The sequence below is a fragment of the Ascaphus truei genome, chromosome 4, assembly GCF_040206685.1.
Source record: "Ascaphus truei isolate aAscTru1 chromosome 4, aAscTru1.hap1, whole genome shotgun sequence".
NCBI lineage: Eukaryota > Metazoa > Chordata > Amphibia > Anura > Ascaphidae > Ascaphus > Ascaphus truei.
The window spans coordinates 44,621,388-44,755,225 of NC_134486.1; the positions used below are offsets into that span (position 1 = coordinate 44,621,388).

A 133,838-nucleotide genomic window follows, 5' to 3' on the forward strand; every position below is an offset into this window, starting at 1 on the left:
TGTCCCGCAAGGCTCTGTTCTGGGGCCCTTACTCTTTTCAGTCTTCAGCAATGATCTACCTACAGCTTGCAAGGGAGCTTCAATGCACATGTATGCAGATGACACAATCTTATATGGGTCTCTGATCTTGGACACAATCTCATTTTTTGAAAACAAACGTTTGGGTTGCACATTGATACCCTGTCATCCAAAACCTATGCCAAACTAGGTGTACTTTATAGCAACAAATCCTCCCTAAGCCTGCTGGTCAGAAATCACATCGCACAGCAGATGCTAATGCCAATTATAGACTATGGTGAAATATATGGTACAGCACCCCAAACTCACCTTAGTAAACTGGAAACCCTCTATAACTCAATATGCCACTTTGTCCTCCAATATAACTACAACACACATCACTGTGAAATTCTCAAAGAACTAGACTGGCCACACTTGAATTTAGGCGCAAAGTTCATTTTTTCTGTCTTGCCTTTAAATACTTTCTGGGCAAGCTACCCACCTATCTGAACAAGCTCCTCACCCAGTGGCAGATCTTCCATTAGGCCTGGGCCTGGAAAATTTGGGGGCAGCATACATCGGGGCTTGCGCGATCGGCATGTGCTGATTGAGTCTTGTTGCCATTGAAACAGGACGGCGTCAAATGCCGCTCGGAGGGCGGCACCAGGTAAGTGCCTATGGATATTTTTAATTTCGCCACTGTCCTCACCCTTACCACATGCAGCCCGCATCACCTGAGATCTGACACCAAAAGACTGTTCACTGTCCCAAAGTTCAACAAAGAATCCGGCCGTTCCTCCTAGTAACGTGTACCTCACCCTCCCCCTGCTCCCCCCTCCCTGTTGTAAAATTACAATGTTGAATTTGGGCAGGACTGTTGCTTTAAGATTTTAGGAAACTTATTTCCATCAATAATACCTCAAAACAGAACATGACGATATGAGACCGATAAATGTTCAAAGAAAATACATTTGAACATCCATGGTGTAAGTGGAATTGCATTCTTAAAGATGCATTACGATCCCTCCAAGATAACCATGCAATGAAATAAAAATGCACCGGCCCAACCAGCTAATATTTCTGGAACATGAAAAAAAAAAAAGGACACAAAAATAATGACTGCGGCCCTTCTCCACCGGTTTCCAATTTCCCACCCTGAAGATCGTGTACAGTCCAGTTGAAGGTCTTCTTTGCTCTGACTCATTTATTTACTAATGTGGAACTCACCATTATTCAATTCATGGCCTCCTCTAGTATGGAATGGATCTTTATTTCCATCCCTTTTTATATACTGTATTTTTTGGCTTGATCCCCGCTCTATTATTTTATTTTTTAACACACACGTGTTAACCATCAGCCTGTCCCTCTGTTTCTTGACCACGATCTCAAACTCACGCGCTTTTAATAATTCCACACATTAATTTTTTTTTAAAAAACGTTCTTTATTTGTGAGGAACTTGAAGTAACCTGGGAAACAGTGTAAAGGCGTTCTTTGTTGTGACCTCAATAACCTCGCCCAGTGAGATCGCTTTCAACGTGGCTATATATTCAGCAGAAACCAGAATGTTTTTTGGTTCATTTCTGACCTAGAAAAGACATTGAGAAGAGAGGGTTTCAATAACATGTCTAACATAAATCATTATTATGGTAAAAATACTTAATAGATTTCATTAACAAAAACCTCATCAGTCTGCCATTTGATGAGTTAAGTGACCTATGCTTGCTGTTGTAGAATGGGACATTATCTTGATGAAAGCTTTAGCTGGATTTGACACTGCATTCACCCGGTTGATTTAAACCCTTGAGAATAAGCCTCCATATATATTCCAAGTCCACAAACTAATATTTTTAAAACCCCACTGCAGGTTCCCGGGAACAGATGATATGTTAAATCGGCTGCCACATTATTGATTTTACACTATATTTATCTTTCGATCACGTTTGGCCATAAAACACTGGAAAGGTGGGCAATTCTTCCATAAATATAGTGACATTCATTCCCTCTAGACTGTAAGCTCTCACGAGCAGGGCCCTCATCGCCTCTCTGTATCTGTTTGTGCATGTTTGCCCTCACTTGTATGTAACTGTTTTTTGTAATATACATCAGGGGTGCGCAAACATTTGGAGCTGTGCCCCCCCCCCCCCTTGCCTGCTTCCCCCAGTGCTCGAAACCCCCCTTAACTTTTTTGCCGGCGTCAAATGCCGCTGCGGGGTCATGCCACGTGACCCCTCGCGTTGCCATGGTGACGGCCGTGAAATGACGCAGCGGCGCCACACCAAGCCTCTGAATCACGGTAAAGGACGTTGCAGAGGCCTCACGCGATCCCCCGGCATTTTATTTAAATGTCTTGAGGAAGAGTGTGGGGCCTCTGCAACCGCCTCCCCCCCCCTCCCCCCGAAAAATCTCCCCCCAGTTTGCGCACCTCTGATATACATTACTCTGTAACCCCATTGTACCGCGCAGTGGAATATGTTGGTGCTTTACAAGGAAATGATAACAATAACATATGAAAACAAGATGAGAACAGAGCGTCCTGTAAGTGTACCTGCTTTACCGGTCCTAGTGCAGGAGAGTCCGTTTCCAAACACAGGTTTTCCAGGGGCAGCTTTTTCACAAGGTTCTGCATCTTAAAGGAAACAAGAAATCATTCAAGGACGATAAATTATAAAAAATACAATACATGTTACTCTCTGCAATCCAGTTTATTTCAGTCCACAAAGGATGTTTTCGTCGTTTTCTGAAGCATGTAATATTATTTTACACCTATGTCAGCGGCTCACGTATGACTCATGGTTTGTGGACATAACCGGAAGGTCCTTCTCACGCGAGTATCCATTAGGTTTAGTATTTGTTTAGAAGTGCGGTCCAGGAGTATACATTTTTGTATATGTTATACCGGACATGTCTAAATGATTATTAGACAACATACTATTTCTCAAATTCACAAAATGTCTCACATTTATAAAATGTATCAAATAACATTTTAAAATTGCTAGAGGCTTAAAATAAAGGCATTCAGCCCAGATTTGCTAAACAGTGTTAAACTATAGAGCTGGAGTGATGTGACACGATGGCGTCATTTGGCGCCGGGTTACCATGGCGATGCGTCACCGAAGACAAGGTAGTAGAAGTTAGAGGACACTCACGGTCCCCCGGCATTTAATGTAAATGTCTTGGGGAAGGGAAAGCGCGGGACCTCTGTAACCGCCGCGCCCCCCCCCTCCCTGGAAAATCTAGTGCCCCCTAGTTTGCGCACCCCTGCCAAGTTATTCAAATGAATTGACTATGTGCCTTGAATGTTAACACTGCTTAGTATGTAACTCTGTTCCCAGGACATACTTGAAAACTAGAGGTAACTCAATGTATTACTGCCTGGTAAAACATTTTAGAAATAAATAAAATGTATGTGGCCCATAGTACACAAGTTTCCTTTATTAAAATATATGACAAAAAAAAAACCCCAATCCAGACTGGTGGAGTTGCAGTCCCCTGTGTAACATTTAAGAAGCATCTTGCTAACCCATTTTACCTGTTCACTTCGGATGATAGAGGGTGGGATGGAGAAGTAGTAACCAGCCTTAACGCCTTCCATCGCAACCGAAGGCCTGCCATCAAATGCATGAAGCAAGACCTTCTCCGCGCCTGCAATACCAACCAAATCAGTCTACTCGTACTATTCTGACACTGCACGTAATGTTCTGCACAGATCAACTGAAACACTATGGGGGTTATTCATTCAACTGCAATACTACAATTGTGCCGATCGGGGCACCATTGCATGGAACATCCCATTGTAGTCAAACGCGAGTTTGTGTGGTAGAAGTTGATCGGCACTATCGTAGTTTAATGAATAACTCCCCATCAGTCCATTCCCAGAAGATGCGTTCACCGTGAGAAGATCCCTTTATCTCCCTGTAACTCGGGTACAAACAATGATACTATAGTAGGGTTGCAAGATTTATGTTTTTCTAACACGGAAAGCCGAAATCCAGTATGACAGTGTGACGTCTTCATGAGTTAATGACAGACCGTCAAAGTTGCTATGCAAAATATTATAAAATCTACCGTAATGGCCCGAACATAGTGCTGTGGTTTTTCCTAAAAATGTCCTTCAGAAAACTGTACTGGTATTACATGCGCAGCCTAACACCTTTCATTTTTCGTGTAGAACACCTTCAAAACTGTAGGGTCGTATTATGTGTCAGGCCGCACTATATTCGGGCCAATATGGTATTTAGTTATTCACATTCAAACACAAATACGTTGCATGTAACAATATGAAAAAAAACTCTTTAGTTATATTTCTTTGCATCTCTCTGCCACTCTTTGCTGTGCAGCACACAGTGATACAACTCGTTGCACGATAGGATTATAGACACTAAACACTGCAGAATGGATTCCACTGCAGATACGTCCAGTCGATCTTTCTTTACTCCATTGGACACTCATTAAGGAAGCAATGCGCTTGACATGAGCCGTGTGTGCAGGTATACTGAATATACATTGGCAGATGAGTAGCAAGTCAGAGAATTGTTCCTTGGATTCAGTTGGCATAAGAATACTTGCCCACTTCTCCTGGCGCAGCTTCTTTCTCCGATTTCCGGCATTACTCTTCTTTTGTGATGTGATTCAGAATGTCCAATTAACCGAACAAGTCATTGTCATTCACTTTCAGACCTCAGGTGGATGCAGGTTGCCCCAAGTGGTAAGAAAAATGAGTGTTCACGTCATCAGCAACACATTTTTAAAAATCAATATCTACATTTTGCAGAGTGCATTTGCTAAACTTCGCAGCAGTTTGTTGCCTGATGTTTCATTAGGCAACGAACATACACAGCAATTTGACTCCTTCTCAGGGGCAAAATAGAGCCAATAATTGGTGGGGGAAAAAAATCAGCGTTATAGTTATCTGAGTCAATAGATATTCCACAGTTTTGTGAGTCCATCACGTCTTTGACACAATGCTTAACATTGTGTGGGGGCTAATACATTTTTTATAGTGTCTGTTGACTTGGTCTAGTACAAGAAAACTTGCTAGCGACCGTAGAATCAGAAAAAACAGCGGCACACAGTTTACGGACGCAATCGGTAGAGCTGAAGGAGTGATGATGTTTCATAGCTTGAAAAGCCACGGTCACTTCAGCTTTAATAACTTTAGTTTTTCTTATGAGTCCTTTCTTACAAAATAACTGTCAACAGATTTTTAACATCCTGCCACAGAGGATGATACACTTAATGTATGCTCGCGTGTAGCGGTGTGTAGTAAAAATGTCTGACTTACCGCCGTGCGTGATGCTAAAAATGCATCTGCATAGCTTGCATTCAGCTTCCCTTTCTTAATAAAATCCCACCGTTTAGAATAATCGTCGACCAGCGTACACCAGCGTTTTGGCATAATTATTCGTTTAATTAAATTCGCTATACTCTTTGGTTTTTATCATCGCTGCGCTTGGCAGGACGGGCATAGACGCTCTGAACTACCAGGCAGCGGTGGGAGAAAAACTATTACACTCAAAATCTATTATGTTTTTAAGGCAAATTTAATTACAGTCATTTTAAGTTCAGGTATTTCGCGGCAAAGCACTAAAATACGGGACAGTTATGCATCCCAACAGACCTTACCGGGACAAGTCAATTAAATAAGGCACAATCCTGTATACATGCGGGATGTCTGGCAACCCTATACTATAGGCTCTTTGGGACAATGGACTTGTGTAGGTACGTTTTATTTGACAGTACTGCATACACTACAATGCACTCTAAATTCTACCAAACATTGTCATTTTGTACCAAAAGATGCACGAGGAAAAGAAAACGATTACGTAAAGTGACTCGTGCTTTTCCTGACTTCATACAACATGTATAATTATTGTATTTAACCAGTAAACAATATAACAGAGTCAAAGGAGGGCAGACGAGATGAAGTTCAAGCAACAAAATCACGAGTCAACTCACAAACTATCGAGACAAATACAAATCCATACCTTGCTCTTTTAAAAGTTGAATAGTTGGCCTCCCAGCTGAGCGAGAATGGACATTCCTGGGGAAGAAAAGAGCAAACTGGAACACTAGGGTAAGTCTGTGCTCAATGCTGTAAGTGTTGTCTCACTTGCAGGCAGTCACCCAATATAATACAATTAGTTGTGTCATAAAAAGAAGTTTAACAAGTGTACGGCAATTCAGTGTTGCAGGGGTTAAAAGCATGGCCCGGTGTTGAGGGACATGCAGACCTAACCTCCCACCTCTTTACAGCGTCTTACTCAACGTGGCAAAACATTCACAACGGAAAAGCTGGACCATATTACATTATTGTGCCTTTATTAGACTACTCGTAGGTTCACTAATGCAGATGATATCCTCACGGGATACCCTATTAACGAAGTATAATAATCATGATTTGTATACATGCAGTGAATATCAACTCTAACGTGCTGTACAAGTATACTTCAATCAACAACGCAACTACTCTTGGGGTGAAATCCTGCCAAAAACATTTTAGGATGTGGGTCAAGTAACAGAACAAGAAGTGCACTGTGCACCCTCAATTTCTGTGTGTAGGAATAATTAATTCTACACCAAACACTGCATATTTTTGTCCGTTAATCCAGCCAGTCTCAGAGGTGCTTGCAACCTATAGCAGAACCATTTGCTGCAGGCCTCTCCAGCACACAAAGGGTTAAACGAGACAGGCATGCAATGTGTGTGACTTAAATAAACAAACGTGGTGCTCATTCCTTTCACAGGACCACAGTGTCGGTTCCATATACTGATTACCCAAAGGTAATGTGGCTGAGAAGATAATAAGTGTTATTCAAAAGGCCTTACAGTGGCAGATCGAGGCATTTGGCCAGCTCGATCTGTCTGATGAACACCTGCCTCTGGTCTTCTTTCTGATCATCTGTGCTCGCGATTCGTGGGCTGAAGTCCAGCCCGACCTGCAGGGAACGATTAGGAATAGATGCGCTGGTATTATTACTTGGTATTCATGAGAATACCTCCTATTGCCTAAGGAGTTTACCTTCACATGACGTAGTTTACTGTATTTTTTATGTCAATGAAGCATGGCTGGATTTTCAGTTGCTCTGAATAAAGACAACAATTTTGAGCATAAACCTCACTTTGGCCCCTACACTTAATATGCTGAGATCTCACCTTTATCCTCAAATGAATGGTGCTGAAGTGTTCCAGAGCGAGGGACAGACACCTTCACAGCATATTGGATAGGGGTCTAAGGTGTTCTACTTCCGTGCCAGTCCTGTCCTTGGGTGATGTTTATCAGACTAATCTAATATGGCTGTGTATTACCACGATTGCCATGAGAAATACAGATTATGTGCCGCGGTAGTTAGGCTGTGTCATCACGTTCCCAGTCACTTCTGTTCTATGGTCTGTTTATTATCATGGTTTCTAGTCAGTCATCTCTGTGTAACATGTGGTGTATTATCAGGTTCTAAGTCAGTCTGCCCTGTCCTATGTCACTTCTGTCTAATGTGCGGTCCACTCTTGTCACTCAGATGGTTATTTCTACCCTATTTGCTTCTGCATGATGCGTCATATTTACTAAGCTGCCTTCTGCTGTGCGGCACTTCCCAGGCTCGCATGTGCCTTACTTCCCATTGATTTGAATGGGCTGTAAGCTGATTTCCAGACTGCTTAGTAAATACGGCTATATATTTTTTCCTCGGCCATTCATTTCCCTTTAGTTTGCATTATCACTGTTCCCAGCAAGTAGGATATCATTTAGGGGTGGGCAACTCCAGTCTTCAAGGGCCCCCAAAAAGGTCAGGTTTTCAGGATATCCCTGCTTCAGCACACGTGGCTCAATCAGTGGCTCAGTGGTAGACTGCACCACCTGTGCTGAAGCAGAGATATCCTGAAAACCTGACCTGTTGGGGGCCCTTGCGGACTGGAGTTGCCCACCCCTGAACAAGTTAATGTGCAGTGTATTACTGCATTATGCTTCTCATCCAGTACGACCTGTGCTAATCGGAAATTGTTGGAAGTAGAGGATTACTCAGTGACCAGCACCAACTATACACGTTGTCCATAAGATCCAAGAAAGTATTGAGTGACTGATTCATACCTCACCAATGGCCACCAACTCATCTTTATACAACTCTATCAGAGGCAGAGCATCTTCTAAATCCTGTTTACAAAAAGAATTTCATCTTAAAAACGGAATTTCACTAGAACCGAGTGGGCGAGTGCATTTGTCGAGCCCTGTGTGTATATATCATCATCTTCAGCCCTTGTCGATCCACTGCTGGATGAAGGCCTCCCCAATGGTCTTCCACATACTGCGGTTGCAAGCTTCTCTTCTCCCCAACACATTTTCTGATATCCTCCCATCTTACTTTGTGTCCCCACAGCTCCGCCGGTGGGAGGATAGAGGTGGGGCTACTCCGGGGCCGGGGGACTCGGAAAGCTTATGTCCGATAACGAGGAGGGGTGGGGGGAGTATTGCGAGCGCACCGTTTGGTTGCCAATGTCAGATCATTTGCTTCCCTCTCAAAATTAGAAGTAGCGCTCAAAACAGACGTCTATGTGTGCGTTAAAATTATCCGAATGCAATGATGTGAGAAGCATTAATCTACTGGTTACAGGGAGAGTTAGAAGGTATTATATTAACATCATTCTCTCTCTCCCGGTAACATCAGCCATAAATGTCACGAAAGATTGATCAGTGAGAGATGAGCCCCAGTCACAAAAAGGCAAAGTTTGATGTTTAAAAGAATGATTTTGAGAACCAAATCAGAATTCTCATATTTCCAACTCCACGACCTCTTGGAGGGACCAAAATCATTCATCAGTAATGTATTGGTCTTCTGCTTCTATCCCCGTTTACTTTGGGAAACGGTCTCCATTTAGATTTTGCATGTCTTTGTAACAAGCACAGTACACTTTTTATGTTATGTTAAATCTAACATTTAATAAGTACTTGTCTTTGGACTCTAATAGAACCCAGTACCTTTTTAAAGAGATTAACTGCAATTTCAGACACATTTTACTACATTCGATTTTTGTGTTAATTCCATATTTTTCCAGTAAAGAGGGGACCTGGGACTCCTGAGGTTAAGGCCGGAAATTATTCTTGGTGGTGGCAGCGTAATTGAGGTGCACTGTGACAGTTTTTGGGGAGTTATTGCTCATTTTTAGTGTCTTGTGGGGCGGTAAGTCAGCTGGATGGCTGCATTGTATTAAACCCTTTCACATACACAAGTCAAATTCAATAATGTAGAAGTGGATTACAGAAGATTTTGCAGCATTATTATAGATAACTCACGTTACAGAATAACAATATGGAGTAATCCTAACATCTACGCAGGGGAGGCCAACCCCAGTCCTCAAGGGCCGCCAACAGGTCAGGTTTTCAGGATATCCCCGCTTCAGCACAGGTGGCTCATTCATCATGACTTAAACCAGGGGTGCGACAACTGGGAGGGGGAGGAGGGGGGGGAGAGAGACACGGCAGTTACAGAGGTCCTGCGCTCTTCCCCAAAGATTTTAAATGCCGGGGAGTGCGTCAGGCCTCTGTAACTCACCTTCTCTCCGACAGCTTCGAGCGACGTGTCGCCATGGCAACACAACATCAAATGTCACCACGGCTTCATGTGACATGACGCCGGATAGCAGGTAGGGGGGGGGGGGATGGGGCACGAGCACTGGGGCTGAGCAGGCAGGGGGTGGGGGCGCAGGGCCAAAAGTTTGCGCACCCCTGACTTAAAACACCTGTGCTGAAGCATGGATATTCTGAAAAACTGTTGGTGGCCCTTGAAGACTGGAGTTGGCCACCCCTGCTCTACAGCTTCGTCTACTAAACCGAACACGCGTGGGAATCTATTTCCCGCTATGAAACCAGCTTTGAGTAAAGATGTGCAGAACTGATAGGAGCACATATATAGCATTATGGTCACTCTTACTTTATCATAATAGCAACTCTTGTTACCTTTACGGTGGCACTGCGCTGCTGTTCTGGTGCAATCCCTTGTACTGGATGAACTCCTAGGCATGGGAAGACAAACCCCTCGTGCCTACAAATAGTAATGTTTCACTGGGTCAGCAACTGAGAAAACTGAAGTCAAAAGTCAAGGTGAAATAAACAGTGATTTTTCTAAAGCTTTTTTTCCTGGCTTGGAAAGCAGCGGTTTTTTTTTCTTTCTTCTTCACTTAAAGCAGCAAAGAGTTTAACTCATAGAAATGTTAGTATCTTGTCCCCCCGGAGCATGTCTTGGTCTTTTTAAATATATATATTTTTAATCTCTGACTTTTGAGGTTACCATGGTAACACGGTCAGACTGGGCTCTGGGGAGAGCTTCATTTTAACCTACCGGACACAATATTTCAAACGCTTATATCTCCTGTACGGAGCTTCAGATTTAAAAAATAAAAACAGCATTGGAAAGGGCGAGAAGAAGTCTCTAACAGCAAGGAAACATAAAAGTAAAGAAAAAGGTGATGCGTGCGGACTGATGTTTCATGCATTTCAACAACAAAATGCCAGAGTCGCTGTCAGCTGAGCGCAGATCGCCATTAACAGCTTCTGCAACATCCCCACTTTCACTTGGGGTCAAGATACACTAATCTAGATCGCTAGCCTCCCTTGGTCAGACACTTCCTGCATGTGTGTTACTGTTAGCAAGGGAAAGCGGATCTCTGATAAATATCACGGTTTGGATGTCGCTCACTTCAATTGTGCTGCCTATTAGGAGACCCATTAGCCCCTGTTGCCTAGAGGGGACCAGGAGCACATTTCTTAGGCCAAGTCCATAGTGCAGGCGCACACGTGACAGAGCGCATGGTGTGGATTTCAGATCGCTCGCGACAGAGGGCATGGCGTGGCAGTGACGAGACTGGTTCGCCCTCATTGGCTAAACCGCCCACGTGACGCGGCCGTTGCGCCAAAACACAAAAACCTTGTCTTCCCGGAAATGCTGCTGCGATTCATCGCGCTATTGACGGCCTCATAGAGGAGCCGCCTCTTGTTCGTGCGCGCGGTCGCTATGGACGAGGCCTTCGGAGTAGGCTGTAGCCTCAGGAACCCAACATTTATTGGACTAGAAAGTACATGAGAATTTAGGCAACCTATTGCCTATTTAATATATTTATATAATAATATTGATTTTCTTAAGGTCACGCAGCACTGTACAATCTAATTTTGATGGGAGATGAATTGGTTTGTCCAAGATCACATGGGGATTTGAACCTGCTTCCAAGTCAGTGCCATGGTTACCAGAGCCACTATAAGGCCCCGCTCACTGTGCGTGCGCACGTTCGGCACTCTTTAATGCTATTGCATCAGAGTTTTCAGACTATAAACGACTCCTGGTGGCGAAGTTCAGCGTTGACGCTGCTGCACTTGAGGGAGACAACTCAAGTTGTAATTTTGTGCGGCAGCCGCGTCACGTGTATTTCGCCAGCCAATGAGTGAAATGTAAGCACAAGGAACACCCTACCCATGTCTGGGACCCGCCTACAAGTCACGTCATTCAGTCTGCTGGGGATGAGCAACATCGCTGCGTCGTGACGTAGGCACAGTGAGCTCGGCCTAAGGCCTTGTCTATGGTGATCGCGACTGCACGCGCATCGCGAACAAGAGAAGGCTTCTCTATTTCATCCAATTTTGTTTTTGTCGCGTGGCAGCGGGGTCACATGCGCGGTTCAGCCAATAAGGGCGAACCGCTCGCGTGATGTCACGGCCACGCCTCCACATCGCTATGGATCACAGGCAACAGATCGCTTGTCCGACAGACGCCATGAGTTCCTCCACTATAGACTTACCCTAAACAGCGTGCATCACAGGGCAGGAAACGTCAGACAAGTGATATGTATATGGTATGCGTGCTTCCGGTCACATGGCAATTCAAATAAGAATGATGACTACATTTCAACATACCCTTTACAAAATTGTATTATTTTTTCAAATTCTCCTGAATATTCGGCAACTGCAACAAGAGCCAGAAGACCCACCTGAAACCAGTAACATAAAAAGCATAGGATAACAATTATTCACATGCATGCGTTACATACTGTATGTAAAAGTGAATATTCTGATCACATTAATCTATGCAGCACAACTCGTCCATTTTCATGGGCAGAATGTAATTGTATTGTATGACTTTATATAGCGTCATTAATGTACATAGCGCTTCACAGTAGTAATACACGTGGTAATTAAATAAATAACAGATAATATAAATAACAGATCATGGGAATAAGTGCTTCAGACATAAAAGTAACATTAAGGAAGAGGAGTCCCTGCTCCGAGGAGCTTACAGTCTAATTAATTTACACTTTAATCTAATACATTTATACAATTTATGTTCTTTAAGACAAAGATAGCTTGTAATAATTTGTATTTATTTTGGGTGTGAAGAACAGTGGTTCTCAAATGTATCTTTACTCACATATATCCCTGACAATTGACAGGGAGAGCCTTCATTCTACACACACACATACAAGAGAAACATTTCTTATTTGGAGCCAAAGATGCAAGTATTACATACCCCAAAGCAGGGCCATTTAAAATGTGTCAAACAGCAACTAATAACTACATACCTTCTTTGCTTCTGCCAAAACGCTGTCAATATCCTATACAAAAACAAAAAAAATCCAAAACTCAATTCAAACACATTAACAAACTATATTGGAAGTGTTCTATAACTAAGCATACATTGTTACTGTTAAAGTCTAACAGAATTAAATCTTAAATACAAAACGTTGTCTGTATGCAAAATAATTTTTCTTTATTAGGTTGTCCTATTTAATCAATTACACGGCACATTGCAATTCTTTTAACTATATTCCATAAACCATCTAAGATTTCTTAGCACCTGAAAATCAATTAAACCATCCATGGAAAACACTAGATAATGTGTGTGTATATAACAGCTCACAAAGACAGACACCAACAAATTACAAACATGTTCACATATGTTCTTTTAAACCCATAGTTCTGTGATATCGTATGTAGACATAGATTGATGAGCCTCACACACATTGCCTGACAAATCCATCATCCCCAGTCCAACTCAATAGGAGATTAACCCTTTGGGGTTAAGTCAGAAATCTCACTAATGTCCCTCACATACCACATTGATCAGTGTGGCCAGGATGTGCAGACCAAGACACCAAAATGTACCTTGAAATACATTAGTAATAAAACAAAATCTCTATCGCTTCCAAAAGGTAGATTAACTTGTTATTCAAGTTTCTTACATGGGTTAAGATCTGTTAGCCAGAGAGGTTTATGCCAATTCAGACAGGGCACATTTTAATGGCGCACGTGTTGCAAGATGATCACGCAGCAGGTGTGGTATATAATAGGATGTATCAACTGCTGCCTCTGGGGCCAATAATATCTTCCTATTATCAGCGATAGCAATACAGGTAGTCCTCGTTATCCAACGTTTCACTTTACAACAAATGGCATATCCCAGTGGAGCGCAAACTTTTTGTGCTGCGCCCCCGTCACTCTGCCCCCGGCTCTCGCGCCCCCCTGCCTACCTTCTTTCGCCCACTGCGTGGGCGTGTGACGTCAAGTCACATGGTGCAACACAGACGGCTGAATCCCGGTAAGTAAACAGTTGCAGGGGCCTCACGCGATCCCCCGGCATTTAATTTAAATGCCATGGGGAAGAGCGCGGGGCCTCTGCAATTGCCCGCGCCCACCCCCAGCACAATCTCCCGGCCCCCCCAGTTTGCGCACCGCTGGCATATCCAACGCTTTACAATGCAACCCTATGGGCCGTTTTTCAACGCCGGAATGCGTTATCCAACGCTCACTGCCACTGATTAACATGGGACTCACTTTACAACGGTTTCACTATACAACGCTACTTCCAGAACGGATTCCGTTGGATAACCGAGGACTGCCTGTATTGCTTCATGTAATACTCCATATACAAAAGGTATCACACCTCCTACTCCTCCTCTCTCCATATACTGCCTGCACACCCCCCATATATCAGAGCTGTGCCTGCACACACCCCCATATGTCAGAGCTGTGCCTGCTCTTACATCATTAAACTCTGGGGCAGAGAGGTGGCAGTGACAGTCCACCAGGCTCCTGAGCTCGTACATACAGGCGGCTGCTTGCTGTCTCAGGTGCAGATGTCTGTGCACAGAGTCGGCTCTCTGTCCTCAGACAGATACACGTCATAATGAGGCTGCGGAATGCGCAGAGGGGCCGCATCGTCATGCACTGGCCGCCATCTTGCTACACTTTAACAGAGCTTAATACCGCCTCATTTCAGGAGACCCAGATATGTGTAGCAGTGACAAATAACAACAAAATAATGTCCAGTGTGTTTTACTTGGGTGAGTTTTAGGTGTGGGGAGTATGTTATGGATTTATGGCTGTACAGTAACTGTTCCTGGAGTAGCAAGATGGCGACTCCCGGTATCTAGTGTGGCGACAGAACTGAGCTGAATTAAACTCTTGCTATGACCGTGTTATTTCTTATTATATGTGGTCACTGGCGCAGCATTGGCACTCTTGCAAGACGTGTATTCTCTAGGGCAGAGGCAAGCGGAGCCGGGAATCGCAGTGCGCCGCAGCGGAACCAATGTGCGGCTGCAGGAGTTCCCCTTCGGTGGGGGTTGGAAAGAACACTTCCGGGGGGGTATTTGGAATCTGGAAAATGGCGGCAAGTCCGGGATGCGGCCGGCCGCCGATGAGCGCCCGGGAGGAGCCGGCCGCCGGTGGCGGCTCTACGCAGCAAAGTGCGGGGAGCCCAGGGACCGCAATACAAGAGGCCGCCGGCAGCCCAGGGACCGCGAAGGGCTGCGAGGAGGAGTCCGCGATACAAGAGGCCGCCGGCAGCCCAGGGACCGCGAAGGGCTGCGAGGAGGAGTCCGCGATACAAGAGGCCGCCGGCAGCCCAGGGACCGCGAAGGGCTGCGAAGAGGAGTCCGCGGGGAGCTCGGGGCGATCATACCCGGAGACGATACAGAGCTGCCGGCCTCCTCATGCGGGAGAGGCCGGGGCGTCCAGTGAGAGCGGTCCCGGGTGCTCGGGGCCGGCAGACCGGGACTGCAGGGTGCGCTGCTTCTCCAAGCGGCTGGTGCAGGAGGTGATGGGGATGTGCGCGGAATTCAACACAATGCTGCTGGAAACCCAGCAGCAGCTGAGCCAGGACAGGAGGGAGCAGGAGCTGAGGAACAGCGTGTGGGTGAGAGAGAGGCGAGGGGGGGCAGCCAGGCTCACCGCCGGGAATATGCTGCTGCATTGTTTTATTTATATGTGTCAGCCATGGTAACTTCGACCGTGCGGAGGCTGGTCAGTGAGCGGGTGCTTACCTGGCCATGGGGGTTTGCCGAGGGGCGTCACGGAGCTGGTTCGCCCTCACTGGTCGCCGCATCTTCTCCCCCCCGCGGGTGACTTCACAGCCTCCGCGCGAGCGAAGGCACAATGGTCCGGGCCTTAGATTGTAAGCTCTATGGGTCAGGGATTTTCTTTCCTAGTGTCTGATTTTGTTACACTTATTCCCTGTACAGTATTGTCTTGTAAAAGTGCTGATGGGCACTATATGAATAAAGATGTACATACGATTCCCTTCATCTTCCCTAAGTGGTACACATCAGTTATGGCGAGTAAAAGTGACAGATCTCCCACCTAATGATAAAAACATTCATGTCTCAGGTCCCCAAACCTGCCTTACCCCATAATCACACAGCGTACGGGGCTTTCACTGCAGCCAGGGATTCTGGGTAATAAGCACTGTCACTTGCTTGTCATCCACATTAATATGGATTCCTTTCAGTATGTCTGCTTTTTTACACAGCTTTTAAGGGCTCAAAGTTAAAGGAGAGACGCAAAAAGTGAGGCACTGTGACTGCCCATTACCCAGAATCCCTGGCTTCAGTGGAAGTGCTGTATGCTGTTTGATATTGGGGAGGACCCTAGGCGTGAATGTGATCAGAAGTGTTCTTTATCAGTATGATACAACACATGAAACAAAACATGGAGCGGTGAAAGGTGCAACTGCCCCAAATATCTTACAATCTAATGCTACCAGTGTGTGCTGTGTTTGTGTTTGGATTTAATAGCTTCTCCTGTGTCCTCAGGAGGGGGATTGAGGAAGAACGTCATTTTAAGCTATTCCATAAAACACCTTCCATGCTAACCTCCCAATGTAAGTGAATGGGCTATAATTACAACACAGTGTTACTCCTGTGCTGGAAAGACGCCTTATAGCCCATTCAAGGGAATGAAGGGCTATTGACAACCTGTTCTGTTAAGTCTTATTGCGTAACACTATAAATAATATTATTAAAGCACCAACATATTCAGTGGTGCAGTGCATAACCAGAACGACATACAAAATAAGAACAAATGAACACAGACTGCGCGCCATGCTCGTGAGAGCTTACAATCTAGAAGGACCAGGGCACATTTGAAACAAAAGGTATAATTGGCTGCTGATCGTTGGTGTTTCTGGGAATGGGGTTTGGTCCAGCTGCACGGCTGCTCCTGTTTAGATTTCGGATGTGGATATCACGGACCAATGTTTCGGTCTTATGAGACCGTTCTCGGTTAAAGTTGAAAACATTGGCCCATTTTTTTCATGCAACATATAGTTGACTATTTCTGTGCCTATTTCCTTTCATTTTGATACCAACATTTTGGCCCCAAACCAGGACTGGAAGTGGTGTGTGGTTTTACTGCGTGCCCTGTAGCAGAGACGTAATTACGTTTTCCTATATTCATCAGGTGTTGCCCATGGGGTTTTGCACTTAAACAAGATGTGAGCAATATGTATTAATGTGCAAAGCTGCTAAGACCTTGGGCTTGTGGGGGAAATGAGTGGCCAAGTTACTGACGGGCATTAATCATCGGCCACCAAGCACCTGGTACTTTTGTGCCCCGTGAAGTACACTGTTGTTGGTTATTACGTTGTTGATGTTCTGCACATTACTTTAAAGGGGCATTCGCTTTCTATGACCAAAGGGAAATAATGGTGGGGGGCATGTTTGATAGGTGGATTATATGAATTAAAAAAAGACAAGTATCCATAGTCGCCAAGATGCTTTGTAGGGTATTAACAATCATTACCTAATCTATCTTGTAGAGCTGTTTGTAAACATCGTCCACACTAGGGGCGGCCAACTCCAGTCCTCAACGGCTACCAACAGGTCAGGTTTTCAGGATATCCCTGCTTCAGCATAGTTGGTGCAGTCTTTGACTGAGCCACCTGTGCTGAAGCAGGAATATCCTGAAAACCTGACCTGTTGGTATCCCCTAAAAACTGGAATTGGCCACTCCTGATCCAGACTCTCCCTTTTTGATTCGGATGGCTACATCATTAATTTAATGCGTCAGTTCAACGTATCGGGTCAAAGAAGGTAAACTATCCATTTTTACCGAAGATTTCACAAAATGTCTCAATCTTTGGTAAAGAAGGCATTTTCACAATGTTTGTGCACAAAATCGATTTCCCTGATTTCATCACATTTTGCACATGCCTCACAGAAACTCATAGCGCCCTATGTACAGGATCATATTGGAATAATTTTTGCGCGTCAAACTTTTAGGGCTAAAAAGTAGTAGAAACCTTCATAAAAATGTGCGTCGTACGTATGACGCTTCCTACATGCAACGCATAGTTCGTTGTTTGAAATGAAGTTTGACGCACATTGTCGTGTTCGATACCGGATTAATATAAATTATAATAAAAACAGAATGATGTCTTTTTTTTCATTTATAACTTGTACAGTATTTGTAAATAAAAATGATTAGTGTAGTATTATTTATAGTAGCCATACTGTTTTTAATAACAAAACATCCGTCCGACTTCAAATACATTTTTGGTTGATAACTTAATTCTGCGCTAACAAACAGACTTTTTAGGATTTACGCCAGGTTCATCTTCGCTAATTTTTACGCACTCTACTTTTTTGAGGCGCACAGATACAATTTTTCTACAGCACACCAATTACATCTGTACACCTCGCACGGTCATTTCTGTGTGAACAATAATTGTTGCGCTTGCAGATTGAGAAATGTCAGGTTAGTACACAGGCAATGTTGTTTATCAATGCGTGCGAAGTTTGCAGTGTTAGTTTCTTAACTCCCAGAAGGACTTTCAAATCATTGCCTATGTAACACACACACACACACACACACACACACACACACACACACAAATCAACCCATAACTATGTGTAACAGGGTATGTCTTTTCTGCCTATCTTTCCCCACCCTGTTATGCAAATCCTGCTAGCTGCAGGCTGTAAGGGGTTAATCTGTGGGCTTGTGACCCCTACCCATGCTCCTCTATGATGGACAGGAGTAAGGTGGTGACTGATGGCCTGTATAAGCCTATCAGGGATAGGTATAGACCATGAGCCCGCCCCTTCTGCCCTAACTAGGGGAATGCCATATTTAGTATCAGTCCTGTTCCTGCTCTGGAGGAGAGAGGAAGCAGAGAGCTATGAGTCTCTCCAATGGCGGGATGAGCGTGCTCACCCTCAGTCTTTGGACTGAGGGAACATCAGATTCAGCCACAGAGGTCCTGTAAGACCAGGGGCCATCACCATCCAGAGGTCAGGGACCTCTGAGACTCTGCAACGAGATCTGCAGTGGATGCCTGCCATACAATAAAGACCCTTGTTATCACTCCTGTCTAAGTATCAGTCCTTGGACAGGAGTGAGAAGTATGCAATAGTGGGGCTGACTTCTGGACAACCTGGAGCCAACTACGGCTGGAGGCGCTAACACCAATGAGAAGAACTACAGAAAGAACCTAAGCCTGTCCTGATCTCCATACCACCGCAGATCCAACTCATCTCTCCTGGTCCTAACAGGTATCCGCACCACACACAGGAAGCAGAGGCTGTGTATCTCCCTCTGGGGGGCAGGAAACAGTGCTACATATTTATATTACATAAAATTGTCCCTTTAAACCAGGGCTGGCCAACTTCTGTTCTCAAGGGCCACCAACAGGTAAGGTTTTCAGGATATCCCTGATTCAGCAAAGGTGGCTCAATTAGTGGCTCAGTCGGAATGACCCAACCACTGATTGAGCCAACTGTGATGAAGCAGAGAGATCCTGGAAACCTGACTTGTTGGTGGTCCTTGGGGACTGGAGTTGGCAAGCCCTGGTTTAAAGGGACAATTGTTTTAAACCCAGTCACTGACACAGAGGTAAACACCTAAAGGGGTCAAATTTGCAACTTGTCTGTGTTCTTCACTATCTTACTTGATAATTTCTGGTGACCGCAGGGGGAAAGGAGAAGTAGTATCCGGCTTGTACTCCTTCCAGGGCAGCCGAGGGCCTGCCCGCAAAGTTATGCAGTAACACCTTCTGGGCACCTGAAACACACATAGTATCAGGAGCTATTCACGGAGCAAGATTGCACCACGTTTGCCTCGATACATTAATATAACCCCTGTTATACTGTGAGACTCTACATATTAACTGATTAAATAGTTCCCAGAGAGCACCCCACCAGTACGTACATTTATACTAAGCTGGGCAGGGAAACCTCTATCAGTGCCCTTCATGGCATCCTTCATGTTCAAAATATATTCCATTTTTTTTAATTTCCGGGGAGGTTTCATAGGATAATACAGGAGAAGAACAACACACAGGATTATTATCCTTTAATTAACTCTGGTCAGTTATTTTTTTGCACTGGTAAAGCACCAGTTTTCCAACTGTGAGACTTTAATAAACATACTTCCTCCACCCGTAAGAATTTATATTGCCCTGCAAAGTTTAAGCTTAATTAACCTTGTGAAGATCTTACCTTGTTCCTTAAGAAAAGAGATCGTCTGCCTCCCAGCTGAACGGGAATGAACATTTCTATGGACCCAAAAACACACACGTTTGTAACGTATAAAGGGACAGTTCTCCTGCATGTTTTTATTTTGAATGATTTCTTGCTGTACAGACTGTCTATACCTCTCTGGTTTATTTCAATGGTCGCTGATTTTTTAAACTGTTTTTGTATTCCTAAAAAATAAACATAAAACCTAAATGAGTGTAACCCCCCTCCTAAAGGGTTACTAACATGGCTGTTGTATGCTGGGCCCCACCCTGAGTTGCTATGGGGATCTTGGCGTCACGGAAGGGTATTTAAGGAGGGACTATTCTAGAAGGTTAGGTTCCAGGAGGACAAGAGGAGAAGAGCCTCGGAGAGAGTAGATAAGTAATGTTTATAAAGCAATAGTACAGACCATGCCCTTGTATTTATTATGTTGTAGATGGGGATAGTTAACTTAGGATCCCTGAAAGAAGGAATGGAGTCCTGAATAAGAAATGAAAATGAAAATGGCACACCATAGAGGGCCTCAGGAAAGAGGACTCCCGGGGGCCTGCGGATCAGCACTAATATTCCTAAGCAGTCTATATGGAAGTGGCAGTTCCAAAACAGGCGAAAGATATTGGGTCAAGTAAGATAACACCTTCCAGGATTCCTGTAGTGGCCCAGAGTAGCCAGATTAATACAAATGATGGTTCCGAAGCAACAAGGGAGCCGGTTCCCACACTTACTCAGAGCAACTAAGTCAAAGTACCTTCATTTGAGAGTTAAGAGTGGGCACTGATGGAACAACTGTATTCATGTATGTCTATTATAAAATCCAGTACAACGTTGTTAACATGTGTATGATCTGTCCCTGACCATGGGGGCACGAGTAAATGACTGTGACACTACAAAAGTTCCTGGCACCCATTATTCTACAACCTTCCTACCTCATCGCCCAGCAGCCTGGATCCAGCCCGACTGAAGGTAACCCATGCGGGGTAGCCATATATAACACACACAAATGTAATCTCCCTAGGAGCCGGGCAGGGAGGGGTTACATGGCTGCTCAACGCCTCTCAATAGTGACATTAGTAAACCTGAAAGAACCTTATCTGAGAAGATTAAAATGAAGATAAGACATTATTTCTGATAGGAGACGCCGTCGTTGGCATGGATTGGAGAAAGTGTGGACCGGAGTTGCCGGGTGAGCACTCTGCTGCAGGCGTTGGCTCTTTTTAAGATAACAATTCCAGCTTCACATTGAAAAAGTTATGATGGGTAAAAAAAAAAAATAAGTGACAGAAACCCTCCACCATACAGTGTAGAGTGCAGCCTTTCCTCATTATCGCGTAAGAAACGGCGCTTCCACTGCAGCCAGGCATTGTGGGTAGGGTGACCAGACTTCCAAAAGTAAAAACCAAGACACAATAAAAAATTATTACTAAAACAAATTACATTACTTCAAAATAAATATTATAATAGTATTTGTCTAATTGCATCCCCACACACATACACACACACACACACTTACCCACACACACTTACTTACCCACACACACACTTACCCAGTGTAAAATGTAAAATGTCTTTGTATTTTCAACAGTGGCATAGAACAAACTTCTGCATTCCAGCTTTTAGCAGACAAAAGAAACGTTTATTATCCAAAGATATTGATATGATACTAATTACATTCAGAAATGGCAGATAAATGGCAGTTACATCAATTAAGTGATATTCTTTTCAAAGAGATTGCACGTTATTCATTTATCTTGGTGAAATCCGTTCTGTCTGACATTGCTGGTATAACTTTCTTCTCCCGATGTTAACCTGGCTTCTGGTGGTATTCTGGCCTCTTTTTCCTAGCTAAACCTGCCAGTATTATCCAGAAAATATTCCCCTAGTCAGCCATCCTTACTCATAGCATTATGACTGAATAAGGTATTACCATGTGTACTTATGGCTAACACGACATCATACCTCTTTAAGTACATACAAAGGAACTCGTGTTTATTATTGGATCAGCTTCCCAATATTTGTTGGTAACAACTAAATGTCACTCGCTGGCAGGGATGCCACCTTCTACTGAAGGATAACACAGAGATAAATGTAACATTTTTTTATCTCTTACCGGCGGCGTCTCCCGGCATCTCCCCCTACAACTCCCGTAACATGGCTGCCATGACAAGGGGACGCTACGACGTTATGCGGCGTGAAGTTGCCATGACAATGGGACACCTTATGGCGCCGAGGCATCACACGATGCCGCGTTGTCATGGCGACGTGACGCCGAGAGGTCTTGTAGCATCCGTTGTCATGGCAAAGGGAGTCACGCAACGCCACGTAGCGTCCCGTTGTCATGGCAACGCGGCGCCATTTGACTCGGCCCAGCTATGTTGACGGGAGTTGCAGGAGGATGCCGGGAGCCGCCGCTACCCGGAGATTAACAAGATAAACCCGTAGCCAGGAGATACGTGGTGAAAACCCGTAGTCTGTGGGTTAAACCCGGAGCGGTGGCAACCCTGCTCGCTGGCCCTTACTCAAACACCCAACACAGCTGTAATCCGACTACAACGCTAACCTTATCTCGTGACTTGAAAATACCTCCTATATAACACAATTACACACCTTATTTCCAGCACACTGCAGCCAGGGAGAGGACAAGCTTTGTGAGCAGTGCAGCACCACCTAATGGCCGGAGGAGACATCGCGCTGCATCTACTCCTCTTCTCCCAGCAAAAAAAAAAAAAAAACTTTAAAAACTTGACTGTCCCGGCTAAACTGGGACATCTAGACACCCTAATTCTGGTTACTGACATGCAAATGAGCACAGGTCAAACAGCTGTGTCAATAGGTTTACTGGCTATGCACTTTTTTAACCCAGGCTGTGCTGAAAAGCTGTGTAGTACGACAGGTATACGTTTATAGGGCTTATATTAAAATGGACATGAAGCAAAAGGTGACACTGTGTGCTCATCTGCATGTCAGTACCCAGAATCCCTAGTTGCAGTTGGAGCACTGTATGCCAAGTGATAATGAAGAAAAGCTGGGTTACAGTCCTGTCTGAGACATGTGAGTGTGCTCACAACTTATATTTATATTATTAGATAAAAATAATAAGAAGAAGTATTTAAATTTTAAGTTGGAAAAATAATAAGGATGGAGACACTGCACCTAACAAAAAAAAAATGATATTTCAAGCAGCTGCATCGTTTGCCGTTTCAAATGTTGCCCAATAATGTAAGTGACGAGCAGGGAGAGCCAACAGAGGGACAAAGTGTCTGTTTGTGTACGATCTATGAAGGATCATTATATTTACAGCCTGCAATGAACGCCTTCTCTCTGACTGAGCTGGAAGTGAAAGGTAATTACTAGTACAAATCAAGTAGTAATCAGTGATTCCACTATACAAATCCTTGGTAAGTTCTAGAACATATTGCGTTCAGTTACAAATCATGTAGCACCTTGTTATTAAATTCGCTCGCTGCAAACGTTCCTGAAATCCCATGATTTTATTCTAAACTTGCTCAATGTTGTTACCGCGGCTCCATTTGTTTGAATGAAGATGCAAGAAATCTTCAGCTACATCCGTAGTTCACCATAACCACAGAGGGTGGTAAAAGAAATAGGTCGTTCAAAGAACTAGGGGCTTATTCAATAAACACGATTGACCAGACATGATTGAATATGTCCCTGAAATGGTTCACCGGAGAATTTTGGATAGAAAGGGAATTTACCAACTGAAATGTAAGGCTAGTAAAATCAGAAATACTTATTCACTGAAAGGCAAAGTGGATGCATGGATACATCAGTCGCCCAGTAGAGGTAGTTGAGGTTCATACAGTGAAGCAATTCAAACAGGATACCCTAATATTGGGAAGAGACAGGCATCAAATAGGGGCCTAAAGCTTTACAGCATGTAAGAAATATGGGCAGACCAGACAGGCAAATTGTGCAAGTAAAAATGTCCATATTATTTTAAATAAAAATACTTCTCAATTATATAGTCTGCAAACATACACAAAACATTATGCTCCTCACAGAGCAGCTGTCTGCTTTCCTTTTTGCAGCCTCGGGAAGTTTAGTTCAGCACACGTTGTGCAAGTTTGGCTGTTTTTTTTAATGAGACTTCCGCTTTGTGCTGTAACCTTATAGTGCCGAGAAAAAGCTTGTGAATCCCAATGATAATGACAGAAATTCCATTGTTCTTTCCACGATAACCTTCTTGAATCAAAACCAGTCTTTTCTTAAAATATCCAATATATTAACCAATTCCATGTCTTTTGAAATAAAGTGATGTATGAATAAGACAAACAATGAGTAATTAAGAGTCAGTGTATTTGCAAAAGTAAGTGAAACCCTGGTTTGATCAGCGAAATTAAAGGGGATAATTTGAATCAGATATTTAAATAATTAGGTAGATCTTCAGGTGTGAGTTTGGGAGGCCCCATCCTATATAAATATCAGGAAACTTTGTGAGTTTGGTCTTTATCATACAGGTGTGTGGAAACAAGTCATGCAACGATCAAAAGATATCTCTGAGGACCTCAGAAAAGCAGTTATTGATGCTCATCAGTCTAGAAAGGGTTACAAAACAATTTCTAATGATTTGGGGCTCCACCAATCCACTGTCAGACAGTCTACAAATGGATAATGTTCAAGACCACAGTCACTCTACCTAGGCGCGGTCATCCTACAAAAATCTCTCCAAGAACTGGCAAGTCATCCAGGAAGTCACAACCAGAGTAATATCCAAGGATCTGCAGGCCACTCTCGCCTTGGCTAATGTGAGTGTTCATGACTCAACTATCAGAAAAATACTGAACAAGAATGATGATCATGGAAGGATAGCCAGGAGAAAACTACTGCTCTCTAAAAAGAACATTAATACCTGTCTGAAGTTCGCCAAAGAGCACATAGATGATCGACAAGACTTCTGGAACAATGTTCTATGGACAGACAAGTCAAAGGTAGAACTTTTTGACCTCCATGAGAAACGTTATGTTTGGCGAAAACCAAACACTGCATTCAAAAAGAAGGACCCAATCCCAACCGTCAAGCACGGTGGTGGGAGTGTGATGGTTTGGGGCTGCTTTGCTGCCTCAGGACCTGGACGGCTTACCATCATTGACACAACCATGAATTCTGCATTGTGTCAGACAATTCTAGAGGAGAATGTCAGGTCATCCGTCCATGAGCCGAAGCAAAAGTGTGTCATACAGCAAGAGAATGATCCTAAACATACAAGCAGATATACAAAAGAATGGCTGCAGAAGAAGAAATTCCCCTTTTTAGAATGGCCTAGTTAAAGTCCAGACCTAAACCCCATCGAAATGTTGTGGCAGGACCCGAAGCGAGCTGTCCATGCAAGGAAGCCCTCACATGTCACTGAGTAGAAGCAGTTCTGTAAGGAGGAACGGGGCAAAATTTCTCAAAACCGATGTGACAAACTGACCAGCAGTTACAGGAAACGCTTAGATTAAGTTATTGCTGCTGAAAGGGGCGCCACCAGGTACTGAACCTAAAGGTTCACATACTTTTTCACACATGGATATTGAATGTGGAATCATTTGTGGATAAATGTTGAAAAGGTATCATGTTTTTGTATCATTTGTTTGATCAGGTTATCTTTATCTATTATTAAGACGGAGATTAAGATCTAATAACATTTTATGTTTGAAATATGTGAAAATCCTAAGGTGTTCGCAAACGGGGTTCGCAAACTTTTTCTAGCCACTGCATGTCCACCCTTAGAGATGAGCTGCTTGCTCTCCACATTTACACTGACACAGGCAAGTCCAATCTTTTTGCAATATCCAGCTGCAGCTGAAAAACCTTTCGCTGCTCGTCACGTTGTTCGGAAGTGGGGGCGAGCCAGGGAGTGAAGTCTAAACCAATCTGCACACAAATACACAAAAGGATTGTTTAAAACAGAACAAGGAGGTGCAAAGGCACTCAGTAATTATATATACATACACACATACACTACATACAGTATTCTTTACCTCTCCTATAGCAACCAGCTCATCTTTGTACTTGTCAAACAGTGAGACAGCAGGTTCCAAGTCCTATATAAAAAAAAAAAAGTGTGTGTAAGAACAGGACTCATTTATTTATCTATACAATATTGCCCAGGCGCTGATAGTCCAGGATAAATCAGATATACAAGAAAAAGATAAGGCCATTCAATGAAAGTACTGAAATCATAAGTTCTATGCTGTTAACAGGCATCAGATTTTGTATCTTGGCCATTCAGGGAAATTAACGTTCTGGTCTTTGCGCAAGAAATTTACTAAAACTATTTTTGCCGTTATGCATTTTAAATTGTGCACCCTATGAGCATCCAAATTGCTATATTAAAGGGGCAGTTTAACCTACCATACTCTATTATGTTATATGATATAAACGCAAAAGTAAAAATAAAAAAAACCTACCTAGACCATGAATACCTAATGGAAACAAAATTATTAGTAATAGTCAGCATGGATTTATGATGGATAGATCATGCTAAACTAACCTTATTACAGTATATGAGAGAGAGAGACCATATATATATTACAGGAAAAATACATTCCTCCCTGACTCCAAGAATTGGCAATCAGATTATCTGCCATTACCATCTCCATGGGTAACGAATTCCACATTTTAACTGCCCTTACTGTAAAGAAACCTTTCGTTTTGTTGCTGGTGAAATCTCCTTTCCTCCAACCTTAAGTGATGACCCCGTGTCCTTTGTACTGCTCTTGGGATGAATAATTATTGTGAAAGCTCCTTATACTGTCCACGAATATATTTGTATATAGTTATCATATCCCATCTTAGACGCCTCTTTTCTAGTGTAAATAAATCTAATTTAGCTAGCCTCTCCTCATAAGTTAGATCGTCCATCCCCTTTATTAATTTGGTGGCTCTTCTCTGCACTCTCTCTAGTTCCATAATGTCTTTTCTAAGGAGTGGAGCCCAAAATTGTACTCCATATTCAAGATGTGTTCTTACTAATGCTTTATAAACGGGCATAATTATGTTAACTTCTCTTCCATCCACTGCCCTTTTAATGCAAGATAAGATCTTGTTTGCCTTTGCAGCTTTTGCATGACACTATTGCTAAGCCTGCTGGGAGAAGGAGTGGCTCAGTGAGTAAAGACACTGACTGGCTCTGAGTTAAGCAGGGACCTGGTTCAATTCCCGGTGTCAGCTCCTTGTGACCTTGGGCAAGTCACTTTATCTCCCTGTGCCTCAGGCACCAAAAACATAGATTGTAAACTCCACGGGGGGGACCTGTGCCAGCAAAATGTCTCTTTAAAGCGCTACACAACATGTTGTTGTTGCTGTTATAATTAGCACTCCTAAATCCTTCTCCATCAATGATTCCCCTAATTTATCCCCATTTAATTTGTAAGTCACCTTTTTATTCTTGCATCCCAAATGAATAACCTTACATTTATCTGTATTAAACATCACCTGCCATTTGCCTGCCCACGTTTCCAGTCTCTCCAAGTCCTTCTGGCGAGAAATTACATGCTGCTCTGATTCTACTACCTTACACAATTTAGTGTCATCAACAAAGATGGAGACTTTGCTCTCGATCCCAACCTCAAGGTCATTAATAAACAAGTTAAAAAGCAGGGATCCGAGTACTAATCCCTGAGGTACTCCACTCACGACTTTAGCCCAACCTGAAAAAGTTCCATTTATGTCTGTCCTTTAACCAGTTTTCAAATGAGGTGCATATATTTTTACTGAGTCCAATTTGCTTTATTTTGTACAATAACCTCGTGTGGAACAGTATCAAAAGCCTTTGCAAAATCTAAGTAGACCACATCAACTGCATTTTCCTGGTCTAAATTCCTACTTACCCCCTCAAATAAACTATGTATATACTGTACTATTTGTGTGTTGCTCACACTTAAAAGCTGCAGTTCAGTCTTTTTTTTTTTTTTTTTTTAATTTATTTTTTTACTTCAATAGTTTCATGTGGGCAATCTCTAATTACCTAAAGAACTGCATAGCTGCCGGTCAATTCGTTCTCCGTCTATTGATCGGCAAAGTTTGGCGACATCTTTAAATATGGGGAATGTAAATCGTTGCTATAGGAACAAGCATGCTTGTTAAAATAGAATACAAGAAAATTGGTCTTTCAAAGTTGTTTTTTTTAAAACAGAAAATGCTAAAAGTATTTTTTCTTAAAAAAAAACAACTTTGAAAGACCAATTTTCTTGTATTCTATTTTAACAAGCATGCTCGTTCCTATAGCAACGATTTACATTCCCCATATTTAAAGATGTCGCCAAACTTTGCCGATCAATAGACGGAGAACGAATTGACCGGCAGCTATGCAGTTTTTTAGGTAAGTAGAGATTGCCCACATCAAACTATTGAAGTTAAAAAATAAATTTAAAAAAAACGGGAGCCTGAACTGCAGCTTTAAAGGGGCAAATCTACAGGGGAACAATTCTGTGAGTGAACAGGGGCAGAGGATTCATCAGTATTAAAGTGCAAGAAGAGAGGGTGTCACAAGCCTGAGGGACTAGAATGACTGGCGTACAATTGTGATAAGTTGGCTGCTCCAGGTGTAGATGCAGCCAAGTGTGAGTGGGAGATTTGGGGGGATTTCCACCGCTCTGCAAATGGAGAAGTAGGAGTCTAGGATCAGAAGGTGCATGTATAGTTTGGTGGGTTTGTCAGCTCTAGCTTCATGCGGAGTAGGAGTTTGCATACTGAGCAGTACTTCCTCCCCACTTGAGAGTTTAAGAGAGTGTTCAGGAAGGTAAACATGCAAGCAGAGCGAAGGTATGTTATAGCTGCTGTATCAAAGCACAACAGCCTGTCAGGTTTGGCCAACACCAGTCTTAAAGGGCAACAAACAGGTCAGGAGTTCTGGATATCTCTGCTTCAGCACAGGTGGCTGCCATTCTGAGTGAGCCCCATGCTGAAGCAGGGATATCCTGAAAATTTGGCCTGATGGTGGCCCTTGAGGACTGGAGTTGGCCACTCCCCTGCCTATGGGCAGTCACATTGTATATTGAGGTGGTGGATGAGCCCAATTGAAGATATTCAATGGGGTCCCTGGTTGCGGAAAGATCATGTCAGAGGAAAGCACTGAAGATTGATTTGACTGTGGGAGAAAAGAGGCTCCCCCCCATTTCCACTTGTAGGATTGGGAGAGTTTGGTCCTATTACCGATACTGTGTCGTACGGTGTGGAGGTGTCCACTCATGCCAAAACTCGACAATGAGCAGCAGGGCATGGTATGTATCTCTTTATTTAAATAGCGCCATTAGCATTAATGGACATAGCGCATCACAGCAGTAATACATGTGACAAACATGTACATAACAAATAATACAAATAACAGATCATGGGAATAAGTGCTTCAGACTTAAAAATTAACATTTAGGAAGAGGAGTCCCTGCTCCGAAGAGCTTACAATCTAATTGGTAGGTAGGAAGAACGTACAGAGACAGTAGGAGGGCGTTCTGGTAAGTGCGTCTGCAGGGGGCCACAATTTATGTATCAGGTGTATAGTATTAGCCGCGGAGCTACTCATATGCTTCGTTAAGCAGGTGCGTTTTAAGGTGGGTCTTAAAGGTGGATAGAGAGGGTGCTAGTCGGGTGTTGAGGGGAAGGGAATTCCAGAGGTGTGGGGCAGTTAGTGAGAAAGGTTTAAGGCGGGAGAGGGCTTTAGATACAAAGGGGGTGGAGAGAAGACATCCGTAAGCGGAACGCAACAGTCTGGATGGTGCATAGCGAGAAATTAGGACTGAGATGTAAGGAGGGGCAGAAGAGTGTAAAGCTTTAAAAGTGAAGAGGAGAAATGAGTGTGAGATGCGGGAATTGATAGGAAGCCAGGAGAGGGATTTCAGCAGGGGAGATGCTGAGACAAATTTAGGAAAGAGTAGTGATTCTGGCAGCAGCGTTTAGGATAGATTGCAGGGGGAACAGGTGAGAGGCAGGAAGGCCGGACAGCAGGAGGTTACAGTAATCGAGACGGGAGAGAATTGGGGCCTGTCAGAGTTTTAGCAGTCGAGCAACAGAGGAAAGGGTGTATCTTTGTAATATTGCACGAAGGTGCATGCATGGTGGCGCCCTCTCATGGTGGGAGAGGTGGTGAAACAGCCCATGCTTGGTGGCAGAGTTCAATGCTGTCTTCTCGTGGAGATTGAAGCAGGATTAATATTCAGTGGTGCAGCAGGGTGTGGCGGAGTCCTCATTTGTGTACTGCTCACTTTTTGTTCTGGAGAGAGCTGTCCCTTTAATTAGTACCTGGCTACCTGTAACAGGGACTTATCCCTGTTGAGGAAACTGCCTCTAAAGCCAGCAGGGAGCTGGTTAAGTGCAGCCAGGCAATTGACCAGACTCCACCTGCCTAATGAGAGCTCTGTGAAAGAGTGTCATGTGATACACAGGAGAATGATTCCTTAGCTCACATTTGGGGTGACAAAGGAAAGCAGAGGAGCCTGCACACAGACTTGCTTGAGCACAAAGGTGTGCTGAGATCAAGACACCCAGACACCCTCAAGCAGACACCTACTTGGACACCACTGACCTGAAGGGCCATTTGCGTTAAGATACCACTGAGACTTTGGGGTGATAAGTGGGTAAGGGGCTTTCTCTCCCCCTCCCCAGCCTTGCAGAGAGGGACTGGGGAGTGAGTTAGCCCTTACACAGGGATAGATGTTTATTGTTTTATGTATATTTTTGATTGCTGTATTGTCTAAAGGAACAGGTAATAAAGCCTTACTTTAATTTCACCTTAAAAATGGTCCCCATTGCATACCTCTGCACACATCTCTTACACTACCACTTTTCAGTTCTCTTACCTTCACTGTCACACTGTACTGCCCGTCTGCATTGCTCTGAATCGGATGTACCCCAAAACACGGCATAATAAAGTCTGGGTACCTTTAAAAAAAAAAAAAAAAAAAGATCATATATATATATATGTATATCAGATTTCAGTCTACCATTACATTACCATGATTGGCATGTTTAATGCTGAATTGTGTAAAGTATCTAAAGATATAGCAGACCTCTCTGAAAGATGAATAAGACTTTCAAATTCTCTCTCATGTTCGGTAACAGAAATGAGAGCTCGGATTCCTTCCTGCGGAACGAGCACAAGAAATTATTTTCGTAAGTATTTGCAATGAAAAAAAAAAAAAAAAAAACTTAACATTTCAAATGTTTTTTTCTAGAAAATGAAAGTTACCTACTTGTCTTGATTTTTCAATAATGTCCTCTGTGTCCTGAAAATAAAAGTATTTGAACATGTATTATTCTAAGAAATAAGATGTAACATCACATAGTTCCCTACAAGTAATGTAGAGGAACAAATCTAAAAAGAAAATTAAATATAAGAAAAATTAACTATTGCTCAAGGTGGTATCTCTAATTCCCACCAAAGATCCTAGAAATCAGGAAGAGCAAAAAACAGTCCAAAAAATACCCAGTAAAAAAAAAAAGTATATTATATCCAATACAGCATTGCAGTAAGATTTGGGTGACCACACGTCCTGTTTTTTTTTTTCATTTGCCCCGGTTCCCAACTTACTTTCAAAAAAATGTCCCGATTTTTTTTCGACACTCGTGCACATGCGCAGCTGGCAAATGCCGATCAAGTATGCGCACAAACGTCTGGCAAGTGCTGATCACGCATGGCAATGATTGTCTGGCAAGTGCTGATCACGCATGTGCACGAGCATCTAGCAAGAGCTGATCACGCACGCGCAGTGTGACAGTGAAGGTAAGCGAACTGAAAAGTGGTAGTGACAGTGTAAGAGATGTGTGCAGAGGTATGCAATGGAGACCGTTTTTAAGGCAAGTGCCGATCACGCATGCGCACGAGCATTTGAAAAGCGCTCGATCACGCATGCGCACGAGCGTCTGGCAAGTGCCGATCACGCATGCGCACGAGCATTTGAAAAGCGCTCGATCACGCATGCGCACGAGCGTCTGGCAAGCGCCAATCACGCATGCGCACGAACTTCTGGCAAGCGCCAACTGCGCATGCACAGCCTACAAGCGCCCATTGCCAATGCATGACAGGCAAGTTGCCAGCCACTCGTGCATGCGTGAAATTTGGCCCGGGGAAAATAGGGTCACCCGAACGAAGTAAGTTCATAGTACAAGACTCAAATGATCAGAATAGTATACACACAACGTGTATATAGAAAAATCGAATACCAATTTACCCAGGCATTTAATTAAGGAATCACAACCTGTCCGGCATTAAATAGCCACAGTCCCATTCCATCTTTCCTTGTGTCTGGTCTTGTTTATAACCTTGAATCTTTTCTTCTTTTTCCTTTTGTGTAACGGTGAAGTGCTTTGCGTCCCATTGGGAGAAATGTTATAAAATTATTATATAATATAAAAGGTAAAAAAACAACAAAAAAACCTTACCACAAATAAAAGAATAACACGCAGTCACCCTGGTGAATGAGACTCGACACTTCGGGCCAAAAACAGAACTTTATCAAGCCTTGATATTTCTATATGCACGTTGTATACTATTGTGATCATTTGCGTCTCGCACAACGTCTCACCGCAATGCTGTATTGGATTTAATATACCTTTGAACATTTATTTAGTGTCTTGATATTTTTTGGACTGTTTATTGATCATTCTTCCCAATTTATAACATGTATTATTCTGGCATAATTAAAAAAAAAACCAACGACTACAACTGGAAACCCAGCCTTTGCTTTCAAACAAACAAACAAAATCTCCAGATCCCATATGAGAGAAAATTCAAATAGAATGTTTATGATAACTAACATTAGAACAAAAAACTGTATATACTGTACATTGCAGCCCCACATTATCTGTAGAAATGAAACATTCCAAGAAATATAAACAGTAGCAAAGGTCATTGTGCATTAGCCGTAAAAAAAAAAAAGTTGCGTCTTTGTATTTATTCCTGCTCCTTATTTCTACTGAGTGGAAGTGCAATGTTTTGAGTCATACTCAACCCTTCCTCAGGAAGGAAAGGAACTTGAATGATCAGTATTTAAGCAGGTCAAATGCATGGGGATTCATACAAACCAGGCCATTTCCTGCTAATGCTGGAGCCAGCACATGATCCAACAATTCTGGCCTTGTACACAATGGAATAAATACATCACAAACCCAGTGTGCATGCAAATTCCCCAATCCAGCATGGAAATGCTGCTTAGGGGTCTATGTACAATATCAACGCAGAGAAAAGTGTGTATAGACGCACTGTTCCGCTTAAAGGAGCAGAGCTGAGGCATATGGAAGAACAGTTTCTTACATCTGATGCACAATGATAGATTTACGCCACTTCTGATCTGCTTAATGTTTTGCGCAATTTAAAAGGTGAAAAGTGACGCAGAATGTGATACATCTCATTATAATCTGTGCCCCGTATAGCCCCTCCTACTGACACTCCACAAGTTCTGGTAGACGGGGCAAAATTGGAGCAAAATAATTTGATCCATAGGTGCAGGATGAAAATGCACTAACATTGCTTTGATACCCAGGCCCCTAGTGTCCTACACTTTTGAATAACTCGCTTTCCGTCACTCCCACTGATCCACATTAGTGCAGCCAGTTCCTGTTACACCACTTTTGGGAAGATTGAAAAATGTCTCTCACTACTTATTACAACTACAAGCCCTTCTTCCTCTGTAGCAAAACCTGGGTATTCAAGCACTGAAAACGTCCATGGGCCCCTAATAGTGGGTTGTGTTTTTCACCTTTTTCTTTTCCCGTTATTCTGAAGCTTAAACACTGCCTAAGGCTGGGGCCATGGTACAGCAGACCCTGCGGACGTGCTGAGCGAACAGACTGCCTTAAGGCAGTGTTCACGTCCATGCGGAGTGCGGGCGAGCGTGCGGAAGCGGAGGGGGCGCGCGTTTGCGCAAGAAATCAGCTCAAACCGATTTCTTCGCGCGACAGGCCAGTCACGTGAGCGGTTTGCCCAATGAGGGCGAACCAGCTCCATGACGTCACTGGCACGGCCATAGACACGCCCCCCGACGGCGCACGTACCATGGCCGAGAAACGCACCCGCTTCATCGCCGCGCAAGCCTCCGCACGGGTGAGGGCGCCATGGCCCCAGCCTAATGCACAATGTGCTTTCTCCCGGCCTGCAAAGGCTCGGGACCTGGTGGCCTCGCAGTTCCTCTCGCTACACTGGATTTGTATCTTATTTAAAGCATCTCCCCCTTTCTGTTCTACCAAAATAAATAGTGTTTCGGTATTTCTAAAACACACTCCAATGAGCTCTCGCCCCAATAACAGTGGATCGTTTTTAATTTCTAGATCTGGCAGGGTACAACTACATTTTGTAATCCACTTCAACCACTGAGTTCAAGTTATTCAGCGGGGTAGAAGCACCATTTATTATCACACAATATTACTAAGCAGTTGAATAGGTTTTTAATGAAATAGGAATCGTTTAAAATAAATCTTAATTCTTACAACAAAAGCTTGTGCGAGGCTCACAATGTTTATTATCATTATTATTTTTTTCCACTCCTGAATCCAGGGGTCCCCTGAAGCTGATCCATAGACCCCCCCAGTGCTGTCAATGTTAAAACCGGGGCTCCCTCCCCCCCATGATTTTTCTTGTTAGCACAGAATCTGTACTTTTGTTTCATCAATGCAGAAATAATATCAATTTCAGTTATCTAAGGCCGGGGGTTCTTAACTTCAGTCCTCAAGCCCTCCCAACGGGTCAGGTTTTCAAGATATCCCTGCTTCAGCACAGGTGACTGTCTTGCTGAAGCTGGGGTAGCCTGAAAACCTGTCCTGTTGGCGGGGGGGAAGGGAGTGGAGGCTTGAGGACTGGAGTTGAGCACCCCATGTCTAATGGCAGGTGCTGTTTCAGTTTATTTTAAACAACTGGTCAATGTAATTGTGAGAGCCAAAGGTTTAATCACACCAAATATTTGTTTTCTTATTTGTTTCCTGTCAAAATGGATCAAGTTCTGTTTTTTTTTATATCCAGATCTCTCTCATTGCAAACTTTTGCTGGAACTTACTACTCTTCCCCTTAATCTCCTTGGGCATCGATAGAAGTGTAATTAGTTTACACCAAACAATTAAAGAAAGAAAAAAGAAAAAAAAGGAGTGTATGTATTAACAATTTGGCAGTATATACAAGAGTTTACAAACAGGTTTTTCATAAAAGAGATTAGGTAAAGATCACAAAAACACAACAAAGCATTTGGTTATTACAAAAATATCAACATTTAACATACTTAATTGACCAAAAAACAAAACAATAAAAATGATTAAGTAGTAATCCCCTCAAGACAGGGCATTACCTTACCATTAATTCCCAGGGGGCTTTATACCTACCCGGGCATTCATGGCCAGGTAATGCCCAGTCTGAAATAGATTATTTCTATTGTAAGCTACATTTTTATATTTTTCATGATTAAAATAAGTCTACGAATTACCAAAAGGCCCCCCCCCCCCTTCCAGATCTCCCCTCCCACCCGGTACCCCCGGATCATATAATTTCCCTCCCACCGCTTCTCATGACCGCTTACAGATCTCCCGCCCGCACCAGCAAGTAATTCCTGCTCTCTGATTTAACCAGACAACAGGGATTTCAATACTGCCTGGAATTGACATGCATTTAGCCGACAAGGCCGCGATTATAGTGGACGCGCCGCCAAAACAAATACCTGAATTCCGTGAAGGGGAACATGGTGCGCGCGACCGGCAGAATCCTGGAGACACACATGCATTTGTCTCTCCATGCAAAGGCCGCGTGACGTCAGCGTCACGGGAAAAGGTTCAACCAATAATGACGAACCGCTCGTGTGACGACACGCGCCACGCCTCCCTGTCGCCTCCTGCATACAGTGCAGGTTTCCCGCGTGAGTGACATCACGTGCGCCCTGCAGCACCCATTATAATCGTGGCCTAACATTGGTAGGCAACGAGTCAATATATATATACACATACATACATACAGTTCACCTCTTATAATACGGGAACTCTGATACTAGCACTTTTAATTGCACTAAATCACAAAAGCATATGCTTCATTTATTTAACCCCTTCAGGTCACTTGCACATATTTCACAAGGTTTATAGGTAATAATAAGACATTGCATATATTTAGTGTAGGGAGCTGCTACATAGGGCCTCATGCAGAGAGCAGTGCTATTAACAATCTCGCCATTTTCTGGCGAAAATCGCGCTAAAAACAGCGAGGTAGGAAAAAAGCGGCATTTTTTTTTTCTATTTGAAAATCTCGCCGCGCGGCTGGCGAGAAACTACATCTCGCCAGTCTGAAAAATATCCAAATTCAGAAAGGCGCGCACGCCATCTAGCGGCTGTTTTTGGCGCGATTTTCTTCAATTTTCTCCGCCAACTAAAGTTGGCAAGAAGCAGGAGCTCGCCGGCTATAGGGAGAAAAAAAAATGCGCGTTTTTTTTTTTTCCCCTTTCAGCTGCGCGCATCTCCTCATTTACAATTCTCCACATGCAGTAATGCTAAAAATAGCGGATTTCGCCCATTTCTGCATATGGAGAATAAAACTCTCCATTAAAGCTACTTTTTCTTAAACTCTCCAATTTATTCTAGCGCTGCTCTCTGCATAGGCCCCATAGAGTCTACCTTGATGAGGTTGGCGGGCTTAAATCCTGTTTTGATCAAAACATGCAACCAAATGACTCCTTTGTCACACACTTAGGTTCTAAATGTAAACATGTCACTAGTTTTCAAATTGGTAGGAGCGCAGGATCTGTTTTTTTGATTATATATATTAGTGTAAAGGCAGAAGGGACGTTGCAGCCGTGGGTACGAGCTTCTCCTCTCCTGTCAGCTTCTTCATGCTGGCACATTGACTTATACTGTCCCATTCCTTAGGCCGAGCTCAGACTGGCTGCTATGTCCGCGCCTCCGCCGCGCGCTCCTGCAGTCCAGCGATTTGTGCTCAAACTACAGGAGCTGGGTCGCGGCGTTTGGGGGCGTGGTGGGTGACTAACACGTCACGGAGCCGGTTCACCTTTATTGGCTGAACCAGCTCATGTGAGGCGACTGCAGCCCCGAATTTCAATTTGGGTTGTGGCGGCAAAATGTCAACTCTGTAGTTTGCCGCCACAAGCAGTTTCTAGTGTGACAACTGCCATCCACTAGCCTCAAAGAGTGCCGAATGTGCGCACGGACGTCGCGTAGCATCCTCTCTGATCTGGGCCTTACACTGGGGACCAGTGATTAGCACTGTCCTCATTAGGCTGCGTCCATAGAAGGACAAGCAGCGCTGAGCCGTGCGGACACTCTGCGCTGAGCCCCGGCATCCTCAGTGAGGATGTCTTGAGAGGGGGCTCACGCGAGCGTCCGCAGGCGTGCTGACGAGCTGGATTTTTCAGCTGACAGCCAAAGCTGTTTTACAGCGCGCTGTCGGTTGAAAACATCCAATCAGCGCGAAGCAGCGTCTACGTCACGTTGACGTCGGTGCGTCACGGGCTATTGGCCCAGCGACGTCACTGCCCCGCCTCCCGATCGCGCCCGCTGGCTCGCTTGCATGTTAATGAAATCGCACAGCTTCAGCAGGCGAGCCTCAGCGTCAGCGCAGTTCAGCACTGCTCCCCCCTCTATGGACGCAGCCTTAGGCAGCAACATCTCCCCTCCCTCTGCACTGGGGTGAGAGGGAGAGCAGGCTGCTGTGGTGAGCAGCGGTTAAGAACAGCAGGTGAAGCCTCCCAGGCTGCCTGCTGCCCAGCAATGGCCTATAATCACCTATATGTAACATGTCAGTGCTATTAGTTCACTTGGGCCAGGAGGGACATCCTCTTTAACAATGTAAACCAGGAGAGCTACTGTACAGTGCCAGGCAGCAGCTACAATGTTATTACCTGCATGAATTCCTCAGCTGTCATGTGACAGTGACAGTCCACATATGCCAGAGCCATGTGTAGTCCCAGCAAGCTACCAGAGAGGGCGGGGCTTCCTGGCAATGACGCCTGCTGCGGGTGGAGCTTCAACAGTCACTGCACATGGAGTGGGCGGAGCTTGCCTGCAGTGGGCGGGGCTAAGGAGCACTTGTCTGGCTCCATATGCGCTCTGCAAAGCACTTTGAGCAGCAGCCAATCCGAGAACAGACAATGTGGGCGGGGCAATGTAAACTGGTATGTTAGAGGGGCACAAAGAATATTAGGGCCTTCATGTGCACGCGCCTGTACTGTGCAGGGGAATTCCCCGGGTATATTTCTCACATAGAATAGGAACCTCGCGTTTGTTTAACATTCATTTAATGACGAGAGAGAATGAGAGAGAGAATGAGAGAGAGAACGAGAGAGAACGAGAGAATGAGAGAGAGAATGAGAGAGAGAGAGAGAGAGAGAATGAGAGAGAGAGAGAGAGAGAGAGAATGAGAGAGAGAGAGAATGAGAGAGAGAGAATGAGAGAGAGAATGAGAGAGAGAGAGAGAGAGAGAGAGAATGTGTTAAAAAGAGTAGGGTTACTATTGATTGTTTGACGTATTGTATTGTATGTCTTTATTTATATAGCGCCATTAGTGTACATAGCGCTTCACAGTAGTAATACATGTGGTAATCAAATAAATAACAGATAATATAAATAACAGATCATGGGAATAAGTGCTTTAGACATAAAAGTAACATTTCGGAAGAGGAGTCCCTGCCCCGAGGAGCTTACAGTCTAATTGGTAGGTAGGGAGAACGTACAGAGACAGTAGGAGGGAGTTCTGGTAAGTGCGTCTGCAGGGGGCCAAGCATTATGTATCGTGTTTAGAATATCCACAGTGCTATTCATATGCTTCTTTAAGCAGGTGTGTCTTAAGGTGGGTCTTAAAGGTGGATAGAGAGGGTGCTAGTCGGGTACTGAGGGGAAGGGCATTCCAGAGGTGTGGGGCAGTCAGTGAAAAAGGTTTAAGGCGGGAGAGGGCTTTAGATACAAAGGGGGTAGAAAGAAGACATCCTTGAGCAGAACGCAAGAGTCTGGATGGTGCATACCGAGAAATTAGGGATGAGATGTAAGGAGGGGCAGAAGAATGTAAAGCTTTAAAAGTGAGGAGAAGAATGGAGTGTGAGATGCGGGATTTGATCGGAAGCCAGGAGAGGGATTTCATGAGGGGAGATGCTGAGACAGATCTAGGAAAGAGTAGAGTGATTCTGGCAGCAGCGTTTAGGATAGATTGTAGGGGAGACAGGTGAGAGGCAGGAAGGCCGGACAGCAGGAGGTTACAGTAATCAAGACGGGAGAGAATGAGGGCCTGAGTCAGAGTTTTAGCAGTCGAACAACAGAGGAAAGGGCGTATCTTAGTTATATTGCGGAGGAAAAAGCGACAAGTTTTAGAAATGTTTTGAATGTGAAGGGCGAATGTGAGAGAGGAGTCGAATGTGACCCCTAGGCAGCGTGCTTGGGCTACTGGGTGAATGATTGTAGTTCCAACAGTAATGTGGAAGGAGGTAGTAGGGCCAGGTTTGGGAGGAAGTATGAGGAGCTCTGTTTTAGCCATGTTGAGTTTAAGGCGTCGGAGGGCCATCCAGGATGATATAGCAGAGACATTCAGAAACTTTGGTTTGTACAGCAGGTGTAAGGTCAGGTGTTGAAAAGTATATTTGTGTGTCGTCGGCATAGAGGTGATAATACGTACTGTATTTGTATTGTTACTTGAAAACAAATAAAATATACAAGTTAAAAAAAAAACAGTAGGGTTAGCTTATATAGGTGAAAATATAAGGTGGAAATAATAATGCGATGGAAATAATTAAATATAAACATATAAAATACAAAGGTAATATAACCAAATTGTGAATATAAACCATAATATACACTTTAAATAATATATTAAATCATGCAAACCAGTCCCAATAGTAGGAAGTGTAGATCAATATATTGTACATCTAAATAAGGAAATGCGAAACATGATCTTTTGGTCAAGGGAGACTTAATTGCAGCTTCAGTTGGTGATGAAACACATCACAGAGAGAGACCTGAAAAGAGAAAGCTAAAAAGAAGTGCACGCTCCATAGCAGGACTGTAAAAAAGTTTAAATAAAAAGTCAACAAGACTTCCACTCACAAAAGGAGCAAATTAATGTGCATGTTAGAGTAACAACTCAGCACAAGACGTCCAGCTCACGGAATGGATGAGGATGGATCTTCACGATCGATAGAAACTAACACCTCGGCTGTCCGTAGATGAGTTTCTGCAACCAGTCAGGCCAGGATGAAGTAAGTGAGATTGCTCTGTTTGGTTGTTCCAAGAGAGAGTACCACCGGATAATTGAAAAGTAGACCCCCTCACTCAAAAGTCCACTTCCGCATCAGCATAGGGTACATGCACTGCCCTGCGTACGCGGAAGTGGACTTTTGTGTGAGGCGGTATATATTTAGAAAATTTAACCCACAACAGTTTCTGGCTGATCTTACCAATGGCTCTTGCTACAGAACCGACTTGATACCTGACCCCGATTCTGAGGTTCATTATTTCCAAACAGAGTTCTTAAAATTCTGTGATACCCATGCTCCCTTATGCAGAGTAAGAGTACGGGGGGCCACCACATTTGTCCACTCCCAATGAAGCGATTACAATACCAAGACAAATTTCCTTAGCCAACTCAGCTTTCGCCCAAAACACACCATGGTAACTGCCCTCCTAAAAGTTTGCAATGAGATCCAGTGTGGAATAGAACTTGGACAACTCACTGGTTCAATATTCCTAGATTTTACAAAGGCTTTTGATACTCTTGATCATGTTATCTTGCTAAATAAACATTAGGGCTCTGGAATAGGCGAACATGGTTTAATTTCTACCTATTAGGTAGATCCCAACATGCGTCTATCTCGACCCTAACTTCAACCCCTTGAATATCACCTGCAGTGTCCCGCAAGGCTCTGTTCTGGGGCCCTTACTCTTTTCAGTCTTCAGCAATGATCTACCTACAGCTTGCAAGGGAGCTTCAATGCACATGTATGCAGATGACACAATCTTATATGGGTCTCTGATCTTGGACACAATCTCATTTTTTGAAAACAAACGTTTGGGTTGCACATTGATACCCTGTCATCCAAAACCTATGCCAAACTAGGTGTACTTTATAGCAACAAATCCTCCCTAAGCCTGCTGGTCAGAAATCACATCGCACAGCAGATGCTAATGCCAATTATAGACTATGGTGAAATATATGGTACAGCACCCCAAACTCACCTTAGTAAACTGGAAACCCTCTATAACTCAATATGCCACTTTGTCCTCCAATATAACTACAACACACATCACTGTGAAATTCTCAAAGAACTAGACTGGCCACACTTGAATTTAGGCGCAAAGTTCATTTTTTCTGTCTTGCCTTTAAATACTTTCTGGGCAAGCTACCCACCTATCTGAACAAGCTCCTCACCCAGTGGCAGATCTTCCATTAGGCCTGGGCCTGGAAAATTTGGGGGCAGCATACATCGGGGCTTGCGCGATCGGCATGTGCTGATTGTGCATGCGTGGCTGGCAACGTGACGTCACGGAGTCTTGTTGCCATTGAAACAGGACGGCGTCAAATGCCGCTCGGAGGGCGGCACCAGGTAAGTGCCTATGGATATTTTTAATTTCGCCACTGTCCTCACCCCTACCACATGCAGCCCGCATCACCTGAGATCTGACACCAAAAGACTGTTCACTGTCCCAAAGTTCAACAAAGAATCCGGCCGTTCCTCCTAGTAACGTGTACCTCACCCTCCCCCTGCTCCCCCCTCCCTGTTGTAAAATTACAATGTTGAATTTGGGCAGGACTGTTGCTTTAAGATTTTAGGAAACTTATTTCCATCAATAATACCTCAAAACAGAACATGACGATATGAGACCGATAAATGTTCAAAGAAAATACATTTGAACATCCATGGTGTAAGTGGAATTGCATTCTTAAAGATGCATTACGATCCCTCCAAGATAACCATGCAATGAAGTAAAAATGCACCGGCCCAACCAGCTAATATTTCTGGAACATGAAAAAAAAAAAAAAGGACACAAAAATAATGACTGCGGCCCTTCTCCACCGGTTTCCAATTTCCCACCCTGAAGATCGTGTACAGTCCAGTTGAAGGTCTTCTTTGCTCTGACTCATTTATTTACTAATGTGGAACTCACCATTATTCAATTCATGGCCTCCTCTAGTATGGAATGGATCTTTATTTCCATCCCTTTTTATATACTGTATTTTTTGGCTTGATCCCCGCTCTATTATTTTATTTTTTAACACACACGTGTTAACCATCAGCCTGTCCCTCTGCTTCTTGACCACGATCTCAAACTCACGCGCTTTTAATAATTCCACACATTAATTTTTTTTTTAAAAACGTTCTTTATTTGGGAGGAACTTGAAGTAACCTGGGAAACAGTGTAAAGGAGTTCTTTGTTGTGACCTCAATAACCTCGCCCAGTGAGATCGCTTTCAACGTGGCTATATATTCAGCAGAAACCAGAATGTTTTTTGGTTCATTTCTGACCTAGAAAAGACATTGAGAAGAGAGGGTTTCAATAACATGTCTAACATAAATCATAATTATGGTAAAAATACTTAATAGATTTCATTAACAAAAACCTCATCAGTCTGCCATTTGATGAGTTAAGTGACCTACTGTATGCTTGCTGTTGTAGAATGGGACATTATCTTGATGAAAGCTTTAGCTGGATTTGACACTGCATTCACCCGGTTGATTTAAACCCTTGAGAATAAGCCCCCATATATATTCCAAGTCCACAAACGAATATTTTTAAAACCCCACTGCAGGTTCCCGGGAACAGATGATATGTTAAATCGGCTGCCACATTATTGATTTTACACTATATTTATCTTTCGATCACGTTTGGCCATAAAACACTGGAAAGGTGGGCAATTCTTCCATAAATATAGTGACATTCATTCCCTCTAGACTGTAAGCTCTCACGAGCAGGGCCCTCATTGCCTCTCTGTATCTGTTTGTGCATGTTTACCCTCACTTGTATGTAACTGTTTTTTGTAATATACATCAGGGGTGCGCAAACATTTGGAGCTGCGCCCCCCCCTTGCCTGCTTCCCCCAGTGCTCGAAACCCCCCTTAACTTTTTTGCCGGCGTCAAATGCCGCTGCGGGGTCATGCCACGTGACCCCTCGCGTTGCCATGGTGACAGCCGTGAAATGACGCAGCGGCGCCACACCAAGCCTCTGAATCACGGTAAAGGACGTTGCAGAGGCCTCACGCGATCCCCCGGCATTTTATTTAAATGTCTTGAGGAAGAGTGTGGGGCCTCTGCAACCGCCTCCCCCCCCCCCCCGAAAAATCTCCCCCCAGTTTGCGCACCTCTGATATACATTACTCTGTAACCCCATTGTACCGCGCAGTGGAATATGTTGGTGCTTTACAAGGAAATGATAACAATAACATATGAAAACAAGATGAGAACAGAGCGTCCTGTAAGTGTACCTGCTTTACCGGTCCTAGTGCAGGAGAGCCCGTTTCCAAACACAGGTTTTCCAGGGGCAGCTTTTTCACAAGATTCTGCATCTTAAAGGAAACAAGAAATCATTCAAGGACGATAAATTATAAAAAATACAATACATGTTACTCTCTGCAATCCACAGTTTATTTCAGTCCACAAAGGACGTTTTCGTCGTTTTCTGAAGCATGTAATATTATTTTACACCTATGTCAGCGGATCGCGTATGACTCATGGTTTGTGGATATAACCGGAAGGTCCTTCTCACGCGAGTATCCATTAGGTTTAGTATTTGTTTAGAAGTGCGGTCCAGGATATAACCGGAAGGTCCTTCTCACGCGAGTATCCATTAGGTTTAGTATTTGTTTAGAAGTGCGGTCCAGGAGTATAACCGCCGCGCCCCCCCCCCCTCCCCGGAAAATCTAGTGCCCCCTAGTTTGCGCACCCCTGCCATAGAGCACATTACAAGTTATTCAAATGAATTGACTATGTGCCTTGAATGTTAACACTGCTTAGTATATAACTCTGTTCCCAGGACATACTTGAAAACTAGAGGTAACTCAATGTATTACTGCCTGGTAAAACATTTTATAAATAAATAAAATGTATGTGGCCCATAGTACACAAGTTTCCTTTATTAAAATATATGACAAAAAAAAACCCCCAATCCAGACTGGTGGAGTTGCAGTCCCCTGTGTAACATTTAAGAAGCATCTTGCTAACCCATTTTACCTGTACACTTCGGATGATAGAGGGTGGGATGGAGAAGTAGTAACCAGCCTTAACGCCTTCCATCGCAACCGAAGGCCTGCCATCAAATGCATGAAGCAGGACCTTCTCCGCGCCTGCAATACCAACCAAATCAGTCTACTCGTACTATTCTGACACTGCACGTAATGTTCTGCACAGATCAACTGAAACACTATGGGGGTTATTCATTCAACTGCAATACTACAATTGTGCCGATCGGGGCACCATTGCATGGAACATCCCATTGTAGTCAAACGCGAGTTTGTGTGGTAGTGGTTGATCGGCACTATCGTAGTTTAATGAATAACTCCCCATCAGTCCATTCCCAGAAGATGCGTTCACCGTGAGAAGATCCCTTTATCTCCCTGTAACTCGGGTACAAACAATGATACTATAGTAGGGTTGCAAGATTTATGTTTTTCTAACACGGAAAGCCGAAATCCAGTATGACAGTGTGACGTCTTCATGAGTTAATGACAGACCGTCAAAGTTGCTATGCAAAATATTATAAAATCTACCGTAATGGCCCGAACATAGTGCTGTGGTTTTTACACAGAGGATGATACACTTAATGTATGCTCGCGTGTAGCGGTGTGTAGTAAAAATGTCTGACTTACCGCCGTGCGTGATGCTAAAAATGCATCTGCATAGCTTGCATTCAGCTTCCCTTTCTTAATAAAATCCCACCGTTTAGAATAATCGTCGACCAGCGTACACCAGCGTTTTGGCATAATTATTCGTTTAATTAAATTCGCTATACTCTTTGGTTTTTATCATCGCTGCGCTTGGCAGGACGGGCATACACGCTCTGAACTACCAGGCAATGGTGGGAGAAAAACTATTACACTCAAAATCTATTATGTTTTTAAGGCAAATTTAATTACAGTCATTTTACGTTCAGGTATTTCGTGGCAAAGCACTAAAATACGCGACAGTTATGCATCCCAACAGACCGTACCGGGACAAGTCAATTAAATAAGGCACAATCCTGTATACATGCGGGATGTCTGGCAACCCTATACTCTAGGCCAGGCATGTCAAACATGCGGCCCGCTACGGATATTTTTGCGGCCCCTCACAACGACCGGGCTATAGTTTGTCCCTCCGCATGCGCGCTGATGCGTGCTGAGGAGGAGAAACTCTTCCGAGAGCTGCAGCCGGTCCGCCATTATTCACTTCCAAGTTCAGAGCAACCAGACTGCAGCACCAAGGTGTGTGTCTGTGTGTCTGTGTGTCTGTGTGTCTGTGTGTCTGTGTGTCTGTGTGTCTGTGTGTGTCTGTGTGTGTCTGTGTGTCTGTGTGTCTGTGTGTCTGTGTGTCTGTGTGTCTGTGTGTCTGTGTGTCTGTGTGTCTGTGTGTCTGTGTGTCTGTGTGTCTGTGTGTCTGTGTGTCTGTGTGTGTGTGTCTCTGCTGCTGCTCACTGACCGATCTGTCCTGAGGTGATGCTGCCAAGCAGTACAAGCATTCATGTTACCGGAGTCACAGGCGCTGGTGCAGGGGGGTGGGTGTGAAAAACGGGCTGGGGCTGGTGCAGGGGGGTGGGTGTGAAAAACGGGCTGGGGCTGGTGCAGGGGGGTGGGTGTGAAAAACGGGCTGGGGCTGGTGCTGGTGTAGGGAGGTGGGTGTGAAAGACGGGCTGGGGCTGGGGCTGGTGCAGGGGGGTGGGTGTGAAAGACAGGCTGGGACTGGGGCTGGTGCTGGTGCAGGGGGGTGGGTGTGAAAAACGGGCTGGGACTGGGGCTGGTGCAGGGGGGTGGGTGTGAAAGACGGACTGGGGCTGGTGCAGGGGGGTGGGTGTGAAAAACGGGCTGGTGCTGGTGCAGACGGGTGGGTGTGAAAAACGGGCTGGTGCTGGTGCAGGGGGGTGGGTGTGAAAAACGGGCTGGTGCTGGTGCAGGGGGGTGGGTGTGAAAAACGGGCTGGGGCTGGTGCAGGGGGGTGGGTGTGAAAAACGGGCTGGGGCTGGTGCTGGTGCAGTGGGGTGGGTGTGAAAAACGGGCTGGGGCTGGTGCTGGTGCAGGGGGGTGGGTGTGAAAAACGGGCTGGGGCTGGTGCTGGTGCAGGGGGGTGGGTGTGAAAAACGGGCTGGGGCTGGTGCTGGTGTAGGGAGGTGGGTGTGAAAGACGGGCTGGGGCTGGGGCTGGTGCAGGGGGGTGGGTGTGAAAAACGGGCTGGGGCTGGTGCTGGTGTAGGGAGGTGGGTGTGAAAGACGGGCTGGGGCTGGGGCTGGTGCAGGGGGGTGGGTGTGAAAGACAGGCTGGGACTGGGGCTGGTGCTGGTGCAGGGGGGTGGGTGTGAAAAACGGGCTGGGGCTGGTGCTGGTGTAGGGAGGTGGGTGTGAAAGACGGGCTGGGGCTGGGGCTGGTGCAGGGGGGTGGGTGTGAAAGACAGGCTGGGACTGGGGCTGGTGCTGGTGAAGGGGGGTGGGTGTGAAAGACAGGCTGGGACTGGGACTGGGGCTGGTGCAGGGGGGTGGGTGTGAAAGACGGACTGGGGCTGGTGCAGGGGGGTGGGTGTGAAAAACGGGCTGGTGCTGGTGCAGACGGGTGGGTGTGAAAAACGGGCTGGTGCTGGTGCAGGGGGGTGGGTGTGAAAAACGGGCTGGTGCTGGTGCAGGGGGGTGGGTGTGAAAAACGGGCTGGGGCTGGTGCAGGGGGGTGGGTGTGAAAAACGGGCTGGGGCTGGTGCTGGTGCAGTGGGGTGGGTGTGAAAAACGGGCTGGGGCTGGTGCTGGTGCAGGGGGGTGGGTGTGAAAAACGGGCTGGGGCTGGTGCTGGTGCAGGGGGGTGGGTGTGAAAAACGGGCTGGGGCTGGTGCTGGTGTAGGGAGGTGGGTGTGAAAGACGGGCTGGGGCTGGGGCTGGTGCAGGGGGGTGGGTGTGAAAAACGGGCTGGGGCTGGTGCTGGTGTAGGGAGGTGGGTGTGAAAGACGGGCTGGGGCTGGGGCTGGTGCAGGGGGGTGGGTGTGAAAGACAGGCTGGGACTGGGGCTGGTGCTGGTGCAGGGGGGAGGGTGTGAAAAACGGGCTGGGACTGGTGCTGGTGTAGGGAGGTGGGTGTGAAAGACGGGCTGGGGCTGGGGCTGGTGCAGGGGGGTGGGTGTGAAAGACAGGCTGGGACTGGGGCTGGTGCTGGTGCAGGGGGGTGGGTGTGAAAAACGGGCTGGGACTGGGGCTGGTGCAGGGGGGTGGGTGTGAAAGACGGACTGGGGCTGGTGCAGGGGGGTGGGTGTGAAAAACGGGCTGGTGCTGGTGCAGACGGGTGGGTGTGAAAAACGGGCTGGTGCTGGTGCAGGGGGGTGGGTGTGAAAAACGGGCTGGTGCTGGTGCAGGGGGGTGGGTGTGAAAAACGGGCTGGGGCTGGTGCAGGGGGGTGGGTGTGAAAAACGGGCTGGGGCTGGTGCTGGTGCAGTGGGGTGGGTGTGAAAAACGGGCTGGGGCTGGTGCTGGTGCAGGGGGGTGGGTGTGAAAAACGGGCTGGGGCTGGTGCTGGTGCAGGGGGGTGGGTGTGAAAAACGGGCTGGGGCTGGTGCTGGTGTAGGGAGGTGGGTGTGAAAGACGGGCTGGGGCTGGGGCTGGTGCAGGGGGGTGGGTGTGAAAAACGGGCTGGGGCTGGTGCTGGTGTAGGGAGGTGGGTGTGAAAGACGGGCTGGGGCTGGGGCTGGTGCAGGGGGGTGGGTGTGAAAGACAGGCTGGGACTGGGGCTGGTGCTGGTGCAGGGGGGTGGGTGTGAAAAACGGGCTGGGGCTGGTGCTGGTGTAGGGAGGTGGGTGTGAAAGACGGGCTGGGGCTGGGGCTGGTGCAGGGGGGTGGGTGTGAAAGACAGGCTGGGACTGGGGCTGGTGCTGGTGCAGGGGGGTGGGTGTGAAAGACAGGCTGGGACTGGGACTGGGGCTGGTGCAGGGGGGTGGGTGTGAAAGACGGACTGGGGCTGGTGCAGGGGGGTGGGTGTGAAAAACGGGCTGGTGCTGGTGCAGACGGGTGGGTGTGAAAAACGGGCTGGTGCTGGTGCAGGGGGGTGGGTGTGAAAAACGGGCTGGTGCTGGTGCAGGGGGGTGGGTGTGAAAAACGGGCTGGGGCTGGTGCAGGGGGGTGGGTGTGAAAAACGGGCTGGGGCTGGTGCTGGTGCAGTGGGGTGGGTGTGAAAAACGGGCTGGGGCTGGTGCTGGTGCAGGGGGGTGGGTGTGAAAAACGGGCTGGGGCTGGTGCTGGTGCAGGGGGGTGGGTGTGAAAAACGGGCTGGGGCTGGTGCTGGTGTAGGGAGGTGGGTGTGAAAGACGGGCTGGGGCTGGGGCTGGTGCAGGGGGGTGGGTGTGAAAAACGGGCTGGGGCTGGTGCTGGTGTAGGGAGGTGGGTGTGAAAGACGGGCTGGGGCTGGGGCTGGTGCAGGGGGGTGGGTGTGAAAGACAGGCTGGGACTGGGGCTGGTGCTGGTGCAGGGGTGTGGGTGTGAAAAACGGGCTGGGGCTGGTGCTGGTGTAGGGAGGTGGGTGTGAAAGACGGGCTGGGGCTGGGGCTGGTGCAGGGGGGTGGGTGTGAAAGACAGGCTGGGACTGGGGCTGGTGCTGGTGCAGGGGGGTGGGTGTGAAAAACGGGCTGGGACTGGGGCTGGTGCAGGGGGGTGGGTGTGAAAGACGGACTGGGGCTGGTGCAGGGGGGTGGGTGTGAAAAACGGGCTGGGACTGGTGCTGGTGCAGACGGGTGGGTGTGAAAAACGGGCTGGTGCTGGTGCAGGGGGGTGGGTGTGAAAAACGGGCTGGTGCTGGTGCAGGGGGGTGGGTGTGAAAAACGGGCTGGGGCTGGTGCAGGGGGGTGGGTGTGAAAAACGGGCTGGGGCTGGTGCTGGTGCAGTGGGGTGGGTGTGAAAAACGGGCTGGGGCTGGTGCTGGTGCAGGGGGGTGGGTGTGAAAAACGGGCTGGGGCTGGTGCTGGTGCAGGGGGGTGGGTGTGAAAAACGGGCTGGTGCTGGTGCAGGGGGGTGGGTGTGAAAAACGGGCTGGGACTGGGGCTGGTGCAGGGGGGTGGGTGTGAAAAATGCGCTGGTGCTGGTGCAGGGGGGTGGGTGTGAAAAACGGGCTGGTGCTGGTGCAGGGGGGTGGGTGTGAAAAACGGGCTGGTGCTGGTGCAGGGGGGTGGGTGTGAAAAACGGGCTGGGGCTGGTGCTGGTGCAGGGGGGTGGGTGTGAAAAACGGGCTGGTGCTGGTGCAGGGGGGTGGGTGTGAAAAACGGGCTGGGACTGGGACTGGGGCTGGTGCTGATGCAGGGGGGTGGGTGTGAAAAATGCGCTGGTGCTGGTGCAGGGGGGTGGGTGTGAAAAACGGGCTGGTGCTGGTGCAGGGGGGTGGGTGTGAAAAACGGGCTGGTGCTGGTGCAGGGGGGTGGGTGTGAAAAACGGGCTGGGACTGGGGCTGGTGCTGGTGCAGGGGGGTGGGTGTGAAAAATGCGCTGGTGCTGGTGCAGGGGAGTGGGTATGAAAAACGGGCTGGTGGTGGGGGGAGAAGGGATGAGAGGGTGGGTGGAGGGAGAAGGGAGATGGAGGGGGGTTGCGCGGCCGCCGGGGGGGGGGGGGGGGGGGAGGAGAGGAAGGGGTTGTGTCCCGGAGCAGTGGTGGCAGCAAGGTGGTGTGTGTGTGTCTGAGTGTGTGTGTATGTGTGTCTGAGTGTGTGTGTGTCTGAGAGAGAGAGTGTCAGGCACAGGGAGAGAGAGTGTCAGGGAGAGGGAGAGTGTCAGGGAGAGAGAGAGTGTCAGGGAGAGGGAGAGAGAGAGAGAGAGAGTGTCAGGGACAGGGAGAGGGAGAGAGAGAGTGCAGGGAGAGAGTCAGGGAGAGTGAGAGAGAGAGAGAGTGTCAGGGAGAGGGAGAGAGAGAGTGTCAGGGAGAGGGAGAGTGTCAGGGAGAGGGAGAGTGTCAGGGAGAGGGAGAGAGAGTGTGTCAGGGAGAGGGAGAGAGAGTGTCAGGGAGAGGGAGAGTGTCAGGGAGAGGGAGAGTGTCAGGGAGAGGGAGAGAGAGAGTGTCAGGGAGAGGGAGAGTGTCAGGGAGAGGGAGAGTGTCAGGGAGAGGGAGAGTGTCAGGGAGAGGGAGAGTGTCAGGGAGAGGGAGTGTCAGGGAGAGAGAGTGTGTCAGGGAGAGGGAGAGTGTCAGGGAGAGCCTCTGTGCCTGTGCCTCTGTCCCTCTGTCCCTGTGCCCCTGTCCCTGTGCCCCTGTGCCCCTGTCCCTCTGTGCCTGTGCCCCTGTCCCTCTGTGCCTGTGCCCCTGTCCCTCTGTGCCTGTGCCCCTGTGCCTCTGTCCCTGTGCCTCTGTCCCTCTCTCTCCGCCTCTCTCTCTCCGCCTCTCTCTCTGCCTCTCTGCCTCTCTCTCTCTGCCTCTCTCTCTCTCTGCCTCTCTCTCTGCCTCTCTGTCTCTCTCTCTCTGCCTCTCTCTCTCTCTCTGTCTCTCTCTCTCTGCCTCTCTGCCTCTCTCTCTCTGCCTCTCTCTCTCTCTCTCTCTCTCTCTGCCTCTCTGTCTCTCTCTCTCTGCCTCTCTGTCTCTCTCTGTCTCTCTCTCTATCTGTCTCTCTGTCTCTCTCTCTCTGCCTCTCTCTCTCTCTCTGCCTCTCTCTCTCTGCCTCTCTCTCCGCCTCTCTCTCTCTGCCTCTCTCTCTCTGCCTCTCTCTCTCTGCCTCTCTGCCTCTCTCTCTGCCTCTCTCTCTCTGTCTCTCTGTCTCTCTGCCTCTCTGCCCCTCTCTCTCTGCCTCTCTGCCCCTCTCTCTCTGCCTCTCTGCCCCTCTCTCTCTGCCTCTCTGCGCCTCTCTCTCTCTGCCTCTCTGCCCCTCTCTCTCTGCCTCTCGGCCCCTCTCTCTCTGCCCCTCTCTCTCTGCCTCTCTGCCCCTCTCTCTCTGCCCCTCTCTCTCTGCCCCTCTCTCTCTGCCTCTCTGCCCCTCTCTCTCTGCCTCTCTGTCTCTCTCTCTCCGCCTCTCTCTCTCTCTGCTTCTCTCTCTGCCTCTCTGCCTCTCTCTCTCTCTGCCCCTCTCTCTCTGCCTCTCTGCCCCCCTCTCTCTGCCTCTCTCTCTCTGCCTCTCTGCCCCTCTCTCTCTGCCCCTCTCTCTCTGCCTCTCTGCCCCTCTCTCTCTGCCCCTCTCTCTCTGCCTCTCTGCCCCTCTCTCTCTGCCTCTCTGCCCCTCTCTCTCTGCCCCTCTCTCTCTGCCTCTCGGCCCCTCTCTCTCTGCCCCTCTCTCTCTGCCTCTCTGCCCCTCTCTCTCTGCCCCTCTCTCTCTGCCTTTCTGCCCCTCTCTCTCTCTCTCTCTGCCTCTCTCTCTCTGCCTCTCTGTCTCTCTCTCTCCGCCTCTCTCTCTCTCTGCCTCTCTCTCTGCCTCTCTGCCTCTCTCTCTCTCTGCCCCTCTCTCTCTGCCTCTCTGCCCCTCTCTCTCTGCCTCTCTCTCTCTGCCTCTCTGCCTCTCTGCCCCTCTCTCTCTGCCCCTCTCTCTCTGCCTCTCTGCCCCTCTCTCTCTGCCCCTCTCTCTCTGCCTCTCTGCCCCTCTCTCTCTGCCTCTCTGCCCCTCTCTCTGCCTCTCTCTCTCTGCCTCTCTCTCTCTCTCCGCCTCTCTCTCTCTCTCCGCCTCTCTCTCTCTCTCCGCCTCTCTCTCTGCCTCTCTGTCTCTCGTTTTTATCTTAACTGCCCTATACCTACACCGAAATAACCTATTCTGCTTTCTTCCGGATCTGACTCAAGTTTCACACGGGGGACATGGGAAGACAGGTAGGGAACACCTCCCCTCCGGTATAGTACCTTGAGGGACTGCGGATCAGGTAAGATCCCAGGCGGGATTGCTGCTTTAGAAATTGTGAAGAGGGGGCGTCCTGACAATGGTTAATGGGTTCAGAATCATTCACATCTGGGTTTTTTTTTTGTTCGATTATTGAGGTGTACACACACACACACACACACACACACACACACACACACACACAGTACTTCTCGAAATAAACCTACGTTTCTATGAAAATGTAAGTTTTTTTTTTTTGCGGCCCACCTGAACTTAAACCTTGTTTAATGTGGCCCTTGTTAGCATTTCAGTTTGACATGCTTGCTATAGGCTCTTTGGGACAATGGACTTGTGTAGGTACGTTTTATTTGACAGTACTGCATACACTAGAGTGCACTCTAAATTCTACCAAAGATTGTCATTTTGTACCAAAAGATGCACGAGGAAAAGAAAACGATTACGTGAAGTGACTCGTGCTTTTCCTGACTTCATACAACATGTATAATTATTGTATTTAACCAGTAAACAATATAACAGAGTCAAAGGAGGGCAGACGAGATGAAGTTCAAGCAACAAAATCACGAGTCAACTCACAAACTATCGAGACAAATACAAATCCATACCTTGCTCTTTTAAAAGTTCAATAGTTGGCCTCCCAGCTGAGCGAGAATGGACATTCCTGGGGAAGAAAAGAGCAAACTGGAACACTAGGGTAAGTCTGTGCTCAATGCTGTAAGTGTTGTCTCACTTGCAGGCAGTCACCCAATATAATACAATTAGTTGTGTCGTAAAAACAAGTTTAACAAGTGTACGGCAATTCAGTGTTGCAGGGGTTAAAAGCATGGCCCGGTGTTGAGGGACATGCAGACCTAACCTCCCACCTCTTTACATCGTCTTACTCAACGTGGCAAAACATTCACAACGGAAAAGCTGGACCATATTACATTATTGTGCCTTTATTAGACTACTCGTAGGTTCACTAATGCAGATGATATCCTCACGGGATACCCTATTAACGAAGTATAATAATCATGATTTGTATACATGCAGTGAATATCAACTCTAACGTGCTGTACAAGTATACTTCAAATCAACAACGCAACTACTCTTGGGGTGAAATCCTGCCAAAAACATTTTAGGATGTGGGTCAAGTAACAGAAGAAGTGCACTGTGCACCCTCAATTTCTGTGTGTAGGAATAATTAATTCTACACCAAACACTGCATATTTTTGTCCGTTAATCCAGCCAGTCTCAGAGGTGCTTGCAACCTATAGCAGAACCATTTGCTGCAGGCCTCTACAGCACACAAAGGGTTAAACGAGACAGGCATGCAATGTGTGTGACTTAAATAAACAAACGTGGTGCTCATTCATTTCACAGGACCACAGTGTCGGTTCCATATACTGATTACCCAAAGGTAATGTGGCTGAGAAGATAATAAGTGTTATACAAAAGGCCTTACAGTGGCAGATCGAGGCATTTGGCCAGCTCGATCTGTCTGATGAACACCTGCCTCTGGTCTTCTTTCTGATCATCTGTGCTCGCGATTCGTGGGCTGAAGTCCAGACCGACCTGCAGGGAACGATCAGGAATAGATGCGCTGGTATTATTACTTGGTATTCATGAGAATACCTCCTATTGCCTAAGGAGTTTACTTTCACATGACGTAGTGTAGTGTATTTTTTATGTCAATGAAGCATGGCTGGATTTTCAGTTGCTCTGAATAAAGACAACAATTTTGAGCATAAACCTCACTTTGGCCCCTACACTTAATATGCTGAGATCTCACCTTTATCCTCAAATGAATGGTGCTGAAGTGTTCCAGAGCGAGGGACAGACACCTTCACAGCATATTGGATAGGGGTCTAAGGTGTTCTACTTCCGTGCCAGTCCTGTCCTTGGGTGATGTTTATCAGACTAATCTAATATGGCTGTGTATTACCACGATTGCCATGAGAAATACAGATTATGTGCCGCGGTAGTTAGGCTGTGTCATCACGTTCCCAGTCACTTCTGTTCTATGGTCTGTTTATTATCATGGTTTCTAGTCAGTCATCTCTGTGTAACATGTGGTGTATTATCAGGTTCTAAGTCAGTCTGCCCTGTCCTATGTCACTTCTGTCTAATGTGCGGCCCACTCTTGTCACTCAGATGGTTATTTCTACCCTATTTGCTTCTGCATGATGCGTCATATTTACTAAGCTGCCTTCTGCTGTGAGGCACTTCCCAGGCTCCCATTGACTTGAATGGGCTGTAAGCTGATTTCCAGACTGCTTAGTAAATACGGCTATATATATTTTTTCCTCAGCCATTCATTTCCCTTTAGTTTGCATTATCACTGTTCCCAGCAAGTAGGATATCATTTAGGGGTGGGCAACTCCAGTCTTCAAGGGCCCCCAAAAAGGTCAGGTTTTCAGGATATCCCTGCTTCAGCACACGTGGCTCAATCAGTGGCTCAGTGGTAGACTGCACCACCTGTGCTGAAGCAGAGATATCCTGAAAACCTGACCTGTTGGGGGCCCTTGCGGACTGGAGTTGCCCACCCCTGAACTAGTTAATGTGCAGTGTATTACTGCATTATGCTTCTCATCCAGTACGACCTGTGCTAATCGGAAATTGTTGGAAGTAGAGGATTACTCAGTGACCAGCACCAACTATACACGTTGTCCATAAGATCCAAGAAAGTATTGAGTGACTGATTCATACCTCACCAATGGCCACCAACTCATCTTTATACAACTCTATCAGAGGCAGAGCATCTTCTAAATCCTGTTTACAAAAAGAATTTTATCTTAAAAACGGAATTTCACTAGAACCGAGTGGGCGAGTGCATTTGTCGAGCCCTGTGTGTATATATCATCATCTTCAGCCCTTGTCGATCCACTGCTGGATGAAGGCCTCCCCAATGGTCTTCCACATACTGCGGTTGCAAGCTTCTCTTCTCCCCAACACATTTTCTGATATCCTCCCATCTTACTTTGTGTCCCCACAGCTCCGCCGGGGGGGAGGATAGAGGTGGGGCTACTCCGGGGCCGGGGGACTCGGAAAGCTTATGTCCGATAACGAGGAGGGGTGGGGGGAGGGGGAGTATTGCGAGCGCACCGTTTGGTTGTCAATGTCAGATCATTTGCTTCCCTCTCAAAATTAGAAGTAGCGCTCAAAACAGACGTCTATGTGTGCGTTAAAATTATCTGAATGCAATGATGATTGAAGCATTAATCTACTGGTTACAGGGAGAGTTAGAAGGTATTATATTAACATCATTCTCTCTCTCCCGGTAACATCAGCCATAAATGTCACGAAAGATTGATCAGTGAGAGATGAGCCCCAGTCACAAAAAGGCAAAGTTTGATGTTTAAAAGAATGATTTTGAGAACCAAATCAGAATTCTCATATTTCCAACTCCACGACCTCTTGGAGGGACCAAAATCATTCATCAGTAATGTATTGGTCTTCTGCTTCTATCCCCGTTTACTTTGGGAAACGGTCTCCATTTAGATTTTGCATGTCTTTGTAACAAGCACAGTACACTTTTTATGTTATGTTAAATCTAACATTTAATAAGTACTTGTCTTTGGACTCTAATAGAACCCAGTACCTTTTTAAAGAGATTAACTGCAATTTCAGACACATTTTACTACATTCGATTTTTGTGTTAATTCCATATTTTTCCAGTAAAGAGGGGACCTGGGACTCCTGAGGTTAAGGCCGGAAATTATTCTTGGTGGTGGCAGCGTAATTGAGGTGCACTGTGACAGTTTTTGGGGAGTTATTGCTCATTTTTAGTGTCTTGTGGGGCGGTAAGTCAGCTGGATGGCTGCATTGTATTAAACCCTTTCACATACACAAGTCAAATTCAATAATGTAGAAGTGGATTACAGAAGATTTTGCAGCATTATTATAGATAACATGTTTGGGATCCACCTCCTGAAAACTCACGTTACAGAATAACAATATGGAGTAATCCTAACATCTACGCAGGGGAGGCCAACCCCAGTCCTCAAGGGCCGCCAACAGGTCAGGTTTTCAGGATATCCCTGCTTCAGCACAGGTGGCTCATTCATCATGACTTAAACCAGGGGTGCGACAACTGGGGGGGGGGGGGAGGGGGGAGAGAGACACTGCAGTTACAGAGGTCCTGCGCTCTTCCCCAAAGATTTTAAATGCCGGGGAGTGCGTCAGGCCTCTGTAACTCACCTTCTCTCCGACGGCTCCGAGCGACGTGTCGCCATGGCAACACAACATCAAATGTCACCACGGCTTCATGTGACATGACGCCGGATAGCAGGTAGGGGGGGGCACGAGTACTGGGGCTGAGCAGGCAGGGGGGCGCAGGGCCAAACGTTTGCGCACCCCTGACTTAAAACACCTGTGCTGAAGCATGGATATTCTGAAAAACTGTTGGTGGCCCTTGAAGACTGGAGTTGGCCACCCCTGCTCTACAGCTTCGTCTACTAAACCGAACACGCGTGGGAATCTATTTCCCGCTATGAAACCAGCTTTGAGTAAAGATGTGCAGAACTGATAGGAGCACATATATAGCATTATGGTCACTCTTACTTTATCATAATAGCAACTCTTGTTACCTTTACGGTAGCACTGCGCTGCTGTTCTGGTGCAATCCCTTGTACTGGATGAACTCCTAGGCATGGGAAGACAAACCCCTCGTGCCTACAAATAGTAATGTTTCACTGGGTCAGCAACTGAGAAAACTGAAGTCAAAAGTCAAGGTGAAATAAACAGTGATTTTTCTAAGCTTTTTTTCCTGGCTTGGAAAGCAGCGGGTTTTTTTTTCTTTCTTCTTCACTTAAAGCAGCAAAGAGTTTAACTCATAGAAATGTTAGTTTCTTGTCCCCCCGGAGCATGTCTTGTTCTTTTTAAATATATATATTTTTAATCTCTGACTTTTGAGGTTACCATGGTAACACGGTCAGACTGGACTCTGGAGAGAGCTTCATTTTAACCTACCGGACACAATATTTCAAACGCTTATATCTCCTGTACGGAGCTTCAGATGTAAAAAATAAAAACAGCATTTGAAAGGGCGAGAAGAAATCTCTAACAGCAAGGAAACATAAAAGTAAAGAAAAAGGTGATCCGTGTGGACTGATGTTTCATGCATTTCAACAACAAAATGCCAGAGTCGCTGTCAGCTGAGCGCAGATCGTCAATAACAGCTTCTGCAACATCCCCACTTTCACTTGGGGTCAAGATACACTAATCTAGATCGCTAGCCTCCCTTGGTCAGACACTTCCTGCATGTGTGTTACTGTTAGCAAGGGAAAGCGGATCTCTGATAAATATCACGCGTTGGATGTCTCTCACTTCAATTGTGCTGCCTATTAGGAGACCCATTAGCCCCTGTTGCCTAGAGGGGACCAGGAGCACATTTCTTAGGCCAAGTCCATAGTGCAGGCGCACACGTGACAGAGCGCATGGTGTAGACTTCAGATCGTTCGCGACAGAGGGCATGGCGTGGCCGTGACGAGACTGGTTCGCCCTCATTGGCTAAACCGCCCACGTGACGCGGCCGTTGCGCCAAAACACAAAAACCTTGTCTTCCGGAAATGCTGCTGTGATTCATCGCGCTATTGACGGCCTCATAGAGGAGCCGCCTCTTGTTCGTGCGCGCGGTCGCTATCGACGAGGCCTTCGGAGTAGGCTGTAGCCTCAGGAACCCAACATTTATTGGACTAGAAAATACATGAGAATTTAGGCAACCTATTGCCTATTTAATATATTTATATAATAATATTGATTTTCTTATATAACGCAGGTCAAGGTCACGCAGCACTGTACAATCTAATTTTGATGGGAGATGAATTGGTTTGTCCAAGGTCACATGGGGATTTGAACCTGCTTCCAAGTCAGTGCCATGGTTACCAGAGCCACTATAAGGCCCCGCTCACTGTGCGTGCGCACGTTCGGCACTCTTTAATGCTATTGCATCAGAGTTTTCAGACTATAAACGACTCCTGGTGGCGAAGTTCAGCGTTGACGCTGCTGCACTTGAGGGAGACAACTCAAGTTGTAATTTCGTGCGGCAGCCGCGTCACGTGTATTTCGCCAGCCAATGAGTGAAATGTAAGCACAAGGAACACCCTACCCATGTCTGGGACCCGCCTACAAGTCACGTCATTCAGTCTGCTGGGGATGAGCAACATCGCTGCGTCGTGACGTAGGCACAGTGAGCTCGGCCTAAGGCCTTGTCTATGGTGATCGCGACTGCACGCGCATCGCGAACAAGAGAAGGCGTCTCTATTTCATCCAATTTTGTTTTTGTCGCGTGGCAGCGGGGTCACATGCGCGGTTCAGCCAATAAGGGCGAACCGCTCGCGTGATGTCACGGCCACGCCTCCACATCGCTATGGATCACAGGCAACAGATCGCTTGTCCGACAGACGCCATGAGTTCCTCCACTATAGACTTACCCTAAACAGCGTGCATCACAGGGCAGGAAACGTCAGACAAGTGATATGTATATGGTATGCGTGCTTCCGGTCACATGGCAATTCAAATAAGAATGATGACTACATTTCAACATACCCTTTACAAAATTGTATTATTTTTTCAAATTCTCCTGAATATTCGGCAACTGCAACAAGAGCCAGAAGACCCACCTGAAACCAGTAACATAAAAAGCATAGGATAACAATTATTCACATGCATGCGTTACATACTGTATGTAAAAGTGAATATTCTGATCACCACATTAACCTATGCAGCACAACTCGTCCATTTTCATGGGCAGAATGTAATTGTATTGTATGTCTTTATATAGCGTCATTAATGTACATAGCGCTTCACAGTAGTAATACACGTGGTAATTAAATAAATAACAGATAATATAAATAACAGATCATGGGAATAAGTGCTTCAGACATAAAAGTAACATTAAGGAAGAGGAATCCCTGCTCCGAGGAGCTTACAGTCTAATTAATTTACACTTTAATCTAATACATTTATACAATTTATGTTCTTTAAGACAAAGATAGCTTGTAATAATTTGTATTTATTTTGGGTGTGAAGAACAGTGGTTCTCAAATGTATCTTTACTCACATATATCCATGACAATTGACAGGGAGAGCCTTCATTCTACACACACACATACAAGAGAAACATTTCTTATTTGGAGCCAAAGATGCAAGTATTACATACCCCAAAGCAGGGCCATTTAAAAATGTGTCAAACAGCAACTAATAACTACATACCTTCTTTGCTTCTGACAAAACGCTGTCAATATCCTATACAAAAAAAAAAAAATCCAAAACTCAATTCAAACACATTAACAAACTATATTGGAAGTGTTCTATAACTAAGCATACATTGTTACTGTTAAAGTCTAACAGAATTAAATCTTAAATACAAAACGTTGTCTGTATGCAAAATAATTTTTCTTTATTAGGTTGTCCTATTTAATCAATTACACGGCACATTGCAATTCTTTTAACTATATTCCATAAACCATCTAAGATTTCTTAGCACCTGAAAATCAATTAAACCATCCATGGAAAACACTAGATAATGTGTGTGTATATAACAGCTCACAAAGACAGTCACCAACAAATTACAAACATGTTCACATATGTTCTTTTAAACCCATAGTTCTGTGATATCGTATGTAGACATAGATTGATGAGCCTCACACACATTGCCTGACAAATCCATCATCCCCAGTTCAACTCAATAGGAGATTAACCCTTTGGGGTTAAGTCAGAAATCTCACTAATGTCCCTCACATACCACATTGATCAGTGTGGCCAGGATGTGCAGACCAAGACACCAAAATGTACCTTGAAATACATTAGTAATAAAACAAAATCTCTATCGCTTCCAAAAGGTAGATTAACATGTTATTCAAGTTTCTTACATGGGTTAAGATCTGTTAGCCAGAGAGGTTTATGCCAATTCAGACAGGGCACATTTTAATGGCGCACGTGTTGCAAGATGATCACGCAGCAGGTGTGGTATATAATAGGATGTATCAACTGCTGGGGCCAATAATATCTTCCTATTATCAGCGATAGCAATACAGGTAGTCCTCGTTATCCAACGTTTCACTTTACAACAAATGGCATATCCCAGTGGAGCGCAAACTTTTTGTGCTGCGCCCCCGTCACTCTGCCCCCGGCTCTCGCGCCCCCCTGCCTACCTTCTTTCGCCCACTGCGTGGGCGTGTGACGTCAGGTCACATGGTGCAACACAGACGGCTGAATCCCGGTAAGTAAACAGTTGCAGGGGCCTCACGCGATCCCCCGGCATTTAATTTAATTCTGCAACTGCCCGCGCCCACCCCCAGCACAATCTCCCGGCCCCCCCACTTTGCGCACCGCTGGCATATCCAACGCTTTACAATGCAACCCTATGGGCCGTTTTTCGACGCCGGAATGCGTTATCCAACGCTCACTGCCACTGATTAACATGGGACTCACTTTACAACGGTTTCACTATACAACGCTACTTCCAGAACGGATTCCGTTGGATAACCGAGGACTGCCTGTATTGCTTCATGTAATACTTCATATACAAAAGGTATCACACCTCCTACTCCTCCTCTCTCCATATACTGCCTGCACACACCCCCATATGTCAGAGCTGTGCCTGCTCTTACATCATTAAACTCTGGGGCAGAGAGGTGGCAGTGACAGTCCACCAGGCTCCTGAGCCCGTACATACAGGCGGCTGCTTGCTGTCTCAGGTGCAGATGTCTGTGCACAGAGCCGGCTCTCTGTCCTCAGACAGATACACGTCATAATGAGGCTGCGGAATGCGCAGAGGGGCCGCATCGTCATGCACTGGCCGCCAGCTTGCTACATTTCAGGAGACCCAGATATGTGTAGCAGTGACAAATAACAACCAAATAATGTCCAGTGTGTTTTACTTGGGTGAGTTTTAGGTGTGGGGAGTATGTTATGGATTTATGGCTGTACAGTAACTGTTCCTGGAGTAGCAAGATGGCGACTCCCGGTATCTAGTGTGGCGACAGAACTGAGCTGAATTAAACTCTTGCTATGACCGTGTTATTTCTTATTATATGTGGTCACTGGCGCAGCATTGGCACTCTTGCAAGACGTGTATTCTCTAGGGCAGAGGCAAGCGGAGCCGGGAATCGCAGTGCGCCGCAGCGGAACCAATGTGCGGCTGCAGGAGTTCCCCCTCGGTGGGGGTTGGAAAGAACACTTCCGGGGGGGTATTTCGAATCTGGAAAATGGCGGCAAGTCCGGGATGCGGCCGGCCGCCGATGAGCGCCCGGGAGGAGCCGGCCGCCGGTGGCGGCTCTACGCAGCAAAGTTCGGGGAGCCCAGGGACCGCAATACAAGAGGCCGCCGGCAGCCCAGGGACCGCGAAGGGCTGCGAGGAGGAGTACGCGATAGAAGAGGCCGCCGGCAGCCCAGGGACCGCGAAGGGCTGCGAGGAGGAGTCCGCGATACAAGAGGCCGCCGGGAGCTCGGGGCGATCATACCCGGAGACGATACAGAGCTGCCGGCCTCCTGATGCGGGAGAGGCCGGGGCGTCCAGTGAGAGCGGTACCGGGAGCTCGGGACCGGCAGACCGGGACTGCAGGGTGCGCTGCTTCTCCAAGCGGCTGGTGCAGGAGGTGATGGGGATGTGCGCGGAATTCAACACAATGCTGCTGGAAAGCCAGCAACAGCTGAGCCAGGACAGGAGGGAGCAGGAGCTGAGGAACAGCGTGTGGGTGAGAGAGAGGCGAGGGGGGGCAGCCAGGCTCACCGCCGGGAATATGCTGCTGCATTGTTTTATTTATATGTGTCAGCCATGGTAACTTCGACCGTGCGGAGGCTGGTCAGTGAGCGGGTGCTTACCTGGCTATGGGGGGCTTGCCGAGGGGCGTCACGGAGCTGGTTCGCCCTCATTGGTCGCCGCATCTTCTCCCCCCCCCCCCCCCCCCCATCTCCCATATGGCCCATCCACCATGGACAGGGAAAGCACCCGCGGGTGACTTCACAGCCTCAGCGCGAGCGAAGGCACAATGGTCCGGGCCTTAGATTGTAAGCTCTATGGGTCAGGGATTTTCTTTCCTAGTGTCTGATTTTGTTACACTTATTCCCTGTACAGTATTGTCTTGTAAAAGTGCTGATGGGCACTATATGAATAAAGATGTACATACAATTCCCTTCATCTTCCCTAAGTGGTACACATCAGTTATGGCGCGTAAAAGTGACAGATCTTCCACCTAATGATAAAAACATTCATGTCTCAGGTCCCCAAACGTGCCTTACCCCATAATCACACAGCGTACGGGGCTTTCACTGCAGCCAGGAATTCTGGGTAATAAGCACTGTCACTTGCTTGTCATCCACATTAACATGGATTCCTTTGAGTATGTCTGTTTTTTTACACAGCTTTTAAGGGCTCCAAGTTAAAGGAGAGACGCAAAAAGTGAGGCACTGTGACTGCCCATTACCCAGAATCCCTGGCTTCAGTGGAAGTGCTGTATGCTGTTTGATATTGGGGAGGACCCTAGGCGTGAATGTGATCAGAAGTGTTCTTTATCAGTATGATACAACACATGAAAGAAAACATGGAGCGGTGAAAGGTGTAACTGCCCCAAATATCTTACAATCTAATGCTACCAGTGTGTGCTGTGTTGTGTTTGGATTTAATAGCTTCTCCTGTGTCCTCAGGAGGAGGATTGAGGAAGAGCGTCATTTTAAGCTATTCCATAAAACACCTTCCATGCTAACCTCCCAATGTAAGTGAATGGGCTATACAGGCAGTCCTCGGTTATCCAACACAATGCGTTACTCAAAATGGCGTTTGTAAAGCGAAACGTTGTAAAGCGAAACACGTTTTCCCATAGGAACACTGTTTAAATGAAGGTTCCGTTCCTGAAGGCATTTTTAACACTAAAATACACCAAATATTTTATGCAGGCAATAAGATATGCAGCACACTCATAAATTATATAGTGTATATACTGTATTATATATATAATATAACATAATAACTAATATATTATAGTATAATATAATATTATAGAGTATAATATTATATATATATACACGCTCTTACGACGCTTTGCAACGTTGTTTATGTGAATGTGTATATATATACACACATACACAACGTTGCAAAGCGTCGTAAGAGCGTTGGATTAGCCATTTTGGCGTTGTAAAAATGAATATAGGTATGCATTGCATAGCGTTGGATAAGCCATTCGTTGTAAAGCGAAGCGTTGTAAAACGAGGACTGCCTGTAATTACTACGCAGTGTTACTCCTGTGCTGGAAAGACGCCTTATAGCCCATTCAAGTGAATGAAGGGCTATTTTTGCCAACCTGTTCTGTTAAGTCTTATTGCGTAACACTATAAATAATATTATTAAAGCACCAACATATTCAGTGGTGCAGTGTAATGGGGCAGCAGTAGTTGCATAACCAGAACGACATACAAAATAAGAACAAATGAACACAGACTGCGCGCCGTGCTCGTGAGAGCTTACAATCTAGAAGGACCAGGGCACATTTGAAACAAAAGGTATAATTGGCTGCTGATCGTTAGTGTTTCTGGGAATGGGGTTTGGTCCAGCTGCACGGCTGCGCCTGTTTAGATTTCGGGGCTGTGGATATCATGGACCAATGTTTCGGTCTTATGAGACCGTTCTCGGTTAAAGTTGAAAACATTGGTCCATTTTTTTCATGCAACATATAGTTGACTATTTCTGTGCCTATTTCCTTTCATTTTGATACCAACATTTTGGCCCCAAACCAGGACTTGAAGTGGTGTGTAATTTTACTGCGTGCCCTGTAGCAGAGACGTAGTTACGTTTTCCTATATTCATCAGGTGTTGCCCATGGGGTTTTGCACTTAAACTAGATGTGAGCAATATGTATTTATGTGCAAAGCTGTTAGACCTTGGGCATGTGGGGGAAATGAGTGGCCAAGTTACTGACGGGCATTAATCATCGGCCACCAAGCACCTGGTACTTTTGTGCCCCGTGAAGTACACTGCTGTTGGTTATTACGTTGTTGATGTTCTGCACATTACTTTAAAGGGGCAGTCCCTTTCTATGACCAAAGGGAAATAATGGTGGGGGGCATGTTCGATAGGTGGATTATATGAATTAAAAAAAGACAAGTATCCATAGTCGCCAAGATGCTTTGTAGGGTATTAACAATCATTACCTAATCTATCTTGTAGAGCTGTTTGTAAACATCGTCCAAACTAGGGGCGGCCAACTCCAGTCCTCAACGGCTACCAACAGGTCAGGTTTTCAGGATATCCCTGCTTCAGCATAGTTGGTGCAGTCTTTGACTGAGCCACCTGTGCTGAAGCAGGAATATCCTGAAAACCTGACCTGTTGGTATCCCCTAAAAACTGGAATTGGCCACTCCTGATCCAGACTCTCCCTTTTTGATTCGGATGGCTACATCATTAATTTAATGCGTCAGTTCAACGTATCGGGTCAAAGAAGGTAAACTATGTAGTCGTGCGACTTTCTTCCATAGGCTGCGATTATACACCGCGCTGGCGCGCATCCTTTGCATCGCAGACGCCTCTCGCCCGAGCGATGCATGTTCAGTGATTTGAAGCGATTGGGGAGGTGTGGCGGACGCTTCACCAAGCTGGTTCGCCGTGATTGGCTGAACCGCCCACGTGATGCGGCCGTTGCTTGAAAAGACAAACATTTTTGTCTTTTCAAAACGCGCTCCATTGTGCGTGCGTGCCCGCGCACTATGGGCGGTCTCATAGGCATTCAGCAACTTGTGGTTGTTGCACGCCATCGCGCAGTGTATAATTGCGGCCCTAGGAAGATGGAATCATCCTTAAATTGCTGTCTTACATATTCATTTTTCAAAAGAAACCAGTATCGCTTTTCTCGGGAACTCTGGATTCAAGCATGGCTGCTACTGATGATTACCTGTTTACCTAATGACGACGTGATAATTACTTTGCAAACAAACAGAGCAAAGCTAACAGTTTACTTGGGGCGTTGAGCATTGGCAAACGGGATGTGAGTGTGTAAGGTGTTCCCTATAAAACATGCCGTGCTGTTATGTTTAGTTCTTGCACCCTGAAATAAATGGTGTATATTTTGATCAAAACATCATATCATTTGCTTTCAGAATTTTGGAACCGCCCTGGAAGAGAACATCAGTATCAATGGACAGTCGTGGCACGAGGCTTCGGAAACTCAGGCTGGCACGTATTTCCATCTTCCTTTGTCTCACCAATTATTAGCTACGAGCACTTTTCTGGGACACAGACACAGGGAATACAACTCAAATCCGTGGCGCACGCCACGAACGAGAACAATAAAATAATGTACTGAGGGTGCAGAACAGAACCCCCCAGATAGTGATTCCCAATACCACTATAAATATACTATATAACAGGGAAGGGACGGATTCTAAAATAAAGCCGCTGTTCACTAAAATAATTAGTCTAGTGTTTTAACTTTTTGCAGTTATTTGATGTATCTTGCAATATAAGCTATTTGCATTATTTTGAATACATAGTTTCCCGTTAGAGCGCGCTCCCTCCCTCTGATGTACACGCACACGAAACATTTTTCTGCTTGGGCTTTTTTGTCATGAGCCAGTATTCCCCTTTTGGTTTAATACAAGCTTTTGTATATTTTTATATAGAATAATTTTGGGAACAATTTGCTAAATCAAGAGTAGGAGGGCTTGTAGGACATGGTCAGAGTTATACACAGAGGCCCGTTTTTAATACAGCATACCAATGTGTTAGAGCAGGTCTGCTGTACTGTACTTCTATCACGTGCAGAACAGAACTGCGTCCCAGCCGTGTTCCCAGCCGTGTTCCCAGCCGTGTTCCCAGCCGTGTTCCCAGCCGTGTTCCTGGGTGCTGCCACATCGCAGAGTGAGAATACAAAGCTAGCGGGGGGCAATATTTATAGGCATGGCTATTTTTCTTTCCTTTGTCTTGCTTGTCACGATGGGCGCACTTATTAACAAATTTATATTTTGTGGATCCCAATTGAGCAGAACAAGTTGAGCAAAATAAACTGAGATTTATTCCCTTGATGGGCAAACACATGACAACTGCAGAATACACTTAATAATTATACTTACTGGTATAGGAACAGGGGATAATGTCCAGAAAGGTGCAAAGCACCAGAAGATTGTCTTTTAAAATGTAGTCCTTTTGCAAGGGCATAAATTGCCAGCCCAATCCTTCTGTGAATGTGCAAAGTCTTTTCTGGTCCGTTGGGGTTAATCAGATAACCCCCAGCAATCACAGTGTCCTAACGCAGAGTTTTGTCCTAGGTTCCGATGTAATAAGACTCTTTGCGTTCCAGCAATGTGCTGCTGCTCTTCTCCGCTATTAGAAGCGTGTTGGAAATCCGCTCACATGGTAGAATGAAAAACGAAAGACAATGGGGATAGCCTGGGTGGGATGTATATAGGGGTTGAAAGCCTGTCTCCAACATACCCATCCAATCCCCCTCGTGGGAATTTTCTCATTCCCCAATCCCCTACTTGCCCACAGTTTGGAGAGTGAGCACTCTAGGGACTTCCTGTTCACACATGTGCGACAATGCCACCTTGGCTACTTAGCATAGGTGCACTCCCCTCTTTACCTGACCCCTCTCAGGATGGAAGGGGGAACTCAGGATGTGAGCTAGCACAAGTGGTCAACAGGATTTCCTATTTAGCATCCATCTGGCCAATTCCCACCCACCTGACGCTGGGTCTTTTGATATGCAACTTCCAGAGAGACTTACAGGCGTGGGCCCAGCATGTTATCTTTGAAGCTTGCATAGGCAAGTGACCCAGCTCATAGGTGTCAAACATTTAATTTATTTTTTTACTTCAATAGTTTCATGTGTGCAATCTCTAATTACCTAAAGAACTGTATAGCTGCAGGTCAATTCGTTCATGTATTGATAGGCGAAATTTGGTGCCATAATTAGAGCTGGCATATGTTTATATTCTGCCTCTGTCACTCAGTGGAAGCTCATGAATATTCATGAGCACTCCTGCACTGACATGTGCTAGAGGGAGGGCAGGGCTGACAAAGGGGTGTGCCAGAGCTTGTGACAGGACATGAAGGGGCAGTGCCTTAGCAAATGGCTGTTAAAATAGAATACAAGAAAATTGGTCTTTCAAAGTTGTTTTTTTAAAAACAGAAAATGCTAAAAGTATTTTTTCTTACTACAGAACTGATTTATTAAAAAAAAAACACATATGCAGGATATTGACTGAACTGCAGCTTTAAGGGAGGGGTTTGTCTAATCAACTCAGACTTACAAAATAGTGAATTAGATTATCATTTCTCTCTCAATTGATAGGAATCAGCTCACAAACATACACCAAAAGCCAATTAAATCTTAATTTCTCTGGTTGATAGAATGCAGCTCAATGACAAATTACAAGTACCCGTAAAATACGGTTGAATTGTTACAGAGCACTCATTGATAATCGATCATGTGGTTAGGAAGCTACATCAGGCACAGACACATGTAAATTAATACCTGTTTATTGGAATGGGTAAGAATAATTGATGTGACTACATTAAGATGGCGCACCTTTGTATTTTTGGCCTGTTGGTATAAAGACTTTGACACAATAATCATAAGAATGCATCATCCATGTGTATTTACCTGGGATCAGGAAGCCAAAAGTCCAAGTTCAGCGTTGATCATAAGGTCTTAGAGACAAGTTTATGTCTGCTTTAGAGATTTGTACTACCATAGTGTCACATTACAATACACATTTTGTATACTTCATGATCATCTCTCCCCCAAACATGTTCACTGGATCACATCCATATCTGTTCTTCCTATGCAGACCCAGATATCAAAATCCTGGAAGATCAATTTGATAAGTTGATAGTAGATGTCACAACGAAACGGAAACGGTATCCAAGAAACATTCTTAGCCATGTCGTGAAAATGCTGAAGGCGGAGAGAGAAATACTGGTATGTTTCTGAAGTGTGTGCGTGTATTCACATTCACACATTCATACAGTGGTGGACCAAAATATTAAACTTTGTGCTCCTAAAAATGATGATACGCACACACACACACACACCACTCTCTCTATCCCTCTATCCCTGTATGTACATATCTGTATATCTCTAAAAATACCACAAGAAGGGAAAAAAGTAAGGTTACTGTAACAATGAGGCAGGAATAATGGGTACTTCAGGCTGCAGTGTGTGACGGTGGAAATTGAACGTAGTTAACTGTAATGAGCGCATATAATTGTTACTATTGTAAACTTCAGAGTCCTCCCGGCTGGGCTCACACCACAGGTTTCCTCCTTCCTGCTCTCACCGCTGTCTTTCTGTGGTTTCATCGACGTGCTTGTCAGTGTATTTAGAGAGATTCTTCCTCTGCGCTGTCTAGGTGCTATGGCCTCCGTGGTCCCATTCTCCTGGTCCTTGCTCCGGCTCCCTGAGAGGACGTCCCTACAATGGAGCACTTTTTCCGTCTGGACCTCTTTCACACTCCACTGCCCCGCACGACTCAGAAATGCAAACCGTGAAAAATCTTTCTTCTCTATTAAAAAGAGTGATGTAGCGGTCAGCGCAAGGTGTTGAACTCAGAAGATAAAAGATAGTGAAATACACAAAATTAATGCATGTATAAAATAGACATAGTTGTTCTTAATGTTCAATAGGGGGGGGGGGGGAGGGTAATAGAGGGGAAGGGGTGGAGAACAAATGGTGGTGTTATAATAATAAAATAGTAGAAACAATAAATATCTGTTTCAGTGACTCACACGGCCTTATGTGAAACCCTTCCCTCAGAGAAGAATTGAGGAAGTGGGATGTTGCATAAATGCTCTAGCAATGAGGGATATTTAAAAAGAAAAACTCTCACGGCCTTGTGTGAGACCCTTCCCTCAGTGAATGATGTTGTCAATCTAATAGGAATCAGTCTCGTCTTCCTTTCAATAACTCCCAATGGAGGCAGAGTGTGGATGGCTCCTCTCCCAGGTGCCCATATATCAAGAAATGGGCAAAGCCTGGATTAGTAGCAGTAAAAGATTTATTACAACAAATAAATATAAAAATTTTGGAGCACTCACACAAAACGAAAAAAAACAGCCCGATGTCAGCCGTGGGTCTCTCCGGTGGACCCTTTCCTTCCAGTTGAACTCCCGCTAGCGCGTCCGACAGCGGGACCGGGAGGGAGGATCTTTACGGATGTCCGGCGGCTGGCTGGGTCCCTCACACAATGAGCTCCGGCAGGGAACTACGCGTTTTGCAAGTAATGCTTCGTCGGGTTCCTTGAGGAGCCAAGTACAAGGAATGCGGAGAAAGGGGACAGATACACACCTTGAAGGCCATGGCTGGTGGATAGTGCGATCATGGAATCTTCTTCTACAACAGCAAGAACGCTGGGTACAGCACAAGAAGACACGTGATTGCACGGCTCTATAATGAGGAAACCAGTGGTGACAGCGCTGAATTGCCTTTGAGCCGGTGGTGAGAGCCCTTAGCGGAAGAAACGGCAGGAAGGACACAGGTTTATCATGGTAAGTCGCCTGCACTCATTACCGCGAACTACCTGCAGCTTCCACTATCACACATTGACCCATTATCCCTGTCTCTTTTTGACAATAGACTTTTTATTTTTGTCCTTGTGGTATATTTTTACGGTTCTGTTGTTGCTGTTTTAGCTTAAACTATTTGGTTCCTATGTTTTTAAATATTCTTTTGTTCCAATGGTTAATAAACATCTTGCTTGAAAGAAAAAGAATAACGTCTCCATGTGTCTACGTTGGTGCATTTGAAAAAAATAGTTTGATTGCATTTTCGGTTCATATGACGAGGCAGCTTTTGATGATGAATAATTATCCTGCCCGATGGAGCGGCTATGCATTATACGCCCTTCCGGCAACAAACTGGTTAAACGTGTGAAAATCGTACACCATTGGCTACATTAGAGAACATCAGGATCAGATTTCTAGAATTCGCGGTGTATATAGATTTTATAATGGTTATGAACCCCAGCATTTGCACTTGTTTAATTGTTGTGTGTTTTTTTTTTTAATATAGTCACAGTACAAACCTGTTGTAACCCCACAGGAGATCAAACTTGATTCTGCACATGGTGAGTAAACGCTGCCAGGTACGCAGTATGTTATGGTCATACATGGACGGTTCCTATTTGAACATGTACAGCGACATGGCCTAATACCTTATCTCTGTTTTATCTCTGTGGTTCAATGCTGTATGTCGAGGACCAGGTAACGCGTGCAGAACTGTGTGCAACTCATTTCATGTGTTGTAACCAGATGAGAGGTAATTCCCATTTCAGTGACGGCAAATAGAAATACCATTTGTGAGCACAATCATGTCTCGGACAGGTCCACAGGCCTGCCTTTCCCCGTTATCTCTTAGCAAACAATACTTCCCCTGCGGCCCAGGATTCTGCGTCAGGATATGCAAATGAGCACGCTGTCACTTTTTGCTGCTTGTCCATTTTAACGCCTGTGCCGGTCGTATTACACAGGTTTTCAGCATGGCATTGTGTGACAGAAGGCAAGGGGTTTCCTACTCTTACTATGGGGAAATGTTACGTGACACTGACAGGGTGAGCTGACGGTCACTGCAGTTATCATCACTGTGTATCCTGTGTCGGCTGGAGACTGCCCACTGTAGTATAGCGCACAACAAACTAGACAGAGAAGTAACAGCATTTTCTTTCCCCAGAGAACTCTTTTTTTTTTTGTGTGTGGTTTTCCTGTAGGGGTCCTTCTTGTACACAAACTATGATAATGGGAAACTTTTTATTAAGAGAGAGAATCAAATCCGAAAAATGAAAATGACACTAACATTTGATCAATGCCGTAAGATGATGTTGTTAAATCTGATTTCAACTTGATGTGTAATGTAATAAACATTGATACATTGATTTATCTTGTGCTATGTATTGTAGAACAGTACATTAATAATTACTCCTTTCCCTATGGATTATTAAGTCATGAGAACCCTGCTGTCTATTGCAGAGTATGGTAAAAATGACCAAAATACAAAAATGTTCACCTTTTTAGATGCTTAAAGGGGCATTTCCTTTTGCCTGTTTTTGTTTGAATAAATGCAGCCGTTCCTTGCCTTTACGGCATTGCAATTACCTAAGTTGCCGATCGCGCTATTCTTCCGTGATCGATCGGCGAAGTCCCTGCTTCCCAGGGCACACAATATGGCCGTCTATTGCAAGAGGAAGTGGTGTAGCTTCCTACATGGTTGCTGTAGTAACCCAAGGAAGCTTATTAAACTCATTTAACAGGACATACGCTGGAAAAAAAGTTTGAAAAATGTATTATCTAATACTACACAACTTATTTCTAATATAAAAAAAAACCTCATAAGATTTTTAATCAATTGCTGCTTTAAAGAATCCACACATTCTTCTTCTTTTTATTTTTTAAATCGATTAGAAGCAGTGGATCTCTGGTGCTGAACTGCGTTGGTTTAACGTCCGGGACGACCGTCTGCTTCCCGAGATACTTGCCTTGGCAGGGGGTGCCGTTAGAAGCTCGGGCTTGGCATTCACTATGGCAGTTTAAAGGTCCAATAGGAAGCAGGAACGTCATCCCTTGCAGCTTCTTATTGGCCCATATGACCTTTAAACCTGCAGGAAACGCCCCGGGGCACCTTCTGATGCTAGTATGTCAGGGGGCAAGTGGTTCCGGGAGCTGAAACTAACACAGTTCAGCTCCGGAGACCCCCTACTTCCCACCTAGGGGAACCCCTTTTTTTTTAAGGTATGTTATGCTGTAAGTAGGACCTGAATGTGTAATATTCAACATGCCCCTTGTAATTAAGCAAGATTTTGATGTTGGATTTATAACATTCCATTGGCTGACTTTTGTTATTTAAAACAAATGAGTATTAGTTCAGATGTACAAATCAGCCAAAATATGAAATAGATGAACTTTTAAAACTAGTCAATTTACCTTGAAATAAGCCAAGAAAGCCTGCCTGGTTTTTTTTTTAGTTATTATTTTTTATTTTTTTTGCATGTCTCTGTTTGCAGTGTATGGGAAATGAGCACATCACTGCTCTGTAAACATGGCACTAACCAGAAACCAAAAGTGTTTGATTACCCAATATCTCATTTCCTTCTTTCATTTCCCTTTATGTGGAAAGATTCGACATTAAAGGTGGGAAAGTATGAACAAAACCTGCTTGGTGTTGCTGTGGGCTGCACAAGCTTTTGGGGGTTTTCTGTAAGGTTCCCAGAGCTTTGCTTGGTTTGGTGTGTTTTCTGAAACAGTGACTCACATGTTACTACCGTGATAAAAGGTTTCGATTTGGGTGACTGTGGCTGGTCTCCAGAGCACTAATAATGTAAAGATCGGCTTGTGGTCTATAAAGTAACGGCTGATTTATTATATTTATTTTTATGTAGATGTAAGTTCCCTCTTTGACGCTTTTGTATTGCTTCCTAGAATCCCGTATGTTGGACTTAACTGCCGTGACCGCAACAATATCGAAACGGATTAGTGACACAATGAAGGTGCGATACTATAATAATGATACATTTTCTGCATTTCTTCTTGTAGTAGTTATCTATCTGTGCCCCAGAATAGAGAAGTTATTGGGAAGGGGGTGAGACATAGTTATTCAGAAAATGGCAGATGCAAATGAGCCCATGTGACTAGTGTCACTGAATAGTGATGGGCAATACAGAGTTTTCTAAGAACACCTGAGGAGTTCACTGTAACACACTGGAACATTCAGGCTAAATGAGCAGTCGGACGGTAAGACATTGCCTCTCAAATATAAGGGATCTGTCTGAAACATCCTGAATGACTGCTGACAGCAAGTGATGTCATCTTGTTCGAAGCTACCACGGACATCTTGCTTCCTGGCAAATCCTGCTCTTACTCCCCTGACAGGAAGTAAGCCTCTCTCTGGCCTTTAAATAACAGGCAGTTGGCCTGGTTACACTCTCCTGTCTGAGCTCTCCCTTGCCTTTGTTTTGCCTGCTGCTTGTCTTGACCTTGGAACTGAATCTGACTTCCCCTTGCCTGCCGCCTGCCTCGACCTCGGAACCGGACCTGACTACCCTTTGCCTGCCTCAACACCGTAACCGACTACCGTACCCCTGCATCCCAGGCCAATCACTTTATCTCTGTGTGCCTCAGATAGTGAGCTCTACAGGGCAGGGAGACATTGCTAAAATATTTCAGTTGTCAAGTTCTAGAAAACTTGCCCACGATTTAAGTGATTAAAATGTGTCTGTTTTCTTATAAAGCACTGACAGTGTATGCAGCGCTGTATATAGAAATTTGCAGACGCAGTCCCTGCCCTGTAGAGCTTAAATGTTACTTTATCTCCCTGTGTCTCGGGCAGCAAAATAACTTGCCCAAGGTCGCATGGTGATTCGAACCAGGCTCCCCTGCTTCAGTCAGTCTAAATGTTTTCAGTCTGTCCCTTACACAGCCAGTCCCCTTTTAGTTTTCCTTTTTAAACTGCCCCCAGTCACTACAAATGATGCCCCAGTGGTACTGTGCGAAAAAGGTACACAATCTAGGAGTAGACAACACGTATTCTACAGTATGTGGGAATAACTGAACTGAAACCACAAAAAGATTTCCACATGTTTTGTATGTAGGTTTTTAATCCGTTTTTTACGACCTCTAAGATAAGAAAAATTGATATCCACAGTGACGTTTCTAGGATACAGTAATCATGCTATTCCCCCAAAATTGAGGATGTGAAAATAAATCTCATTTATGAGTCTAAACTGGACTAGAAAATATGGAAAGTTGGTAGTTACGTTCTTGTGAACCGATCCCTTATTCTGTGGGTGCCGGGGTCTCCTACAGCATCTGTACTTCCTGCATCCTAAAGCCAGCAGCTGATTGATTAGTAGGTATGTTTGTAATAGAGGAGAAGGACGGCTATTGAATAGGTGGCTATTGAAGATCGTGGCACAAACAAAATATTGCTTAAAACTTGAAGTGTATGGCTTCACTTCTTGCCCCGGTATATAAATTGCATAGAAAAAAAACTCCACAAAATCCCCACACAGGGAAAGAAAATAGATCTAATGTTTAATGAATCCTGAAACTTATTTGTCAGGGCTATTGCCACATTGCATTGTCACCGATCAGATTGGTAAACATTTGTATCAAACATGGTCTAAAATGGCTTCTATACTTCAGTGGGGATTGAACTCACAATATTGTGTTAATACTTGCAAACTGCTTCTGGAGTTGTTAAATATTTCGATACCGTCTAGTTCTCGGGATCACTGTGCGACCCTGGAGGTCCACCACACCTCCGTGTGGTTATTCAGCGCCCTCTCCCCCCGCCCCCTTCTTTCTGTCAACAAAATGTAAAAAACAATTATTACGGTATTAGGCTATTATCATTCTGAAGTGTTAGTTATGTGATGTATCAATGCCTAATAAAAATGTTTGAAAATAAAAAAATCTTTCGATACTGTAATAATTGACATTTTTAGTTCCATTAGAACCTATTGGTTAGAAGTGCCGTTAACATCGTTGCAAAGCATTTTGTACCGGTCGTGTAACTTAGAACATAATTCACCTGATTTCTGATGTCTTCCAGGCACTGCCGGCTCAGATTGAGAAGGCTGAAGGGTTTTCCCAAGTATTAAGCATTCAACCCACTTTGGCACTCTCCCGGACACACAAAGAAATCTTCACTAGTCGTGTACAATTGGAAGACCTGGCAAAAAGGCTTCCGAACCCCACAGGTACCCCGGCCCCAGAAAACAACACTCCCACAAAAAGGACACCTGTGAAAAGGAAAAGACAGAGCTCTCTTTCGCCCCAAGGAAGACGATATCCCCTGCGTTCAAAAAGGAAAATAAGCCTTAATGTATGACACAACAATTTAATTCTTTGACTCTGGTAATAAAGTAATCTTTCTGGGATGATCAATATCTCATTGTTTTGCTCACCACGGCATAAAATAATCATTTCCCCTCCCCATCAAATTCTGTCATTGTGTTGTGTGAATGCAGCCAGTACAATGTATACTAACAACTCAATCCCGATAATTCAGTGAGTATCCAACTGTATGTTGGTAGCAATGGGGAATATCCTTGGTTGCAATATATTTCATGCAATTCAAAATACATGCACAATGATGCAGGATCTTCACTTTTAGCAGTATTAAAATAGCTTTTATTCTCCTGCAGTGCACTTTAAAAACATTTTTTTTTTTTTTTTTTTTTAAAGCCATCCCTGAACCTGATTGCGGTTTTGATTTTGGTGCCAGTTGATGTTTATGAATCAATTATAGCTTTGCATAAGTATTTATCTGCAACTACAGCTGTGGTTTCTGGCATACTGTTTGCAATTAATGGTAAGATGTCGAAACCACTGCAGTTTGGCTTGCTGCAGAATCTGGTTCTGTTCAACTTATCGCCTTCATTGTAGGAAAGTCTAGCTTCTTTGGAAGGGATTTATGTAGTGTGTGTATTATCTGTTAAAACAATGCAACAGCTAATGCAACTATTTTAAGAGAATTTTCATCTTCTGTTTCTTTCATGAGATTATTTTAATGAAACGTATTCAGAGTCAAAATCCCACAGTGCTGTTAGCATATATGTGCTGCCCATTCTCAGTTTGTATAAGAATGGACTTGGCAGAACACTGAAGTAATTCCCCATTTGTGAGGTGTCTGCTCACCTGTGCAGAAGCAGGGATACCATTACAAACTGACCTGTTGAGGGGGGTGAGAACCCCTGTCCTAACAGCATTCAGTTATTTGAAATCTGGAAGGAACATGTATATCCCGCCAGGTACGTGTAACCGCAGCTCCCCATTCAAGTTAGCTGCAGAGATACTGAAGGTTGAATCACTTAAATTACATTTTTACATTTCAGGAGGGAAAAAAAACATTTTGTGAGACGTGGTGTTGCCGTAAACTCACGGTCTATAATGTCTTGATATTAACAAAAACTACAAAAACATTGTATAAAATAAAGCATTTTTAGTAAATTGTATACCTTTTGTTGATTGCCATTGTATTATAGTTCTCATCTGTATATTTGTACATATCCTTTTTTTTTAAATTTTATTTCTTAATTAAAGGCAAATGAATCTGTATTTGTTTTGGCGATGTGATTTATTTTAGTTTACAGAGTTTAAGTCGGCTTGAGCATTTCTGATGCATGTAAAGTATAACTTCTTCAAGGACGTGCCGTGATTGTGGCTTTGTTTTTAAAGTTCCCCTGCAATATAGTGCTCTCCTTTTCAGTGCCAACACTGCCACACTGGTCTCCATAGAGTAAGAATAATGCTTGTTATATTGCCGATTTACTTACAGGAGGGCAAAACCACAGAATGTGTGGTTGGGAATGGGAAGTGTACGCCACTGAATACTTCTGAAGAACTTTGTAGGCTCAATGAGCTCTGCTCTGAAACACTGATATGGGTGCGGAGTTCAGGGAGAGTTAGTTTCAGATCTACTAGCCAGCTTTCTGGAAAGGGTCATAGTCTATGGCCATGTTTTCCAAACCTGTGACCCACGGCCCGACAGGTTTTGGGAATAACCAATGCACTTGCATCCAGGTGAATGCACTTTTTATTTTTTTTGCATACCAATAGAATGGTGGGTGGTTGTCTCAGAAACCTGGTGTGGTCACGAGGAGGAGTTTGGGAAATATTGGTCTAGGGTGTGGTTTCATGGTATAGAGTAGCAAACGCCATACTCGCAAAAAACGTTTAGTGCAGCTGAACCGCGTTTTATGGAAACTCGTGCAAACGGCCGTACCACATGGTGAAGCTGCCATGTCCACATTCTGCTTCAGGAAGTATCCACCTGTCAGCATTGGTTGGGATCTCTGCAGCAACCACGGTAACGAGGATTTGTGAGCCTGGACAAAGAATGAGGACAACGCCTACTGACCAATGGAGGGGTTCCATATGTATATTGTGACCAGATGTTGCATGTTAACCGCTTAATACTAGACCTTAATAAGGTGAGCATGTGATTATAACAAAGTTCCCTATTATAAAATAGCTCTACTATTAAGAGGGCTAGTACTGACAATTTTGTGGAATCCGTTTTCAGAATTTGTGCAATTTTATTAAAGGTTTAAAAATGGATAGTTTGAGGGACCAGCACTCATAAGGGGTGATTAAAATCAAGCATTTAGAGAGAGAATCTCTGTATGAGTGATGTCACCGGCTTGGACTCGCAGGCTGGTACAGCTGAATACACGGAGGGAAGGCCGTCTGATTCCCTTGGCTCTCGCCTCGGGGTAGATCTGTCTCAGACTGTGTAGGGCCGTGGGTGAAGATCACGGCGCCCTCAATACCGGCAGCGTGCAGCTTGTATCTGAAAGTATGCCCTTTGCAATCAGCCGCTGTGGTGTGGAGACAGATTGAACCTCTGTGCGTTGTTATATATGATCTTCACCCACGGCCCATCGATCACTTTCTACACCTTACGCACTCGGGTGTCGCAACAACTTAAATTACACACCTGTTCACCCCATCATTATTAGCACACTAGTCGAGCGATACTATTTTTGTTTATGTATATCTTTATATAGCACCATTAAAGTACATAGTGCTTCACAGCAGTAAAACATGGGACATTATAATATCAATATCACATAAAAAAGTGCTTCAGACAAAACATTTAGAAAAAGGAGTCCCTGAAGAGCTTACAATCTAATTGGTAAGTAGGAAGAACGTACAGAGACAGTAGGAGGGTGTTCTGGTATGCGCGTCTGCAGGGGGCCATGGTCGATGTATGAGGTGTATAGTATTAGCCAAGGAGCTACTCGTATGCTTCGTTAAGGAGGTGGATTTTAAGATGGGTCTTAAATGGGATCCTTTGTCAGGTTAGGGCTGAGGACCCGCTGTGAATGGGTGCGGGCCACCAGCCCCTTATCTCCTGCCTGTCTGTGCTCGCTGCCTCCTTCCGACGAGGCTCACTATGCGCTGTGATGCGTCAGCCGCCAGGGGATGCAAGAGGATTGCGATCCCAAGCGGTGACTCGTCACGTGGTGCGCTGGTGAGCCAATCAGCGCCGGGGGCTGGAGTGAGCTTCCCCCACCTCCAAAAGGTAGGGGGGGGAGTGTGTGTGTGTGTGTGTGTGTGCGTGCGTGCGTGCGTGCGTGTGTGTGTGTGACCGTGTGACTGTGGGGGGGAGGTGGACGGACGAACGGACCACTCAAACCGCTCCCTCTCCCACTCCATACAGATGGCAGCTAGTGGTCAATTGCCTCTCAGCGCGCCGCCTGCATGCAGTGCGGGCGCACTGACTGAGGCAGCGGGGCCTCGGCCTTATGGTTTTTGACATCAGGTGGACTGTTTTCTTTTTACTTATTTTTTTTATTTTTATTTTTTAAAGACCCTTCAACCTCTGCTTGTTGTATGGTATATGGTGTAACCAGGGCCGCCAACAGATGTCCCAGGGCCCAGGACTAGCGTTGCGACTGTATCTCCATTACTCCCCACCCCCCCAAATACAGAAAAGATTCCACTCACCCCAAATACAGACACCACTACACCCCACACCCAAATACAGACACCACTACACCCCACACCCAAATACAGACACCACTACACCCCACACACAAATACAGACACGACTACAGCCCCCCAAATACAGACACCACTACACCCCCCCCCACCCAAATACAGACACCACAACACCGCCCCAAATACAGACACCACTACACCCCCCCCCCACCCAAATACAGACACCACAACACCGCCCCAAATACAGACACCACTACAACCCCCAAATAAACATTACAGCCCCCCCAAATACAAACACTACACTCCCAAATACAGACACCGCTACACCACCCCAAATACCGACACCATTACACCCCCCAAATACACACACTACTACACCCCGTGCCCCAAATACACACTACTACACCCCCCCACCAAATACAGACACCACAACACACACCCAAGGATGATACAATTACCACTACCCCTCCACCCGCAGAGGAGACTACCAATAACTACCCTCTTACGCTATGGTGTAGTCGCCTTAAATTAAGGCAGCAAAACGTTCCATATTCTACGTGTGTATAACTCTCCCTGTCCGGCTCCCTGGGGAAATTACGTTGGTTTAATTGTGTGTTTGCCATCACCATAGATTTACCTTGTCTCAGGGTGCTGTCGGCTGGGCGATGGAGAAGATAACGCCAGGAGTTTTTATAGTATAGCTTGAGTCTTTATTCATGTTCCCATGCCTGGAAACAGTGCAGTCACCGTTACAATTCGATTGACAGGGTTGCACTTTATTTCATCCATACCGCTATCACTGATCACACATTTCTTCCGCGGGTGCCCACTCAACACTCATGGGTGGTACATTTACTTGCTACTGTTCTGAGTTCATCTTGTGGGCTGGGCCCCCCTTTTTTTAGCAACATCCTATTGGTCCCTTTTACTGCAGCCCCCTGCTGAGATCCAGGCCTGTTCTGCACACGGTACTATTAATCCCAAGCCCTGTTCTGGAACTGCCACTTCTTCACGGGTAATGAACACTGTAGCTAAGGATCCGCTTGTAGGGCTGATCCTCTGACATGCTGGGGCATCACTGCTCTACGCAGTGTGGCATGTCGGCACTCCCACACATGGACATGCGCCTCTCTTATAGCCATGCTATAGGATCCTAACTTACTGTCCCTAACAGCAACACAATAAAAGGGGGGCTTGAACTGTACCAGGGGTGGGTGCAAGATTTTTCGGGGGCGGCACGGCGGTTGCAGAGGCCCCGCGCTCATCCAGATGGCATTTACATTAAATGCCAGAGGGTCGCGTGAGACCTCTGCAGTGTCTCCTACCTTGTATTCGGCGACGCGGCGTAATTTGATGCTGCGCCATGGCAATACGCATCAAATGACACCGTGGGGTGACGTGACGTCACATGACCCCGCGTGTCATTTGATGCCGGATCTTAGGAAAGAAGGGGGGGTGGGGGGTGCAGCGCAGAACGTTTGCACACCCCTGATCTATAGTATAACTGTGGGAACATATCCCCTACCTCTACTCCCCGAGGCACTGCTCCTCCTCTCATGCTGGAACCTCCTCTCTGAACATTTCCTCTGCTCTTATACCCCCTACTCCATAGTTCTATGTGTCATCACAGGGTGGGCCTATCATCCACTGATTAACATTATCTCTTTAGCTTGCTTTAGTAACCAACACCAGGAGGGTAGGAGTTCCATGATTTTTTTTATAAATCAGTTCTATAGTATTCGATAATATTTACTGCATTCAAAAAATATATATATTCAGCTCTTAATACCATTTTTAAGGAGTTTTAATATACTGAGCATCAGTTGGTTTAGCCCACATCCCCAGCAGTGCAACATCTTTGGCAACAAATTATCGCAAACAGGAAAGTGTTGCAGTGTTCCCAGCAAGAGACTGTGGCTGAACTGCAAACTGTAACAATAGATAATAATGTTACCTTAGTAATATAAGAATAATTTGTTGCTGCTGAGTTACACTGACTGAAGGATTGATTTAAGGATTGATTTAAACTGACAGGTGGCCATTAGGAGAACCCGGGGAAGTTGGATCTTTGCTGATCGGTCGTGGGAGAACGGATCGATCAGCTGCTTAGATAATTAGTTTTCCTTAAATGTAATCAAGTGCTGCATATATTAAATATATATTAAACCCTGCTACATTGCAGGGCTCATATATCCCAAGAAGGGCCCTGTGAAATCTGTACACTGTGACCCAGGGGTGCTCAACTCCAGCCCTCAAGCCCCTCTACAGTTTTAAGGATATCCCTGCTTCAGCACAGGTGGCTCAATCATTCCCTGCTCCACTACAGGTGGCTTAATCAGAGGCCCAGTCTTCAGTGTCCCGATGGGCACTATCCCAGTTTAACGCACAGCCCCAAAAGTGTTAAAATGTTTGCCATTGTTTCTGTAAAAATATTCACTTACACAATGGATGAAGGGGCGCGCAAAAAAAGTAGCAGTGCTGTGACACCCGCTGCGTCCCACGGGGAAAAACTATTTTTATGCGAAGTGCGATGAGCCCGGTATAGTTGCCAAATCTTGCAGCTTTTTGTTTTGTTTTTAAGTATTTTGATCAACAACGCGTCGAACTATAACACTCCCCTCTAGCTTTGCAGAGACTGATCTGATTGAGCGACACTAAACTTTTCATATGTAAAGCACTTGTCCTGAGCCTCTTTTCAAGAACGTGTACATTTGTTAACCCTTTGAATGCCGGAGGCTGGCCGCGGGACACACCCATCCCCTCGGCACTGCGCGATCGCTCGCTCAGGAGCAATCGCACGATTGCGGCGTCGCTGATGATGGAACAGAAAGGGGGAGGCGTATTCCTCCACCCGGCCACATCACCTCTAAAATACGAGCATGTAGCGTGTGACGTAATTACTATGTCATGGGGCATCTGGAGTGTCAGACACCGTGGTGGGGTAACTACGGCATGGGGATAGCTCCCAGGACTTCCCCGTTCCCGAGATACTTACCGGTTTCGGTCACCAGTGTTACTTCCTGGACATTTAGGCGGCCATAGAACAGGAAGCCACAACATCGCCCACCCACTGACGTCGCAGCTTCCTATTGGCCCACAGGGCCTGGAGATTTGACAGCCATTTTGACAGCCATTTTGATTTCCCTAAAGGGGAAGAAAACCCCAGGCAAATACAAATATACGTATCTAGGGAACCAGGGAGACCCCGCAGCTAGCCCGATTCAGCACTGGAGGGGACACCCTGGTTTAAAAAACAAACAGTTTGAAAATAAAAGGGGGTAGGCGGGAATGCTGGTTAAAAAAAAAAAAAGAGTACACTATTTGTGCTCTAAAAACCAAAAGGGGGAAAGATTTTGTAAAACAAACCCCAATTGCTTAAAAAGAAGAACTGTAAGTTTATGAAGAAATAAGTATGGGTACCATTGGATTGTAAATGTAAAAAAGGTAGTGATACTATTTACGGTTTAGTACAGGGGGTGTCCAACTGCAGTCCTCAAGGGCCACCAACAGGCCAGGTTTGTTAACGGAAACAATGAATCTGGCTACTTTAATAGTACAATAATTACTATTACTAATCATTTCTTTAAGACACACATGGCAGTACAATGGGAAATAACAATAAAATGCACTGATTCCATGTGCTCAGTTTCTCTCTTCAAAAGTCATTTCATATAGGAAACTAAATGAAGCAGGGATTTAGGAATACATGTGAAACCACTATGTTTTAATGGTGGTATGCAGCATTACTAGTGAAACCATGTCTACTCCACGTGGGTCATATCTCTTACACATATAGAGGTATCTTATCACAACAGCATTTGCATAATAAGTATCTGTGCCACAACTGGAGTTTCTGTAGAACATGTTTCCCCCAAATGTTCTAAAGAATTTTAAAAAAGCATGTCAATGTGTCTAAAATAAATGAGATGTTTTCCATATTAGTCATGGTTAATTCCCAGTCCGATTAATTTCACCGAAGAAACATATCAATAAATGACTTTAAAGCACATGGATAAAATAGTCCACCCGTGGTAGCCTTGTGACACTTCTATGTGAAGTCCTTGTATTTTATCTCAGGGATAGTGTCCCAGTGGTGGTCACTGCACAGGCAGCAAAGTGTTCTCAGTTCCCTGCTGCACCAGACTGTTACAGCTGTGGTTTCTGTGCAAAGTTTCCTCCCAACTTTCAAAGGGGTTTCCACGTGACTTACTTGAAATGAGCTGCAGGGACCATTCGAAGAAGAAGAAGAAGAAGAAGAAGCCACACACAAGAGAAGGCGGCGGGGTAACTTCTCACATTGCATCACCTGCTGCAGTGCAGAGCACAGGGGAGGTGGGTCTTATCAGTGGGGGCGACCTGCTGCTGCTTCAGCAGAGGGTTGCAGCAGACCCGTCTTCTTCATCGCTGCTCTGAAGGGGTTGCAGCTTCACTCTGAATAACTGCTGCACGTAGCTCTGCATTTTCTACCGGACCACAGCTGGATCCCTCTGGGTGTCACTACTACATTACTTCTGGATCCCCGCTGGATCCCTCTGGGTGTCACTACTACATTTCTTCTGGATCCCTCTGGGTGTCACTACTACATTTCTTCTGGATCCCTCTGGGTGTCACTACTACATTTCTTCTGGATCACAGCTGGATCGCTCTGGATGCCACTGCTACATTTCTTCTGGATCACAGCTGGATCGCTCTGGGTGCCACTGCTACATTTCTTCTGGATCACAGCTGGATCCATCTGCTACATTACTTCTGGATTACAGCCCTAGAGGAAGATAACAGCAACCTCCCTCCCAGGTCCACAGCTGCATTTCCCTCTGGTCCCCACACGCAGGCACTTCTGGGTCACACCTCCGTTTAGCTCACCTCTCTGGCTCCACCTAGCTCTAGAAAGTCTCAGCGCCCTGCTCTGGATCACAGCGGCATTGGTCGGTGTCAGAGGTTGAGCAGTTCCCTATCCCTGGCTGGAAGCTGCCTTGCCACCTGGATCACAGAGCCCTGTGGCTGTACCTCACCCACACTAGCTCAGATCTCATCCCCTTGAACCGGTGCTGATTCTCGTGCACTTGTCCCATGTGGCTTCATTGCTTCTGATCTCCAGGTCCAGGCGACATGTCAGACAGGTCCCCTTCCACCAGCAGCACCTTCCAGAGGAGTGCACAGAACACGTCAGGGTCAGAGGCAGATGTCCTATCCCAGGTACACTTTTACCCTCTTTTACCACACTCTCTGTGTGACTAAACTGAGTGTCATTAATAACAGTGTTAATATGTTTCCTTATATGGTGCTGCAATGTATTTAGAGCTGTACATAGGATTTTGTAGGCACACGTATTTGCCCGTAGAGCTTGCAGTCTAATTTCTAGTGCCAGAAACACATGTAGATAAAGTGACTTGCTCAAGGTCACAAGGAGCTGGCACCGAATGTACTGTGCCTTCATTTTACATGTCAGTTGAGTCCTGATTTTCTAACACCAGTCCCAATTAATCCTGGTTTTCAGAATCCTGTATGTCAGGGATGCCCCCAGCAGGTCAGGTTTTAAGGATATCCCAGCTTTAGCACAGGTGCCTCAATCAGAGGCTCAGTCAAAGACCTGTCAGCCACCTGTGCTGAAGCTGGGATAGCCTTAAAACCTGACCTGTTGAGGGTCTTGAGGACTGGAGTTGAGCACCACTGCTGTATGTCACCTGGTATATTAACACCTAAAGTCAGCTTCCTAGGTTCCTGAGCTAAATTGAGTTGGATATGGACACAGCAAAATATGAACATTTTTTTTTTGTTTCAAATTTTTTTATTAGGCATTATAACATTTCACAAAATTACAGGTACATAAAATATTTTGGCCTAATACGAGTTTTTCACATTTTAACTGGTGTAGGGGGAAAGCCTCAACGTCCCCCTGGCCCTCCTGGGTCTGCAGGGGTGGCGTGAGTGTAGAAACAGAAAAGGGAAAGAGGGGGAAGGGAGGGTGGAGGGGGGTGGGAGGGGGGCATTGCTCTCCTCCCTGGCATCCACGACTAGAGCCCTTGTTCTATCTTGATTCCTTTCCTATTGTTATGAGGTGTTTCAGCGCTGGAGTGCCATTTGGGTCAACCGTGAGCCCCATGTCTTATAGAAAGAGGCAGTGGACATTTTCAAAAAGGCTGACAGTCTTTCCATCACCTCTTGCACCCTTTTTTTTACTGTTTGTTTAGAGGGGGTAAACACCTTCTTCCAGGCGGTTGCCACCGCACACCTAGCCGCTGTGAGAATGAAGGAGACTAATTTGCCTGTTGGCCGGTCCAGTGTTTCTAGGGGCCTGGCCAATAGGTAGGTCAGCGGGTCAATGGGTATTGTGAGGTCTGTGACCTCTTTTATTAATTTTTGTATTGTTTCCCAGTATTTCTGAATTTCCGGACATGTCCACCAGATATGTGCCATGTCCCCCTTTTGACCGCAGCCTCTCCAACATAGATCGGAAGCCAGGGGGTAGATTTGATTTATTCTAACTGGGGTTAGATACCAGCGAAACAGTATTTTATATATGTTTTCTTTGATTGTGGTACATATGGAAGTTCCTGAGGCATTTTCCCAAATACTTTCCCAATCCTCTCGGTCTATAACTATATCCAATTCTGCTGCCCAATGCAGCATGTATTCGTGGGTGGGGGCTTCTATTGCCCTCTCCAGTTCTGCACAAATTTGCGTTATTAGACCTTTCTGATGGCCTGTTTCTCTACAGAGCCGCTCAAAACCAGTGAGAGGGGGAAATTCCAACGTTGGGGATAATGTTTGAATAAAGTGTCGAATTTGTAGGTATTTGAAAACGTTCAACCCTACTACTTCATATTTGGTTTGTAGACTTTGGAAACTCAGGAACTGCCCAAAGCTCAGGAGGTCGGCAACTACCTTGATGTTTTTTGTTTTAAATTGATAAAATTGTCTGGGCTCACATCCAGGGGGGAATTTTGGATTTTTGTAAATTGGTGTGAGTTGAGAATGAGGTACTGTGAGCTTAAACTTAAATTTGCATTTCGTCCAGGTCTCCCATGTGTGTCTCATCGGGCCTAATTTGAATTTGCTATTCTGCATGTCCTCCCTGCTCAGGGGCCAAAGGCAAGCCGGCAGTGAGGGCGTCCCGGCATAGAGCGTTTCTATATCTAGCCAGCAGTATTGATTTCGGTTAGCGTTCCAGACTACTACCTGTCGCAATTGGGCGGCCTGGTAGTATCTTGTGATGTCTGGGACTCCAAGTCCTCCTCTCCCCTTTGAGGCCAAAAGAACTGTTCTGGCGACTCTGGGTTTTTTACCCTGCCAGATAAATTGAAAGATTAATTTTTGGATGTTTTTTAATTCCGAGCCAGGGATGTGGACCGGGAGAGTCTGAAAGTAGTATAATAATCTAGGGAGTATATTCATTTTAACCGAGATCATTCTCCCGATCCATGATATCTGATATCCTCCCCATTTATCTAGATCTTGTTTAATTTTGCGAAACAGGGCCGGATAATTATGTTGGTATAGGGATTGGTAAGTCCTCGATATCTTAACTCCCAAATATTTGATAACAGGAGGAGCTCCAACGGTAATTCAAGTTTAGTTTGAGGAGTTTCACCTCTGGCTCTGGCAGGCTTAGATTCAGGGCTTCCGACTTATCATTATTAATTTTATATCCTGAGATTCTTCCAAAATCTCGGAGTTCTTTTTGAAGGTTGTGTAGGGAAGTTTGGGGCTTGGAGAGAGTTAAGATGACATCATCTGCGAATAGGGATATTTTATGCTGCCTATTTCCAATTTCTATTCCTTGGATGTCTATATTAGTTCGTATTGCAGATGCCAGTGGTTCTATGGTTAGTGCAAAGAGGAGGGGGGACAGGGGGCATCCCTGCCGAGTTCCATTTGTGATCTCGAATCTCTGGTTACTGCCTCCTGGCAATTTTATCATTGCTGACGGGTTTTGGTATAGTCTACGGACCCCCTCTAGATATGCGTCTTTGAAGCCAAATTTGCGCATAGTGTGGTCCAGGAATAGCCAATCTATTCTATCGAACGTCTTCTCTGCATCTAGGCTCAATAGTAGTGCTTTGGTTCCTGTGAGGTGGGCATGATCAATAATGTTGATTATCTTTCGAATGTTGTCTGAGGCTTGCCTGCCCGCGACAAATCCTACTTGGTCGATATTGATTAATCTCGGTAAGATGGGGTTTAATCTATTTGCAAGTATTTTACTATATAATTTGAGGTCACTGTTGAGGAGGGAGATTGGACGATAGCTTCCACATTGCATCGGGTCTCTGCCTTCCTTATGTATAATAGCTAGGTTGGCGAGGGACATTGATTGGGGGATTTGGTTCTCTTCCATAAAATGATTGAATGTTTTTAATAGATGCGTGGATAATGTGGGTAAGAATCTCTTATAATAGACATTGGTGAAACCGTCAGGGCCAGGAGACTTAGTAATTTTTAGTGATTTGACCGCCTCTTCCAGTTCCTTTTTTGAAATCTCAGCATTGCGGACTGTGTTTTCTTCCTCCGTTAACACGGGGAGTTTACATTTGTCTAAGTATTGCGTTATTAATTCAGTTGCTATCGGTTCAGGTCGGCCGTTTTTAGATCTCAGGTTGTATAGTTCAGTATAGTATTTTGTCAATTCTGCTGCAATTTTGCTGTCACTGTATTGTATCTCACCAGACCTACTCTTGATCGCCGTTATTTGTGATCTTTTTTGTACCCCTCTCAATTTACTGGCCAAAACTCTGTTAGCCTTGTTACCCTTGTCATAATACTGTTGGTTGGTCCATTTGAGGGCCTTCTCAACCTCCTCCAGCTGGATTTGTCTAAGTTTTGTTCTGGATGTTAGTAATGTTTTGTATATTTTTTTTGAGGGGCTAGCTTTGTGGGCTTGTTCTATTGTTTTAATGTTATCCGTGAGCTCTTTGATTAGCTTTTGGCGGAAATATGAACATTTTTAATTGAGACAATTCTGTGTTTTATAAGTCAGTGTATATTGAGATATAGCCTATAGAGTAATTCTTGATATTGTTGCTGAGTGGAAGTGATACCAATGAGGGACTCATTGTAGTTGATCACAAAGTCACATTTACAAATTTCCAAGAATATCCTGGGACACAATACAGGGAAAGAAAATGTGCCATGTTTCCTAAGCGGTGTTTTGCCACAAGATAGCATCTGTCGCCGGAAGACACCTTAGAGCCCATTTTTGTGAATGGGTCATAAAGTATCTTCCAGCACTGAATAGTGCCACTTAACGGCTATCGGCCAATATTCTGACCAGAATCAGCAACTGTGATTAATAATAGCATGTTCTTGTATAGTGCTGCTAGTTTTATGTAACACTTTTCAGAGACATTTTGCAGGCACAGGTCATTTCCCCATGGAGCTTACAATCTATGTTTTTGGTGCCTGAGGTACAGGGAGATAAAGTGACTTGCCCAAGGTCACAAGGAGCCGACACCAGGAAATGAACCAGGCTCCCCTGCTTCAAACTCAGCGCCAGTCAGTGACTTTACTCACTGAGCCACTCCCTCTCCAGATATTACAGATATTACAGATATTACAGATATTATTAATTGGAGGCCGTGCTGAGAACTTTTTAATCAGTGTTGCTTCAACTATTGCAGAAGTTTGGGAGCATTAAGGACATAAGTAATGGCCAGTTTCTCTATTAAATGTCATAGGCAGATTTCTGGTGGGTGATCGTAGTAGGTGCAGAGTTCTGGTGTTATATGTAAGCTGCTAAAGTAATTGGGTAACTTAACTTTGAAAGTTTTGAAGATGTGGCTAGAAATGTGTTACTTGGGCAAAACGGAATAGTGTAGTGGTCCATAGTGAGAGTGAACATATCACTGTGAAGGATGATTTAGTTATGGAGCAGTGCACGCTGACGTACAGAATTGTATAAAGTGTCCCGTATAGAGTTGCATCTGAGGAATTAAACCCAGGACCGAATTGCAAAACTGTGGGTTCTGGTGCAGAGCCTTTTCCCGTATCCCTTCCTGTGGGGCGCTTGCGGTGGCAGCGCTGGAGGGAGCCCATCGGGGGGTGGGGAGTCCTGACACGGAAGTTGGGTCCCACCGGAAGTCGAGCCCGTCTTCCTTGATCGCAGCCTAGGTGGGCTTTCTCCAACGCTGCTCCCACATCCGCTCCACGGGTGGGGTCCCGGGGGACAGCACGGCGCCTCAGTAAACGCGGCACCCGGTGCAGTCGCACCAATGGGACCGCCATCAAGCCGGCCTAAGATGTGCAAAACTGCAGGTTTGTTTTGTGATTAAACCCTCTGCAGTTTTAGAAACACATTAGTACATGTCAAAGCAGGAGCTCCACTAGTGATTTTTTTCAATGTCATATCTTTTGGTGCTTTTCAATTTCAGAGAGATTGTTGATGTAAAATAATTGTGTAGAACCTTTTTCATGTGAGTCCCATTGTGAATCCCCTTAGAAACTGGTCAAAGGGCTTAACACAATGAGTGGGTGGTTGATAAAAGAAAATTCTGCATTAATTAAACAGTGAGGCAAAGCTCTTGGGGCGATATTTAACAAAGAGAGAAAAAGTCTTTCTAAAATAAACTAATCTTTTAAGGTAGGTGTGCAAGTACTAAAATACACAGTGGTACTCTGTCTAGTAAATAAAATATCAGCGGAACACCGCACCACTAAGTAAACTTACACTTTGGCCAATGCTAAAAATTCTGTCTAAAGCGCTGAACTTAACATTATTAAATCACTTAGATATGACCCAAAAATAGCCCCCTAACACCTGCAGGAGCTATTTGTGCTTTTTGAAATCAAGCTATCAACAAAAAAGATTAAACATATCTTAAAAGCAGCATATAGTATACACAGTGTTACATGCCTTAGGCCGAGTTCAGGGTGGCTGCTACGCGACGTGCGCGCGCTCGCGTGTGCGCACGTCCGTCGCAATTTCGTGTTGTTCGATGGGAGTGTTCAAAGTGAAAACTCCACCGGCGGCAAAGTGCAGCGTTGACGCTGCGACATATTGCCGCTACAACCCGACATGATATTTCAGGCTAGTCACGTCACGTGAGCTGGTTCAGCGAACCAGCTCTGACACGTTCGCCCCGCCCCCCTACCCCTCCCCCCCGCCTGCAGCCTGAACACAGTTCGCTGGGCTGCAGGAGCACGCGGGGGAGGCGCGCACAGACGCAAGCGTCCGTAGCAGCCACCCTGATCTCGGCCGTAGATATTTCACTTGATTGCAAGGAGGATTTTAAAGCTGCAGTTCAAGCAATATCCTACATCTATTTGTTTTTAAATAAATCAGTTCTGTACTATGAGAAAATACTTGTAGCATTTTTTTATTAACAATTTTTAAAGAAATGTTTAATGTTTTCTGTATGTAGCATGCATTTTTGTTTCTATAGAAACCATTTACAAAGTCACACCCCTTCCCCTTCTGAGACAGGCTCTGGCTCTTTGAGTCCTGCCCTCTCTCTAGCTGTGCACCAATTGTATCTAGTGACTGCCTGGTCACATGATCTTCCCCACAGAACTTTGCATCGTGGGTACTGTTTTGCAGCAATGACTGAATTAAATAGCCCTGAGCAAAGTGATCGATTACAGGAAAACGGATCGATTTGCAACTTAGCTAATCACTTGTCAGTGTGCAGATTGTATTGATGCACATATTGAATGTTTATTTTAAACGGCAGCTTGAACTGCAGCTTTAAATACAGAGGGGAAAAGCTGGGGCAGTGAGTCAGATGGGCAGATAAGAAACGCTTCAGCAGAATCTCCCTGGTAGATCACTTTTTTTTAACACCTCTGTTTCTGACTAGTAGTACTGATTCTCTTTATCTCTACCCAGCAGCACTATTGATTTTATGGTGCCGCTGCTGTACAAGTGATAGCATCTGTTTGACAGAATAAAGGGACAGCCCCACATAGCAGGGGGGAAAAAGAAATACAATTAATTTTATTTGTCTCCTTAGAAAGATTCAATAACCTGTAAAGTAACAGCTGACTTGTTTCTTGTGAAAATCAATAGGTTTCAATTGTGTTCTGGTTTCCATGCGGTACAGTTATGATCTTTTCTGCTACTTCTCCTGTACCTCTTTAACTAATGGTGGGGCAGCACAATTAGTTTAAAATGAGTTTACACAGCAGTTTGAGTCACCAATTTGCCTGTACATACTGTACATGAGGTTAACTACAGCAATGATTAAGTGTGAGGGGGTACAGCAGTATGAGAGGGTGAGCGGCCTGGCATTGTGAAGCTGGTCATGGCTACCCACCATGTACACAGATAAGTGACAAAAACCCTCCACCGTACAATAATGATAAAGAACACTTATATGCATGTTCAATTATCTCACATTATAATCCTAGCATATAACGCAGCCAGGGATTCTGGGTAATGGCATGCAAATGAGCACTCAGAGTGAGTTGCAAGAAAAAAGGAGTCAAATATGTTTGAGTTCTTGAAGTTCCTTCATTGTTATCAAAATGTGTTGCCACGGTCAGGTAACCTTCCCTCACCTTCCCGACCTTTATCAGCCTTCCTGCCTTTCTTTTTTGAACTCGGTACAAATACCAGTGCCGCCTAACCTGGGTAAGAACATAGCACTGGACGTTAGCATGGGGCCAAGTAGTCATAATCCCAGCTGCGTATTTTTAGAAGAATACCCAAAACGTATTGGACACTAAAAAATTTAGGCGGATGCTCCTGAATCCGTCATCGGTTTCCCCTCCCCCCGGCGACCGGATTTTATATGAAATTCGATTGCGGGTTTGACAAATTTAGAAAAATCCAAAGTGCGCGTGTGCTAAGCTCCTCCCACGTCAAAACCTGGGAGCACAAAGGCTTATACCTGAGGCTGTCCCCCTATTTATACCCCTCCCAGAACACAGATGTATTCAAATTAGAATTTAGGCAGATTTCCAAAGATAGAAAATAAAAAACCCAACGCGCACGTGGGAGACGTGAAAATCTGCATCTGAAAAGAATGAGCAAATTCGAGGCAGATTTTAATTTCAGCTAAAAATGTGTCTATCTGTACTTGTCCAAATAAAAAAGGTGTTACCTGCTATTGAAGTTACTCATTTATATATCGAACTAAGCAGCCGATTTTGACCAAAATTCCCCGTTGACTACTTTGGGGAATTTCTGTCCAACCGGCCACTTCGGTGGAAATACAGTAGAATAAGCCCCAAAGTCTGATAGAAAGCAATTTCCCCCAAATAAAGATAGTTCACTGGAAAACGAAATAAATTATTTTTCCAATTGTGAACTCATAGTAACGTTTTTATTTCTCATGGAGATCATGAGATTAGTAAAGAAAGGGGCAGTCCAAACTAGGACACCACCATTCTTTTCACTGACTTATTCATGTTATTTTAATTGTTTATTTTTTATTTATTTAATGCATTCTCTCTGGTGGAGGAAGCCTCCTCCAACCTAGAGTAAGGCTATTTCCCTATTTTCTCATCGTCCACCTTCTGAAGAAAACCAGGGCTAACTGATCCTAATGTATTTATGGCATTTCTCTCTGAAGAAGGCCGTCAGTTTTCCCATTATGATATGCCACATCCTGCGCTTCACGGTGGCTAAGATGAGAATGTTTTGCCTTTTCCAAGATGCAGCAACACAACATCTGGTAGCCAAAAGGATGTGGGCAATCATCTTGGCGGGTGCCCCTGGGACATCTAGAGCTGGTCTACCCAGGAGGACCAGCCAGGGATCTGGTCTCAAATGAATATTAAATATCGTATTTATGGACTAGAGCAGGGGTGCGCAAACTTTTTAAGCTGCGCCACCCTGCCTGCCCCCTTCACTGCTCACGCCCCCCTTACCTTTTAGGTTGGTGTCAAATTACGCAGCAGGGTCATGTGACGTGACGTCACGTGACCCTGCTGCGTCATTTGACGCCGCGTTGCCATGGCGATGGGCATCAAATGATGTCGCGGGGTCATTTGACGCCACGTTGCCATAGTGACGCGTCACACCAGCCATCTGAACCTCGGTAAGTTCAGTTGCAGAGGCCTCGCGCGATCCCCCGGCATTTCATTTCAATGACTTGGGGAAGAGCGCGTGACCCCTGCAACCCGCCCACGCCCCCCAGTTTGCGCACCCCTGGACTAGAATACCTGTTTCCAGAGGGGGACCAGTACTGGACATGACCACCATATATGTGGCATCGAGCCATTCTGGCCACATCCTCTGTCTAGATCAAGTTGGAGAATGGGAATTATATATGGGATGGAGCCTGTGTGAAGTCATATACCATTGGAATAATAGTTTATTGGAATTTTCTTTTAACAATAGTACATATCGAGCTCATTGCTGCGGCTTCCCATTTATTTTCCCAATCGTCATCATCCAGCGATTCTCCCAGCTCCTCTTCCCAATTCAACATGTCGGTTCATTTGCTATCTGCCCCAGAGCTTATTAGGATATGCTATAGTGCGGAAATAGAGATTCAAAATATGTAGACGAGGAGGGTTGCCGGGCTGTGTGATATTGCGTGACAAAGTGTTTTAACTGTAGATATCGAAATATTTCTGGAGCAGGTAGGTCTGCCTTCTCGTAATTCTGGAAATTGTTTTATTCCATTTCCTGACTCTAGTGTAACCCCTCTCCTTTTAGTTTTCGGACTTACAACTATCGCTGAGGCAGGGGTCTGAGTCCCTTGTCACTTACTGGGCACATGGCCTAGGGTCAGACGGCAGGAATAATACAAACATAGTATGGGTATACTAGTCTACTACACATGTAATAACTCGGGCACCTTGTGATCCTCAGCAGAGGATCACTACACACTTCAACATAATCCCCAAATAGTGCTGCACAGGTGTAAGTCTGTGTCAGTGGTGTAGTAGCCACCCAATCCTGGGTTGGGTTGTGAAGGTGCCTGCACACTGTGGGAGTTCGTGTTGTACTGGACCTGTTGCAGGCCTGTTCTTCAAAAAGGTGCTTTTGTACCACTGTGTCTTTATAGCCGTTGAGGGTCCCCACCAGCGGCGCGTGACCTCTTTTCCACTCTGGAACTGTAGCTCCCAGCTCCGGCCACCACGTGCACACGTGCACTCCCTCCACAGACCTCAAATGAACCTGCTGTGCTCAGGTACATGCAGATCTAATCCAACATGTCTGCCTTTCCTTTTTAAAGGCTCCTCTCCCTCATAGTTATTATTGGCTGCTCTCATGTCCATACCAGTCGCGTTAGAGAGGAACCTGCCAGGGGGCAGTGTGAGTGTGGGAGCTCACATACTCAGAGGGTTACACTAGTTGTGCCGGAAGTCTTCCAGACCTGAAAGGCTCTCAATGGCCCCCCTAGATCAAATTCCGGGTTATCAAAAAGTGGGATCATATTTGAACTTTCCCCTGTGAATTTAAATTTCAGACACTCCCACAAGGTTAACGAGTGTCTGTACCAAGAGGCCTGCTGGTTTTGGTTAGCTAGAGGAGAGACTCGATGTTGGCTGGTTTGGATTCATTATGCTCTATATCAACCCATCCTCTTGTTTGCCTTGTAGAGTTCCATAGCAGGATCTGACTAAGTTGGGAAGCCTGGTAATAACTCATGAGGTTTGGGAGGGCGAGCCCTCCATACTCTGTAGGTCTATACAGGACCACTCTTTTAACCCTGGGTCGTGTCCCATTTCCAGACAAATCTTGTAATATGTGATTGGAGGACTTTAAGCTCTGTGGCTGGAATTTTATAGGAAGAGTTCATGGGAGGAGATTCAACTTGACAGAGATTATTTTTCCGATCCATGATATATATTATATTGCTCCAAGTTTCCAAATCTTTTTTCAAATCCTTAATAAGTTTGGGGTAATTTAGTTTGTATAGAGATTCGTATGAACTGGTTATGTTTATGCCAAGGTAGGGGATGTATTGAGATTGGCTTGTGAAGCCAAAGTTGAGTTTTAGGGGTTTGATCGTTTCTTTTGATAAATTAACAGTGAGGGCCAGTGACTTAGTGGGTTTAATTTTAAAGCCTGATACAGTGCGTATGTATCTACAGTATGTATGTATGTATGTATGTATATATGTATGTATGTATGTATGTATGTATATACTGTATGTATGTATATATGTATGTATGTATGTATATATGTATGTATATATGTATGTATATATGTATGTATATATGTATGTATATCTTTGTAAAAAGGAACAAAAATAAAGAGTGCACACTCCTAGTGCGTTAATAAAGTATAAGTAAACAAAGTTATTAAAATATGGACAAGAAAAAAGTCCGCTAGCAATATAAAGATAACAAATGCATACAGAGTTTATTATTTTTATATTGCTAGCGGACTTTTTTCTTGTTCATATTTTAATAACTTTGTTTACTTATACTTTATTAATGCACTAGGAGGGTGCGCTCTTCATTTTTGTTCTTTTTTACATGTGTATTGTGATTAGGTTATCCCCTGAAGAGCTGCCTCTCTCCCCAGCTATATCCACTCCTATATATCCATCCTACTAAGGATTGTGTCACATTGAATATTTATTTCCCATTGTGTTTTGACATTTAATTATTATTATTATTATTATACATTTGTGCAAACACTCCATCTTAGTACATCACATTATAGTATATATCCTGTGTGCTGGTTGTTTTTTCTTGGATGTATATCTTTATTTATATAGTGCCATTAATGTACATAGCGCTTCACAGCAGTAATACACGCGACATAATCATATAAATAACAAATAATACAAACAACACATAATAGGAAGAAGTGCTTTCAGACATAAAAGTGACATTTAGGAAAAGGAGTCCCTGTCCCGAAGAGTTGACAATCTAATCAATACTAATTATCTAATTAGTAATCTAATACGGTTCACTCGAAAATTTGGTAGAGGTTGAGGAGAGAGGTTAAAAAGCATGATAGGTTCCCCCCCGTCTTTATTTTTTGTACCCTTCCCCCCCATAGTTTATTTTATTTTCTCCATTTCCACCTCTCCCGAAAATGTTTAATAAAAATTGAGTTTAAAAACAAAAAAACAAAAAGCATGATAGGGTGTTACGCCGGTGCTGCCCGCAGACCAGACCCGTCCCCTGTGCTGAGGTGGGACGTAGGGATACATGCACCTGCAGCAAAGGGAGCGCGTCCGGAGTGTGGTGTTAGTGTTGCCAGGCCAGGTATAGTAATGAAGACAATACTTGCCGGTACCGGTAGTAGAGGAGGAGTAGTTATTGCCGTTGCCAGGATCAGGGATTGGAGAGTTGCGGATGGTCGAAGGTATAAGCCGTGTTACAGGGATGCCAGAAGTCACGAAGTCCAAGTAGAGCCGAAGTCGAGAGCCAGAGGGGGTAGTCGTCCAATCCGCGTCAATACCTGAGGAGTCACTGAGAGAGTAGTCAAATGCTTCCATACAGAACTATGTCGAGCGACGAGTGATGGGAAGCACAGGCATAATAAAGCTGGACAGGCCAATGGGAAGAGGGGGCAGGCCTGGAGGACTGCAAGGAGTCCTCCCTGATAGGAGGGAGGTGTTACAGCCCAGCTGAGTGTAGTTATTGATTTGCATGGAACTGTGTGATGCTTGGGGGCGACGCCTCACTGTAAGAGCAGTGGTTATAAGTGCTCTGTTAGGCGTGTGCTCTGTAAGCTGGGAATGCATGCACATAACGTCTGGGACTGGCGTGCGTGTGTGCGTGGATTCGGTGACTGACGCGCGTATGCGCATGGGGTCAGAGACAGATGCACGTGTGCGCATACAGCGCGGAGCTGGGGACACACACAGAGGCTGCGGTTCAACAGGCACCTCTTCGGTTGGTGCACTCGTGTGATGGCGAGGAGCCAGAGTGCCAGTGGCAGACAACGGAGGTATGTGGGAATTGCGCTGCAGACGCTTGGACGCCTGAGTACCGACGGGAGGTGAGTAATGGTCGCGCTGACGGCGCTTAGACACCAGATTCCTTACATAGGGTCAAAAACATGTCATCACTGAACAAAGATATTTTATATTCTTCCTTACAAATAATCACCCTAGAGATGTTAGGATTTAATCTGATTGTGGCTGATAGTGGTTCAATAGAGTATACAAATAGCAGTGGAGACAGGAGGCAACCCTGTCTTGTGCGATTAACTATATGTTCTTTGTCGGAAATAAGGCTTGCACATCTGTCTCTGGCTGAGGGATGTCTATATAGTCCTTGGACTGCTTTTAGGTATTTTCCTGAGAAGCCCATATGTTTTAATACAAGAAGCCCCAATTTAGCTTATTAAAGGCCTTTTCATATAGGGATAGGAACAAGAGAGGTGTCCCAGCTGTGTTGGCTGCCTTACATTATCCGCCGCTTGTATGGTGGATATAAAGCCAACCTGGTCATGATGGACCAAAGGGATACATTTCAAGTGTTTCCCAACCAAGCTATAAACCAAGAACTGATGCTAAAAGATGCAAATTAAAATGTATACTCTTAGCATCTATATTTATGTTTGTATATTTGTATTTATATAGTGTTAATAATGTACACAGTGCTCTACAAAATACTGTAGCCATTAGCATACAGGCAAATATAATACAATAACTGCATAAGATAAAAAGCACTTAATAGGAACATTAATCCCCGCCCAGAGAGCTTACAATCTAAGGCTCAGATCCACAAAAGGGTGCTATGCTTCTGCACACCTATTACTCATACGACTAGGAGCTGAGGAATGCTAGAGAGTGGCATCCTTTGGTGGATCCGGGCCTTAGGAAGGCATATAGAGACAGGAGGAAGTGCTCAGTGCCCCTGTTGTGGTGTGAGAGAAGTAGCCATCGGTCCAGGCTATTGAAATGCTCCATTCAGAAGGTGTATTCAAATTTGACTTGAAGGTGGTGGGAGAGAAAGTGCTTTTTTGTACACTGAGTGTGAGGGAGTTTCGCGGGTAAGGGGCAATAAATAGAAAAATATTTAAGCGAGTAATTCTATATGCACTAAAGTGGCCGGTGAGTTTGCTGGGGATTTTCCGCAGGAAACAACGTTATCCATCTGATCTGTCTCATATGGAAAAAGACCATAAGACAGTATTGGGGCTGAGGTGCCAAAGAGGCAGTCATGAGGTCTAGCAAAAAATCAAAGCTGAGATAAAGGAAGGGGAAGAGGAGCGTAGAGCCTAGATGTGAGGAGGAGGCAGAATTTGGGAAGCAATCAGAGGAAGTTAAAGAGGCGGCGAGCAGACACTGTTCTGAAAGTAGAGTGAGAGAGGAAAGGGCAAATATTAGCAGTATTGAGGAGGAAGAAGTGACCAGTTTTAGCCAGAGCATTATTGTTACTGGAGGAGAGGTAAGAGTCAAATAACACCACAGTACAGTATTTTGCTGACCGGATAGAGCAGGGGTGCGCAAACTTTCCTGCGCTGCGCCCTCCCTGCCTGCTCTCCCCCTGTGTCGCGCCCAAACCCCTGCGGCATCAAATGATGCCTTGGGGCCATGTGATGTCACGGGACCCACAGCATCATTTGATGCCGCGTCTTCATGGCAACAAGCGTCAAATGATGCAGCGGGGTCATTTGACACCGAGTTGTCATGGACACGGAAGCTGGGTAAGTGAGCCGCGCCCCCCCAAAACGTCTCGTGCTCCCCCCAGTTTGCACACCACTGAGATAGGGCATCATGTCATTTATTGTATTGAAGAAAAATGATATTGGGTCACGATAAAAAAAATAGACGAGGAACAGTGTCACGATAAAGCCATGTCATCATCATCATCATCATCATCATCATCATCATCATCATCATCATCATCCATTTAATTTTTAAGTAAATACACGACTCGACTTAAGGGAGCATTACAATGCTTTACAGTCAGTTTGAGAACAACTACAATTGAATACAAATATTTTGTTACACAAAAGACAGCCAGGAAAAGCCATGTAAAAGTTAAAACTTAGGTCCAGTATCGCAGCCAAGAGGTTAACTTCATTACTAAGATAACTTTAGTTTTGGCAATACTGGTCTGTATCATGAACTTCACTTGTTCATAGCTGGAAGGGCAATCAAACATTTAAGATTGCATTCTGTTTGTTCAGGAACTGACCTTAGCTCACTGTGTATATTATATGGACAAAGAGGACAGTTGATGAGGTGTGATGAGTCCTTGATGAGTCAAGGTGTCAAGAGAGAAGATGCTTATCTGGATTGTAGTGCTTCAAAAGATGATCAGTTTCATTTCTTACCAACGCTGATAGGAAGGACACTATATCCAAATCATTACAGACAGGGCCGTCAACAGGGAGGAGAGCCAGGACAGTTGTCCAGGGCAAGGTGGCTGCAGCGAGGGGGGGGGCAGCTCTCCCTCCCTGCAGCAGGGCAGTCTCTCTTTCCCCCCCCTGCAGTGGTGCGGCCCGGCCTCTGTCTCTTCCCCCTGCAGTGGGTTAGACCCACACGCACATGCAACTTCCGGATCAGCACAGCACCGGAGGCCTCCCCAAGGTAAGGGCGAGAGGGACACAGAGAGAGAGAGAGGTGGGGGAGAGTGAGAGAGATAGGATTGGGAGAGAGAGGGAGAAAGGTGGGGGCAAGAGAGAGAGAGGTGGGCAAGAGAGGGAAAGAGATGGGGGTGGGGGGAGTCTCCTCGAAAGGCCTCTGGCACTGGGGGGGCAGTGAAAAACTCTAGTACAGGTCCCCGGGGAAAGCTGTTTGGGCACGATTGTGGTTGTGATGTAAAACGTGTGAAGATATAGTTTCTACAAGTATCAGAGAAGTCATTTCCCCCTCAGGGGAATAAAAGAAACTGTTGCATATGATACCCTTTGCATTCGTCACATTCCCCAGAATGCAAGGATGCGGGTACCATTAATCTGGTGATTATGTAGAGAGAGTTATGGAGTATTTTATACTCTGATTACATTGGAAATTCAATAATTCTCTTGTGCCAAACAAGCTGGTCACAAAAAAGTCTCATAAGGGGAAGGGACAAATGGGAAACAGGCCTCCCCTCTGCAGGCCTGTGAAAGCATCTGGTGTCCTTACAGATACAAATATTTTGGGGGGATGTGGGTGAACCCTACAAGATCTACTTAGGACATTGTGTGCCTGGATCTCAGATGTTCCCTTCATGACCCATTGAAGGACTTGTTACAAGGCTTTTGCCAGTAATGTATAGGTTTTCTGCTTTACTCCTTAGTTTATAAAATACAATCTGTCTCCGTACTATATGTCATTTTGCAATCTTTTTTCTGTGACAAGCACTAAACGCCTTTTGTAATATTAAATCTAAAATGTAATAAGTACTGTCTTTGAGCTCTAATAGAACCTTTTGAAAAGATTGCCCTCAATTTCGGAAACGTTTTGCTATCTTGTGTGTTTCTCTAGTCTGTATATTTTTCTGGTTAAAAGGTGGAACCTAGGACTCCTGAGGCTTTAAGGCCTTAAATGAATCCTGGTCGTGGCAGAGTACTTGATGACACATGTAAATTGCTCTTATCTTAAATATCATCTGTTACAGCATTCAACTGTAGGCAATTCTCATTTAAAGGGAGAGTCCCACGTAGCAGGATAAAAAATAAAATGAGACAATTATCAGTGTAATCAGCTTCCTTAGAAAGATGCAATCGCCATCAAAGTCATTCTTTTACATATCTGCCAGCCCTGGAAACTCTTTCACAGTGTGAGGCAGGGCCGCAGAGGGGGGGGGGGGGGGAGAGGGGGAGAGCGGCCCGGTGGCTCTGCGATCGTTCACCAGCTTGACCCTCCTCCACCGAGGTCACGCCTCCCGTCTTCCGCCCAGGTCCGCGTTAATATTTCTCTGCTCAACAATCCATGCATTGTTCATACAGCACGGGTGTCCTGGGTCCCGAAAAGGCTATCAGTGGCCTTGGCCTCATGGAGGGAGAGAGGGAGAGGACACTGGTGGCCTAAGGAAGGGAGCAGGTGCTGGGGTCCTGAGAGTGGGAGGGAGCGGGCGGGTGGGAGGGAGCGGGCGGGTGGGAGGGTGTGGACACTGCATCAGGGAGTGAGTGGTAGATGCTGGGTTCCTTAGTGGAAGTGGGAGGTGGGGGCCTTAAGGGAGCAGGACCATGGGGACCTCACTCTAAGGGAAGGAGTCAACACTGCCTTAAGTAGGGAGCAGCAGTCAGATGCTGATGGCCCAAAGAAGGGAGCGGGCGGTGGGGGAGGGAGTGTACATTGCCATGAGAGGGAGCGGGAGGTGGGGGCCTTAATGGTCCGGGACCATGGAAGCCTCACTCTGAGGGAGGAGTGGACACTGCCTTTGCGAGGGAGACACTGGAGGCCCGAGTGAGGGAGAAGGTGGGTATGGGTCTTAGGGAGCGGGATGCTGGGGGTACCTCATTTGCAGTTTTGCATCCTGCTGGTGTCCCTAAGGCCGCGCTTATAGTGCAGGGGGCGGCGACGCGACTGATGACGTCACCCGTCGCCACCCGCGAAAGTTATAATTTAACTTTCAGCAACGTCACTAGCGACGGGGTCATTGATTGGTTCAGAGACAGTCACATGTGGCGACAGTCTCTGAAAAATCAAATTTACTCGGCTTCCAAATTTTTGGTCGCTCCGTCGCCCGTCGCGCTTACTATACGCACTCGTGACGGAGTAAATTATTTTGTTTTGGAGCGAAGTCGCGTCGCGGGCACTATAAGCGCAGCCTAACACAGCTTCCTAAGTTCCTCAATTGGCGGTCTTATTGCCGCACCTAAGTAGCTGCATTTTAGTGACAGGAAGCTCACACTCCCTGTATCTGCTAGTCCCCAACTTAACCCCTGCAGGCACAAGTGCAACACTGCACCGGGAAACCATAAAAAACGGGGGCAACTCGGGGTTAAACCGTGTGAATTGACAGGTCTGTTAACGAAGGCTATTTACTTATAAATAATGACTTCACAAACAATAGACAAAACAAAGACAGCAGTTCACCTCAAGTTTTGAGGACTGACAAATAGTCTTATTACCCAAAGATACAAATTGAAAGAACTCTCCAAATAAAAATATCACACGTGAGCCCATTCACACATCTCAGACAGGTCTGTACCTCCGCTTTTCCCCATGATCTCTTAGCATACAGTGCTTCCACTGCAGCAAAGGATTCTGGGTAATCACATGGAAACAAGCACTCTCAGAGTGTCACTTTTATTGTAGAACTCTTCAAAGCTGTTGTCTACCATGGAAAATATAAAAGTTTGACACAATTTAAAAAAAATACTTACTGAATATTGTCCAATGACAACATTCAACCAACGAAACATGCTGCTGTCCTTAGTTTTATTTCATGATAGGAGGGACTGCTCCTTTAACCAAATTACTCGTGCTTGCTTTTGACAAGACACATGGACATTGTCCTAGGTCCTTCCTCTCCCTCCCATGTATACTTTGATTCATTTTTCTATACATAGCAATGAGACGTTAGGTACCAATGTAGGCACCAGCATCAAATACCAGGGGTTCTCCCACTAAATGACCTTGAATCTGGGTTGCCACCTTCTACTGAAGGGTAACCCGGAGATAACATTTTTTAATTTAGCACTTGCCTTTAGGGGCCACGTCTCCCAACATCCTCTGGCACCTACCCGACGTCTCCCCCTGCAACCCCCATCACCATGGCTACGCGGCATCAAATGGCGCCTCGTTACCATAACAATGGGACGCTGCATGATGTCACGACGTCATGCGGTGTCAAGTTCCCATGACAAGGGGATACCTTATGGCGCCAAGGTGTCACGTGAGCTCACGTTGTCATGGCGCCATTTGATGCTGCGTGGCCATATTGACAGGAGTTGCCGGGAGAGATGATGGAGGACGCCAGCCGCCACAGGGCGTCACCCGAAGGTTTACAAGGTAACTCGTGGCCCGGAGATATGTGGCCAAAACCCGCAGTCTCCGGGTCAAACCTGGAGTGGTAGCAACCCTGCCTTGAATAGATATTGTATTTGGAATTAAAAAAATGGCTATCACCAGCAGCTGGGATGTGCAAAAATGAATGTGTACAACTTAGTTTGTTGGTAAATGGTAAAACTCAGTAAATGGTGACATTGTTTAATAGTTAGACTATATGTTCTTAGTAACTTTCACACTTTGCGCTGATATAACTAAAGATAAGCAGGCTCACGTGGTCCAAACTGGGACACATTTTTCAATCCAAGTGAAATTTGAATTAAACCCCCCTAAAAAGTCATACTCAACATTTTAAGTTCGCAAACGAAAAAATAAAACAGTGATCTTTTCCAAAAAAAAAGTGGACGTTCAAAAAATGTTCCTCCCTTTATTTTTCCCTTCATTTTGCTCAATTCTTAGAATCCAAAGCCAAAACCAAATTCCGCTAGGGCAAAACTAAAAAACGATTATTAGTTTTTTTAAAACCAAGCCCAAAATACCAGTGAATACCAGTGAAAGTACCCTCGCTTAGGTATAACTGTTACTAATTGTTACTAATTGGTTAGACCTATTGTAGGAGCGCCATTGAGCACCGAAGTACGTTCTTAAACCACATTTCCTCTTTCTAAGGCGCTGATTCAGTACACAAAGTATTTCAGTTGATGGCAGTTTTTAGCCAATCGCAGTATATTGAGTCAGCCCCTTATCTACATAATTGTCATTGCAAAGAGAAAGCAGACGAGAGAGAGAGAGAGAGAGAGAGAGAGAGAGAGAGAGAGAGAGAGAGAGAGAGAGAGAGAGAGAGAGAGAGAGAGAGAGAGAGAGAGAGAGAGAGAGAGAGAGAGAGAGAGAGAGAGAAGAGAGAGAGAGAGAGAGAGAGAGAGAGAGAGAGAGAGAGAGAGAGAGAGAGAGAGAGAGAGAGAGAGAGAGAGAGAGAGAGAGAGAGAGAGGAGAGAGAGAGAGGAAGAGAGAGAGAGAGAGAGAGAGAGCAGAGAGAGAGAGAGATTATTGCAGTTATGGTGGGTGAAAAAGCGACAAAAAAAACTCCCCGTTAGCATGTAGCCAATAAAGAATATCACTTGTGAGCACATTCACATGTCTTAGGCTGCGCTTATAGTGCCGGCGACGCGACGATCGCTGGAAAATGAAATAGAGATGACTTCCAGCGATCGCGACCAATCCGTCGCGCCGCGCTTTTAACTGTCCTTAACTGTCATTAAGGTTATGACAATGGGGAAAGACAGGGTTGCAGACCTGTCTAAGACATGCAAATGAACATACAGTAATATTTACAGTTGCTTTATGCTTTACTGTGGAGGGTTTTTGTCACTTTTTTTACCCACCATAACCTTAATGACAGTGGTGATTACCTAGTCTAGTCTCAAACCTGCTAGCCATTAAGACCAGCCTCACACTGATGATACCCATCAAGGTTGAAACATGTATGTGAGTAGGTCTAATGGCTTTGCATCTCATCCCAGCCTCTGTTTAAAAGCTGTGTTTAAAACAGCATGCATTGGCTTGAGGATTGGCTTGTGCAATACGAGCTTGAGACAAAAGGTGGCACTGAGTGCTCATTTGCATGTCATTTCCCAGAATCCCTTGCTGCAGTGGAAGCGCTGTATGCTGGGTGACAATGGGGAAAGACAGGGTTGCAGACCTGTCTAAGACATGCAAATGAACATACAGTAATATTTACAGTTGCTTTATGCTTTACTGTGGAGGGTTTTTGTCACTTTTTTTACCCACCATAACCTTAATGACAGTGGTGATTACCTAGTCTAGTCTCAAACCTGCTAGCCATTAAGACCAGCCTCACACTGATGATACCCATCAAGGTTGAAACATGTATGTGAGTAGGTCTAATGGCTTTGCATCTCATCCCAGCCTCTGTTTAAAAGCTGTGTTTAAAACAGCATGCATTGGCTTGAGGATTGGCTTGTGCAATACGAGCTTGAGACAAAAGGTGGCACTGAGTGCTCATTTGCATGTCATTTCCCAGAATCCCTTGCTGCAGTGGAAGCGCTGTATGCTGGGTGACAATGGGGAAAGACAGGGTTGCAGACCTGTCTAAGACATGCAAATGAACATACAGTAATATTTACAGTTGCTTTATGCTTTACTGTGGAGGGTTTTTGTCACTTTTTTTACCCACCATAACCTTAATGACAGTATATATATATATATATATATATATTTCATGTATAACCCTGTTCACCTAATGTACCCATGTATTTGTAGAGGAAAGAAATAGGTGCAGTCACTGGATTTATGTACTGCCTCAGGTGCACAGCGCTCATCCCCCGCTGGGGAGACCAATACTGCAGGACACTTCCTCCTAAAAGAAGAAGGTCCGTAATATATTGGGCGCGCGCGCGCCTGTGCGAACGCTCGTGCAGCTGACGCACACACTTTTTGTGTGTGCGGGTCCGTGCTGCTGTGAGCGACAGGCTTGGAAGGGTACCGTGTGTGTGTCGCTGGGCAGCTGTCTCTCTGTGTGTGTTTGTCACTGGGAAGCAGTCACTGTGTGTGTGTGTCACTTGGAAGCTGTCAGTGTGTGTGTGTGTGTGTGTGTGTGTGTGTGTGTGTCACTGGGTAACTGTGTGTGTCACTTTGATGTGGTCTGTGTGTTTGTTTGTCACTGGGGAAGCTGTGTGTGTGTGTGTATATTATATAATATTTTAAAAATTAAAAAAAAGACGTGAGAATAAATAATTTATTAACATTGTGCACTTTGATAAATATATATACACACACAAACACACACATAAACACACACATACACACACACACATACACACACATACATACATACACATACACAGTGCTTGACAAATCACCCAAAAATCCACTCGCCGAACCAAAAAATCTACTCGCCACCTAGCCACGCCCATCGCCATGCCCCTAGTCCCGCCCCCAAAATTACAATTAGCCCTCGTTACGTTGCGTGCGTGTGTGTGACTAGTTTCCTGCACCCATTAACTGAGGCGTACTTTTTTTATACTCTGAAGCTGCCAATTCCCCATTGAACTCTGTGTTTTCAGCTGATCTAGAATTACCCCCCTTAACTAAGCTGCTAACTGGTCTTCATCCTTTCTACTCCTCTCCCTTTGAAATCAGCCCACATTGGCAGAGCTGGAATCATGTCACTTTTCACGTACATCACCTCCCTCTCTTTATCCTTTCAGTGTCCACAAAATGTCCATAGAACCAGTATGCCACGGAGAGGCGGCATCAGCATCATGTGATTGCTGGTCTAGAGACCACGTAACCTTGACCTGCCCACTGAAGTCAGGAATGTGAGAGGATATCAGGCACCCCCACGCACCTTACATAGAACACAGATTAGAATGTGGTGCCTCGATGTAGCACCTGCAACCCGCAACAAACCATCACCGAGATTAAGTACATTTCCGTACCAGATATAACAAACGGTTTTCTTACATCTGATGCCATGGTGCTCCACAAAAAATGGCGAAACGCACTCCGTAATTCTCCTGATACATAGACTCTTAAGTGTTTTCATTTGAACTCACAGTATTCAAGTGCTCCCTTTCTGAATTGCCGACTACGTGGTATTAATCGCATATCCTTCTGCGGTGTACACCTGTGTGCATGTTCCCATGCAACCCCTCTCCTGTGTGCTTCTGTCTTTCAGGGCTCGGATGTGAGTGACAGAAGGTGCGGAGGAGAGAGAAGAACAGAGTAGCCGCCCAGAGAAGTCGCAAGAAACAGACGCAGAAAGCAGACAAATTACATGACGTAAAGACATCATTGTTTGTTTTGCAATGTTGAGTTGTTGATGCATTCACTGGCAGCAGAAAAGGGCAGCACAAGAATACAGGGCAATTAAGCCAAGGGATATAGAGACGTATTTACTACGCAGTTCTCTACCATAACACGTTTTTTTGTGTGTGTGTGATCTATTCCATTTTTCGATTGGATTGAAGCAGGAGTTCTTTTGAGCTGAACCCCATTAATTTCAGCTCCGGGGACCCCCTGCTTCCCTAGATACTTAACCTCCGTTGGGGGGTGTGGGGTAGCAGCTCTGGCTGGGGAGCTGGGGTTCTCGTAATGGCGGTGTTCAAAGCTCCCCCGGCCCAATAGGAAGCCGTGATGTCACCCGATGCAGCTTCCTATTGGCCCGCGTGACCAGGACCTTTAAACAGCGTGGAGATACCGACACCCCATACGGAGGTAAAAATCTCGGGTGAGCAAGGAGCTGAAATTAATGGGGTTCAGCTCCGGAGACCTCCTGCTTCAATACTATGTAAAATAAAAATAAATAAATAAATAACGCAGAAAAACCCTGATGTGCTTGGATTGCTGCTTTATACCAAGGGGTATATGTAGACCCATATTTACTATGCAGTGGTCTGCCATAACACCCCTCCCTGTGCTGGAAGACTACTGGAAGGAAACATTGACTTTCTTGGACGTTAAGGTGTTCTTCCAGCGCTAGAAGGTGTGTAATGGCAGAAGACTGCATAGTAGATATGGCCTTTAGGTTGTCACCATTTGCACCAAAAAGTGTGATGGGCGCTGCTCTTGTTAATCAATTATAAACATTAGTGATAAATAGTGAACATATAAAAGAAATGACAACATACGTAACTCTACAAGTGTATTTAAAGATATGAAACTGTCATAATATAAAGGAAACACAGGTAGTGATGTGAAAAGGGTAAAAAAAAAAAAAAAAGTATATTATATATATATATATAGATGGTAAAACACAGCTCACAACCCTTTAAATGAACAGTTTCTTTTGTTATCCAATTTTTCTTCAATCTTTACGGGAGCGCAGAGATTCTTGACCCCGAAAGAAAGATGAAACACAATATTGTGCAGTGTGTCTTATCTCGTGTGTGATGTGTATGTAAATATCCGATCCAATGCACTCACATTTTAAAGGTGTAGCCTCCGCGTAACCTATTCACTGGCAACGGTATTCCTCGGAATATACTGCACAATAAATTATTTGCTTCAATCTTCCCTAAATGCATTTTATTTACACAACAGCTCAAAACCTGCTACTGGCTCGATTTCCCATTACTGCACACGTGTCCAGTTACATATTTGTAAACAATACATTCCATTAATGACAGGCCCTCAGTGGAAGGAGAACTATACTGATTTTCTCTCTCTCAGTATTTCAAGTTTTTGTGATGCTTTTCCCGTACAAATAGCCCTTTATTTTTTGTTTTATCCTTTTATCCTGATCTCACATTTTATTTATTTTATTCAATTCTGGCAGGCATTTGTTTTGAAGTTTTTGTATTGAAGTTGTGTACATGGGAAGTACAGTATATCTTTTACAAATCAAACCACACGCGTTCATTGTCCTCATTCACTGTGTGAGATGTTATCACAATGTCATCACCATGTATGTAAAAGAGGAAGATTCCATAGAAAGAACCAAGAGCTACGTGCAGAAATCTGACTTCCACTCTCGGGGGAGGGGCATTGTTTCTCAATGTATCAAATCTCTGTATCCCCATTGTACCGCACTGCGGAATATGTTTGTGCCTTACAAACAAATGATAATAATAATAAATCCTTTACATCGGGGGAGTAAAAAAACATCCTTGCTATGTAAGACAAAAGCAAAAAAACGTTCATATTTTAGTAAATGTGTTATTTTTTAAGGACAATATGATTGGTTCTGCCCATTAGAGACACGAGAACCTGACAAAATGTGCTTTGCCACAGTTTTGACCGAGCTGTCTGAGGAGTTTGCAAGAACCAGTTCTAGCAAAACAGCCATTGTTTCAAATTCCCAGTCTCGCTTTTGTTAACGTGCCGGTACAGCAGCCATGAAATTCCCAGTCTCGCTTTTGTTAACGTGCCGATACAGCAGCCATGAAATTCCCAGTCTCGCTTTTGTTAAAGTGCCGATACAGCAGCCATGAAATTCCCAGTCTCGCTTTTGTTAAAGTGCCGATACAGCAGCCATGAAATTCCCAGTCTCGCTTTTGTTAAAGTGCTGATACAGCAGCCATGAAATTCCCAGTCTCACGTTTGTTAAAGTGCCGATACAGCAGCCATGCCACTTTCATTGGATTTTTTTGAAGTTCGATCATATCTTCAAAGTGAAAAGAATTTAAATTAATTTGCACATGCAATACGTGTGCAATACATTTACAAATACCCTTTGACATTTTAGCATTACACGAACTTGTTGCAAACTTTTGGATCAAAAGTAAACTTTTTTTGCCAAACCTAAAAGGGTGACATTTGCAACATTCGCTTAAAAGCACAACAAGTCAGGATTAAATCTGAGCGCCAGCTCTCTCCTGAATTATGCTCACAATATGCTTGCCAAGTGTCACTCATTCACATTGAGTGTCACTCACTGCAAGGCACTAGCACCGCTCACTATTAGATTCAATGATTTGAATGGCATTTAATTCTCTGTACTTAGAACTGAATTTTGAATTGAAATGGCATTTTGAACCCCTACATTTCTGTCTGTGCCCCTTATTCCATATGCTATGTGCCCGTCTTCTAGTCAGGAAGCTTTCCGCTCCGTTCATTGAATGAGTATGAACCATAGCACATCTACAGAGATACTTTTCAACCGTGGAGTGCAGAGCGGTACGAACGCTTTGCCCCAGTTCCAAGAAGCGCACCCCCTGCAACTTAACATAACAAGGTGGCTTCAGCATAGATATTTCTCCCCAGATTCATCAACCTCCATTATGGGTTAACGCACCCAAATGGCTGTTAATCGCCATCAACTTGAACTGGAGTTAAGGCCCGTTCTGGAACCATAACCCGTACAGAGCTGCATTAATAACCCCCTTGTTACGTTCGTGATTTCATCTCACCGATGTTACTTTTCAAGCACTGTTGTACTTTACTTAACACTTCACATTGTCACACTTTGTTTCTTCTCTTGACAGGAATACGAATGTCTTGAGCAGGAGAATTCATCTTTAAGAAAGGAGGTTGGGAAACTCAATGATGAATTGAAACATTTGAGTCAAGTGTTAAAGGACCATGAGCAAATATGTCCTTTTCTACACTGCGCTGTAAACTTTGTGACTGTGCCTAGAGTATCAGATGCTGTCACCAGCTGCTTGCCTCGATGACAGCACCTCTACATTAGTACTACTGTATGCTAACCTACGTCCTAACGTCTCCTGGAACTAAACTCAACCTTTCAGGACATTTCTGCATACAAACAGCATATGGGATGGTCAAAGCAAATGTTTAACGGGGAATCAGAGCTATGTTGCTGTTATCTTCTCTTCAAACATGTTTTTGGGACTCTACAATTACATTACAATCTAAAATGCCAAAGCTGTTATGTGTGAGTGAAACCACATGCAATTCATTTACACAGAGTTGGTAACTCCCATTCATGTCAATTGTTTGGAACGGCTGCCTGGGAAGATGGCCGCACAGCTGCACTTATTACTACTACCTATCAGTATGGAAGATCATCCATTTGTATTGTATCTGTTAATACAGTACAGCTGACGTCAATGTGACAGATCCTTCATTTCTATCATAACTAGTAGAACAACTAACTGTTAACATGTCAGATCATGGGAAACTATCCTATGTACTGCAATACCATCAGGGTCTATTCTAACTATTGTTACAGCTCACGGACAATATTCCGGATCATGTGTACAGTATGTATGAAATTGATCATTTCAGTCGACAAAGAGCATCTCTGTCATATCTATAATTTCCGCACCCCACAATAGGACAATCTACTACAGCTATTAATACAACGGCCCCAATGTGAAAAAACATCCGTGTCTATTTTTTCAGCTGCTCATATGATTGAGAATCTATAGATATCATGTCAAATGCCATCAATATTACTGTATGTACCAAATGTGTTGTTACAGCTGCAAGTATTTCTTCAACAGCCCACACTATGACAGAACATCGAATGTGACAGTCAAAAAAATAGCACAATATCTGTATTTATCATGTCTATCTACAGTCAACAATATCACAGAACATTACAGCAAGAGGATATCTCATATCTGTCATCACATTCTATCATTTAACAGAAACACCTGTATCTATCATTACAGGTGTCCACAATATGGCAGAGTATATATAACAGCAGATTATCAAAAAGCAACATTTATAAGTCAGGTCTTCAGTACATGGTGAATTTATTTTGGTTACTGGATCTCAGGTAAAGAAGTGCCCTTAATAAGTTTATATTAAACTAAAAAACAGAAGCGCCAACAAACACAACCCACATAGTGCAGACTGTAAACAGTATTTATTAAATAATAAAATAAAAAGGTACATAAAGTACGGGCTTTTCTGCAAGTAATCACTAGATCCGCATTGCGCGGCGGTAATGCCGTCTGGCGTGACTCCCGTGCTGCAGCTTATGGTGATGTCACTCCGGTTCTCCTACAAATCACTAACGGGGTCAGAACTCCTCCAAAACAACCTCTGCGACACATTTCGCAACTTCACTCGTCACTTCATTAAAAGAGTGACGGCCCCTAGACTAGACCAGACTTAGAAAGAAGAAAACTTGATGATGTAGGACTCCGTGCAAAGAGGCCAATTCAAACCATCACAGATGTGGTCCCAGACTGATTGGATATAAACAATCTGGAAGCTTTATTTGGCAAACACCCATAAAAAAGTGTACATGGATCCAACACACACAGTCGCCCAACGCGTTTCACACGGCCCACAGTGCTTCATCAGAGGGTCTACTAGTAGAGCTGTGAGCAGCGTGAAATGCGTTGGGATACTGTGTGTGTGTTGGATCCATTTACACTTTTTTATGGATGTTTGTCAAATAAAGCTTGCAGATTTTTGATATTCACTCAGTCTGGGACCACATCGGTGACAATTTGAATTTGCCTCTTTGAACGGAATGCTACGTCATCACGTTTCCTTCTATTGCAATACATGAAGTATGGGAAGCTCAGATGCCATTACCAGCACTTGAACGCCATGAGCCATGTGGTGGAAATTGAAAAAGTAACGGAAAGTGTGTCACAGTGAGTACTTCCGTTTAAAAAGTATGATTTATGGGTTATGGAGCACCTACGTTTTTCTCTCTATTGTGCAGACTTAAATAAAGCTCACATGGTCCACGTACTTCCAAGTGACCGTATACTTGTATCCCACTGGCCCTAGATGCAGATCTATATTTATACAAGATAATAGGGGGCACACATGTACAGTAGCTGTCATATATCCCTCACAGAACATTATTGCACGATATATCTCTTGTATCTATCATCCCATCCTACCATGTAATACAACACCGTATACTTATCATTACAGCTGCCCACAATATGGCTGAATATACACAACAATAGATTACTATAATGCAGCAATTACAGGTCTGGTATATTATTATTTATTATTATTATTGTTTATTTGTAAAGCGCCAACATATGCCGCAGCGCGGTACAATGGGGGTACAGAGTTATGTATATTACATAAGCTGAATGACATACAAACAAGCACAAACAGATACAGAGAGGGAATGAGGGCCCTGCTCCTGGGAGCTTACACTGTACTAGAAATAAGGGGCAATGTTCAAACAAAAGGTGAAGTGGCGTCTCATTGTGGGGCAGAGTATATATGGTGGATTTATAATTTATTGTTGCTTAATGGATCTCAGGTAGAGAAGTGCACTTAATAAATATATATTACATCTCACAGATAAAGGTTTTGGTGTTTGATCTGTCAATGCAAAGAAATGTGTGCCCGTAACTCCCTGCACCCCTTTCTTTCTATCCGCAGACCTGTATTAACTTGATACACGATGAAGATGTCTTTTATGCACCAGTTTTACCTCAAAGGGGAACCCTTAATGTTTACAAATATGCAATATTCCCTCCGTGTGAAACCCCCCAATACTAAACAGTGTAAGATATGCATGTTGCTGGATTGAAAATGAGGTATTAGAGTGGTCTATTTATTACAGTGTAGTGTTTATTATTACAGGTAATAGTCAACCCATTGACAAAGTATTTAATTACTAAGGATTGAATGAGTTAAATATGTGAGTTCTACTTATTAAGAAACATGGTGGTAAGATACGTGCATTTTCTGCTGGAACCTACGTCTTATGCAGTCAGTGGGTTTCACACTCATGACATTCATCAAAGGTTGAATGTGGAGTGAAGATGAGGTCGCTTTTGATAACTTTAATGACTTATTATAAATCAAGATAATTATTGATAAGATTATTTAAACAAAAAACTGAAATGTAAAACGTGTGTGTTTAAAATTAAAGTAGACAAGTACCTCCCCCTTAAATTGCAGATGAATGGTACATCCTCAGAGCGGTTGTCACAGTGGGATTGATGAGTCATTGCACCCTTGGCCAAAGGCTAGGCCAATTAATGTGCTCCATCTCCGAAAGTGTCGTAAAGCTGCAGTTCAAGCAATATCCTACATCTGGTTTTTTTTAATAAATCAGTTCTGTACTATGAGAAAATACTTGTAGCATTTCTTTTGAAAAAAACAAAAATTTTTAAAGACATTTTAATGTATTCTAATGTAACAAGAAATTTTGTTTCTATAGCAACCATTTACAAAGTAAAATCTCCTTCCGGGACAGACTCTGGCACACCCCTTTTGCCCTCTCTCTAGCAGTGCACCAATTATACGATTAACCGTATGAGCTACATGAGCACCTCTGCGCATATGCCAGCGGAACTGACCGGCTCTGCGAATGCGCCAGCACCGCCACTCTCCTTCTGAGCGCATTCGCTGGTGCCACCACTCTCCTCCTGAGCGCATTCGCCGGCGCCACCACTCTCCTCCTGAGCGTATTCGCCGGCGCCACCACTCTCCTCCTGAGCGCATTCGCCGGCGCCACCACTCTCCTCCTGAGCGCATTCGCCGGCGCCACCACTCTCCTCCTGAGCGCATTCGCCGGCGCCACCACTCTCCTCCTGAGCGCATTCGCCGGCCTCAGTGCTCGTGCTGGTTGCCGCGGACGACCAAACTGCTGGTGAGGTAATTGTGAGGGCTGTTTCTGCGCATGCGTGGCCCGAATGTCTCATCTGCCATCACTGGCATCACTTCCATAACCTACTTCCGTCTCCTGGAAAGGAGATTTGGTGCCTGCAAAGAAGTTTCACTTCAAAAATTGTGTTTTTTCTTAGTGAATACCATTTTGACACGTTTTAGTGTGCGGTAAAACAATGCAGAGTCGCTCGGCAATGCGCTGATTTTAGCGATGTTTAGTGAATAAGGCCCTTAGAGGCATAGATGGTTTGAACTATGAGGCAATACTCAGTCTTACTTTATATTATAACAAATATATTCAGGGAGAGGGAGAAGACAATAGCTGCCTGCAGTATACAAAATAGCTATTCTTATAAGGTTTGCATGGACGCCCTATGGAACTTTACTTTGCAATGTCGTCATAGGAGTGTTTTTGTTGTCTGAATTTACACCAGCATTGTTTGTAACATCAGAAAAGATAGTCCGATGTGTTTTTTTATATGTAGCAGCAGCGTTCCCGAAATGTTTGTACATGGCTTTGTGTAGGTTCCTGCCTCTCCTGGCCTGATGAGTTAGAATGCTTGTAAAGTGAGTGACAAAGGCAGGAGAGGGAGTGGGTGCTTCGATACCTCTTATTGGACCAACAAGTACTTGATATGTTAAAAGCTTTCCAACATCTCAGGGTTCTTTATCGGGATAAGGACCCTGAGAGGATTGAACGCTTGTAACATGTCAACTCCTTGTTGGCCCAATAAAAAGTATCATACCTCCTACTCACTCGCCCTCCTTTGTTACTACGTGGAAGAAAGGACCAACACGGCTAACCACCCTTCTTTGCCTACTATGTAAAGTTAGAAGCATGCGTGGAGTGCACCGTCATCTTGGCCATCCTACAGATGCACTCCCTCTGAAGATTATTCTCCGGAATGTGTTAGGGAGAAGGAGAGATAGATACAACATAAATAAAAACCTGTGCTAGTGGTAGTACACTCTATAAAAGCCAAAAAATAAAAGAGTAAACAAATGACAAATAAAGTATGGTAATAGGTGCAAAAAAAAACCTATGGCAAAAGGTTCCAGAGAAAGCTGTTGCAAATAGTCAAATACAAAAGCAGGGCAGTGCAATAAGTGATCCCACAAGTGGTGCCCACCTTACTCACCATACCGTAAGTGGTGGTGCCCACCTTACTCACCATACCGTAAGTGGTGGTGCCCACCTTACTCACCATACCGTAAGTGGTGGTGCCCACCTTACTCACCATACCGTAAGTGGTGGTGCCCACCTTACTCACCATACCGTAAGTGATCCCACAAGTGGTGCCCACCTTACCATACCGTAAGTGGTGGTGCCCACCTTACTCACCATACCGTAAGTGATCCCACAAGTGGTGCCCACCTTACCATACCGGAAGTGATCCCACAAGTGGTGCCCACCTTACTCACCATACCGTAAGTGGTGGTCCCACCTTACTCACCATACCGTAAGTGATCCCACAAGTGGTGCCCACCTTACTCACCATACCGTAAGTGGTGGTGCCCACCTTACTCACCATACCGTAAGTGATCCCACAAGTGGTGCCCACCTTACTCACCATACCGGAAGTGATCCCACAAGTGGTGCCCACCTTACTCACCATACCGTAAGTGATCCCACAAGTGGTGCCCACCTTACTCACCATACCGTAAGTGATCCCACAAGTGGTGCCCACCTTACTCACCATACCGTAAGTGATCCCACAAGTGGTGCCCACCTTACTCACCATACCGTAAGTGATCCCACAAGTGGTGCCCACGTTACTCACCATGAGTGATCCCACAAATGGTAGATTTACATAAAAGGTAAATAAGCTACAGCGTACGGCCTAACCACTTGAGGGGCCTCCAAATGCTAAGAACATTTGTTTAAAATACATATTTGAGGGGCCACGTAAATCCAAAGGGTCTATTCACGCTAAATATAAATTAGAATAAAATCAATAGTGGTCTGAATCTTGAGTAACAAAAGTTGAAAGTACATAAAAAGCAACCTATGTCATGTATAATGTCTGAGAGATTAATGATGTTAAACTCATCGTCTACCACTGTGGCCGGGGCATGTTCTGGGATTTGTACCCAAAAGTCTCTCTGTCTCTGAGCTGTCTTGTTGCCCCGCCTTGTTTTCCTCTTCCTCTCTTTGGGCGGGAAACCACTCCCTAAAAAAGAAGATCCAGAGAAACCAACAGTAGATTCTATAGTGCGCTGTACTTCAGCGTCAGAAGAATCAGCATCAGTGGTTAGAGCCTCACATGAGAGAGAATTATCTCTACCACTACGAGAGGTTTGTATACCCTTCTTTCCCCTGCGCCACTTATAAACCAGATTGTTCTCAAAGTCGCTAACGTCTCTTGCGAATTTTTTTTTCTTTCTAATTCTAGGACTTCTTGCTCATATTTGTCTAAATCACCTTCTATTAGCGTCATTACAAGTGGGACAACATTGCTGATATCTTTTTGTACAGACTCAATTTTAGTGGTCACTTCAGTCAGTACTGTTTTCTCATGATCAAGAAGAATTGCAATCAGTTCCAAGGAACAAGTGTTAAGAGATACTTCTCATCTTTCTTTAAAAAGAAGCTTGAAACAGCTGCGTGATCCTCTCTGCTACGCCAAGCTTACATGTGATCCATCATCCCACTGTCCAATTCAGGACTGATTTGGATCGCATTTTACGCTCGGCATTTATCATTTATCAGCGTTATTATGATGGCCTTATCCCCAAGTTTCCGGTTGTGCCCACTTTTTAACTACTACCCAAGATCCATAAGAACACCTCCAACCATCTTGTGGACATGTATACATACAGTAGATAAGCAAATCACAAGCATATTGTACCTAATCTATTATCCCACTCATATGTTGCGTGCAAATATAACAGTTAGAGCACTGACCCAGTAGGACACTATAATTCAGTCCTTAACTTAATTTCGTTTATGCAACCATCCTAAATCTGACAGACAAACTAAGAACAAGAAGTGGTCAGTGATATGTCAGGGTCAGCAGTATCACAGACAGCTGACAAAGCTTCAGCCATTAGCACGGACCTTTGATCATAAAACATCCCCCAAAATGTACTTAATGCACAAATAAATGTGGTTTGACTTGGTCGTGAGAACAAACATGACTGGAACAGGTCACAAATATCTGACACTTCCCAAAAATGATTGAATCTCTACAGGATCCACCCACTATAACAGCAACGTAAAAAAAATCGCTGGTTTGAGATTGAAAAGCAATTCATAGTATCATGAGATTTACTTACCGCAGTCTCTCGGCTGCAGAAAAATGCACCAGATCTATCAAAGAAAAAGAATCCCACTAAAGGCAATCAGATGTTTTCCTATAATAAATCTGGTGACATTATTTTGCACTAGATAGATTGAGATTTAGCTCTTAAACACATTGAAATGGCTTATCTTGACATCTGATAAGTGAAATATGATTCTTTCTACCGTTTGAACGAACCATTGTTTTCCTGAAGGTTGAAGGTTGAACTGGTTTTTCCCCAAGGTGATCATAGCTTGGAAGTAGGTCACTGGTTTTGATGGTCTGTGATGGAGTCAGATCACTGCAGTGAGTGCCCCGTACAGAGCGATCCACTCACCCAGGAGTTTTAGTAGGAAGCAGCCTACCCTACTTGATTGAAAAACAAACATTATTTGGCGGTACATTAATTCTTAGCTTTCTCTTGTATCATACCCACAGTCCAACCTCTGGATCAAGATCTTCCAATTTAGTCCACATTAGATTGATAATTAATTGTTCATTATTATTATCGTTTATCTTTAAAGTGCCAACATATTCCACAGCGCGGTACAGTGGGGGTACAGAGTTATGTACATTACATACACAGAAGGACATACCAAGTGAGGACAAACAAATGCAAACAGATAGATAGGTAATGAGGGTCCTGCTCCTGAAAGCTTACAATGCAGAGGGAATAAGGGGCAATGTTGACACAAAAGGTAAAGTGGCTACACATTGTGGGACGGAGTATGTCTCAGGGAGGAGTATGGTCCAGACGCACGGCAGATCCCATTAAAGTTTGGGGGTGAGAATGTTAGACGGTGTTGGTTTGGAGTTTGGTCCAGCCGCTCAGCTGGTTCCAATAGTATTGGATGGGGATGAATGTTAGGGGTATGCCAGATTGGCTTTGTTGAAAAGGAAAATGAGTTTTCAGGGAGTTTTTAAATGTCTGAATGTTGGGAGAGAGTCTTATGGTGCGTGGTAGGGAATTCCAGAGGAGAAGTCTTGTAGGTAAATTTTAGGTATCATCAGCATAGCGATAGTAGTGAAAGTCAAAAGATTGTATTAGTTCACCAAGAGAAGAAGCATAGAGTGAGAATAGCAGAGGGCAAAGGACTGAGCCTTTTGGGACCAAAACATAAAGAGGGAGTGAAGAGGAGGAGACACCAGACAGGGAAACATGGTTGGATAGGTAGGACGTGAACCAGGAGAGGGCTGCATCATGGAAGGCCAATAGAGTGGAGAGTATGCAGGAGGTGATCAACAGTATCAAAGGCAGCAAAGAGAAATGTGAATTTATAGTACATTGGTGTCTATGATACAGTGAACTTCCTTAATCATAAATTATTTCACCATGTCCATGAAATGTCTGTGAAGTGACTGTATAACTTTGTTCTTTTTATGTAACCATGTATTTTTATAACTCTGTGCCCAGGACATACTTGAAATTGTATTACTTCCTGGTAAAAACATTTTTACAAATAAATAAAGTGGCAATGTTAAAAATAAACTTCAAGTGGCAATGTTCATAAGTTCGACATGTCGTTAAAAAGAAAGTTACAAAAACTCCATAAACAATGTTTAAAAAAATAAATAAATATCTATTTATTGATAGGCTCCACAATGTTACAGAGATATTATGCACTTTTACACCTACAAATAAATCATCCCAGTGTCATGTAATTCACATACGCTTTCAATATTCAGTGTAAATAAAATAACATTGCTCAGTCCCCTTTTTGTGTTGATGCTTAATAAAAAAAAAGTAGTAGAACAGTCATAATGAACTAATAAACAAAAGGTAAATCCAGAGGGAGGTTCAAAAGTAAATTATTCAATGTTTAATTCTCTGAAGACTGTGAAAGACAAACATTCCAAAAAACATTTAAAGACGCACGGGTGTTTTTGCCTTAGATTCTTATAGAGTTCCCTACCACGATATTGCTGATCTTTTCATAGTAGTAAACTAGATCGGGGTGCGTAAAATGGGGGGCGCAAGATTTTTCAAGGGGGACGACGACACGGCGGTAGCAGAGGCCCTGCGCTCTTCCCCAAGGCATTTAAATTAATTGCTGGGGGACCGAGCGATGCCTCTGCAACTCAACTTACAGAGATTCAGCCGGCATCGGGACGCTTCTGCATAGCAACGCGGTGTCAAACGACGCTGCGGGGTTATGTGACGTCACGTCACATGACCCCGCGCCGTCATTTGATGCCGCACTATGGTAAGGGGGGGGTGTCGAATGCCCCGGGGGAGAGCAGGCAGGAGGGCGCAGCAACAAAAGTTTGCGCACCCCCTAACTAGATCGTTATAAACCAATAGGTTTCCTGAGAAGTCAGAGATCATGATAATTCTATCAGTAACTATTTATAGATCAGGGTATTCATGAATGCATTAGACACTGCAAAAGGAGTGAGATACTGAATATTGATAACAGATAACACTGGTAGACTCCAGTGTGTGACAGAGATTGTATTCCATTTTACGTATACATGTACATCAACAAAGTCTCATGGAAATAGTGCTAACCTTTAATGTGCAATCTGAGCAAAATATTACCATCTACTCCCACTTTTTTGCTTTGTTTTACCCTTTCGCATAAAATTAAAAGGGGCAAAACAGCTCGAATTAATTAATACACAAAAGTTAAATCTAGGTTATTAGAAATGGGTTACTCATCTGAGAGTGAATATGCTGCTGTCTTGCTCTCTGGGATTCTGCTCACACAGAGTCTTATTGATGAGGAGTGATGCCGTGGGTGAGGGAAGTGAAGGTGTGGAGTATAGAGGGGGACTGGAGGCAGAGAATCAAAAAGTGTTACCTGTTTGTAGTCACCCCTCTCCCGTACTGCTGTATTAGGCGAGTGTCCTTCAGTAGCTGTGCCGGTCCTATCGGTCCTGGTGGTTGCGTGCAGGCAACTTCTGCAGCTGTATTGAAGACTCCCACATTCCCTTGGAGCCGCGCTTCCTGGATCAGGTATGGTCAAGTGGAGAAGTAGCATAAACATGCAGTGGCATCGGGAGCAGCAGCTTTGACAAAGCGCACTAGCTGCGTGAAACGCGTGGGAGGGAGACAATGCACTCTGTTGTTCATCATTTGTACGATTATAGCCTTCATTGTTTGACCCTGGGTGAATTGAGATGTTTGGCCACTCACTGGTGCTGCACCGGGTGCCACTGCATGTTTATGCTACTTCTCTACTCATCTGAGTGAGCTGTAATAGTCAAAATGAGGTTTAACAGATCACGAGTGTTTTAATCATAGAATATTATGAACTATTAATAACCCAATATTGATTAATCTTTTGTTGGCGATAAGTTTGATAATTATGAACCAGTAGGTTTTCTGAGAAGATCATATTTATCCCTTTAATATTTACTAGGGCATTCATAATTTGAATTCATTCAGGGGAATTAGCTTCTGTAACTTTCAAGGTTTTCAGACTTATTATATCATCAGGGCTCCCAACTGAATAAAAACGCCTGGATCACATGAGCTGAGATATGTGACTAAAATAAGGTAGGATTCTAGCCCTTCGTGAAGTCCAACAATGGTTTTTTTTATTAAAAGGAAAAAGATAGAGTCGTTACTTTTAGGGCAGAATGGGCCTGTCCGGAAGTGTTTGCATATTCTATCCCTAATAAACATTGACTTTCATATACACGTTTTATATATAAACTAGCTGATATACCCGGCGTTGCCCGGGATGTAATGATCCCGCTCCCCTCTCTCCCCTCCCCCCTCTCTATCTCTCTCCCTTCCCCCCCTCTCTCTCCTCCCCCCCCTCCCCTTATATTCATGAACAGAACAAAGTGTAAGTATTAGGGGCCCTTCCTTCAAATGATTAGCAATATTAGAGCGGTCTGCAATATGGACGTGTGAGAACCTCTTTCCCACATCATTCAGCAATAATGATGAGTGGGTTTTTTTGGATCAAAGACGTCACAGTTCTCAGAATCTACGAAATGCTTTCTCAAACACTTCAACACGAATCTCCACAGTTTGCCCCATGCAGTTTCAGTTTTGCTAAAACAAATTTATCAGATTAATTTTTTTATGACCAGCAATAACTGACTCGCTGTGTGTGACTTGTGGTGATTGAGATGATAAGATATCTAGAGAAGTCTGAGGCACGTTCTATAGTGCCGGGCGCGCGCTACGCCGTGCGTGCGGATTTTTAGTTGGCTGACGTTAGTCAGCCTTTCTATAGATGTGCCGCGCACGCGCACTGCAGGGAGAGAGGAAGAAGAAGAAATTCATCTTTTCGCGCCGCTGCCTGCGCTCAAATGTATGTATATGTGTGTATGCGTGTATGTATGTATGAGTGTATGCGTGCTTGTATGGATGTGTGTGTGTGTGTGTGTGTGTGTGTGTGTGTGTGTGTGTGTGTGTGTGTGTGTGTGGGGGGGGGGGGGGGGGGGTGGGGGGGGTGGGGGTTTGTGGGGGGGGGGTGGGGGGGTGGGAGGGGGGGGGTAAATAAATGCACACACCAAAAAAAAAAATTATTAAACTTTTATTTTAATTTAAAAAAATCTTACTTACACTCCCCTTACACTTACACTCACACAATATATACACGCACATACATGCATATACACGCACATACACGCATATACACTTACCTGCAGCTCCCGGCTCTATATACACGGAAGGCATGCGGCACGTGCGCGAGCGTTCGCATAGGAACGCGAGGCCGCACGGCCGCCTGCTGTATAGAACGGGCCTGAATCAGTTCACTTCACCTTTTAATGTAGTTGCTTCGTCATATTAAACGTACTTCAAAAGCATACAAGGAAAATGTGTTACAGCAGCAATGCCAGCTATTCTGCTACTTGTAGCCAATGTAATTAACACAATTAGCAGTGTTCTGCGTTTGGTGGTGGTGACACTGAATATTGTTAGTTTATTATTTTGAATAACACACACATTCCCAGTAAGCTCAAACCCCAATACCCACCACATCATATATATTTTGCTGTATGAACAGTATCTACAGTACTATGATTGTTCCCCCTCATACTGAGGTAAAAGGAAAGGTTCACAGTTCAGTGTTAGGACCTGCATTAATTTGGTTATACCTTGACGTTGGTATGCAGGCTTATGAAGCTTTGGCCAAAGGGTTTAACCTAAATAACCAAGAAAATGTTATTATTGAAGTATTTAAACTTTATACCTATTACCATATATATTTTGTCTATTGGATGTAGCATTGGGCTCCCCTGTCTTTTATTATTTTGAAACCTAAACTTCTGCTTTTTTGAATGTCATTTTTTTTTAAGAAAAGAGAATCTGTTTTGAAAGTGACCTCCCCTTTCCCAATATGAAATAAAACTTATAGAGCTGATGATAATTATAGTCTCTTTATAGTCAACTTGACATGTGATTCCTGAACACGATCTGTCGCAAAGCCTATAATTTTCTTTGAGAAATATGCTATGCTTTGTTCACTAATACTACAGTAGTGAAACGTTGAGACATGACCCCAGATTTATAGTTATTGCATTAGTCACTACGTCATGGGGACCGGCACTCCGGGGGGGGGGGGGGGCATGACTTAGTGACTACGTCATGCTCAAACGGCTTGTTGTTTCCGGGTTTGATTGCATCCTGCGTTCCCACAGAGCACACTGACGCGATCTAACCAGTGAGGAACCAGAGGAGGATCCCTCAGGCACCACGACCCCTCTGGCGCTCGAATGGTTAATGTCCAGTATTTAGAGCAAGCAGAAAGCTTGGTTTACCAAAGTTTTTAACCTGATTAGTTACACAATGTGCATATTATAATGTGATGCATTAAATTGGGTGTGTGTGCTTGGCATAATTTCCCCCTTGCTACGTGTTTATTAATGTGACTGTCAGTGTGTCTATGTTTATTAATGTGCCTATTCCAGTCATTTTCAACCGAGGTTCCGCAGGCCTCCCTCAAGGGTTTCATAGCCGATAGGTGGGGGGGGGGGAGGTAAGAGAACTAGGACAACAGTCCCGAACCTGCGGGCCGGTCTTCACTACAGACCCCCATGCCGCCACACTGGTCGGCGCCGGAAGTTGAGTCCAACTTCCGTCTTTGGGTCCGGCACAGCACCGGAGGCCTCCTCGCCTCCAGGTAGGATTGTTGGGAGGTGTTTGTGTTTGTATTCGAGAGGGATGGAGAGGGGGAGATTGAGTGAGAGAGGATGGAGGGAGAGTAAGTGAGTGAGAGAAGAGAGACAGGGGCAAAGAGGATTAGGGTTCCCTAGAATTTCACTATATAATTATATTATTCCTTAACCAAAAAAACACACATTCCCAGCTAGCTCAAACTCCTACACCCACCACATCATGAATATATATTTATGTCAAAAAGAGTGCTACTGAGCATGACAAATGTATACAACAAAAGACAGGGGTGCCCAATGCTACAGCCAATTGACAAAACATATGGTAATAAGTATAAAGTTTAAATACTTCAATAATAGTAATAATACTAATAACTTGGTTATTTAGTTAAACCCTTTGGCCAAAGTGTTATAAGCCTGCATACCAAACGTCAAGGTATAATCAAAAATGCAGGTCTTACACTACACTGTGAACCCTTCCCTTTACCTCTGTATGAGGGGAAATAACCATAGTAGATCATGTTCTTGCAGCAAAGTGAAAACACCTCCCAAGTTAAAAAGGTGAGGAGGAGTGAGCTCGGGGGGAGGTGCCACCTACCTCCTGACGAAGTTGAGACATTAGGGGGTCTGATATAACAACATTAGAGTCAAAGCAGCCATTTTGTCTGACTATTTTTGTTAGCCATCTTGTTATTGTTCTAGTCCTTGTCTGTCAATTACGTTGTAATGTGCTGTGCTTGTGTCTTCCATTTTGTCTTCTGTCTGTATGAAAGCTGCATGAAAGTTATAGTAGGTTAAAAGATTTTTCGCTCTCAGTGTTTACCAGCTCTGACCAGCCCAGCTGCAGAAGAAGGGAGGGGCCATACAGCCTTGAGGAGTGAGATTAGAATTAGAGAAGAGTTCTCACATTTAAGTGCCAGGTAAAGTCTTGAGAAGTGAGATCAGAATTAGAACCAACTTCTCAGCATTTGAGTGTCTGGTGGACTCAGAGATAGAAATCATTTCTCACATTCAACCCCTTAAAGAATGTATGTATCATTTCATTTTTGTTATGTATTACAAGATTATGTCATTTTAGGTGACGCACACTTCCATCATTTGTTATGTATTGCATTGTTATGTATTACAAAATTATGTCATATTTAGTGATGTGCAAGCCCCCCCATAAAGGGGTGGAGCTTTAGGTTTTAGGGTATAAATATATGGCATATCGTGTTATTGTGAGAGAGCTTTTTTTCAAAAGCTGTCTCCGTTGTGCGCTTGACTTGAATAAATTCACGTGTTATTCTGTTTCAAAATAACCTCAGACTGTGTTTTTTATTTACGCTTTTCTCACTCCATTACAACTGCTACCAGTCAGAAATTGATTAACACACATTCCCAGCTAGCTCAAACTCCCACACCCACCACATCATGAATATATATTTATGTCAAAATGAGTGCTACTGAGCATGACAAATGTATACAACAAAAGACAAGGGTGCCCAATGCTACATCCAATTGACAAAACATATATGGTAATAAGTATAAAGTTTAAATACTTTAATTCAGTACTACTCATCTGATGGGTATGGCCACCCACCTTCTCATCAACATTCTTGAAGTCCCTTTTACTGTTGGCCCCTGTGGAGATCTTGGCCTGATCTGTAGAAGAAAGAAAAGAAGAGAGGCGCGTTACACATAGCGTTATTCTGTGCAAAATGTGTTCTCAACAATCGTTAATGTAAAATAGCACACACAAGTGTAGCTAGGATAAAAGCATTTAGAGTCAGTCAAACTCATATGAGATGATACTCATCTGGAACAGCTCGTGCCACAGCCAGGGATCGTAATGGAACTCCACAGGCAGTGTAGAAACAAATAAGTATGAAATACTTACAAGTACATAAGTACATAAAAATGTAAGAACCTCCAGAGTACCAGGAAGACAATGCATTGAGATTGCAACAATAGTTGTTGAAATGTAACCTGTTTAACAATCACAGCATTCAATGCAGGCAAGTGTCTCTAACACTCTCCCCTAACTAAACACAATGTTGCCCTCAACATTGCACAAACTGTATACAATATACAATAGTAAATATTGGAACAGTAAATGACTTCTTGACCTAACTATATAACACATCATGGAAGGGTTAGGCCTCGGGCATGGTCAGCGCTTATGCGCTGACCCGTGCTGAGGCGCGCTTGTACTTACCTGTGAGCCCCTACAGCCGCAATGAGAGCGGCTTTAGTAGGGGCGCGCCTACGCTTCCGCAAGCGCGCGGAAGCGTAGGTCTTAGCAGAATTTTACATTTCAGCGCTCGCCGGAGCGCAGGGCCGGTCACGTGAGCGGTTTGCCCAATGAGGGCGAGCCAGCTCCGTGACGTCACTGGCTCGCCCGCCGACACGCCCCCGACACGCCCCCGGACGGCACGCTGTCTAAGGCCAGGGAAAGCACCTGCTTTCCCTGAGCCTCAGCGCGCCTCCGCACGCCAGGAGGAACCCTGGCAAAGGCCTTACACATAGCACTAGCTCATTATATCACAGACATCTTTTACTATCTAGTTTACACAATATGAGCAATACTAGCCTACTCATGCTGTAAACCGATTCATTACTTTCACTTATAACATACAAAGTCATATTTATGACTATAACCTGATGCTTTCTATAAGCACAGCCTTCCTATCTAGGAATGCTGTAGCCCTGCAATGTATAATACCTATTGTGTCGGTGAGGGGGTAACCAGGCTCTCAATAAAGGTTTAAGCATGTTGGTTACCTCTGATCCATGTATTGGGCTTCAAGAGTGCCTGCTTTTGAGCCCAACCGTTGTACATGTATACTGTGTAAATGTGCGACAATAAAGAAGTTTTATGTTTTTGCCTTTCCAGGGATGCCACAAAGCAGAGATTGCTGGGGTAGGAGTTTCAAGGGGGGTTTGCGGAGAAATTGTTGTCAGAATGTGCCTAGGTAGTTGGGGTCCGGAGTTGTCAGTTCCCCTAAAAATGTACCCAGGAATCAGATCTGATTCCTGGATATATGTAGACACATTGCCCTGGCAGTATCTCCCCTTGAGAGCGCTTGCACAACTCACTGCTAGGCTTCCCTGCTTCAGCACAGCCCAGAAAGGTAAATGGGGCAAAAGGATGTAAAGTGTCCCTGTAACTATAAGGGGTCCCTAGGTTAAGGGGCTACACAGTTAATGCCCAGGTAGCCCAGAACATGTATTGGGGTTCATTGGTAGTCCAACCATAAGTATAAGGTTATGAGGGAACTTTTAAAGTCCAGTCCAAGTCTATTCGTTAGTGTGTGGGGAATATAGGCAAGTAGAAAATAAAGTGCAGCTTTCTATTCTATTCCCCATACCCAGAGACTTACGATATATAAAGTATATTTTATTAACAGTTTGTTTAATATGGTATATATACTGTTGTGCATGGTATATGAGCTGGGACTTTCAGAACCAATGTTCCGACAGACTGTCAGAGCTACCAAGTAGGTTCCAGTAAGGCTGTAGGATATCGGAGTTGAAAGCCACCAGAGGATGCCTGAGGTGTGAAGACCCTTTGGGTAGCAGGGAAGAGCTCAAGTACACATGTCTTGGGGTGAATGGAAGTCATCCGGGCTACCATTTGTCTCACCAGACTTGGAGGAGCCTGACCCAGCGGGTGGCATCTGAATAGCAAGGGACTAAGGTGGCAAATTTGTGCATGTTGTGACAGAGTCACTGTCCTTATGTACTGAAGCGGTAGCAGAGTGGAAAAAGAAGGACGAGTGACCGTGCTGAAGCAGGGATGTCCTGTCCTTTGCATTTACAGAGGAGAGTTTCTCTGTGCTCATGTGGGGCCGAGGTCCCCTAGGAAGGAAGGACGCGAGGCTGTGCTAAAGCGGGGACGTCTGCTCCAATGGACTAACAGATAAGCAAAACCCTTTATTGCTGTGTGCTTAAGACTGCTCATGTGGGGTGCATATGCCAGGGCATGTTTTAAGATGGGAACCAGTATAGTTGGCAAGCTGTCGTTAGTCAGGGCTGAAGCAAAGTTGAGTTATTTTCTCTAATGGGAATAGGTATTTATTTTATGTTTTCTTTTTGACTTAAAGGTGGGCCTGTTGGTGTATGATTTATCCCTGCAAACAAACCCCCTGTATAGAGAAATACAATGTTTACGGCCTTAATCTGAGACTGAAAGAGACCGCAACGCTGTGATAGGATATAGTATTTTGTGAATGAGTTCCAAAATACTATCAGAAACCCCTCAGCCAATCAGTCGAGAGATTTTCGGTGCCAGAACTGCGACGGGCTTTTTGAATTTGTTAAAAACTGCTCTTGAGCGAATAGCAAGGCACCAGCTTCAGAAAAAATCTACTCAGAATATTTTCTAAGTCCAACATTTTGCGGTCAAGTTCTCATAAACAAACGTAGCGGTTGGGATTTCAAGTCGATTTTAGTTCCAGAACGTTTGGAGCTAAGTCCCGGTCAAGGAAAAACTTGGTTTTAGAGTGCACAGCAGCTAGGAAAGTCTCGTTTTTGATCCCAGTTCCCAAGTAAGTGTATCTTTTCTTATGTAGTTTGTGTATCAGTGTGTGTATGCCTTTTCATGCGAATAAATCACAATTTTATTTCACTATACATGTTTTGCTCAATGTAGGATCCTGGTAAAAAAAGGTGTAAATGCCTGGTCTCCCAAGACACTTATACATTTTCTTATACAGAGTAGTGCAAGAGTACTCTCTCTCTGTTATTACTGACTTTACTCATCCGTACCTAACAGAGTTACTATCTTTTATCTAAGGGCCCCAAATTATGAGGGGAACCTAAACTTACTTAGAACAGTAGCTTACATGTAGATGCATCAAATACATGTGAAGTAACATACTTTATTCAGTATTTATAACGTAAGACAATGACAGGTTTTAGTGTAGTAGATACACACATACACCGCCCTCAGATAACAGGCAAAACATGGTGGCAGAGAACATGCATATTAACTCTTTAACTTGGTGTTCCCTTTCTATGTGGGAATCCTTTGCAACTGACATAACCCCTGTATATTAACAGTAAGGAGCAGGATCAAGCTTGCAGATCATACCACCCCTCCCATCAGGTACTTCTACAGAGTCAATCCGTTTAGTTCCTCATCTACATACTCTACTCTGTCAATATATATACTGCACCCCATGTGCCATACTGGCGCGAAATGGTGGCTACTCTTCCCACATTTTGTTTCAGCTCAAGGGCCCCATGTACCAATATTTAATGGTTTACTGCATCATCTATCCTGTGTGCGCGCCTATCCTCAGCCACCCTCATAACTGCGTCACTGACATATGGGTAATCCTCCCCCTTTGTCATAAACCGCACTTTATCGTGCACTACTCGATTAGCGCGGTTTAAGCGGGTCAGCAGAGGAGTATAAGGGACACCTGGAAAGACCCACACTAGAGGTTTTACCACAGGAGCAGGAGACATGTCCCATAAAACATCTTGGCTATAATACAGTCTATCGTCCATAGTTTCTGCACACTTCTACAAAGCTCTGTCTCTTGTTCTTCTGTCAACTTGCCTGCTTCCCACCATGCATCTACTCATCCTGCTTGGTAGCCCAAAAACGCCTGGTCATGCCAGGGCAATGGCTCAAGTTCCTCCACTTTTTCCGGTAGTAGGCTCTTCACATGGCACACAGCCATGTACTATGGCAGCGACTGGGGGTGATCCGATTTTCGGTACAAACGGTGGGGCCGCCTCATGTAGTTGAGTCAACTCCCTGTCAATAGGCTCGCCTCCAGCACTCTCTCACTCATAGGTGATCTCATCCCCATGCCGATCCACAGTCGACAAAGGCTCAGGCTGTTCCACACTAACCAGCGTCGGTCCAGTGCTCTAGACCACAACCTCTGCTTCCGAGGCCTCCGGAGAAGGGCCAGACGACTCCTCAATGTCCTCCTTGATGATTCTCCTCCTCACCTCCTGTGCACCATCCCGAAATGTTCAATTCCAACCGGCCCAGGGTTGGGGGCAGGGGGGTGTAATTTCCCTTCCCCCCCCCCTCTGGCCAACCTGCCCTCTTCTTAAGACTGGGTAATAATTATATAAAAGCAGTTGTGCCACACACGCTGTGTACTTATTTCCCCCCATCAGAAGGCCACATGTGGCATTTTTATTAGCAATAAAGGACTCGGGGCCCCACCACAGCACTAGGTGTCAGTCTGGGGCCTATAAATAGAGAGAGGTTACATATAAACAATATATACATACATACAGAAAGGAAACCCCTAATCGTAACTTATCACACAGAAGAAAAAAAGAAAAACCTGGCGCCAAATGTTCAAATGGTAAGTCCTGTGATCCTCAAGGAATCTGCACACATGAACAAGCAGGGTGATAACAGGCGGTGTATCAACAGTGTCCTCTCGGCGCAGGGGGTAGTCCTGGCAGAGTTTTTTTTTTCTTTTTCACTTATCACACAGAAGGCCATAAGCCTAAGAATATCATAGGACTGACACAGGAGATGGGGCACAAACACACAATCACTAACTTGGAAATTACTGCGCCTTTTTAAAAAAATGTTGCCACGAACATTAATGAAGGGGTTAAGCATCTCTGTGTACCAAAGAAGGAGTGTTAATTCATCTAATTGTGCATGCTATCTTCCATCTCTATTTTTGTATTACAAACTGCATGGCTTGTAACATGTTGCTTGTATTCACTCAACCGTTTCCCAGAATACCAAGTGGAGGTTCCAGTGCCGTCAGGAAGCCTTCAATGAGTGTAAAAAAATTCACCACAATTTTTTTGACGTGACACTATTAGCCCTGGTTCAGCCTCTGATTGGCATTCACTTTACAGAAACCAGCTGATGACAGGCTAACACCTACAGATTAGAAAGTACATTACAGAGCAGACATGTATTACTGTAACTTAAAGCCACAAGGCTTCCTGTCAAGCGAAACAGCCCCTAGCTTCTGAGTTTGTCCGTTCGTTAAGTGGTGCTAAACATGGCGTTTTCTTTACAATAACAATGCTTTAAGGAGTAATATCCTTCCGCAAACAATGCAAAGGACATTTACACCAATTTGTCATTGTTGTAGAGTTTTTGTTGTTTTTTTTTCAATTAAAAAGGTAGATACAGTACTGACAATGTGTGTTCCTCTTAACAAAAGCAATTTATGTATCAAAAATCCTTCCTAAATTAACCCTAACAAATGCTACATTGTTTGTCATTTCTGTTAAAAAACTTAAATGTAAGATTACAAAGTAGAATCAGGTGTTTGAATGTAAGGGAAGGACACGTATCAAATAGAAATGTGCAAATGTCTTCAAAAGCGCTTCGCAGATAATTTATTTTGACAAATTTACGTAGATTTGGCGTTATTCTAAAAATTTCACATTGCTCCAAAATTAACCAAATGTTGCCGTTTTGGGAAGAATTTCATATGAATTTTGCCAATTTTACCAAATTTCACCAGTATTGTGCAAAAGTTACAGAACACGACAGTACATAACGTTTTTAACGAGGTGACGCTGCCCATTGACTTGTAAAGCTTGGCAAGTTTCTTAATGCAGCTGGCTGATTTATGTGAAAATGCCCATGTGCAAATGAGAGCATTTCACCTAGTTCGCGATCTATCGCGGAGATTTTGCACAGCTCCAGTATCAACATAAACACAATGCCACGCAGATGTGTGTTTTGACGCATTGCTGCATTTTCTGTTGGCAGTTTTGTCAATTGTAAGAAAGTGTTTTTTTACATTTAAAAATGAATTGTTAGCCAGACTGGACAGATTTTTTTTTACCCTGTGCAAGACAAAGAGGTGACGTAACCCCTCCCTAACTCTTATTGACGCTCACACACTCGCAAGCTGACGCACTGGGAGAAAAGGCTGTGGTACATTGACACAAAGAAACACAAAGTGACCATGATGTCTTTTGCCCCAAATTTGCCTTGATACATCACACCGTGGTCTTTCGACTCACTTATTAAATATTATTTTTGTTGATGCAACACCTTCAGTACCGCAGGGGCCCCACAAATGTATTGCAGCGAGATGCGCTGCAGCGAGATGCGCTGCAGGGGGATGCGCTGCAGAGGGATGCGCTGCAGAGAGATGCGCTGCAGAGAGATGCACTGTAGGGCCATCAGATATTGAAGGGTCCTGAAGTTTGCCTGAAATTAGAAAAAAAAATGGAAATCAAAATCCGTTTTGTTGTTGATCAGCGTGCATAAGTACTTTAACAAAGGCATTTGAAATGTAAAACAATGTATGCAGACCTAAGTGCTCTTGGACTTTTTATGTTATCCCCCCCCAAAAAATATAATGTGGGTGGGATTGATCCATTATTTACTTTTTCAGATTTGTTTTGATCAAATGTTGTGAATTTCTCATGAAGAATTACATGACCTTGGAGGCTCCGTGCAACAAGCTTTCCTCTGTTACCTCCCCAAACGTAACCCCCAAGTAGCCAAGGAGGAGAAATTGAGCAGCAGCTTTATTGATAAACAACAATTTCTTTAAACCAAATGGAGACAGAAAACTGCTACCCACCCTGCTAGCCTGCCCTTAAGCCGATATCTGACCCAATGGCAGCCAACCATGGCCAGCCTCTGCCGCCAGGTACCGCCCAGAACACTGGCTCCTGCAACACCCAAAGACCACCAAGGGTAAGCCACCAGTACCTACTGCCCAACGGAAACAGCTTCACTTCTCACTTTAGACCCAGTCCCAGAGTCCTGCTGCCAGAGTATCACCACCCAAACATTCCCCAAAGCTGTGCCCATATATAAAACTGAACCAAAATACCAAATGACTTGTTTGTTTTTTTTATTTTTTAATATCCATCTTTTTTTATTCTTTGTTATATACATTATCAACACAAACTCATAAACATGAAGCAATAACAGTTATACAATACTAACAAAGCTGAAAATGAAGGGAAGGAGGGTAGCGGCTTTCTTTTCGGGGTGGGATAAAAGGAGGCTCTCCCCCATGAAGCCTGCCTCCCGGCACCCAGCCCAACCACTCCCACTCAACCATAACCCCTTCTCACCTAAACAGGAAAGAGGACAAAGAGGGGGAAAAGAGGTCTGAGGATCTCGGCCCAGCAGAGAGGCTGTCCCTTTCCCTATAGGTCGAGGCTCCTGGATTACAAATCCCAGAATGCTTTGAGAAAAAAAGAACAGGCAGAGATCAACCTTTTATATCGCTTTGGAACCATGTAGTGGTTCAATCTGCTGTGTATACAGTATGTCATTTCGGAATGGGAGAAGAGTTCAGCTGTATTCAAACAAGAATAACCTTTAGCACTCAGAAAAAAATGTAAAGGAAATGGTATGCTCACCCATAAATATTTATATGATTCAGAGAATGTATGTATATCTCTATTTATATAGCGCCATTAATGTACATGGCGCTTGACAGCAGTAATACACGTGACATAATAATATAAATAACAAATAATACAAATAACACATAATGGGAATAAGTGCTTCAGACATAAAAGTAACATTTAGGAAAAGGAGTCCCTGCTCTGAAGAGCTTACAATCACTGCCCATGTGACCGGGATATTCAAACGTGCAGGAGATACAGAGACTCCATACCGGGGCCTGTAACTCGGGAAGCAAGGGGTCCCCGGACCTGCAATGAATGCGGTTCAGCTCCGGAGAACCCCTGCTTCAATGCTATGTAATCGAAATAAAATAAAAGCAGCGCAATCGCCTGTTAGAGCTGCGCAGAGAGAGGGACTGCTTCTGTATGCTCTCACTGCACAGCTCTTCCAGGCTGATGCAGCCCGGTACAATTAATGCAGCAGGAGCCCATTCAGAAGCAGGGAACCCACTGATGAGCAATTCCCCGCTGCTCCACACTTGGCTGTGATCACTCCACATTTGGCCCGTGGTTCACAGGCTCATGTGTGGGGCAGGGAGACAATAGAGCCGACTGCACCTGTACACTGTGCAGCTCCTTAACAACTTTTATCTTTGCTTCATAACCACTTTGTATACAACTTTTGACACTATATATACAGTTAGGTCCGGAAATAATTAGACACTGATACAAGCTTTGTTATTTTGGCTGTGTACCAAAATAAATTCAAGTTACAGTTAAATAATGAATATGGGCTTAAAGTGCAGTCTATCAGCTTTAATTTGAGGGTATTCACATCCAAATTGGAGGAAGGGTTTAGGAATTACATCTCTTTAATATGTAGCCCCCTCTTTTTCAAGGGACCAAAAGTAATTGGACAATTGACTCAAAAGCTGTTTCATGGACAGGTGTGGGCTATTCCTTTGTTATTTCATCATCAATTAAGCAGGTAAAAGGTCTGGAGTTGATTCCAGGTGTGGCATTCGCATTTGGAAGCTGTTACTGTGAACTCACAACATGCGGTCAAAGGAGCTCTCAATACAAATGAAACAGGGCATCTTTAGGCTGCAAAAAAAAAGAAAATCCATCAGAGAGATAGCAGGAACATTAGGAGTGGCCAAATAAATAGTTTGGTACATTCTGAGAAAAAAAGAACGCACTGGTGAGCTTTGCAACACAAAAAGGCCTGGACGTCCACGGAAGACATCAGTGGTGGATGATCGTAGGATCCTTTCCATGGTAAAGAAAAACCCCTTCACAACATCCAGCCAAGTGAAGAACACTCTCCAGGAGGTAAGCATATCATTATCCTTGTCTACCATAAAGAGAAGACTTCACGAGAGCAAATACAGAGGGTTCACCACAAGGTGCAAACCATTCATCAGCCTCAAGAATAACAAAAGCCAGATTAGACTTTGCCAAACAATATTTTAAAAAGCCAGCCCATTTCTGGAACAGCATTCTTTGGACAGATGAAACTAAGATCAACCTGTACCAGAATGATGGGAAGAAAAAAATATGAAGAAGGCTTGGAACGGCTCATGATCTGAAGCATACCACATCATCTGTAAAACACAGTGGAGGCAGTGTGATGGCATGGGCATGCATGGCTTACAATGGCACGGGGTCACTAGTGTTTATTGATGATGTGACAGAAGACAGAACCAGACGGATGAATTCTGAAGTGTATATGGATATATTGTCTGCTCAGATTCAGCCAAATTCAGCGAAGTTGATTGGACGGCTCTTCACTTTACAAATGGACAATGATCCAAAGCATACTGTGAAAGCAACCCAGGAGTTTTTTAAGGCATAGAAGTGGAATATTCTGCAATGGCCGAGTCAATCACCTGATCTCAACCCGATCGAGCATGCATTTCACTTGCTGAAGACAAAAATTAAGGCAGAAAGACCCACGAACAAACAACAACGAAGACAGCTGCAGTAAAGGCCTGGCAAAGCATCACAAAGGAGGAAACCCAGCGTGTGATGATGTCCATGCATTCCAGACTTCAAGCAGTCATTGCCTGCAAAAGATTCTCGACAAAGTATTAAAAATGAACATTTTATTTATGATCTGTTAATTTGTCCAATTTCATTTGAGCCCCTGAAATAAGGGGACTGTGTATGAAAATGGTTGCAATTCCTAAATGTTTCATATGATATTTTTGTTCAACCCCTTACATTAAAGCTGAAAGTCTGCACTTCTATTGTATCTCGGTTATTTCATTTCAAATCCATTGTGGTGGCGTACACAGCCAAAATTATGAAAATTGTATCAGTGTCC

At 44.7% G+C, this 133,838-nt stretch overlaps 5 protein-coding genes across 12 annotated transcripts; 2 read left to right on the forward strand and 3 right to left on the reverse strand.

Annotated features, from left to right (window-relative positions):
* Positions 1-1,424: 1,424 nt before the first annotated feature.
* On the reverse strand, positions 1,425-25,172 carry LOC142492733 (putative deoxyribonuclease TATDN3). 4 transcript variants are annotated; one of them, XM_075595666.1, is made up of 12 exons: positions 21,313-25,172; positions 19,748-19,803; positions 19,198-19,310; positions 12,554-12,586; positions 11,892-11,965; positions 9,945-10,029; positions 8,082-8,144; positions 6,824-6,933; positions 5,983-6,038; positions 3,528-3,640; positions 2,544-2,624; positions 1,425-1,583 (listed from the first exon to the last, which is right to left on the reverse strand). In XM_075595666.1, exons 1-12 carry the CDS (start codon positions 21,354-21,356, stop codon positions 1,440-1,442), a joined length of 972 nt encoding a protein of 323 aa, XP_075451781.1. In that variant the 5' UTR covers positions 21,357-25,172; the 3' UTR covers positions 1,425-1,439. The 4 variants fall into 4 exon arrangements, with proteins under 4 accessions (XP_075451781.1, XP_075451780.1, XP_075451782.1 ...); XM_075595665.1 differs by lacking the exons at positions 19,198-19,310; positions 19,748-19,803; positions 21,313-25,172 and adding an exon at positions 14,935-15,059; XM_075595667.1 differs by lacking the exons at positions 19,198-19,310; positions 19,748-19,803; positions 21,313-25,172 and adding an exon at positions 14,015-14,567.
* Positions 25,173-25,323: 151 nt separating this feature from the next.
* On the reverse strand, positions 25,324-37,716 carry LOC142492734 (putative deoxyribonuclease tatdn3-A). Its single transcript, XM_075595669.1, has 6 exons — positions 37,585-37,716; positions 30,958-30,990; positions 30,775-30,848; positions 30,565-30,646; positions 25,750-25,812; positions 25,324-25,642 (listed from the first exon to the last, which is right to left on the reverse strand). The coding sequence occupies exons 1-6, from the start codon at positions 37,639-37,641 to the stop codon at positions 25,523-25,525; spliced, it is 429 nt and encodes a 142-aa protein (XP_075451784.1). The 5' UTR covers positions 37,642-37,716; the 3' UTR covers positions 25,324-25,522.
* Positions 37,717-42,034: 4,318 nt separating this feature from the next.
* Positions 42,035-61,083, reverse strand: LOC142492736 (putative deoxyribonuclease TATDN3). 5 transcript variants are annotated; one of them, XM_075595673.1, is made up of 11 exons: positions 60,260-61,083; positions 58,860-58,892; positions 58,708-58,743; positions 58,194-58,267; positions 56,234-56,318; positions 54,354-54,416; positions 53,110-53,219; positions 52,271-52,326; positions 43,895-44,007; positions 43,150-43,224; positions 42,035-42,192 (listed from the first exon to the last, which is right to left on the reverse strand). In XM_075595673.1, exons 1-11 carry the CDS (start codon positions 60,320-60,322, stop codon positions 42,049-42,051), a joined length of 852 nt encoding a protein of 283 aa, XP_075451788.1. In that variant the 5' UTR covers positions 60,323-61,083; the 3' UTR covers positions 42,035-42,048. The 5 variants fall into 5 exon arrangements, with proteins under 5 accessions (XP_075451788.1, XP_075451787.1, XP_075451790.1 ...); XM_075595672.1 differs by having other exon boundaries at positions 43,150-43,230; positions 60,260-61,078; XM_075595675.1 differs by lacking the exon at positions 54,354-54,416 and having other exon boundaries at positions 43,150-43,230; positions 60,260-61,075.
* On the forward strand, positions 60,574-75,684 carry NSL1 (NSL1 component of MIS12 kinetochore complex). Its single transcript, XM_075595671.1, has 6 exons — positions 60,574-61,345; positions 64,737-64,812; positions 67,428-67,558; positions 69,647-69,701; positions 72,046-72,113; positions 74,177-75,684. The coding sequence occupies exons 1-6, from the start codon at positions 60,782-60,784 to the stop codon at positions 74,453-74,455; spliced, it is 1,173 nt and encodes a 390-aa protein (XP_075451786.1). The 5' UTR covers positions 60,574-60,781; the 3' UTR covers positions 74,456-75,684.
* Positions 75,685-82,321: 6,637 nt separating this feature from the next.
* Positions 82,322-110,444, forward strand: BATF3 (basic leucine zipper ATF-like transcription factor 3). The gene is made up of 3 exons (XM_075594921.1): positions 82,322-83,268; positions 105,540-105,623; positions 108,767-110,444. Exons 1-3 carry the CDS (start codon positions 83,182-83,184, stop codon positions 108,953-108,955), a joined length of 360 nt encoding a protein of 119 aa, XP_075451036.1. The 5' UTR covers positions 82,322-83,181; the 3' UTR covers positions 108,956-110,444.
* The last annotated feature ends 23,394 nt before the right edge of the window (positions 110,445-133,838 follow it).

What these genes read in the sequence shown, in the direction of transcription:
- BATF3 (XM_075594921.1), top strand. Translation starts at nt 83,182, where the DNA reads ATGTCAGACAGGTCCCCTTCCACCAGCAGCACCTTCCAGAGGAGTGCA. An exon ending in AGGCAGATGTCCTATCCCAG is followed by an intron (nt 83,269 to 105,539) that starts GTACACTTTTAC and finishes TGTGAGTGACAG; the next exon opens with AAGGTGCGGAGGAGAGAGAA. An exon ending in AAGCAGACAAATTACATGAC is followed by an intron (nt 105,624 to 108,766) that starts GTAAAGACATCA and finishes TTCTCTTGACAG; the next exon opens with GAATACGAATGTCTTGAGCA.
- LOC142492734 (XM_075595669.1), bottom strand. Translation starts at nt 37,641, where the DNA reads ATGGCTCTGGCATATGTGGACTGTCACTGTCACATGACAGCTGAGGAA. An exon ending in CAGCTGAGGAATTCATGCAG is followed by an intron (nt 30,991 to 37,584) that starts GTAATAACATTG and finishes TTTTATTTTCAG; the next exon opens with GACACAGAGGACATTATTGA. An exon ending in TTATTGAAAAATCAAGACAA is followed by an intron (nt 30,849 to 30,957) that starts GTAGGTAACTTT and finishes CTCGTTCCGCAG; the next exon opens with GAAGGAATCCGAGCTCTCAT.
- LOC142492733 (XM_075595666.1), bottom strand. Translation starts at nt 21,356, where the DNA reads ATGCCACTGTTGAAAATACAAAGACATTTTACATTTTACACTGG. An exon ending in CTCTTTTCTTAAGGAACAAG is followed by an intron (nt 19,311 to 19,747) that starts GTAAGATCTTCA and finishes TGTGTGTTTCAG; the next exon opens with GTGCCCAGAAGGTGTTACTG. An exon ending in AGTTGGTGGCCATTGGTGAG is followed by an intron (nt 6,934 to 8,081) that starts GTATGAATCAGT and finishes CGTTCCCTGCAG; the next exon opens with GTCGGGCTGGACTTCAGCCC.
- LOC142492736 (XM_075595672.1), bottom strand. Translation starts at nt 60,322, where the DNA reads ATGTACGGGCTCAGGAGCCTGGTGGACTGTCACTGCCACCTCTCTGCC. An exon ending in CTGCCCCAGAGTTTAATGAT is followed by an intron (nt 58,893 to 60,259) that starts GTAAGAGCAGGC and finishes TTTTTTGTATAG; the next exon opens with GATATTGACAGCGTTTTGTC. An exon ending in AAATGCCTCGATCTGCCACT is followed by an intron (nt 52,327 to 53,109) that starts GTAAGGCCTTTT and finishes TTTCTTCCCCAG; the next exon opens with GAATGTCCATTCTCGCTCAG.
- NSL1 (XM_075595671.1), top strand. Translation starts at nt 60,782, where the DNA reads ATGTGCGGCTGCAGGAGTTCCCCCTCGGTGGGGGTTGGAAAGAACACT. An exon ending in AGCTGAGGAACAGCGTGTGG is followed by an intron (nt 61,346 to 64,736) that starts GTGAGAGAGAGG and finishes ATTTGCTTTCAG; the next exon opens with AATTTTGGAACCGCCCTGGA. An exon ending in GGCTTCGGAAACTCAGGCTG is followed by an intron (nt 64,813 to 67,427) that starts GCACGTATTTCC and finishes CTTCCTATGCAG; the next exon opens with ACCCAGATATCAAAATCCTG.